Source organism: Scyliorhinus torazame, chromosome 14, assembly GCF_047496885.1.
Source record: "Scyliorhinus torazame isolate Kashiwa2021f chromosome 14, sScyTor2.1, whole genome shotgun sequence".
Classification (NCBI taxonomy): domain Eukaryota; kingdom Metazoa; phylum Chordata; class Chondrichthyes; order Carcharhiniformes; family Scyliorhinidae; genus Scyliorhinus; species Scyliorhinus torazame.
The window spans coordinates 197,188,730-197,332,908 of record NC_092720.1 but is presented as its reverse complement, the minus strand read 5'-3'; the positions used below and the strand labels follow the sequence as shown (position 1 = coordinate 197,332,908).

Below are 144,179 nucleotides of genomic sequence, written 5' to 3'. Positions count from 1 at the left end.
ACCGTTTCTTTCGTAAATTTTCTATGCTTGCTTGAAATGCTCCAATGAAGCTGTCTCTGTGGCGCAATCGGTTAGCGCGTTCGGCTGTTAACCGGAAGGTTGGTGGTTCGATCCCACCCAGAGACGCATGTTTTATTTCACCTTAATACTTCATGTCACATTGATTTGAGTTCTGTGCTTCTGTTCGATTACTAATGCTGTCATTCAGATATTAACCAGTCAGTTCACACCCGGACAGTGCATCAATATTCATTTATACATAATCTTCAGGCATCCACCCCATTAGCAACAGTGGGCCGAGATGAACGAATTGAATTTGAAGCAAAATTCTGCAGATGCTTGAAATCTGTAAAAAAAATACTTGAGTCCATTCTCTCTCTACAGATGCAGCATGATTTGCTGAGTCTTCCCAGCGTTTTCTATTTTTAATGCTAGTTGATACTTTCCAGATGGAGACGCTTCTAATAACCCGCCAGCAGCCGAAATTCTCAATACGTCCCTGAAAATATGATTTGGGAGCAGCAATAAACAATAATGTCTCAGGAGTTTTCCTGATTCTTTGTTGTACCTGCATGGTAGCCCTTTGTGGTTAATGCACTTTAATACGGATTCCCTCAGAGCTCCCCAATGTCTCATCATTGAGTTCATTCTCTTCTCTTTTATTCTTCCTCCCAGTCCTGACAATTTCACATTTTCTCTTTTTTTTCCAAATCACCGATGTTTTATTTTTATGTCATTAATGTAATAATGGCAAAACCTAGGACTGGGAATTTGAAAGATTATCAAGACAGAGACCACAGGAATACTTTGCACCCCGGGAACATTTTTACAGTGATTGTATTTCTGCTAACATTGAAACTTTTAAACGTCACTGAGAATATTGGCAACATAATTGTAAAGTAGGAAACGTGAACAGTGATGAGTTGGAGGTTTCCGCACATTTAAACTTGGTGAATGCGGCTGACAGTTCGGGGCGGGTTTTGAGGCTCACTGCGGGGGCTGGCCCGAAGTTTCACAGCCTCGGCAGCGATCGGCGTCAGGCTGTTTCACCATCAGAGTGCGTCGCATTGAAGCTTAAATCCGGTCCCTGCCGGACTCTCCAGCAGGGGTCATGGGCGAGCAAGCAGAGCGAGTCCTGGGCCGCTGACACCAGCCAACATTTTATTTTCCAAGTTGTCGCCCCACCCCAGTCCAGAGAGATTGTTTCAGAACAGCTCAAGAGCCGTCTGAGTTTAAAAAAATTAAAACTGAGCAAAATGAAGTGTAGAAAAATCACAGGTTAGTTTTGGCAGCTATAAATATCCAGACTTGGGGAGAAAAATATTAATTTATGGCCAATGTTAGGTTCAGGTCCGGTGGGGACACCACACATTTACAAGCACATTCTTTGTTTCCAATCCTAGAAACACAAAATCGAATCTAAATGAGCACTTTGCATACAAGGCACATATTGCATAAACAAGAGCTATAGCGTGGCAGAGTAATATCGGGCTATAATATAGAATTCTCAAATTCGTCTTAGTGCAGAAGATTATAGGTTTCCTGTTGCAAAGCTGAGCAGAACAAGGGAACATTTACCAGGACGCAAGAGTGAAAATCGGAGCAACGTCGAGGGTCACCACTCAGCTCGAGAGAGACGGAATCCTGTTAAAGTGGAGGAGGGGGAGGTGAGGGGGCAGGGCCTGCTGGAGGGACCTCCCTCAGCACAAGGGGTTCACTACCTCCATTGGCACCCAAACCCGCAGGTAACGCTCTGAGATCAGCTTCACAGTCGGAGGGAGACGGTGTTTCATGCAATAACTAGTTCAGGGAACGCAATCTTTTTTTAAAAAATTCAAATCGCGTCGGATTATAGAGAGAATAACACAGCAGCCTCCGGGGACAAAAGCGATACTCCCAAATTTCTCAACAGACTCTTTTATCTTACGTAATAATTCAGAGACAATATTTCTTCACTTCAGACCACACGGGACTTTTCAACATGACGATGCACTGGATCGATGGGCGAGATCTCTCGCAAGCAGAGGGAGCACCCATGAGGTAGTACTGAAAACCCTTGAGGCTACACCATGGAGCTGGGCTCCAGATAGGCTCCAGGACAAAAGGTGCGGAAATGGATAGGGAGATGTTCAAAGCTGGGTTTACAGCACCTCACTGACGAGCCATGGGCAAACAAAGGCGAAATCTAGAGCGAAATGGACCGAGACTCCAAATTCATTCGAGGGAGGGAAATCAGAGGATAATCTGGCTGCCACAGCTCCTCAAACCGTCGAACAGCATTTTTCATCTGAATGCCAAAATCGGGTGGGTAATAGCGAGGGGGAATCCCCACCGTAAAAGAGCATCGTAGTTTCAAAGTAAGTTCCAAGTCACGTTTTGTAAACTTACTCAAGAAGCTAGGATTTGCCCTTTCCGATTGAGGAAAGTGACCGAGAGAGGATTGCCCTCTTCACTGACAGGGGCGGAGCTGACAGGGTCAGAGAGCAGCCAGGGTCGGAGCTGACAGGGTCAGAGAGCAGCCAGGGTCGGAGCTGACAGGGCCAGGGAGCAGCCTGCTCAGGGGACGGGTACCCCACCCGTCCAGGCCACAGACTGGCGGCTGGAGAGGACAAACCCCAACCTGGTGTCACAACTGCTACTTTTCACGGACCTGGGGCGAAATTCTCCGCCAACGGCGCGATGTCCGCCGACTGGCGCCCAAAACGGTGCCAATCAGACGGGCATCGCGCCGCCCCAAAGGTGCGGAATGCTCCGCATCTTTGGGGGCCGAGCCCCGACATTGAGGGGCTAGGCCGGCGCCGGAAGGATTTCCACCCCGCCAGCTGGCGGAAACGGGGTTTGTTGCCCCGCCAGCTGGCGCGGAAATGACACATCGCGGCGGCGTATGCGCGGGAGTGTCAGCGGCCGCTGAAAGTTTCCCGCGCATGCGCAGTGGAGGGAGTCTCTTCCGCCTCCGCCATGGTGGAGGCCGTTGCGGAGGCGGAAGGGAAAGAGTGCCCCCACGGCACAGGCCCGCCTGCGGATCGGCGGGCCCCGATCGCGGGCCAGGCCACCGTGGGGGCACCCCCCAGGGTCAGATCGCTCCGCGCCCCCCCCCCCCCACCAGGACCCCGGAGCCCGCCCACGCCGCCTTGTCCCGCCGGTAAATACCTACTTTAATTTACGCCGGCGGGACAGGCAATTTCTTGGCGGGACTTCGGCCCATCCGGGCCGGAGAATTGAGCGGGGGGGCCCGCCAACCGGCGCGGCCCGATTCCCGCCCCCACCCAATCTCCGGTACCGGAGACTTCGGCAACCGGCGGGAGCGGGATTCACGGCGGTCAACGGCCATTCTCCGACCCGCTGGGGGGTCGGAGAATGACGCCCCTGATTTTCAACTCCAGCATAAGATTTATCAAGTGTATAAAGATCAGAGAAGGAATATTGTCCCTTTTCTCTCTCCATTCCTGAAGTCACCCAGAAGCTACTGATTTAGAATTAATTGCCAATAATTGACAGTAACAGGTGCTTGTAATCCCCACTTGTGTCACTCTCCACCATTGTCCGCAGCCCCTTTTGGTACTTCTCCCAAAACGCTTGCTTGATCTGAACGAGGTCAATCTCACTACGAGTGACGACAACTCGGATGAGAGTCGAGTCACTGGTGCCAAGTCCTTTCATGGATTTATAGAGCTTTTCAGCGAAGAATGCTGGACGGTTGGCCACACATTGCACAATGGCCTGCATTCCGTCGCGCACATCTCCCGAAAACTCACGGTCGACAGCTTTCAGAAGCTCCCGGGTCGCTAACCTGCCGTATTCATGAATCGTGGCCTTGAGCTGGGGGAAGCTGCGAGTTGCGAGAATCATGTTGAAGGTCGACTCGTCGGTGCCAAGCTTGCCTTCCCCGGCCCGGAACAATCTCTCCGCGTCCGCTGTTGCTTTCTGCATGTCCACGGTCTGATTCTCATCACGGTTGCCCTGGGACATGGAGATGAGTAATCTCTTGAAATGGCCACTTGTATCCTTCTTCAAATCCTTCTCCAAATCCCGGCCCATCTCGTCCTTGTAACAGCGTACAATGTCCCGGATTTCCTGGTTATTCCTGGTGCAAAGGATCTCAATGAGGACCCGATCTTGTGTTCCAGCTCCCTCCATTGCTCTCCTCAGGCTCCAGGCATCGGAGTAAGTGGTGGGCTTGAAGAGGGCAAGGATGATTTCCTCCATGTTCCCACTGAGTTCGGATTTCAGGTCTTTGATCAAATCCTTGCCGATGGGTCTTGAAAGCCAATTTGATCTTCTGTCGTTGATCATTTGAGCGGTTGGCGACAATGTCAATTATTGCTTGTTCATTGGTCCCAGCTCCCTTCATGGCTTGCCGTACAATCTCAGCATCACTCTGTGCGTTGAAGTTGGCAACAGGTCTTATGGTGCCTTGAGTTGCGCCTGCGATCGAAAGGCCTCCGATGTTCGGCATTGAACTGGTGCCTTGAGTTGCGCCTGCGATCGAAAGGCCTCCGATGTTCGGCATTGAAGGCTGTGGTTTAGTCGGCTGTGGGCCAGATCCATATCCACCTGGAGGAGCAGCACCACCTGAGTAGTTTTGTCCAGCGGGCTGAGGGGCTCCTCCATTGCCAGGGGCTCCGTAACCAGGGGCTCCGTAACCAGGGGCAGTGCCAGGGCCACCCGCACCTACCGGTTGAGATGGATATCCAGAGCCACCAGCTCCCCACCCTGACTGGTTACCTGGAGGTGCAGGGTAACTGCCTGAAGAGGCTGGATAAGTACCCCCACCAGCCTGATAAGGTCCTTGGGGATAGCCTCCAGCTTGTTGCTGGGGGTAGGTACTACCCGAGTAGGCCCCGCCTGCCCCTGGGGACTGGGGGTAGGAACCGCCCCCACCTGGGGGCTGGGGGTAGGAACCGCCCCCACCTGGGGGCTGGGGGTAGGACCCGCCCCCACCTGGGGGCTGGGGGTAGGACCCGCCCCCACCTGGGGGCTGGGGGTAGGACCCGCCCCCACCTGGGGGCTGGGGGTAGGAACCGCCCCCACCTGGGGGCTGGGGGTAGGAACCGCCCCCACCTGGGGGATAGGCCCCACCCGCACCTGGGGGATAGGCCCCACCCGCACCTGGGGGATAGGCCCCACCCGCACCTGGGGGATAGGCCCCTCCAGCACTTGGGGGATAGGCCCCTCCAGCACCTGGGGGATAGGCCCCTCCAGCACCAGGGGGAAAGGGGTACTGTCCACCAGCTTGTGGCTATCCAGACTGTCCACCTGATTGAGGGTAGGCTGGGTAGCCAGACGAGGGGTAACCAGGGTACGACATTCTGAAAGGCGAGACAGAAGGCCAAGATGCCTAGTGAGTACTCTGCAACCTCTTTCTCTCTCCCTCCTCTGCCGCCGAGGCCGCTCTCCACAACAGGGTCGACGGCAGCACCACGGCCCCTCCAATTTCACATTTTCAAGAGGTACCCAGCATTTGCTACATTTTACCCACTCACTTAACCTATCTAGAGGATGAGACAAGGCATAAAATTGGGTTCAGCTGCATTGGGAAGATAGTCAGTTGACAAAAATTGGAATTGAATTGCGAATGCCGCCAGGATCCTGGTGTCGCTGCAAATTTAGAATATACCCATGGGATATTAGAAGGCATGAAATTGTCAGTGAGTATATTATATTATCTTAGTATACATCTAATAGTATTGATGTTTCTACCTGCTTATACATCGTCTCCATCAGCTCCGGGTACCTCTGTATTAAAGGCTCAGCACCAGAGCGGGGCCCAGCTGGGTCCTGGAATCCAGAAGGCCCCCGCCTGCTGTCTCGCCTGGGGGTCCCTGCGTCCACCAGATGTGCATCAACAGCAGTGTGGTGCTCACCAGATTGTGCCCACGAAGCCTGACCACTAACATGTCCCACCGAGGTGTGTGTATCTGCGCTGGTGGAGGGTGGGGTTGACAACTGTGCCGCGACTATAACATTTGCATCCCTGGAGCTCTACTCCGAGATGGTCTCGTGGGAGGCAGTACAGGGGGGCGCCCGGGATGGGCTGGCACCGTCGGCTGAAGGACCCACAGGAGAATGGACATGTGGTCAGTGGGAGGGATGGGTCAGTCAGTAAGACAATGTTTCACAGGACCCCCGGATGGAGCTCGGTGGATCCTCACCTCTGCGCCATCCGTCAGCCTCCGCATGGTGACCGCCTTGTTCTCGGCCTGTCACCCCCAGGGCCCGCTCCTCAAAGGAGGTGAGGATTCTTAAATCCAGCAACCTCTGCCAGTCTGGGCCCTCTCCCGCCGATTATGGAGAGTTTTTCCTGAGGAGACACAGAGGGGGCGTCGTTAGCGACACGTGGTTCAGTGGAGGGTTCGGGGAGTTGATCAGAGAGGGGGTGGAGGAAGGGTTGGGGTCACATGGAGAGTTGGGGGGTGGATGCTCCCTTGGGGGGGGGGGGGGGGGGGTTGGTGTCTACTCAGTCATGCTGCCCGCTGTAGGTCGTTAATCTTTTTTCAGCACTGGAGGCCTGTCCTCCTGGCCACACTCCTCAAGCTTAAAGCTGCCGCTCCTCATCCCAGGCAGCACTGGTTGCCCTATGGCCCACCCTCTGCGACCCTCGGGGCAACAGGACATCTCTCCTGGCCTCCACCGCGTCTCGGAGCCTCCCCAGGTCGCCATCCCCGAATCTTGGGACCTGTCTCCTGGGCGCCATTATTGCGGGCTGGCTGGGGTTGGCTGAGCAAGTGCAGTCTAAGTGCTGCTCGCGTTGTTAGGGGCGGGCTGGCGAACGCCGTCCTGGCGAATCAGCTGAAGAGCCTACATTTGCCCGTGAGGCCTCGTTAAGTGGACCAATTAATGTTGAATTGCGTTGCCGGCCTCGCTGGTCTGAGCGCCGGGAAGCTCGCGGCAATTCGTGCTCGCTACCACACTCAGAGTTTTTTCCGGAGAATCGCGCCTACTGTTGTGGGGGGGCGGGGGGTGGTCTCTCAGGGGAAAGCAGAAAGAGCCAGGTCTAAGGCACCATGGGTGGCTCTGCTGCTCAGAGGGGTGGGAGGAAAACAAGTGGAATGGCTATAGTGATGGGGGATTCAATAGTGAGGGGCACAGACAGACCCTCCCTTGGCCGCCAACGTGAACCATCCAGGATTATTGCAATACCTTTTTTTATAAGTGGCTAATTGGTGTGGCATCTGGAGGAACAATGGTGAAGATGTTCAACAACACAGGGGCTGCCTTCCTTCCAGAAGAATCAGATGGAAAAGATGCAGCAACCTTTCGTTTTGTTTCATTCGCTCATGGGATGTGGGTGGACGCAGGCTGTGCCAGCATTTATTGCCCATTCCCTAATTGCCCTTGAGGGGCAGTCACTAAAGAATCGACAACATTGACTATTCTTCAATAAATAAATACAACATTAAAACATTTCAACAGAATGAGAAAAATCAAGAACAAGTCAACTGTGAGAAATATCTTACAGAAGAAGAAGAGTGAAAGAGAATTTTAAAGTTGTCATTTTGCCATGCTGCAGCCAATGCCAAGTATTTGAAGTGTTAACTGGGTCTTTGTCAGTGCCCCAGTTTGGTCTGTGTAACAATCAGTGAGATTTGAACAGCTGGCAATTTGATCCAGCTGCTCTACACAAACAGTAGCACAGTTTCAATCAACAGGTGGGAATCAGAAATCTTTCCAATTCAATCTGGACTCAGGCAGGGCCTTTCCTCCCCTTCTGTTCATGTGGCATATAGAACCCTTTGCTGAGCCCTCAGGAAAGATTCAGGCATGAGGAGTGATAGATAGAACAATACAGCGCAGTACAGGCCCTTCGGCCCACGATGTTGCACCGAAACAAAAGCCATCTAACCTACACTATGCCATTATCATCCATATGTTTATCCAATAAACTTTTAAATGCCCTCAATGTTGGCGAGTTCACTACTGTAACAGGTAGGGCATTCCACGGCCTCACTACTCTTTGCGTAAAGAACCTACCTCTGACCTCTGTCCTATATCTATTACCCCTCAGTTTAAAGCTATGTCCCCTCGTGCCAGCCATTTCCATCTGCGGGAGAAGGCTCTCACTGTCCACCCTGTCCAACCCCCTGATCATTTTGTATGCCTCTATTAAGTCTCCTCTTAACCTTCTTCTCTCCAACGAAAACAACCTCAAGTCCATCAGCCTTTCCTCATAAGATTTTCCCTCCATACCAGGCAACATCCTGGTAAATCTCCTCTGCACCCGCTCCAAAGCCTCCACGTCCTTCCTATAATGCGGTGACCAGAACTGTACGCAATACTCCAAACGCGGCCGTACCAGAGTTCTGTACAGCTGCAACATGACCTCCTGACTCCGGAACTCAATCCCTCTACCAATAAAGGCCAACACTCCATAGGCCTTCTTCACAACCCTATCAACCTGGGTGGCAACTTTCAGGGATCTATGTACATGGACACCTAGATCCCTCTGCTCATCCACACGTTCAAGAACTTTACCATTAGCCAAATATTCCGCATTCCTGTTATTCCTTCCAAAGTGAATCACCTCACACTTCTCTACATTAAACTCCATTTGCCACCTCTCAGCCCAGCTCTGCAGCTTATCTATATCCCTCTGTAACCTGCTACATCCTTCCACACTATCGACAACACCACCGACTTTAGTATTGTCTGCAAATTTACTCACCCACCCTTCTGCGCCTTCCTCTAGGACATTGATAAAAATAACAAACAGCAACGGCCCCAGAACAGATCCTTGTGGTACTGAACTCCATTCTGAACATTTCCCATCAACCACCACCCTCTGTCTTCTTTCAGCTAGCCAATTTCTGATCCACATCTCTAAATCACCCTCAATCCCCAGCCTCCGTATTTTCTGCAATAGCCTACCGTGGGGAACCTTATCAAACGCTTTGCTGAAATCCATATACACCACATCAACTGTTCTACCCTCGTCTACCTGTTCAGTCACCTTCTCAAAGAACTCGATGAGGTTTGTGAGGCATGACCTACCCTTCACAAAGCCATGCTGACTATCCCTGATCATATTATTCCTATCTAGATGATTATAAATCTTGTCTCTTATAATCCCCGCCAAGACTTTACCCACTACAGACGTGAGGCTCACCGGTCTATAGTTGCCGGGGTTGTCTCTGCTCCCCTTTTTGAACAAAGGGACCACATTTGCTATCCTCCAGTCCTCTGGCACTATTCCTGTAGCCAATGATGACATAAAAATCAAAGCCAAAGGTCCAGCAATCTCTTCCCTGGCCTCCCAGAGAATCCTAGGATAAATCCCATCAGGTCCCGGGGACTTATCTATTTTCAGCCTGTCCAGAATTGCCAACACCTCTTCCCTACGTACCTCAATGCCATCTAATCTATTAGCCTGGGGCTCAGCATTCTCCTCCACAACATTATCTTTTTCCTGAGTGAATACTGACGAAAAATATTCATTTAGTATCTCGCCTATCTCTTCAGACTCCACACACAACTTCCCATCCCTGTCCTTGACTGGTCCTACTCTTTCCCTAGTCATTCGCTTATTCCTGACATACCTATAAAAAGCTTTTGGGTTTTCCTTGATCCTTCCTGCCAAATACACAATGATGATCACAGGCAGTGAAGGCACTCCCTGTACCTGGACCTGGACAACATCACCGCCTTCTGCTCGGATCGCTGTCAATGCACAGACTGATCAACATCGGCGGCCAGTTCGAACTGGCCTTGGGCGCCAAGGTAAATTGTGGCAAGAGCGAAGCCATGTTCCTTGGGAACTGGGCTGACCAAGTCCCTGTCCCTTTCAGGGACATTTAAGGGGCATCTTGACAAATATATGAATAGGATGGGAATAGAAGGATACGGACCCAGGAAGTGTAGAAGATTGTAGCTTAGTCGGGCAGTATGGTCGGCACGGGCTTGGAGGGCCGAAGGGCCTGTTCCTGTGCTGTACATTTCTTTGTTCTTTGTTCTTTGTTCACTGTCAGGTCCGGCGGCCTGAGGGTGCAAGCGATCTGATTCGGAGAGACCAGGGCATGAGAAACTGGAAGGAGCAAGTCGGTATAATGAACCAAAAATTGGGTCTGTGAGAGCGACACCCCTCTCCATTTCAGGTAAGAACCTGGTCATCAGGTGTATGGTACTCTTGGTGTTGCTGTACGTGCACAGGTCTGGCCCATTCCTCACTCCTGCACTATGACAATCATCTGAGCCATTTTCTGCTTCATCTGAGGGTAACAAACAGACTGCATTCAAAGGGATGATATACAAGCCTCTTGATAAAAGGGGGAAAAAACATGTCCAATATTGCCCTAGTCTGATGGCCAACTTGGTGTGGCTGCATCAAGCTGTGCGAAGATTCTCCATACGCAAACATCAAGCGTCACTATGTGCTGAGGTTTTACCTGTCCCCGGTGTTGTGAAGGATGGGTCTAGTCACACTGTCCCTATAAGCTCCAAGTCGTTGGACCGCGCCATACCACCTGAACTTCATAGGAACATTTATGCAGGGAAACACCTTTGAGGGATGTGTTAACGCTTGGGGAACCTACCGCAGATATGCAATGAGGAAAGGTCGCTGTCGAAGACCTTTCAGCCAAAGTGGACTGAGAGGGGGGGGGGGATTGAATCGTATGGAACTCCCCAACTTTGACAAAGAGTCACCCAGACCCGAAAAGTTAGCTCCCCTTTCTCTCAATAAATGCTGTCAGACCTGCTGAGAGTGTCAGGTATTTTCTGTTTTTGTTTCAGATTCCAGTATCCCGAGTAATTTGCTTTTATTCCTTGGTTTGTATGACTCACATTGAATGTATACATTGAAAACTACATGTATCGTAATTGTGTGGGAGCACCTCAGAGTGCAACTTAATCGATGTAGACAACGTAAATACTTTTGCACAATTTGTAATGGACATTTTGAAATGTCTGTAATGTTTCTTTGAATTCATAGAATTTTTCATAGAATTTACAATGCAGGAGGAGTCCATTCGGCCCATCAAGTCTGCACCGGCTCTTGGAAAGAGCAACCTACTTAAGCCCATGCCGCCACCCTATCCCCATAACCCAGTAACCCCACCTCACCTTTTTGGACACTGAGGGCAATTTAACACGGCAAATCCACCTAACCTGCACATCTTTGGAGTGTGGGAGGAACCCAGAGCACCCGGAGGAAACCCACGCAGACACGGGGAGAACGTGCAGACTCCGCACAGACAGTGACCCAAGCCAGGAATCGAACCTGGGACCCCGGCGCTGTGAAGCAACTGTGCTAACCACTGTGCTACCGTGCTGCCCAATTGAATTGAGTATTGAGGCACCTCAGGATGCAACATAATTGTATGTGGCGAACCTGAATATTATTGTACTCTGTGTGATGACCATTTTGAAATGCTTGTAATGTTCTTTCAGATATTTTATGAATAAAGGTTTTTTGCAACAAAAGAAAATTTGAACAGCTGGCAGAAGTGTTTTAGAACAGCTTTAATTGGTCTCCTATTAAAACTGTTCTAAAACACTTCTGCCAGCTGTTCAAATTTTCTTTTGTTGCAAAAAACCTTTATTCATAAAATATCTGAAAGAACATTACACTTGAAGCTTCAGCACACCTGCGCAGACCTGTGTATTGTTGTTCAGGCTGTATACCATTCTGTTGAGTTCTTTTAACATTCTGTCAAATCTGACATTGACAGGAATGTAGGATATTGAGTAGTTAATGGGTTAATTCTAATGCTGTGTACATCATCACAGGCAGTGATACAACATCACATGATTTTGCCCCTTGGAGCCTCATGGAAGATGTAAGTTGGAGCAGTACGATGTGTTCCAATAAAGCTCCTGTTTATACACCTCTGCAGACTCCTGATGTGAAGGGAGTTTTCAATGACTCGCCGGTTCTACTGGAGGAGAATTCAGCTTGGGGGATGGGGGTGCATGTCATAAGCATGCTCTGAAACATCGCGGGGGCCAATGAAACCCCAAATGGAAAGCGGGCGTATTTAAGCAATCTCCAATGTGTGTCTATATTGGCAAATGATATAGTCTCTGGGTTGAGCTCTACCTGTAGGCATGCAAGGCTCCTGTCTAACTCTGTAAATGAACAGCCCCCAGCCAATCGATCACAGAGATCCTCGACCCGGGGTATTGTATTGTGGTCCAATCATGAAGCCCTGTTTACTGAAGGCGTGAAGTCCCTACACAGTCTGATGAATTCATCACTGACACAGCAAGCGCAGCCTATTCCATAAACCGTACAGATCGTACGACCCCAGATCTTGTTCTGCATCCACTTTTGAAAATAGAGCGTACAGAACATGACTTGCCCGGAATACCTGGGCTGAGCAGCAGGATCGACACAGATGTGGGCTTGGGCAACCTTTATTCTGCCCAGACGTTCCTAACAAACTCCGGACAATTATTCACCACATAGTAAAGATCTCCGGATCCCATTCAGAAGATCTGCTGCCAATCGAATCTTAAAATTCTTAGCCAGTCTATTCCTAGTAAATTTGGAGCTGGATCATCTGCCACCACCAGGGGCAGGTGAACCACCTGCTGACCAGACATCACTGGCGTCGCAGTGGCCCCCAAGATTTTTAATCATTAACCCCTATATGTGGCCAATCCTGCTTTGGTCTCCATCAAAGGTAGCGGCATGATTCACGTATGAAGGCACTGAAATGTGTGGAAGTCTACAACAGCGCCACTGAGACACTGCCTCAATGTCCATTTCCATCGCCAATGGATGTTATTTGACCCGTAGGGTGATGCGGATTGGTGCAACATTCAGAGCTGAAACATAGGTTAATAACATGATACTGGTATCCTCTTCTGGGTTGTCCACGTACCAGGCCCAGGTCCGAGGTGACCCTGGTCGCTACCACGGACAGCTTCTCCTGCACAGAAATGAGCAATCCTGATCCTCCCGAGTCCTTTCACCACACAGTTGGCAACGTGGCTGGCACCACACCATCGCACTCAGTTGAAGGATCCCATCAGGCAGTGGCAGTGCCTGAGGTATGGGTTCTGCACCGAACTTGCCCTGGGAACTGCTCTTTGGGGAGCAATCTGCCCATGCCAGCACCACCCTGTGGCCCTGGAGACACCCAAAAAGAAGGCAGCCCAAACTATGCACACCCCAATCAACAGATCCCGGCAGCTCCGGAAACCATTCTCCACTTTTTCGCAAAAGTAGGAAAGCTCAATGGCTTTCCACTTAAATCCAGCTTGGTTTCCACTAACAGGGATGTAACATCTCTGAGAGGGACGGCCTGAACTCGCAATGCTCAATAAGCACCCCAAATGAGTTAAAAAGTCTGTAACTGACTCACCAGGGGGGCATACCACCGTGTTAAATGAAATCACCGACGGCATGGGGGGCCTGGACGTTTGGGATTCTCAAACATTTGACCTATCCAGCTACACCAGATTCTAGGTCCTTTGACGAATTTATGGCAATGTTTTCAGACCACGATGAAATGAAATGAAAATCGCTTATTGTCACAAGTAGGCTTCAAATGAAGTCACTGTGAAAAGCCCCTAGTCGCCACATTCCCGTACCAGCCTCCCCGAATGTGGCGACTAGGGGCTTTTCACAGTGACTTCATTATGAAGCCTACTTGTGACAATAAGCGATTTTCATTTCATTTCATCGTGGTCTGAAAACATTGCCATAAATTCGTCAAAGGACCTAGAATCTGGTGTAGCTGGATAGGTCAAATGTTTGATAATCCCAAACGCCCAGGCCCCACAGGCTCTCAGAAGGAGAACTTTTTGTTGGTCTTCCCCCAATATTCCGGTCACTTCGAAGAAGTATCGCACGCGCTCTGCATACTAATTCCAATCCTCCTGCCCCAACTCTGTTATGGGCCAGGGTTTCGAGAACCCCAAAGTGTTTCATGGAGTTCACCTGACCCACAACTTTTATTAGATTGTGGTGATGGGGAGCACATGGGCCCACTGTACAGGTGTGATGCAACAGAAATCTACAGTACTTTTAAATTAAAACAATGTTTATTTATGAAACCAGTTAACACTTTATAAACCCACAGTTAACATCTTAACAACTATCAACACCAATAAATCCCCCAAAGAATACAGTACTCTATAAGTAACTCTTAATCTTTCCTTGCAACATTCAAAAGACAAAAAGAACCCTTTTTACAGAAAGACATCAGGTTTAACTTCACTACTGAGAACAGTAACCACTTTGAAACCACCAAATGAACATTCATAAGCTTGCAGAGATTCATAGACAGCTTGCTGTGACGGCAGCTTCTCCCAATCTAAAACAAAACTAAACACACCCTGTAGCTGCAAGCCCAAAGTGAAAGTAAAAGCAGACAGACAGCCCAGCTCCACCCACACTCTGACATCACTGCTAAACACCCATTTCTTAAAGGTATATCCACTACAGAAGCTATTTTATACACCCCCATTTCTTAAAGGTACTCTCACATGACATACCGAAGGCATCCAAATTACTGAACAACGGCATTTTGAATGATACAACATACCCTTCTCAATAGGAACATTCAACGTTAGGTGAATCGATGGCTAAATCCTGAGCTTCCTTAAATCCTCGTTGCCCACATAATAACTCATAAGGAAACTGCCATTAACGAAGATTAATTTATTTATGTGACTTTCAGTTATGGAGGGTTGGTGCGACTGAGACAAGAGTAGGGCTGGGAGGCAAAGAACTTACTGGAAGGAGGGTGGGATCCGACAAGACAGAAGTAAGGGAAGGGCTGATATGGAGCCCAGGAGAATGGGTGCACAGAAAAACATAATGGGGCAAGGGGGGATGACTGGGAAGAGAAGACAGATACATGACTGGAGCGGGAATGACTGAGGCTTCTCTCGCCTGGTAGAGATCAGATAGATCCAAACCTCTGAATGAAAGCCCCGTGGCATATCTATGCTGTTTAGGGGCAGAGGGTTCTTCAATGGGGAGTGATGCCGTTGCGGCAATCCGTAAGGCAACATTAGCATTCCAAGGGACTATGTAGGGATGTGAAAGCTAGGATTAAAGTGACACTTACCGTCCACAATGACTCTCCAGTTTGTGACTGGTAGCCATTGCAGGCTTTTGTTCATTCATGTTTCTGTTCAGTGTTCCTGCAGAGATAAGCATGGATGGAGCAGATAATGTTGCTTTCATCCTGGCAACCCACTGCCTCCAACAGCCTTCAAGAGGCAGGAGCAGTACTGTAATCCTCCCTGTACTCGTGGCAGTATGCCTGCAATCCAGCGAGGTACCTAAAGGAGGACAATCCTCGCTCACTGGGTCTCGTGTTCATGTCTGAGGTATAATCTGAATTTGCATTGCCAGTCACCCGTAACCATGGATGCGAGTGTGCATTTTAGCTCCCCTTTCCAGTGTAACTGCTTCAGCAGCATCATTGTCTGATCATTGCCAAGCACTCAAGACCCTGCCTCTGTTTCGAGTCTTCCAGTAGCCCGTAACAACCTGGCCTTGGCACCTGCATGCCTAACAACTCTATCTGACGTTAAATACTCTCATCGTTCATAATGAAAGTACACGTCAGATGTATTGGAAACTATTTGGTCCCATTAGGTTAGGTGGATTGGCCATGATAAATTGCCCTTAGTGTCCAAAATTGCCCTTAGTGTTGGGTGGGGTTACTGGGTTATGGGGATAGGGTGGAGGTGTTGACCTTGGGTGGAGTGCTCTTTCCAAGAGCCGGTGCAGACTCGATGGGCCTCCTTCTGCACTGTAAATTCTTTGTAAATTTGAGGCCTCGACATTTTCATTTCACCAGTCTGACACCTCATGGAAACATGCACATTAATGCCAGAGTAATGAGCACATAATATATCAAATGACCATTGAGAGCTGGTACAGGGTACATGTCATGAGATGTTGGCCCACTCCAATGTCAAAGTTCAATATCTGGGCCCTTCCATACCTCCTATTCTCACATAGGTTTGGTGTCAAATTGTGCATTATGATGTCCTGCAACGAGCGTTTGTAGGGGGAGAAAAAAATGTGAGTTGTTGCTTTTGTGTATTCATGGTTTGCAAAGGAAAAGTCCAGCAGAGGGCAGTAGAGCGGAGCTGCTGATTGGCTGTTGTGGGGGAAATTTGCATACGTCTGTTGTGGGCACCCTGACTTGAAGGTGTACCTGTGCAAGAGACCCTAGCTGTTCAAGTGAAGACAAGCATCCAGCAGAGGGCAGTAGAGTGGAGCTGCTGATTGGCTGTTGCAGGGGAAATGTGCATACGTCCGTTGTCGACACCCTAACTTGAAGGTGTACCTGTGCAAGAGACCCTAGCTATTCAAGTGAAGACAAGTGAGTGAATAACAGGTAAGTTCTTTCTTTTTTTAAATCTAGAGCAAACTATCAGCAAATAATGTGGAGATGCCGGCGTTGGACTGGGGTGAGCACAGTACAAAGTCTTACAACACCAGGTTAAAGTCCAACAGGTTTGTTTCGATGTCACTAGCTTTCGGAGCGCTGCTCCTTCCTCAGGTGAATGAAGAGGTCTAGAGGGGATGGCAGGGAAGGTAGTGAAATGTTCCTCCTGCAGAATGTTTGAGGTGAGGGCTGCCATCAGTCTTCCTGCTGATTTCATCTGTGGGAAGTGCACCCATATCCAGTTCCTCAGAAACCGCATTAGGGAACAGGAGCTGGAGCTGGTGATTTGGGAGGCAGAGGTGGTCATAGATAGAAGCTTCAGGGATGTAGTTACTCTGAAGAATAAAGATAGATGGGTGATGGTGAGAGGGGCTGGGAGGAAGCACAGGGATCCCCTGTGGCCGTTCCCCTTAGTGACAAGTATACTGCTTTGGAAAATGTTGTGGGGGGGGGGGACTTACCAGGGGTATGCCATGGGGTACAGGTCTCTGGCACAGAGTCTGTCCCTTTTGCTCAGAAGGGAAGGGGGGAGAGGAGTAGAGCATTAATCATTGGAGACTCCATAGTTAGGGGGATAGACAGGAGATTCTGTGGGAACGAGAGAGACTCGCGGTTGGTGTGTTGCCTCCCAGGTGCCAGGGTCCGTGATGTCTCAGATCGTGTTTCGGGATCCTTAAGGGGAGGGGGAGCAGCCCCAAGTCGTGGTCCACATAGGAACCAATGACATAGGTAGGAAAAGGGATAGGGATGTAAGGCAGGAATTCAGGGAGCTAGGGTGGAAACTTAGATCTAGGACAAACAGAGTTATTGTCTCTGGATTGTTACCCATGCCACGTGCTAGCGAGACGAGGAATAGGAAGAGAGAGGAGTTAAACACGTGGCTACAGGGATGGTGCAGGAGGGAGGGTTTCAGATTTCTGGATCATTGGGGCTCATTCTGGGGTTGGTAGGACCTCTACAAACAGGGTGGTCTACACCTGGACCAGAGGGGTACCAATATCCTGGGGGGAAAATTTGCTAATGCTCTTTGGGAGGGTTTAAACTAGTTCAGCAGAAGCTTGGGAACTTGAATTGTAGCTCCAGTATACAGGAGGTTGAGAGTAGTGAGGTCATGAGGAAGGTTTCAAAGTTGCAGGAATGTACCGGCAGGCAGGAAGATGGTTTAAAGTGTGTTTTATTCAATGCCAGGAGCATCCAAAATAAGGTGGGTGAACTTGCGGCATGGGTTGGTACCTGGGACTTTGATGCTTTGGCCATTTCGGAGACATGCATAGAGCAGGGACAGGAATGGATGTTGCAGGTTCCGGGGTTTAGATATTTCAGTGAGCTCAGGGAAGGTGGTAAAAGAGGGGGAGGGGTGGCAATGTTAGTCAAAGACAGTATTACGGTGGCAGGAAGGACGTTTGATGAGGAGTCGTCTACTGAGGTAGTATGGGCTGAGGTTAGAAACAGGAAAGGAGAGGTCACCCTGTTGGGAGTTTTCTATAGGCCTCTGAAAAGTTCCAGAGATGTAGAGGTGCTAAATGAATATCTTTCATCAGTATTCACACAGGAAAAAGACAATGTTGTCGAGGAGAATACTAAGATTCAGGCTACTAGACTAGAAGGGCTTGAGGTTCATAAGGAGGAGGTGTTAGCAATTCTGGAAAGTGTGAAAATAGTTAAGTCCTCCGGGCTGGATGGGATTTATCCTCGAATTCTCTGGGAAGCTAGGGAGGAGATTGCTGAGCCTTTGGCCTTGATCTTTAAGTCATCTTTGTCTACAGGAATAGTGCCAGAAGACTGGAGGATAGCAAATGTTGTCCCCTTGTTCAAGAAGGTGAGTAGAGACAACCCCGGTAACTATAGACCAGTGAGCCTTACTTCTGGTATGGGCAAAATCTTGGAAAGGGTTATAAGAGATAGGATGTATAATCATCTGGAAAGGAATAATTTGATTAGAGATAGTCAACACAGTTTTGTGAAGGGTAGGTCATGCCTCACAAACCTTATTGAGTTCTTTGAGAAGGTGACCAAACAGGTGGATGAGAGTAAAGCAGTTGATGTGGTGTATATGGATTTCAGTAAAGCGTTTGATAAGGTTCCCCACGGTAGGCTACTGCAGAAAATACGGAGGCATGGGATTCAAGGTGATTAGCAGTTTGGATCAGAAATTGGCTAGCTGGAAGAAGACAAAGGGTGGTGGTTGATGGGAAATGTTCAGACTGGAGTCCAGTTACTAGTGGTGTACCACAAGGATCTGTTTTGGGGCCACTGCTGTTTGTCATTTTTATAAATGAGGGTGAGTAAATTTGCAGATGACACGAAAGTCGGTGGAGTTGTGGACAGTGCGGAAGGATGTTACAAGTCACAGAGGGACATAGATAAGCTGCAGCGCTGGGCTGAGAGGTGGCAAATGGAGTTTAATGCAGAAAAGTGTGAGGTGATTCATTTTCGAAGGAATAACAGGAAGACAGAGTACTGGGCTAATGGTAAGATTCTTGGTAGTCTGGATGAGCAGAGAGATCTCGGTGTCCATGTACATAGATCCCTGAAAGTTACCACCCAGGTTGAGAGGGTTGTTAAGAAGGCGTAAGGTGTGTTAGCTTTTATTGGTGGAGGGATTGAGTTTCGGAGCCATGAGGTCATGTTGCAGCTGTACAAAACTCTGGTGCGGCCGCATTTGGAGTATTGCGTGTAATTCTGGTCGCCGCATTATAGGAACGATGTGGAAGCATTGGAAAGGGTGCAGAGGAGATTTACCAGAATATTGCCTGGTATGGAGGGAAGATCTTATGAGGGAAGGCTGAGGGACTTGAGGCTCTTTTCGTTAGAGAGAAGAAGGTTAAGAGGTGACTTAATTAAGGCATACAAGATGATCAGAGGATTAGATAGGGTGGACAGGGAGAGCCTTTTTCCTCAGATGGTGATGTCTAGCACGAGGGGACATAACTTTAAATTGAGGGGAGATAGATATAAGACAGATGTCAGAGGTAGGTTCCTTACGCAGAGAGTAGTAAGGGCGTGGAATGCCCTGCCTGCAACAGTAGTGGACTCACCAACACTAAGGGCATTCAAATGGTAATTGGAGAGACATATGGACGATAAGGGAATAGTGTAGATGGGCTTTGTAGTGGTTTCACAGGTCGGCGCAACATCGAGGGCCGAAGGGCCTGTACTGCGCTGCCCTGTACTATGTTCTATGTTCTAAATCTGATCTTATGAGTAAAAGATTACCCTCACACTGTTGTTAACACTAATCTGCTTTATGCATTCAATTTGCATTCTTCTATTTATATTTAATCAGCCAACAACTTGACATTGAACAAATGCTACCAATTAAAGTGTGGAATCTAAGATGAAATGACGCTGATGGTCCACTAGAGGGACCTCAATGACTAAGGCACTGAACACAGTAAGAAGTCTTACAACACCAGGTTAAAGTCCAACAGGTTTGTTTCAAATCACTCGCTTTCGGAGCACAGCTCCTTCCTCAGGTAAATGAAGAGGTAATTTCCAGAAACATTGATATAGAAAAGTCAAAGATGCAAGACAATACTTTGAATGCGAGCATTTGCAAGTGATTGGGTCTTCACAGCTCCAGAGAGAGGCGCAATCCCAGGTTAAAGAGGTGTGAATTGTCTCCAGGCAGGTAAGATTTCACAAACCCAGGCCAGATGGTGGGGGGTGAATATAATGCGACATGAATCCCAGGTCCCGGTTGAGGCCGCACTCATGTGTGCGGAACTTGGCTATAAGTTTCTGCTCGGCGATTCTGCGTTGTCGCGCGTCCTGAAGGCCGCCTTGGAGAACGCTTACCCGGAGATCAGAGGCTGAATGATCAGACTGTTGAAGTGTTCTCTGACTGTAAGGGAACATTCCTGCCTGGCGATTGTCGCACGATGTCCTTTCATCCGTTGTCGCAGCGTCTGCATGGTCTCACCAATGTATCACGCCTCAGGACATTCTTTCCTGCAGCGTATAAGGTAGACAACGCTGGCCGAGTCTCATGAGTATGTACTGCGTACCTGGTGGGTGGTGTTCTCATGTGTAATGATGGTACCCATGTCAATGATCTGTCAGGTCTTGCAGAGATTGCCATGGCAGCGTTGTGTGGTGTCGTGGTCGCTGTTCTGAAGGCTGGCAGTTTGCTGCAACCAAGGTTTGTTTGAGGTTATGGGGTTGTTTGAAGGCAAGTAGTGGGGCTGTGGGGATGATCTTGGCAAGAATTTCGTCTTCATTGATGACGTGTTGAAGGCTGCGAAGTAGATGTTGTAGTTTCTCCGCTCAACTCTTCATGCACCTGGGGAAGGAGCTACGAAAGCTAGTGATTTGAAACAAACCGTTGTACTTTAACCTGGTGTTGTAAGACTTCTTACTGTGCTCGCCCCAGTCCAACGCCGGCATCTCCACATTAAGGCACTGAAGTCAGCAGATCGTGAGCCAAAAATATAGCTTGGTGCTGACTCGGTCAGCAAATCTATGGCTTGAATATGTCTCAAATTTCACAGCGTTAAATGTCACTTCTCTTATTGAAGAGTGCCGATGAAAGCAATAAATCACATGATGTGTTTCTTTGGTGGACTTGTTTATTGGCTTTCAGTTTTACTTTAATTTCTAGACTGATTACAACTGGAGAAATTGAGCGTCTGCACAGTATTTTTCAACTTCTGCCTCCAAGACCAAGAGCGGGATTCTCCATCAGCCGACGCTGGAATCGCGAAACACGACTGGGCGGGGAATCGGTTTTGACGCTGAAATCGGGGCGTGTACCAGGTTCACGCCAAAGCGCATTCGCCAGCGCCTTGTCAGCGACGTCAATATGTTTCTTTCCACACGTATACAGTAAATACCGTTGGCATATCATTAGCGGGACTAACCTGTATTCTCCACATCCATCAGGGGGGAGGTCCCGACGGCGAGGGTCACTTATGCTTTGAAAAATCATGAAACAGGCGCCATGAATGATGAGGGAGAGAGGGGGGTACAGAAAGTGTCCAACATCGCCATAGTGTGCTGACTGATGTGCTGCTGATGAGGGGGCTTCTGCCAGGGCCGGGGGGAGTAGCGGGGGTGGGGGGGAGGCCTTTCAGAGAGGCCATGTGGCTACGCACACCGCTGACTGCCCACTGTGAACTTAGTGCCACGGGTCGTATGTGACCCCCCCCCTCCCCCGGCCACCCCGCCCCCAGGTATCCTCTGACCCCAGCCGACCCAGCAACGGGATGGGCGAGCTCCAGCACAATCAGAGCCATCTTGTTGGCTGGATGAGTCTGTGTGGGGAGCGGAGTGCTATTATGCGGCTGCAGCTGGTCAACCTCTCGAGTGTCAACCCCGACCCCGGCAAATCCGACACCCTTTCTCATCGAAATCGATCGTGTTCCACGTGGCGCCAGTGCTAGCCCCTCAACCGTTGCTGAATCAGTCCAGGTGCGGTGCTAGTTTGGCGATCGTGGAAGCCCACGAATCCTCCCCCGGCGTCAACACTTCAGAACGGAGAGCCCTATCGCAAGTCTCTTGTTCAAGACGAGACTGCCCCGAGTATTGTTTTGCACATTTTTTGTGAATGGAATGAGGGTACAGTCTCATTGCTGTATTGGGCTGGATTATCACTGCAGCCATCTGGGATGGTCACTTACAAAGGAAACATGGACACTTGCAAAGACTCAAGGGAAATATGGTCAATACAGGATTCAGGCAAACTCAGAGCCTAAATGTATATTTGCTGACAGAGAACCAGACAGTATCGAAACCCCTAGCCGATTTGCATTCTAATGGCCCATTTCCCCAGGACAAAGGACTGGTACTCAGGTATCAGATACAATTGCAAACATATCGGCGCCTTCACCCAGGAAGCCCAAACAGCCAAGGTCAATGACCGCTCAGGACACGCCCAGCCATCAAGGCACCGGCCCCTTTATTGGCTCAAATCGAAGGCAGTAATCGAAGCCTGCCGAATTATTGGGTCCAAAGCTAAGGACTGCCCAAAAGAGCGCAAAACCCCAAAGGATAAAGAGAGACACTGCCATGTGTTCGATCTGTTTTGGCCCTGGCGCACCGGCACTCTTCGGCCCGGCCTACACCTGAAGCCAACTGCAGCACCACGACCAGGAGCAAGTTCAAGATCAACGATCGCTACCAGACGGATGAGCCCAGCAGAACCGAAGTTACCTTTCCAGAACCAGCCACTCCAGATCCGAACAAAGGCCTTGTTCCTCTGCCAAAGCCGGGTGCCTGAAGTTAAGTACAGGTTGTTGTAGTGTTAGGTATAATTTAGCTTGTAGTGTTTTTATATTGCATGTGTGAGTTAATCCTGTGTGTAAATAAACTATTATTGAACTTGAACTAACTGACTTGGTTGTTGGGTCTTTGATCAATATCCGCTTGAACCTTGTGGTGGTATCATTCAATACCTGCCGACTCTGAAAGTAATATCCTCATTAATAACGGTCAGACTAATATCTGATTAAAGTAGACACCTCAGGAAGAGCAACATTATTGCCATCTCCGGTGCCGATTGGCAACATTATTGGTGACGCTGGTGGGATAGTATCCCACTCATTATTAAAAGGGCAACATTACATAATGGACGACTTGTATTTGTTTTATCACAGTATTGGTGCGTATTATTACAATAGGTTTGGATTACACTGGTTTTGGTGTGAATTGTGTTACTGCAATAGGGTATTTATTAATGAGTAAATTTTTACTTCATTGCTCTATCAGGATGTACTAATACTCTTTGAAGCTCTAGCATTACTCTATTATCATATTAAGGTGTATTATTAGTGCAAACTGGCCACGATCTGCAAGAAATGTGACAACTCCAACTGTGGAAATTGCAGAGACATCTCCCTACTTTACATTGTGGGAAAGATCATTACGAGAACCATTCTGACAGCCAATATTCAGAAGATATTGTTGTGGTTTAGAGATCCTGATTCCAAATGGGGACAAATGCAGGTGAGCGCCTGAATTGTTTCTAGCCTCCGTGCAGTAGTTATTATATCGTTGCCTTTCTCTCTGATGAGAATTTCCCTGAACCCTGTGGTGGTCTCCATCCTGAGAATTTGGAAGCAGCTCAGGCATCATTTCCAGCTCAGTTCCGTGTTTCCGTTAGCCCCCACCTGGAACAACCACCTTTTTCTACCAGCGGGTTTGGACTCAACGTTTAAATCATGAGCGGGTAAGGGTCTTGTCAGCTGAAAAGTCACCAGTGACACACCAGAACGTCAAGAGAGTCGGGGGCAGAGGTGAGTATAGTTGTCATCACTAAGGAGAAGGTTCTGGGGAAACTGGAAGGTCACCTTGACTGGATGGACCACACCCCAGGTTTCTAAAAGAAGATAGCTGAGGAGATTGTGGCGGCATTGGTGATGATCTTTCAGGAACCACTGGAGGCAGAGAGGGTCCCAGAGGACTGGAAAATGGCTACATAGGAACAGGAGGAGGCCATTCAGTCCCTCGACGTTGTCCCGCCATTTAATGAGATCATGGCTGATCTGTGACCTAACTCTATATACCTGCCTTTGGGGCCATATCCTTGAATATCTTTATTTAACAAAAATTTATCTGTCTCAGATTTAAATTTAACAACTGATCTCACTTCAGCTGTTGCTGTGGGAGACAGTTCCAAACCTCCATCACTCTTTGAGCGAAGTGCTTCTTAACATCTCTCCTGAACAGTCTAGTGCAATTTTTTATACTATACCCCCTAGATTTAGAATCTCCAACCAGTGGAAAGAGTTTATCTTCATCGACCCAGTCTTTGCCTGTTAGTATCTTAAATGCTTCGATCAGATCACCCTTAACTTTCTAAATTCGAGCAAAAACAGGCCTAATTTGTGGAATTGCTCCTTGTAATTTACCCACCTTAGTCCAGATATCTTAGCAGACCTACATTGCACTCCCTCCAAGGCCAAAATATCTTTCCTAAGGTGTGATGCCCGAAGCTGTGCTCTAAGGTGTGGTGTAACACCCCTATTTAAGTAGAGAGGGAGGCAAAGGATGGGAAATTATAGGCCGGTTAGCCTGACTTTGGTCATTGGTAAGATTTTAGAGTCCATTATTAAGGATGAAATTGCGGAGTACTTGGAAGTGCATGATAAAATAGGGTTGAGTCAGCACGGCTTCATCAAGGGGAGGTCATGTCTGACAAACCTGTTCGAATTTTTTGAGAAGGTAATGAGGACGTTAAACAAAGGAGAACCAGTGGACGTGATCTATTTAGATGTCCAGAAGCCCTTCGACAAGGTGCCGTACACGAGCCACTAAATAAGCTAATAGCCCATGGTGTTGGGGCAAGGTACTGGCATGGAAAGAAGAAGTGGGGTGGCAGCCAGTGACTAGTGGTGTTCCGCAGAGGTCAGTGTTGGGACCAGAACTACTCACAATATACATCAATGATATGGAAGAAGGAACTGAAGGTATTGTTGCTAAGTTTGCAGATGATGCAAAGATATGTAGTGGAAGAGATAATGTTCAGGAAGCAGGGAGGCTGCAGAATGACTTGTACAGGCTAGGAGAGTGGGCAAAGAAATGCCAGATGGAATACGATGTGGATAAGTGTGAACTTCTGCACTTTCGGAGGAAGAATAGAGGCAGAGACTATTTTTCAATGGGGAAAGGCTTCGGAAATCAGAAGCACAAAGGGACTTTGGAGTCCTAGTTCAAAATTATCTTCAGGTTAACATGCAGGTTTAGTTGGCAGTTAGGAAGACAAATGCAATGTTCGCATTCATGTCAAGAGGGCCAGAATACAAGAGCAGGGATGTACTTCTGAGGCTGTTTTAGGCTCTGGTCAGACCCCATTTGGAGTATTGTGAGCGGTTTTGGGCCCGGTATCTAAGGAAGGAAGCAGTGGCTTTGGTGGGATCAGAGGAGGTTCAGAAGAATGAACCCTGAAATGCAGAGCAGTCGTATGAGGAATGGTTGAGGATTCTGGGTCTGTGCTCATTGGAGTTTCGAAGGATGGGGGGGGGATCTTATTGAAACTTACAGGATACTGCGAAGCCTGGATAGAGTGGACGTGGAGAGGATGTTTCCAGTTGTAGGAAAAACTAAAACCAGAGGACACAATCTGAGACTAAAAATACGATCCTTTAAAACAGACATGAGGAGGAATTTCTTCAGCCAGAGGCTGGTGAATCTGTGGAACTCCACCCATTTTTTGAAGGTGTCTATGACCACCAACACATACCTGTAACCATTTCTGCATGGGGTAGGGGTTCTATATAATCTATCTGGAGATTTGTCCAGGGTCCATTAATGGGGAGGGTATGACTAAGTTGAGCCTTTTTTGCATATCTGTCCGGATTGTTCTGGGCACAGATTAAGCAATTCTCAATGTGTATTACATCGATTTTAATCAGGCCACCAGCAGAGTTGTCTGAGGTGGGCTAGGGTGGGTTCAATTCCTTGGTGTCCATGATTGTCATGGAACTGTCAAATGATCTGGTTCCTGTCCTGGCTGGGAACCACATAAATGCCATCCTTTAAAATCACACCGTCATGTGTGGTGATTGAGTTTTTAAACTTGTCGTAAGGGGCTGGGAAGGTTCCCTTTAAAACTTCCCTGAGTTTCTCGTCCTCTTTCTGAGCCTTTGCTAAATCCTGAATGTTGGTCTGTGAGACCTGAACTCCGTGTACTGGGGTGCTTTAGGGGGGATTCCAAAAATAACCATGCCTGGAGCCTGCCTTCGCGTCGGCTTTAACGTTACCAAGGGGGGAAGAACGGTGATGACTGCGAACCTTAATTATTCCGTATTTCCTATCCTTCGCTGTCTCTAAGATATGGCCGAGTAATGGGGCTGAGGGTAGGGGTTTACCGTCCACAGAAACAAATCCTCTTGTTTCCCAGAGTGGTAGGAACTCTGTCAAACTATTATAGACATACAAGCTGTCCGAATAGATGTCTACTGGGGTCAGGAACGAGTCTGGGTGGTCTACAATATATGCAATCGCTGCCAGCTCTGCTGCCTGCAAGCCTAAGTGTCCTGGCAACTTTAATGAAATTTCATCTAGGGCGCGTCCCTGCGCGTCCTCTACATATATACCGCAACCGGTAATTCTCTTTCCATTTAACACTGTGGAGGAGCCATCCACATAAATTTTCACGGGTGTGCACGTGTCTGTGGGCTGGGTGGGGTCTCTTGGGTGTACTACCTGCTTTCCTGGGATGTGTTTTGGGTATAAATGGGCCAGCATTGTGTTTTGTGGTGATGATCTCACACTTATGATGGGTGCCTGCATACTGCAAATTGTCGGCTAGGAAGGTGTGGGTCTTTTAACTGTAATATCCCGTCCCTGTAAAAGAAGGGTCCAACGGGCTGCGTGGATTTGGCTGACTGTGCCATCTTTAAGTCGGCCGTCTAACAATAGCTGTGTTGGGGTGTGTTCTGTGAGGATGGTGATGGGGTTGAGTCCTGTAATGTAGGCGAAGTGCTGTACTGCCCAAAAAACTGCGAGCAGGTACATTTCACAGGCAGAAAATCCTTGCTCTACGGGGTCTAACACGTGTGAGGCGTATGCTACGGGGCGTAATTGGTCATGGCGTTCCTGGTGGGGCACGGCCGAAAGGGTTTGGTCGGTGTTTGCAACTTTGATTGCGTACGGGGAAAGTGGATCTGGGACCTGTATTGCGGGGGCTGTGCTGAGGGCTCTTTTTAAAGCATTCACGGCACCCATATGCTGTGGAAGCCATTCCCAAGGTGCCTGCCTCTTGAGAAGGTTGGATAGGGACGCTGCTTTAGTGGCGAAACCGTCAATATGGTTTCGGCAGTAGCCAACCAATACTAAAAATGACCGGAGGGCTGGGACATTGTGGGGAAGGGGCAATTTGACGATCGAGTCAATTCTCTTTTGCTCAAACTCGCGTTTACCATGAGTGATCACTGTTCCTAAGTAAATCATTTTTTCTTTCAAAATCTGGGCCTTCTTGGGGTTGACTTTACAACCAATTTCTTTTAGGAGTGCTAGGAGTTTGGCGAGAAGCGACATGTGCTCTCCCTTTGTGTCTGTCTGTCGTAACAAGTCGTCTACGTCCTGGACCAGACAATCGGGGCAGGAAAATTTTGCTAATCCATTTGCCAGCTGTTGGTGGAAAATGGAGGGGGAGTTGTGGAAGCCTTGTGGAAGGCACGTCCACGTATACTCTTGTCCCTGGAATGTAAAGGCAAATTTGTACTGGCACAATTTATCCAATGGAATGGACCAAAAGCCATTGCTAATGTCCAAAACCGAAAAACAATTTGACTGGAGTCCTTATTTGAGCATGGTCTCGGGACTCGTGGCTATGGTGGGGGCTGCTGCTGGGTTACTTTGTTCAGTTCCCGGTAATCAATGGTCAGTCGCCATGATCCATCCGGTTTCCTGACATGCCAAATTGGTGCGTTGTTTGTGGAGGCTACTGATCTGAGTACGCCTTGATCCAACAAACTCTCTATTACTTTGGAGATTTCTCCCTCTGCTTCCTGGGGAAATACTTACTGCTTCTGGGGTTCAGGGTCGGGACCTGTAATGTTCACAAAGCCGGCCAATTTGCCACAGTCGTGCTTGTGCTGTGCAAATGCTGCTTTGTGTTCCTGCAGGAGTGCCCTAACCTGTTTGTCTGCACTAATGGCTCGAGGGTCGAACCAGGAGTCCCCTACTGAGCTAATCCTGTTTACATACTCTCCTACCGTGAGCGTGGCGGGGGCTCGTGCTGCCTTTGCCATTTTCCATACACACTTGTTCACTGGGTCAAAAGGAAGGTTATGGGAGCTCATGAAGTCGATCCCAAGGATATGTTCTGCTGTCTGGGGCAGATCAACCAAAATTATGGGGTGCTTAGTTGTGATGTTCCCTATCTGTATCGCTACAGGGGCTGTGATGTGTCCCTATTGTAAATGGCCTGTAAAACCGCTGAGTGTGATGGTATCTGTTGTGGGCCATGTGTCTCGCTGGAACATCGTGGAGGAATCGAGTGTGGTGCGGGACCCTCCTGTGTCCCAAAGAAATTCTACGGGTTGTCCCCGAACTTTGCCTGCTACAATCAGTCTACCGGACTTGTCCCAAAGGGTGTCGCAGACCCAGGTTGCGGAGCCCGAATACTGTCAGTCGGTGCCGTTCATGTCTGCATTCTCTGAACGGGCGCTAATGCTATGGATCAGCTTTGCCCTATTCCTGTTTAGGGTGCCTGTCTGTTGGCCTCTCTGCTGCTTCTGGGGCGCGTTGCACTCTTTTGCAAAGTGTCTTAGCTCTCCACAGTTGTAACATTCCTGAGCTTTGGGCTGGGGTGGGCTGTTCCTGCCCGCATTTACCCATGCGGGGTTCTGGTGCGCTTTAACTGGGTTCATATCTGCCTGCTCTTCACCGGGTGTTAAAAATGTGGTTATGCCTGTAATTGATTGCTCCCAAGCGTGGGACAATCGCTTCAAAACCCATTTTTCATTGTGGGCCTCATCTGAGGGGTCATAATTTGCGCAAGCTTTTCATCCTGCTTCTGTGCCGTGGGAGACTAGAATTCGGGTCTATTTGGCCATATTATCTGGGGACAAATGGGCGCGGGCTAACTCTCCAAAAACTGCGGTAAAGTGAATCCACAAGCGTCCAGCAAACGCTGTAGGGTGCTCTGTCTTCTTTTGCCTATACTTATTTAGGCCTTCTACGGGGTCTCCTCTGTTAAAGCTGATCGCATCAAGGATCGCTGTGTGCATCTCTTGGAGTGTGCCTCCTCCTACATTCTGTGGGTCGGGAAGGGCCATGTACGTATCTATGGGCAGTCTCGTTCAATTCCTGCCAGTCGGTGCCATTTTCCTGATCTAACTGTGGTCCAAATGTGCTTTGAAATCCATTTTGAATGGAAAGCAGAGATTGCAATTCTGCAATTTGCTTCTGGCACTTTGCGTGGTCTACTGAGCTCTGCCTTTGTTCCGTTGTGGAAGTGTGGAGTGCTCGTAGGGCTGCTTTCAGATCATTGCACTGTTTCTGCAATTTCTCCACTTGCTATTCTGTCTCTTGTCTTACCAAGATCGCACATTGCGTGTCCTGGCAGGCCTTATCACATTGCGTCTGAAAACTGTTCAAATGCGCGAGACAAGACTGATGTGCCCTCTTGGCATCATCCACCTCTCTGTCCCTTGCTGCTAACTACTCTTTTAAATCTCGATTCTCCTTTTCTACCTCGCTCACGTCTACCTCGCTGGTTCTGTCTCTCTCCTCTATCTCTCTACGGAGTGTCCTAATGACCTTCTCTGTGCCTCGCAATTGTGCCAAACAGGACATGATTGCCATCGGCTTGCGAGCTTTCCCTAAGCTCTTCTTGTGGATCTCTGCCAGGTTCTCCCACCAAGTATGTCCTATACTCCCGGGACCTGTTTCCTCATTAGCGCAGAATTCACTTCAAAGGGCTCATCCTTTCCCTTTGAGATATTTCCTGATCTCATCTTCCCAAACGGGACACTGTCCTACTCTACTGGTCGCTGTGACCTCGAATTCCTAGGGGTTCATAAGGCGTTCCATTGCCTTCATTGCCATTTTCTCTATCTAGGTTCTCTACTGAATTTGGAATAGGGGGTGATAAAGTGGTGATGTAAACACACAATTTCTGGCCTTCAAAACTCCCGACAGTTTTACGCAACAAAATCTCTCAGGTTTACCTTATATCCCTGTTAGTACGCATGCATTAACACACTTCCGAATCTCAGAGGCTTGATCAGTACTGTTCTTATGCTTGTGGTTTTTCTGTTTCCAATTGGATTCTCAATTCAAATTTGGGTTTTCTCGGAGTGGTTAGGCCACTTCTAAATCAAGTCCCGTCAGATGTCGCCAGTAAATGTTGCTAATTTGTGTGTTGTCTCTTAATTTGGCTCTGTTTAATTACGTTTGCTCAAGAGTCACCAGGTATCTTTTGACACCACCACAAGGTTCAGAAGCGAATACTGATCACAGACTCTATACACCAGTTAGTAAGTTCAAAACCAATGCTCATTTATTTACACACAGTCAAATCTACTCATGCATAAACTCGACAAACTAAACTATCACTATTACCAAAGCTTATACTTAGCTTCGGGTGCCCACTCAGTCAGAGGAACAATGGCCGTTGCTCGGTTCTGAGGCTGCTGGGTTGAGCTGTTTACAGGGTAGCAACTAGGAGCGTCTATCCCGTAGCGTGCGTTGGCTTGGAACTTACTTGGTCTGGCGAGCTGCTAGGCTGGTCTCTCTCTTCGCTGAGAGCCAAAGCCAAAGAAGAAAGATTCTCCCTTGGGGATACCTTTTATACTAAAAAGGGCTTTGCGCGCTTTTGGACGGGCCTTGACTTGGCCTCAATTAATTGGGCCTTTCCCAATCATTCGTATCGAACTTCCTCCAATAGAGGGGTGGTTCCCTGATCGCTGGGCGTGTCCTAGGTGACCGTTGGTCTGCTTTATTTTAGTCTCTTCTGGCGCCGGGGTGTCTGTCTTAACATTGTCTATCTAAATGTTTCCCTTTTGTCCCCGGTGATGGCTCATTAGTAAGTAGATTGCTTTGCAGTTTCTGTCCTGTCTGAGGGCTGAGGTTCTAATCAACAGACAGACCTTGCACCTGCTTGTTTCTCGGTATTGTCCAATTTTCCCTGCATTCTTTGCAAGTGTGTCCATTTTGTAATCAGGACGTGGCCATCCCAGATGGCTACATGGCCACATGTGGCAGAGGGTCATTGTTATACATTGTGGGCTCATTTTGTTCCCCAATGCCAATCTTCGCCTCGGCGACTTCCTACTCTCCGACCTCACCGACCAGGTCCATTTCCTCGGCTGTGCGATGGTGAGGGGCCGCAGGTCCGGCGGGCATCCTCCAGTCTTCTCTCATTCTCTCGCTCTCTCCGGTTCTTGGCTGCCTGCCCCTGGGTGGGTCAGATAATGCACAGTGTGAGACATTCGGACGCAGGCAGCACAGGGGGTCCGCGGCTGGATGCAGGGTGAGGTGTGTGCTGACTGCCAACGGGCAGGGCTCGGTCGCCCTCTTGTTGGGGAGGTTACAGATGTGTGGGATGGGTGTTGGTGCCAGGGGAATGGTGGTGGTGGCAACACTCCGGCTGGCCTAAGGGGTTGCCCATCCTCGCCCAATGCTGCCCTCCGTCCGCCTGGTGGGGGCTGCGGCGATGGGTGAGGGGGCTGGTGCCAGTGGCACGGTGGTGATGGTGACTCACCCTGGCTGCCCTGAGGAGGTCGTGCAGCTTCTTTCTGCATTGCTGGCCGGATATGGTGGTGGGGCCCACGGCGCTCACCGCCTCTGCCACCTGCGCCCGGTTGCCGTCCGCGGGTGGCAGCCGGGTTCCCACACTGCGTAACAGGGTGTCCCGCCACTCCTCCATTACACCCAGTAGTGTCTCCAGCTCAGTATCAGCGAACCTTGGTGCTGCTCTTCGGGATGGCATCTTCTTGGCTGGAATGAGAGTATGTGGGGGAGTGGAGTGATTGTACGTGGCTGCAGCTTGTCAGGCCAATCCTGACCTTGGCCAGCGTTCATTGTTCAAAGTGGCGCCGGTGCTAGCCCATTAGGATGTCCTGAATCGTTCCGGGACCAGCACCGCTTTCGGGGCCGAAGAACACTCGCGATTCTGCCCCGATGTTGGCACTTAGTCTCTGAAACAGAGAATCCTTGCCAGAGAGTGGCATCACAGTGGTTAGCACCATTGCTTCACAGCTCCTGGCTTGGGTTACTGTCTGTGCGGAGTCTGCACGTTCTCCCCGTGTCTGCATGGGTTTCCTCCGGGTGCTCCGGTTTCCTCCCACAGTCCAAAGATGTGCAGGTTAGGTTGATTGGCCGTGCTAAATTGCCCTTAGTGACCAAAAAGATTGTGTGGGGTTACTCAGTTTTGGGACTACGGGGATGGGGTGGAGGTGTGGGCTTAAATGAGATGCTCTTTACAAGGGCCGGTGCAGACTCGATGGGCCGAATGGCCTCCTTCTGCGCTGTAAATTCGATGTAAAAGTGAGTGAGTCTGTAAGAGAGGTGGGTGTGTGTGAGACAGAGAGCGATGAGTGAGTGTGTGCGACACAGATAAGTGTGCGTCTGTGTGTGTGTATATGAGAGGGATCAGTCTGTGCATTTGAGACAGTGAGTGTATGTGAGAGGGATGCAGTGGCGGACCTACATTTTTGGGGCCCTGAAGCTTGAACTGTTATGGGGGCCCCTTCGCAACCAGCAACGAGGTCTGGGTAACCACGGTTATCTTCTTCAATGGGGTTGTTCCACGACAGATCACCACAAATCTTAAAAAAATTTAACCACTACATCTCAGATTTTGATAAAAATTGCTGTACTGGATTATCGCACATGTCAACGTCACTGGTGTGAATAAAAATGTCCTATGCTTTATAGTTTTCGAGTTACGGGGGGATGAAAATTAGGGAAATGTTATATACATGCATGATGCATCATAGAATGATGAAATAAAACAGAAAAGACCACAGTCAATATAATCTTTTATTTTAGACACCTATGAGAATACATACTACATGAAGCACATTTTACTTTTTTCTGTTTTTACTAGCAACATATTCATGTACAGTTTTGTCATATGAGAGCTTCTTGCAATGTAATTTTCTAGAGACAATATGCATAAAGAATTTAAGCGCTCTTCAGTCATGGTAGACCGAAATTTGTTGTTTATAAAGGATAGCTTTGAAAAATTATTTTCTGCTTCACAGCTCGTGATAGGCATTGTCAAGTACAGCTTAAGCGCAGTAGTAATATTGGGGAACACTTCAATTAGGTGTTGCTCACAAATAAGCTGAAGAACCTCTGCGCATTGCATTTTAGATGGCGTGTTTTCTTCTGTGTTCTGGGATTTCCTAAGGTGCAAATATTCTTTGAACTGATAACACTCGTTTGCTAATTTGTGGTCAATATCATCTTTGTAATACGATATTATAAGTTTAATACTGTCCTCATCAATTTCAGAATTGTTCACCAATTGTTCCATTTGAAAATTTCCTTGTAACAATGCTTTTGGAAGCATCAGAATAACTTGAGGTGATATCCTCAGACAAACCTTTTGCTCCTGATTCATAGTGTGCAATCCTATGGGCTGAATTTTCTCTGAGTTCTTTAACAAATGAAAGTAAAGATGATAGCAGAAGATAACCTTCAAATACATCAAAACCAGGGGTTTAGAGTTTCTTACTTGTTTTGTTGAAACGCTCCAGCACATCTTCCCAAACGACTGTTAAAATAGCATATTCCAGCTTTACCAACTTGTGGTATAAATTCTTTGCATCTCGTTTACATTCAGGCTTCTCTTCTGAGTCTTCAAAAATATGTTTGAGAGTTTGTAAAATACCCATATATCCATTTTTAATTGCCCGGACTGCTTCATAGTGTGCAGACCATTTAGTTACACTTAGGCTCTTTACAGAAAAATGTAGATTGCCCTGTGTGTTTAAAATCCCCCTTCTTCGTGGAGAAACAGAAAAGAAAACACACAGCTCCTGCAAAATGCCAAAATAGTCAACAACTTCAGGTACAGTAGACACTGTCTTTTCTCCAACAAGGTTAAGTGAATGGGCTGCACATGGTACATAGTCTGCGTACTTGTGAATGTTTTTAAAGAGTGTTTGCAGCCCTTTCTCCGAGCCCTTCATGTTAGATGCATTATCGTGGGACTGACCACGGATATTTTCAAGTGAAAGCTTATGTTCACCCAGGACTTGTTGTATTTTGTTGAACAAGGTCGTGGATGAATGGTTTTCTATCGGTAAAAATGTTAAAAATCTCTCACAGGGGGCGAAATTCTCCCCCAACGGCGGGATGCCGGCCGACTGGCGCCAATCAGACGGGCATCGCGCCGGCAAAAAGGTGCGGAAGTCTCCGCATCTTTGGCGGCCTAGCCCCAACATTGAGGGGCTAGGCCGACGCCGGAGGGATTTCCGCCCCGCCAGCTGGCGGAAATGGCGTTTGTTGCCCCACCAGCTGGCGCGGAAATGCGTCAGCGGCCGCTGTCAGTTTCCCAGCGCATGCGCGGGAGCGTCAGCGGCCGCTGTCAGTTTCCCGCGCATGCGCAGTGGGGAGAGTCTCTTTCGCCTCCGCCATGGTGGAGGCCGTAGCGGAGGCGGAAGGGAAAGAGTGCCCCCACGGCACAGGCCCGCCCGCGGATCGGTGGGCCCCGATCGCGGGCCAGGCCACCGTGGGGGCACCCCCCGGGGTCAGATCGCCCCGCGCCCCCCCCCAGGACCCCGGAGCCCGCCCACACCGCCTGGTCCCGCCGGTAAATACCAGGTTTGATTTACGTCGGCGGGACAGGCAATTCCAGGGTGGGACTTCGGCCCATCCGGGCCGGAGAATCCAGTGGGGGGTCCCGCCAACCAATCTCCGGGAGTGGAGACTTCGGCGGGGGCGGGGGTGGGATTCACGGCGGCCAACGGCCATTCTCCGACCCGGCGGGGGGTCGGAGAATGACGCCCAGGGTTTTCCATTATAGCAGTATCGAACCACAATTACCAGCTGGTCAACATGTGTCAGGTAAGGCGTAGAGTCAACAATAATATTTGGTGTCTAGGTTGTTGATTTGATTCACAATTTCATCTTGCACATGTTTTCCCATGATCTCTATCAATTCTTCATACACGAGTTTGGATAGGTAAGTAGCATTTACTTTTTCATTTTTACATTTCTCGAGATGTTCATGTAAAAATGGGTCGAACTCTGCAATAAGTTCAATGGCCCCCATGAAGTTTACATTAGCCACAGCAGAAGAGCCAACTTAAAAAAAACCTTTCTCAGAAAGTAGACCTAAAAATGTTTCCTTTCAAAGCATGCGACAATAGTCGCACGACTCAAATTGATTAATTTTTTGTTGTATATATTTCAACAATCCCAAAGTTTGAGAGTTGGTAGCACAGATGTTGTAAAGGCGACTCTCCACCTTTGCAAGATCTGTGCTACTGACTCAAACTTTGGGATTGTTGAAATATATACAACAAAAAAGTAATCCATTTGAGTCGTGTGACTATTGTTGCATGCTTCGGAAGGAAAACATTTTAGGTCTACTTTCTGAGAAAGGTTTTTTTGAAAAACCCTTCTCAGAAAGTAAAGCACCATTTTTAAAGATTTATAATAAATAGGCTAAATAGGCTAAACTAGGCTATGTTCAAGCTAGCCGACGCTAGACTAGACTAAGTTAGGCAAGACTAGGCCACCAAAACTCATAGGTTAAGGTAATGTAACACAATTTTACCATTATTTGAACACTTTTCATAATAAACACCTGTAATTTAACACAAATTCACCCTTTTATTACTTTTTCATAAATACTTGTAACATAGTATTAGCCTAGGCTATGTGGTCGTAGCCTCCCTTCCGTTCACCTCTTCATAAAAACAATAGGCTTAGGCTAATCTAACACTATTTCACCTTTATTACTTACCTTACTTTTCTAAATATAACATTTATTTTTGAGTAGGAGTAATTAAAATATTTTATCCTTATGAACACTTTATTGAAAAAAATTCTTGTCTAGCTCGCTATCATGAGTGCTATCACGTTGAAAATTCACGTTAGCATTGTGAGTGCCTTTTCAACGGCTCCCCTTTTTTGATACAACACGTCATCTACTGTTTGTATTTCTGTCATAAATGTTAATAGTGTTTTAAATTATTTATCATTATTTTATATTAAATATATTTAGAATGAAACAGCCTTAATATGAAAGTTTTTTCATTTACGGCTAGCCTACATGATACATAAAAACCTTTTAATTTTTATTTTAACTATTATTTTGTATTGAATTATACTATATTATTAATATTATTATTTTTTAAAAACCCCTTCTCATACAGTAGACCCAAAATTTTTAAACAATGTGGACTAAAGTCGCTACTGGGGCCCCTCCGGGATTAGGGGCCCTGAAGCTTAAGCTTCATTAGTTTCATAGTCGATCCGCCCCTGGAGGGATGAGTGAGTGAGTGCACATGTGAGAGAGGTGAGTGTGTGTCTGTCTTTGTGTAAGAGAGGGATCAGACTGTGTATATGAGACAGTGAGTGTATGTGAGAACGACAAGTGAGTAAGTGAATGTATGTGAGTGAGTAAGCGAGTGTGTGTGAGAGACAGAGAGGGCACAATTCTGTGAATGCGTTGCGCCCGGTGCAGATCTGGGCCGCCATGTGATTAACAGGAGATGGCAAAATCGGAGATTTGTGCCAGACGCAAGCCACCCGGTTTGCGATTCACCCGGCCTGCTCCTGATGCCGAGTTCCGGATCTAGCCCAAAAATGGCGAGAAAATGTTTAACTCTAATTTGGTTCATTTCAATCTCATTAGCGAGATTGAAGTCAAATGCAGCAGCCTCCTGGGAATTACCTGACTCCCCAGCGGGAAGTCACGTGGGTGTCGTTTAATATTGGCTACTGAGGAGGTGCGTCGCCTTTTCCATTTTCCAGCATGCAAGTCGAGAGTACCGGAGCTGATCTCCCAATGCTCAAGAAGTGTGGTGGGCTAGAATATTCAAGGTCAAGATGTCAACCCTGTGATGTTCTTTGCTTTCTGGGTAAGGATGGCTTTGATGTGCAGTGTTCAACAAATAACATCAAGCTATGTTGATTAACAAAGCAAATTTATTAACACCACTTATAACTAAATTCAAACATCTTACTAAGATATAAAGGTTGCAAAATAAACAAAACTATAATTCTATCTGCAGATCTCCTGAACACATGACTGCTCTCCATCCCGCCTAATCACCTACTCTCAGAATCCAGGGTGTCACGTGATCTACGTGACTGCTCTTGGTTACCATCTGGTGGTTAGATGCAGTAACATAAAATTGTTAATCCTTCATTTACCATACAATATCCATATTGTCACAAACCCTGGGCACAGCGGTGTCGGGGAAGGGGGGTTGGTGAGGGGCTTTGCATGTGTGAGGCCTTCAGGTCATTTTAATTACTGAGGAGACCCATAACAGGAGCAACCACAGCTGGAGCCTGTCTGTCCTACCGAGCTCTCCCAGGACTGAGCCCTGCTGTAACCTCTCTCCTGAAAGTCAATTTCACCCCCTTTGACTGTGAGCAACCTCTAGCTTCACAGCCAAACTCTCAAGGCACAGGTGTCATGTCCCAGAGGATGATTAGTGCACTGCATGTCCAGTAAACGTTGATACCTAAACAGTGTACCTGAACTCTAGAAGCATCATGCATAGATAGTGGGCGCTGTCAACAATCAAACACTAAGAGCAGGGCTTCACCGCTGAGGTCCTCTCGCGGCCAAAGAGTAAGTGCCTGGATGACCAGAGGGCAGCTGAGCATGACCCCTCCCTAATGTTGCTGGCAGAAGTCTGAGGCTTCGGGGCTCCTGTTGTGGCCGGGGTTTTGCCAGCACAACTGGCTCGCTGGATGGCATTTGAGTTAAGGCAGGACAGTCATAGTAAGGGTTAGGGAGGCTTGGGGGATTTGAAGGTACCGGGATGGAAGCCTCAACTGATTGTCGGTCTCTCTCTTTCTCCAATTCCTTCCAGATAAAAATATATTTGCTGGTTGGATCCCGCGGAGGCCGCGCTCGCCGTGCTTGTGGCAGGGGAGGTCGTTGAAGGTCGCAACGCCAAACCCGGCTGGAGGCAGCAACGCCAAACCCGGCTGGAGGCAGCAATGCCAAACCCATGACAAGGGTGTTACCTAACTGCTTCCTTTCTCAGCTTTACTCTGCGCCGGTGTTGTGTCCTTTCCTCACCCTCCACCAATTCCCATTTCCCCAATGGTTTGGGGGCTTTTTAGTGAACTTTGCTGCATTTATCTTTTAATGAGACTGTGCTGCCTGCTGGACCCATTCCTGGCTCCATTGCTGAGAATGTTTTTTATGGGCTGACCTGACTGTGATCTCTTCCTCTTGGTTACCTTTGAAGTGACCTCTGCGCTGACCCTGCTCTGCTTCACTCAGTTTTGGTCTCCTTACCTGAGAAAGGACATATTGGCACTGGAGGGAGTGCAGAGGAGATTCACTAGGTTGATCCCAGAGTTGAGGGGATTAGATTATGACGAGAGGTTGAGTAGACTGGGACTGTACTCATTGGAGTTTAGAAGGATGCGGGGGGATCTTATTGAAACATAAAATTACGAAGGGAATAGATAGGATAGATGCGGGCAGGTTGTTTCCACTGGCGGGTGAAAGCAGAACTAGGGGGCATAGCCTCAAAATAAGGGGACGTAGATTTAGGACCGAGTTTAGGAGGAACTTCTTCACCCAAAGGGTTGTGAATCTCTGGAATTCCTTGCCCAGTGAAGCAGTTGAGGCTCCTTCTTTAAACGTTTTTAAGAAAAAGATAGATACCTTTCTAAAGAATAAAGGGATTCAGGGAGATGGTGTACAGGCCGGAGAGTGGAGCTGAGTCCACAAAGATCAGCCATGATCTCATTGAATGGCGGAGCAAGCTCGAGGGGCCAGATGGCCTACTCCTGCTCCTAGTTTCATAGTCATAGAATTTACAGTGCAGAAGGAGGCCATTCGGCCCATCAAGTCTGCACCGGCTCTTGGAAAGAGCACCCGACCCAAGGTCAACACCTCCACCCTATCCCCATAACCCAGTAACCCCACCCAACACTAAGGGCAATTTTGGACACGAGGGCAATTTATCATGGCCAATCCACCTAACCTGCACATCTTTGGACTGTGGGAGGAAACCGGAGCACCCGGAGGAAACCCACGCACACACGGGGAGGATGTGCAGACTCCGCACAGACAGTGACCCAAGCCGGAATCGAACCTGGGACCCTGGAGCTGTGAAGCAATTGTGCTGTCCACAATGCTACCGTGCTGCCCTAGTTCTTATGTTCTTATGTTCACTCACCTTCCAGAGGCTCACCATCACTAATCAGTGAATCAAGGCTTGAATCGGTAATCAGTATCCCCCTCCCATCCCTAGTCTTATATACTCCTCAGCTCTCAATGTTTGAGCTCTCATAAGAACATAAGAACATAAGAACTAGGAGCAGGAGTAGGCCATCTGGCCCCTCGAGCCTGCTCCGCCATTCAATGAGATCATGGCTGATCTTTTGTGGACTCAGTTCCACTTTCCGGCCCGAACACCATAACCCTTAATCCCTTTATTCTTCCAAAAACTATCTATCTTTATCTTAAAAACATTTAATGAAGGAGCCTCTACTTCTTCACTGGGCAAGGAATTCCATAGATTCACAACCCTTTGGGTGAAGAAGTTCCTCCTAAACTCAGTCCTAAATCTACTTCCCCTTATTTTGAGGCTATGCCCCCTAGTTCTGCTTTCACCCGCCAGTGGAAACAACCTGCCCGCATCTATCCTATCTATTCCCTTCATAATCTTATATATTTCTATAAGATCCCCCCCTCATCCTTCTAAATTCCAACGAGTACAGTCCCAGTCTACTCAACCTATCCTCGTAATCCAACCCCTTCAGCTCTGGGATTAACCTAGTGAATCTCCTCTGCACACCCTCCAGTTCCAGTACGTCCTTTCTCAAGTAAGGAGACCAAAACTGAACACAATACTCCAGGTGTGGCCTCACTAACACCTTATACAATTGCAGCATAACCTCCCTAGTCTTAAACTCTATCCCTCTAGCAATGAAGGACAAAATTCCATTTGCCTTCTTAATCACCTGTTGCACCTGAAAACCAACTTTCTGCGACTCATGCACTAGCACACCCAGATCTCTCTGCACAGCAGCATGTTTTAATTTTTTATCATTTAAATAATAATCCCTTTTGCCGTTATTCTTACCAAAATGGATAACCTCACATTTGTCAACATTGTATTCCATCTGCCAGACCCTAGCCCATTCACTTAGCCTGTCCAAATCCCTCTGCAGACTTCCAGTATCCTCTGCACTTTTTGCTTTACACTTATCTTAGTGTCGTCTGCAAACTTGGACACATTGCCCTTGGTCCCCAACTCCAAATCATCTATGTAAATTGTGAACAGTTGTGGGCCCAACACTGATCCCTGAGGGACACCACTAGCTACTGCTTGCCAACCAGAGAAACACCCATTAATCCCCACTCTTTGCTTTCTATTAATTAACCAATCCTCTATCCATGCTCCTACTTTCCCCTTAATGCCATGCATCTTTATCTTATGCAACAACCTTTTGTGTGACACCTTGTCAAAGGCTTTCTGGAAATCCAGATATACCACATCCATTGGCTCCCCGTTATCTACCGCACTGTTAATGTCCTCAAAAAATTCCACTAAATTAGTTAGGCACGACCTGCCCTTTATGAACCCATGCTGCGTCTGTCCAATGGGACAATTTCCATCCAGATGCCTCGCTATTTCTTCCTTGATGATAGATTCCAGCATCTTCCCTACTACCGAAGTTAAGCTCACTGGCCTATAATTACCCACTTTCTGCCTACCTCCTTTTTTAAACAGTGGTGTCACGTTTGCTAATTTCCAATCCGCCGGGACCACCCCAGAGTCTAGTGAATTTTGGTAAATTATCACTAGTGCATTTGCAATTTCCCTAGCCATCTCTTTTAGCACTCTGGGATGCATTCCATCAGGGCCAGGAGACTTGTCTACCTTTAGCCCCATTAGCTTGCCCATCACTACCTCCTTGGTGATATCAATCCTCTCAAGGTCCTCACCTGTCATAGCCTCATTTCCATCAGTCACTGGCATGTTATTTGTGTCTTCCACTGTGAAGACCGACCCAAGAAACTTGTTCAGTTCCTCAACCATTTCCTCATCTCCCATTATTAAATCTCCCTTCTCATCCTCTAAAGGACCAATATTTACCTTAGCCACTCTTTTTTGTTTTATGTATTTGTAGAAACTTTTACTATCTGTTTTTATATTCTGAGCAAGTTTACTCTCATAATCTATCTTACTCTTCTTTATAGCTTTTTTAGTAGCTTTCTGTTGCCCCCTAAAGGTTTCCCAGTCCTCTAGTCTCCCACTGATCTTTGCTACTTTGTATGTTTTTTCCTTCAATTTGATACTCTCCCTTATTTCCTTAGATATCCACGGTTGATTTTCCCTCTTTTTACCGTCCTTCCTTTTTGTTGGTATAAACCTTTGCTGGGCACTGTGAAAAATCACTTGGAAGGTTCTCCACTGTTCCTCAACTGTTTCACCATAAAGTCTTTGCTCCCAGTCTACCTTAGCTAGTTCTTCTCTCATCCCATTGTAATCTCCTTTGTTTAAGCACAAAACACTAGTGCTTGATTTTACCTTCTCACCCTCCATCTGTATTTTAAATTCCACCATATTGTGATCGCTCCTTCCGAGAGGATCCCTAACTATGAGATCCTGAATCAATCCTGTCTCATTACACAGGACCAGATCTAGGACCGCTTGTTCCCTCGTAGGTTCCATTACATACTGTTCGAGGAAACTATCGCGGATACATTCTATAAACTCCTCCTCAAGGCTGCCTTGACCGACCTGGTTAAACCAATCAGCATGTAGATTAAAATCCCCCATGATAACTGCTGTACCATTTCTACATGCATCTGTTATTTCTTTGTTTATTGCCTGCCCCACCATAATGTTACTATTTGGTAGCCTATAGATTACTCCTATGAGTGACTTTTTCGCCTTACTATTCCTGATTTCCACCCAAATGGATTCAACCTTATCCTCCATAGCATCGATGTCATCCCTTACTGTTGCCCGGATGTTATCCTTAAATAACAGAGCTACACCACCTCCCTTACCATCCACTCTGTCCTTCCGAAAAGTTTGATACCCTCGGATATTTAACTCCCAGTCGTGACCATCCTTTAACCATGTTTCAGTAATGGCCACTAAATCATAGTCATTCACGATGATTTGCGCCATCAACTCATTTACCTTATTCCCAATACTACGAGCATTCAGGTAAAGTACACTCATGTTGGCTTTTTTACCTCTGTTCTGAATCTTAACACCTCGATCAGTAACCTCTCCTAAGTTATATTTCCTCTTAACCTTTCTCCTAATTTTCCTTGTCGTCGAACCCACATCTTCCTGTAACAACCTGCCGCATTGCTTACCATTAATGTTTTCACTTCCCGTTTTATTTCTTTTAATATTCCTGGTCCTATTCACTGAGCTCCCCTCAGTCACTGTACCTTGTACTGTCGCCCTTTTTGATTTTTGACTATGGCTTCTCTGCCTTACACTTTCCCCCTTACTGCCTTTTATTTCTGTCCCTGTTTTACTACCTTTCAACTTCCTGCATCGGTTCCCATCCCCCTGCCACATTAGTTTAAACTCTCCCCAACAGCTCCAGCAAACATCCCCCCTAGGACATCGGTTCCAGTCCTGCCCAGGTGCAGACCGTCCGGTTTGTACTGGTCCCACCTCCCCCAGAATCGGTTCCAATGTCCCAGGAATTTGAATCCCTCCCTCTTGCACCATCTCTCGAGCCACGTATTCATCCTCTCTATCCTGACATAATGAGTCAGAAGATTGTTCCACAGCAGGGACTGCACACATAATCCAGGCTAATACTTCAATCCGCTTTCAGTAAATGCACATGACTAATACCTGAAGCCACAAACACACATCTCCTCAACCCTTCGATCAACCTCCGCAGGCTCATTGATGGAATAGTTTCTGCATTGCACTTTTAACGGGTTTAAAAAGTTAGAGACAGGAGTTCCGGTGGCGACTATGAAGGAGTAAGTCGCACATTTGGTGGCTCCCGCTCGGGTCGGACTTCTGGACTTTCCCCCCTGATTTTCTACCGGACTTGAATTGTAACCCACGTGTGTGCGTGGGTTTCCTCCGGGTGCTCCAGTTTCCTCCCACAGTCCAAAGATGTGCAGGTTAGGTGGATTGGCCATGAAAAATTGCCCTTAGTGTCCAAAATTGCCCTTAGTGTTGGGTGGGGTTACTGGGTTACTGGGGATAGGGTGGAGGTGTTGACCTTGTGTAAGGTGCTCTTTCCAAGAGCCGGTGCAGACTCGATGGGCCGAATGGCCTCCTTCTGCACTGTAAATTCTATGTAAAACTGATGACAGAGGCAGTTGTGTACTGAATTCCCACATCGGTGCATGGAGAGAAGGACTAGAAGTGCTCGTAAAGGCAGAAACAGAAAGACAGAGAAGGCTTGGGCTGAAGCTGCAGCAGGAGATGGCATGGCAGAGGACTGGACCTCTGGTTTGTTGACCCAGCGGTCTACAGAGCAGCTGATGCAAGTTATTCAGGAAGGCTTTGCTAAGCAGAGACGGGACTGCTTGGACCCGATAAAAGAGTCAGTTGAGCGGCTGGAGCTTAGATTGGACGCCCAAGATTGGGCGATCCAGAAGGTAGAGAAGGCGCTGGCTGAGCAGGAGGAACATCAAACTGCGGGGGAGTTGGAGGTGGGGATGCTGAGAGACCAGCAGAAGAAGCTCCTGGAGAAGGTGGAGAAAATAGGTCCCGCCGGCAGAACTTGAGGATCGTTGGGCCCCCTGAGGGGTCCGAAGGAGCGGACGCTGGGGCATACATCGCAGACATGTTTGAGAAGCTGCTTGGGGATGGGGCATTCTCCCGGCCCTTGGAGGTGGCCAGGGCTCACAGAGCACTCGCGAGGAAGCCGTGAATGGGAGACCCCCCCCGAGGGCAATAGTGGTGAGATTCCACAGGTACATGGATAAGGAATGCATTCTACAGTGGGCCAAGCAGACACGGAGCTGTAAGTGGGACGACAGTATCCTGTGGGTTTACCAAGACCTGAGTGTGGAGGTGGCCAGGAGAAGAGCAGGCTTCAACCAGATTAGGTCGATCCTTTTTAAGAAAAAGATGAAGTTCGGACTGTTGTATCCAACCCGTCTCTGGTTCTGTCTTTGTGTAAGTCTGTGTCAGTGATGTAGTGTACTTTTGACTTTGAGTTTGAGTTTAGCTGAAGATTAGCTCTCTCTCTCTCTTCATGTTTCATTGCCAGACTTTGACCTTTTAAAAGTTACTTTCGAGCTGTCTGCCTAAGCAAAAAAGATAATGTCTGTAATTCTCTGAAAGCTTCGAATTGTCTACGAATTGCCTTTTAAATGACTTTCAAATTGTAATCAAACAACTACAAATAAAACAATTCCTTTTGGCACCTGAGAAGTTTTAACTGAAGTTTCTGCTGAGTCCCAGTATTCGCAAAGTGCTACTGGTAACCGAATAGCAGAAATAATATAAATTCCTTCAACTTTGCACAGTCGAATAATACTAGGAATCCAACAACTTGGCATAGTCCAGAAATATTACAAATCTTACAACTTGTCGTATTGCGCCAGGACTTTGATTCATCAACTAAGCTTCCCCCAAACTTGGCGTAGTTCGGCAGGTTAAGATCCCATCAATTAAAGATTCTAACATTGGCGAGCCAGCCAGGAGTTAAGATTCTTTCAATTACAGATTTCAACAATTGGCGTAGTCGGCAGCTGGGGGGAGTACTGAGGACGACCTTCGGAGGCCCAGGTGACGACGGAAAACTTTGAAGATAATCGGAGGAGGTCCGGAACCTTCGGGAAGCTTCGGAGATAGTCGGAGGAGGCCCAGAAGATGATCTTGCTATTTAGGATACATTGTACTGGCCATTCGTCATGTGATTAATCTTCCTCATGCTTCAGAAGCAGTTGCTCGAAGAAATAAACGTTCCATTTTCTTAAAAGATGCAATTTTTGATAGAATGATTCCTTTCTATCGGGAAATGAGGATGGAGAATAAATTGAATAAAATAACAACCATCATACAAAACACCGCCACTGCCCTAGATAAAATTTCTGACGAAATGTGAGCAATTCGAACCGTGGTATTACAAAATTGAATGGCACTTGACTATGTGCTAGCTGAAAAAGGTGGCACCTGCGCCCTGATTGGTGCAGAGTGTGGCACTTTCATTCCCGATAACTTTAAAGAAGTTAAAGATTTGGCATTACATATCCAAAAAGAAATCAAAAAACTTGATCCACCCCAATTTATCTCTCTCTGGGATAAAATTTGTGGGTGGCTTGGACACACTGGAATGTCCACAATAAGAATAATCCTATTCTCCTGTGTAGCTGTATTCATCATTTACATAACATACCAATGTGCTAAGTGCATAAAAAAACTATTCGCTAAACGCAGGGGACCAACTATCAGAATGATTCAAACTAACCCAACTGTACCCGCAATTGATGAACTTGAGCTGAAATACTGTTATTGAAATGTTACTGATCAATCAACTATTTGACTATTATTAACATATTGTATAATTTATTAATACTGAATCAGTAGGGTCAAATTTGATTAATTTATTAATTATAATAATTATTTTGAAATGCTTGTTGCAATGTTAAGTGTCCATTTTATTGTTTAAAACTGCAATGACAATATGAATGAGTTATTCTTTGCGCTTTTACCTATCCTATCGCATTAATGATGTATTTTATCTTTTCTGATATATCTCACTTAATATTTCGATTTATCAAAGGGCCGACTGTAGAAGCCAGGTATTTCGAATACAAATAGTATAGGTAAAAGATAGCTGTTTAAGCATAAATATTAAGCCCTAGTTTTAAATACTCATTTAAAAATTAGAATTTTAGCACACATAAATTCAGGTCTTCAATAGATACATGAAACAGCATAAAATTCCATCATCAATTATAACAGCACAGTTGCAAGACAATTTGACACTGCTTGTGCTAATTGTCAAGGACAAGGACTGAGTTCCATGGCAACGAGGTGGCAGGAGTCCAATGCAGTTTGTAAGAGCATTGATATTTTACTCAATCTTTGTCAATATGAAGTCTCCAGTGTTACATTAGCTAAGCTCGCTTAAAACCAGTCTATTGCTGGTAAAGATTAGCAGAATATCACATTCCATAACATGTAGACATGAAACAATTAAAAGCTGATGTTGCACATTGAAGATGGACGGCTTGTCATCAAATCAAATGTGTTTGAGTCTAACCCAAACCAATTAGGATTATATTGGGGTGTGATTAGATGACTTAAGACAGATATGAAAGTGTATAACTGAAAAGTTTCTGCCCGCCATTTTGGGGTTTTTGTCTTTTGGGGGTTCTGTCTTTGGTTCTGTCTTTGTGTTAGTCTGTGTCAGTGATGTAGTGTACTGTTGACTTTGAGTTTGAGTTTAGCTGAAGATTAGCTCTCTCTCTCTCTTCATGTTTCATTGCCAGACTTTGACCTTTTAAAAGTTACTTTCGAGCTGTCTGCCTAAGCAAAAAAGATAATGTCTGTAATCCTCTGAAAGCTTCGAATTGTCTACGAATTGCCTTTTAAATGACTTTCAAATTGTAATCAAGCGACTACAAATAAAACAATTATTTTTGGCACCTGAGAAGTTTTAACTGAAGTTTCTGCTGAGTCCCAGTATTCGCAAAGTGCTACTGGTAACCGAATAGCAGAAATAATATAAATTCCTTCAACTTTACACAGTCGAATAATACTAGGAATCCAACAACTTGGCATAGTCCAGAAATATTACAAATCTTACAACTTGTCGTATTGCGCCAGGCCTTTGATTCATCAACTAAGCTTCCCCCAAACTTGGCGTAGTTCGGCAGGTTAAGATCCCATCAATTAAAGATTCTAACATTGGCGAGCCAGCCAGGAGTTAAGATTCTTTCAAAAACAGGATTTCTACAGGGTGAGGGGGGTAAATGTTCTGCTGACGAGGGAATGACTTGGGCTAAGGGACAGAGAGGAGGTTGGGGGCAGAGGCTGTCTGGGGGCGGGCCAGTGGAGGCGCGGAGCGTGGGCTGGAGGCGGGCCCAAAAAAGGGGATGGTTGATCGGCGAGGGGGGGGGCAATGAGACCCCCCAACTGGCTGATCACCTGGAATATTCAAAGGTCAAATGAGCTGGTCAAGAGGGCACGTGTGTTCGTGCATCTCAGGGGACTGAAGGCGGACGTGGTAATGTTGCAGGAGACGCACCTTAGAGTAACTGGCCAGATTAGATTGAGGAAAGGCTGGGTCAGTCAGGTCTTTCACTTGGGACTGGATTCAAAGACCAGAGGGGTCGTGATTCTGATCAATAATCAGGTGGCGTTTGAGGCAGGTAGAATTGTCTCGGATGTGGGAGGTTTGTTCATTATGGTCAGTGGGAAACTGGAGGAGGTGCAGATGGTATTAGTAAATGTGTATGCGCCAAATTGGGATGATGTGGAGTTTATAAAGAGGAAGCTGGGAAAGATACCGTACCTGGACTCGCACGGGTTGGTCATGGGAGGGGACTTCAACACAGTTATTGACCCTGGCTTGGACCGGTCAAGCTCGAAAATGGGCAGGGTGCCAGGAAAGGCAAAGGAACTAAAAGGGTTCATGGAGCTGATGGGGGGGGGGGGGGGGGGGGGGTGGATCCATGGACACTTGGGCAGCCGAGGGTGAAGGAGTTCTCCTTCTACTCACACGTGCAGAAAGTGTACTCCCGGATTTATTTCTTTATTTTGAGCAGGGCCTTATTGGCAGGGGTGGTGGACACGGGGTACTCGGCGATCACAATCTCAGACCATGCTCCGCACTGGGTTGACCTGCAGGTTAGTAAAGACAGTAACCAGCGCCCGCACTGGAGGTTAGATGTGGGGCTTTTGGCTGACGAAGGGGTGTGCGAGCGGCTGAGGAAATGTATTCAGAACTACCTGCAGGTCAACGACACGGGGGAAATTTCAGCAGCGGTGGTGTGGGAAGCACTGAAGGCGGTGGTCAGAGGGGAGCTGATCTCGATACGGGCCCATAGGGTGAAGGTGGACAGGGCAGAGACAGACCGACTGGTAAAGGAGATACTACAGGTCGATAGGAGGAATGCGGAGACCCCAGAGGCAGGGCATTTAAGGGAACGGCGGAGGCTACAGATGGAGTTCGGCTTGTTAACCACAGGGAGCAGCTGAGAAAGGCAAGGGGGACATCTATGAGTATGGAGAGAAGGCCAGCAGAATGCTTGCACAGCAGCTTAGAAAGAGGGAGGCAGCCAGGGAGATAGGGAAAGTAAATGACGGAGCTAGGAACCTGGTCGGCGATTCAGCAGGGGTGAATAAGGCGATTAAGGATTTCTACAGTAGGCTGTATAGGTTGGAACCCCCTATGGCAGGCATTGTCAAACTCGGGGGCGCGACCAGCGGTGGGTCGCGGGCGGGTGTCAGAAGGGTCACAGATCCGTCTGTCGCGGCGCTCTCGATCGCACAAATCCATGCGCAACAGCCGCAGCAGGCGGCTTTTAACTATGCCGGCTGCAAGGGGCCTTCAAAATGGCCACGAACATATAAAAAATATTCGGCCGCACTGCGCATGCGTGCTCGATCATCGGTGCGCATGTGCAAAACCATGCGCATGCGCACTGATGATCGGTCACGCATGCGCAGTGCATCGCATTTTATTTTATACGGTCGCAGCCTTTGTTTTTACAAGTTTGGGGTCCAAAGTGACAAAGGGACCATTGGGGCCAAAGGGAGCCAAAACCATTTCCTCCATTTTTGTCAGCAACAAACAAGGTAAGAGAAAATGGTGGGTCGCGCAGGTCAGCCAGCGTAGGCCACGAAGGTCGGCCGGCGTGGGTCGCGAAGGTCGGCGGGGTTGGGTCCCAAAGGTTGGTCGGTTGGTAAAAATGGGTACCCGGAAAAAATGTTTGAAAAACACTGCCCTACGGGGCCGGAGACGATGAGGCACTTCCTGGAGGGGCTGAATTTCCCAAAGGTGGACGGGGAGCTGGTAGAAGGGCTGGGGGTTCCGATCGGGTTGGAAGAGATAGTGGAGGGTCTGAAGGCCATGCAGTCAGGTAAAGCCCCGGGGCCGGATGGGTACCCAGTGGGGTTTTATAAAAAGTTCTCTGGGATATTGGGTCCAGTGTTGATGAGGATGTTCAATGAGGCATGGGAGAGAGGGGTGCTGCCCCCGACGATGTCACAGGTCACGATTTCGCTGATTCTGAAGCGGGACAAGAATTCGGAGCTGTGTGGGTGCTACAGGCCGATATCTCTGTTGAATGTGGATGCCAAATTGCTGGCCAAAATCTTGTCCTCTAGGATTGAGGATTGTGTTCCGGACGTTATTGGGAAGAACCAGTCGGGGTTTGTTAAGGGCAGGCAGTTGGTGGCCAATGTAAGAAAGTGGTTAAATGTGATCATGATGCCCCCGGAAGGTAGGGAGGTGGAGGTAGTGATCGCAATGGATGCAGAAAAGACTTTTGATCGGGTAGATACGGGATTATCCGTACTGGGACAGTTCGGATTTGGGCGGGGCTTTATTGACTGGGTCAGGTTTCTGTATCAGGCGCTGTGGCAAGCGTACGGATGAATAGGACAACATCGGACTATTTTAGACTGCAACATGGGACAAGACAGGGATGCCCCCTCTCCCCACTGTTGTTCGCGCTAGCTATAGAGCCGTTGGCAATTGCTCTGAGAGCCTCAAGGGGCTGGTCGGGGCGGGGGGGGGGGGGGGGGGGTGGGGGGTGGGGGTGGAGGAGGACCACAGAGTCTCGCTCTATGCAGACAACCTGCTTCTACATGTATCAGACCCAATAGAGGGGATGGAAGAAATCATGAGGATTTTGGGGAATTTGACGGTTTTCAGGGCATAAGCTAAATATCAGGAAAAGTGAGATGTTTGTGGTCCAGGCGAGGGGACAGGAGAGGCGATTGGGGGAGCTGCCGTTTAGATTAGTAGGGGGAAGCTTTAGGTATCTAGGCATCCAAGTGGCGCGGGAATGGGACCGGCTGCATAAATTAAATGTGGCCCGCCTAGTAGACCAAATGAAGGACGATTTTCGGAGGTGGGATTCGCTCCCGTTGTCACTAGCTGGGAGGGTGCAGATGGTGAAGATGACGGTCCTCCCGAGATTCCTGTTTGTGTTCCAGTGTCTCCCCATCTTTATACCATGGTCCTTTTTTAAACGGGTCAACAAAGTGGTCACTGGCTTCGTTTGGACGGGCAAGACCCCGCGAGTAAGGAAGGTAATGCTTGAGCGGAGTCGGTGAGAGGGCGGGCTGGCGCTGCCAAATTTTAGTAACTATTACTGGGCAGCGAATATATCCATGATCAGGAAGTGGGTGGTGTGGGAGGGGTCGGCATGGGTGTGTATGGAGGTAGCTTCATCCAAGGGCACCAGTCTGGGGCATTGGTAACTGCGCCCCTGCTGTTCCCGCCGGCACGGTACTCCACCAGCCCCGTGGTGGTGGCGGCCCTGAGAGTCTGGGGGCAATGGAGGAGACATGTGGGAGCAGAGGGAGCATCGGTCTGGTCCCCAATCTGTAATAATCACCGGTTTGCCCCGGGAAGTATGGATGGGGGGTTACGGATATGGCGGAGAGCAGGGATTGAGTGGATGGGGGATATGTTTATGGAGGGAAGCTTTCCGAGTTTGAGGGCACTGGAGGAGGTTTGGGTTGGCGAGGGGAAACAAATTCAGATAACTGCAGGTGCGGGACTTCCTACGGAAACAGGTGTCAACCTTCCCGCTCCTACCGCTAAGGGGGATTCAGGACAGGGCAGTTTCCAGAGGGTGGGTAGGAGAAGGGAGCGTCTCGGACATTTACAAGGAACTTATGGGGTCAGAGGAGACACAGACCAAGGAGCTGAAGCATAAGTGGGAGGAGGAGCTGGGAGGAGAGATAGAGGATGGTCTATGGGCAGACACGTTGAGCAGAGTCAATGCGTCCGCAACATGTGCCAGGCTCAGCCTGATACAATTCAAGGTCATTCACCGGGCTCACATGACAGTGGCCCGGATGAGCAGATTCTTTGGGGTGGAAGACAGGTGTGCAAAATGTGCGGGCGGACCAGCGAACCATGTCCACATGTCCTGGAACTTCCAAATCTTAGGGGATTTTGGCTGGGGTTTGCAGATGTCATGTCCACGGTGTTAAAAACAAGGGTGGCGCTCAGTCCAGAGGTGGCGCTTTTCGGGGTGTCGGAGACCCGGGAATCCAGGAGGAGAAAGAGGCAGACATTCTGGCCTTTGCTTCCCTGGTAGCCCGGAGACGGATACTATTAGCTTGGAGGGACACTAAGCCACCAAAGTCAGAGACCTGGCTATTGGGCATGGCTAGCTTTCTCTGTTTGGAGAAAATCAAGTTCGCCCTGAGAGGGTCACTGTTCAGGTTCGCCCGGAGGTGGCAACCGTTCGTAGACTTCTTCACGGAAAATTAATCGTCAGCAGAGGGGGGTGGGTGGGGGGGGGGGGGTTAGTTTAGCTTAGAGTAGGGAGTTAATAAAGGTGGGAACAGTAAGGGAGGGAGACGGCTTTTGCACTATGTTTATAATTTCATGTACATTGTTTATTTTGTTGTTGTTATAATACCAAAAATACTTCAATAAAATGTTTATTAAAAAAAAAAGTTAGAGACAGTAAAATACCTTCAATTATTATGTTTCAAATGATTAACTAAGAAATTCCTACAGAATAGCACCCATACAGCCCATCATCTCTGGACAGGGAACGAGGTAGAGGACCATGAGAATGGTTTATCCTAACCTGTCCATATTATCCAACTGTGAAGGGTGGTGTCATGACTTAGGGCAGGCCTTTGAGATTGCCAATTGGATTTTGAGTTCCCTGATTAGTGGCCCAATCAGGGAACCCCTTTCTGTGTCTATAACAGGGAGTGTCAGATCCTCTGCACTCCCGGTGTAGACAGCAGACTGAAAGGTCATGGTTGTTCAGCTGTTGGGCTGTACAACAACAGTAGCCACTGCCTTTTCTCTTACAAACCCCACTCCTGTGATGAAAAGCCTATGTTTTAAAAACCGAAAGGGGTGATTTTTGCATTCAGGGGTTTACAACCCTCGGAGGTGGCAAAAATGGGCTGTTGTGCTGAAACATTGGCTCAGCCTGTGCTGAACACCAGATCCATTTTGGTTACAAAGTTAAAGTTTGTGCTACTCTGGGGCATTTAGTCAAAACTTCCCCAACACTCTTAGCAATATTGACACCAGAAATTGTCTGAGGATTTCACCTAAAAATTGTGCTGCACTACGCCACCTTATAGGAGCCAAGAGAAGAAAGGGTGTTCTGAATATAGGTCACTTTCCTAAAATATTAACTGTTTTCGTCACCACATAAGCTGCCAGACCGGCTGAATATCTCCTTGTCTTGTTTCTCATCCATCCTCTATCCCAAGGGTCATCCACACTATGAACAATCTTCCTCCACTGATTTTGTTTCTAAAATATTTTTATTCTTCTCATTTTTCAATTTTTCAATCAAATGTACACCCAACAATAGATAACCACCAATAACAAGTACAATAGCAATCTCCCAACCAGCATCCCATTCAACATACAAACCCAAACCTCCCCCCTTCATCCCAAATACAAAACAAGAAAGACCAAAAGAGAATCTACAGTCATCCCATACATAGTAACCAATACACTCAACCCCCCCCCCCCCCCCAGCCCCCCTCTAACTCCCGTCCCCCCCCCCTAATGTTCGATGGTATCCAATTCTTGAAAGTGCATGATAAATAATGCCCATGAATTGTAGAACCCTTCTATCCTCCCACTCAACTCAAACTTCACCTTCTCGAGCGTCAAAAATTCAGGCAGGTCCCCGCTCCACGCCGAGGCACAGGGCTGTGAAGCTGGACACCACCATCACAGGACCCTCCTTCGGGCGATCAACGAGGCGAAGGCTAAGATATCTGCCTGCGCTTCCAACCCTGGCCGATCCGGCACCGTGAATATGGCTTCTACACATTCTCCCCATGTTTGCGTGGGTTTCGCCCCCACAAACCAAAGATGTGCAGGCTAGGTGGATTGGCCACATTAAATTGCCCCTTCATTGGGAAAAATGAATTGGGTACTCTAAATTTATTTTTTTAAAGAATATGGCTACTAGGGGGCTGGTTCGAGTCTCACATGCACCATCTTCGAGATTACCCTGAAGACCTCCCTCCAATACCCCTCCAGTTTTGGACAGGACCAAAACATATGAACTTGATTTGGCCCCCCCTCCCCCCCCACAGCCTTAACAAACATCCTCTACCCCCTCAAAGAGTCAGCTCATCCTCGTCTTTGTGATACACCTACAGTTGTATCAGCCCCAACCTCGCGCACAAAGCTGAAGCATTGCGGGGCTCCCCCTCCCCCTACAGTCCTCCACCCCCTCAAAGAGTTGACTCATTCTCGTTCTTGTGAGGTGCACCCTATATACCACCTTCAACTGTATCAGTCCCAACCTCGCACACGAGGTTGAGGCATTCACCCTCCAGAGCACTTCACATCACAACCCCTCCTCCATACCCTCCCCCAACGCTTCCTCCCACTTTGCCTTAATCCCTCTAGTGAGTTCCTCAACATTTCTGGTATATGATTGTCCTTATTTGTGAAGGCCAGCATGGTTCAATTCCCATACCAGCCTCCCCGAACAGGCGCCGGAATGTGGCGACTAGGGGCTTTTCACAGTAACTTCATTTGAAGCCTACTTGTGACAATAAGCAATTTTCATTTCATTTCATTTCATTTCAGTATGTCTTTAGTTGCTCAGCCATTTCTTTGTCCCCTATTGTAAATTCCCCTGTTTCTGACTGTAAGGGACCTACATTTGTGTTCACCAATCTTTTTCTCTTCACGTACACTTAGAAAACGTCATAGTCAGTTTTCATGTTCCCTGCAAGCTTACTCACGCACTCTATTTTCCCCTTCTTAATCAATTCCTTGGTCCTTCTTTGCTGAATTCAAAACTGTTCCCAATCCTCAGACACGTTGGGCTGGATTCTCTGATCCCCGACGCCGAAATCGCGTTCGGCGAGGGGGCGGAGAATCCCCGATGGTGCCAAAATCAGGGGAGCGCCGCTTTTGCGATGCTCTGCCCCCTGAAAAGATACAGTGTGCCACACGCTGTATCCACGGCCTCAGGCCATTGCCTGAGGCCCGCCATGCGATGCTCCGTCCCTGACTGGCCGAGTTCCCGGTGGCATGGGGTGTGGTCCCACCCGTCGTGAACTCAGCGTGGCTGCTGGGGACTTAGTCCAGTGCCGCCACAGTCGGGGGAGGGCCGATCCACAGGCAGGGAGGCTTAATTCGGGGCTGTGGCGCAGTGGGTGGGTTGGGGGGGGGGGGGGGGAGGGAGTCCAGGGAGCACGAGCGGCCGAAGTAGGGGAGGTGAGTGTTTTTGCGGTCCGGGTCCGCGGGCTACGTCTGCCATGAAGCATGGCGCGGCCGCTGCAGGCCTCTGCCGTGTGCATGCGTGGCCACGGACCCGGCAATGCTCTGGGCTGTATCGGCAGATAGAGCTGGGAGCTCCATGCTGCCTGGCTGCTAGTCCCCCCGGAGCAGGGAATCGGTGGCCATTTTGCGTCAGTTTTTCTGGTGTAAAGCACCACCTTTTTCACGCTGGCATGGGGACTTAGTCTCCCAAACAGAGAATCCAGCCCCTTGTTTTCCTTGACCAAATTGTAGGCTTCTTCCTTGGATCGAATACTATCTCTAATTTTCCTTGAATGCCATGGAATAGCCACCTTTTCCATTTTACTCTTGTGCCAGACAGGAAAAAAGTTCCCCTTTGAATGTTTGCCATTGTCTATCAGCTGTTATCCCTTTAAGTAACGTTCCCCAATCTGTCAAAGCCAACTCATGTCTCATATCATCATAGTTTCCTTTTTTTAAGATTCAGGACCCCAGTCTCAGAATCAACTACTTCACTCTCCAACTTGATGAACAATTCTATTATATTATGGCCGTTCAACCCCAAGGGCTCTCTCATAACTAGATTGCCAATTAGCCTGTTCTCATTATGCAGTAACCAGTCTGGGATGGCCTGTTCTCTAGTTGGTTACTCAATGTATCCATCCCATATACGCTCTTGGAATTCCTCGTCTATGATATTGTGGCTAATTTGATTTGCCCAATCTATATGCAGATTAAAATCACCCATAATTACAGGTGTTCCTTTATCGCATGTGTCTCTAATTTCCAGTTCAATGGCATTCCCAACCACTGCAGCTTGGAGGTCACTAATAGCTCCAACTAGAACTTCCTTTGCCTTGTCTACCTGCAGGTTTCTCATTTGCCCCCCCCCCCCCCAGCTTCCAGCCTTCACAGATTGCAATTGATGTTGAAAGCCAAACCATAATTTCTGAACTAATTCAAAATCATCTGCCGTTTCTGCTGCCAACCTAGCAGTTTTAATCCTTTGTTCTTCCACAAGTTCTCACTATTGCCGGAAGTGAATCTTTAAATCCCTCCAAAATAATTCCCTTAGAGCATCATGTCTATTTTTAATGCTGCTATCCACCTATCAAAATTATTCTGGTTAATTCTTTCGGAAGGTCGGTGCAGACTCGATTGGCCGAATGGCCTCCTCCTGTACTATAGAGAATCCCTGATAAAGCAGAATATTGTGAGTGCTTGAAATCTGAAACAAAGCAGGTCTGGCAAAAACTGTAGAGACAGATTTCCATGATATAACCCAGAAATGACCAACACCTCTAAGTTAAATTCTCATCGGATCTTTTACATTTCTGCCACACTCTGCCCGATATAGAGAACTGCCTCCGGTGTAGCAGCCCCCATCCCCCAATCTCTCTCTCTCTCTCTCCCTCCCTCTGCTCAGTCCAGGCTCTGGACACGGTTTCGATTCCGGGTTTTCCATTTCCCAGCTCCCGTTAGTCGTTATGAGATTCCGTGTCTTCGCCCAGATGACGATCTTTATTCTCTTCTTTCTTCACCTTTCGCAGCTTCAACCCGGCTCGTTTTCAGGTAAAAAAAAAAAAATCTCTCTAAAAGTCTCCTTTAAACCGACAGCGCCAGAGGCTGAGGAAAAAAAGAAAAACAACATTCGCGGAATTGTCCCCCTTAAAAGGGACCAAAACATCGGCATTGTTGTCATTTCGTGAATTGTTTCCATAGTTTGAACGGCCTATCGCTCAGTAACAGGGGTGTGGATACAAATGTATATATATCTGTGTGTGTAGGGGGGGGGGGGGGGCGGGGGCGGTCGGCGGTCCGTTAAGTAGTTCTGGGGGGGGGGGGTCCGTGTCCGTTTCCGTTAAGTAGTTCTGTTAAGCAGTTGGTTAATGAGTTAAAATTCGCCCGGTACACTTTTTTAATATTGGTTCATAAGACGGGGGCGCGGCAGGCTGTGCCAGATTGCCCTTGAGGGGACAGTTTTCAGACTCAGCATTGCTGGCTGCAATGTAGGCCACACAAGTACGACAGAATTCGACAATGGTTTCATGGTCACCTTTAGGAGCGGGATTCTCTCAGCCCGGGGCCGGGCCGGAGAATCCCTGCGACGGAGAATCGGCGCCAGTGGCGGTGGCGTGTTTGGCGCGGCGCCGGTCGCGGGCTGTTCTACGTGGCCGGCCCGCTGATCCTCGGCCCGGGATGGGCCGAACGGCCGCAATTAAAACGCTGAGTCCTGCCGGCGCCGTCCACACCTGCCTCGCAGCCGGCGGGAATTCTGTGTGCAAGGGTCGGGTGGCGGCCTGTGGGGAGGAAGGGAGGGGGGCTCCAACCCCGGAGGGGTGGGGGGGCCTCTGATGCAGCCTGGCCCGCGACCGGGGTCCACCGATCAGCGGGCCGGCCTCTCGCTCCCCCGTCCTCTTTCCTACGTGCCGTCCCCTGTACTCCTGTGCCATGTTGCGTCGGGGTCGGTGCGTTGAAGGAGGCCGCAGCGGATGCCTGCGTTGGCACCGGTGCCACTGCGCATGCGCGGATCCCGTGGCGCCCAGTTCACGCCGGGGTCGGCAGCTGGCCCCCATCCTGCCAGCGGCTCGTTCATGCCATCGTAAAACGCGACGGCTTTTACGATGGCATGGACACTCTGCTGCGGGATGAGAGAATCCCGCCCTAGGCTTTTAATTCCAGATTTTAAATGAATTGAAATTTCACCATCTGCCATGGTGGGATTTCAATCCAGGACCCCAGCCCATGATTCTGGGTCTCTGAATTACTAGTCTGGCGAAAGTACCACCATGCCACCGCCTACCCATGTGGGATAAGGCTGCCAGTCATTCGCCTACAAGCCTAACCAGACCAGATCCATTGCAAAGGTAAACATTCCTAGCACCCAGCAATTATTCTGGTGTGGGGTCAGCTTCTTCATGGTTTTTGGATCTCGGAGGAGTTGTGAACCATATAATGGATTTGGCAACATGTTGAACGGTAAACCATGCCAACTCATGGCACTTTGATGCCCACTGACCCAGCAAATACTTGCCAATGGGCATGGAGAGCTGTTGGGGTGGATGAGGGAATGGGTTGGCATGGGTGGGACATCAGACTCCTGACATCAGCAGACTGCAGGGCACCACGGTAGCACAAGTGGATAGCACTGTGGCTTCACAGCGCCAGGATCCCAGGTTCGATTCCCCGCTGGGTCACTGTCTGTGCGGAGTCTGCACGTTCTCCCCGTGTCTGCGTGGGTTTCCTCCCGGGTGCTCCGGTTTCCTCCCACAGTCCAAAGATGTGCAGGTTAGGTGGATTGGCCATGATAAATTGCCCTTAGTGACCAAAAAGGTTAGGAGGGGTTATTGGGTTACAGAGATAGGGTGGAAGTGAGGGTTTAAATGGGTCGGTGCAGACACGATGGGCCGAATGGCCTCCTTCTGCACTGTGTGTTCTATGGTCTATGTACTGAGACTAAATCTCGAAGAACCGAGGTGGGCACTTTCAACAAGTCGCCTTGGCACTTGCTAGCCTCTGAGGCCACCTTTGATGTGCATCCAGGGGTGAGATGCCCAACATAATTTCTCTCAAAACAGGTGGAAATTTCGCAACACGTGCTACCCACCTCAGAAAAAGTTTCATGTCAGAATGATGTGTACCTTGGAGTGGAACATTAGCAAGTGGTGGTGCTTCCATTCAGCTGCTACTCGTGACCTTCTTGGTGGTCAGAGTTTGTCAGTTTGGAAGGTGCTATTGAATGAACTTTGGTAAGTTGCGGCAGTGCACCCTGTATATGGTGCACACTGTGCAACTGTGTGGTGAGTGGTAGAAGGAATGAATGTTTGAAATGGTAGATGGGGTGCCAATCAAGTGGGCTGCTTTGTCCTGGATGGTGTTGAGTTTCTTGATTGTTGTTGGAACTGCACTCATCCAGGCAAGTGGAGAGTGTTCCCTCATGCTCCTGACGTCTGTCTTTTACTTGTGGACAGGCCTTGAGGGGTCAGGAGGTGAATTCTCAGCTTCTGATCTGCTATATATAGCATTTCTATATTATACAGTATTTATATAGCTAGTTCCGTTCAGTTTCTGGTGAATTGGAACTGCCAGGAAGTTGCTAATAGAGGATTCATCAATGGTATGAATGTCGAGAAGCGATGGTTAGATTCTCTCTCATTGGAGATTGTCATTCCTTAACAGTTGTGTGGTGCAAATGTTACTTGCCATTTATCAACCCAATCCTGAATGTTCTCCAGGTCTTGCTACATATGGACTATTAAGATCATTGACCAGACCCCAACAGTTGCAAGGTTAGCGTAAAGAATCCCCAATATGTAATTTAATTTGTAAGACTGTGAGGAAAGGATTCCACGCACAAAACGGGATATGGTATATTAAAGCAAACTTTATTACGAACACAGCATTAAACTCACTTTAAAGTCATACAAGAAAATAGCATAGATTTACCAGTTAAACAATGCCTAACGATGACAATGAAGCATTAAATCCTAACTGACATCTTTCATCTCCACTCAAGCAAAACTCATCTCAGGTCAAAATCCACTTTTGAATGCAGTTAGGAGACCCAGGAATACTTGCTTTATCATAATGTCTTGGATAACCTGCTTTGAGAGAGAGATCCTTCAGGAACCAGCTTGCAGATTCTTCCTGTGTCAAGCTACTTTTTATTTCCCCAGACTTTGGCAAAAACCTCCTGTTCTGTTCACAGGCACATCTTTATCTCCCTAGTCTTCAGAAGCTGCGAGTGTGTCCACATCCAAATCTAAACCAAACTCAGCACCTGACTGCTTCAGCTCCTGGCTCCCCCCATCAATCACATCATCTCCATCCCACTAACTGGGTTATCCCACTAACTGGGTTAATACTATCTTACTAAGGCTAATCACAATGTCTCTCATTATCTACTCCCGGGGGACCTTCCGTCCAGAAACAAAATTTCATTAGCCCTATTCCGTTCAACAATTTTCATGGTTGGAATGAATTATGATCTTATTTTTAGCCTCAAAAACGCTAGCTGCCTTTCAAACCTGGATTTGTTAAACAAATATTACTGCAGCAGTCAGGTACACACCCTAACCCAGGCTTTTAAACATTACAGCATCAGCAACATATAATACAATATGTTTCTGAAATTCCTATACTCATCACAAGATGCAAGCTGCTTCAGCATCTGAAGGGTTGAGGATAGTACTGAACATTGTGCAGTCATCAGCGAACACCCCCACTACTGACCTTATAATAAGAGGAAGGTCATTGAAGCAGCAGAAGACAGGACACTAGATTGAGAAATGCTGCAGACCCAAGGGTCTAGTGAGAGGGCAGAGTGGTAGATGCATTGGTGATCTTCTAGAACTCTGCAGATTTTGGAACAGTTCTGGCAGGTTGGCGGGTGGCAACCTAAGAAAGGAGAGAGGGAGAAAAGAAGGAATTACCGACCGGTTAACCTATCATCAGTAGTAGGGGAAGGGGCAGTGGATCCTTACCTCTGTGGCGCAGGTCAACCTCGCTGTTAGTCACTGCTCTCTCCTCAAACAAGCACTCGATTTTCCATGGCCCATTCCTCATACGGGGTGAGGGCTCGGATCTCTGCCCCCCCCCCCCCATCTTGGCCCTTTTCCATTTATTATGGGCTATCTTCTCCGGCAGGGTCAAAGAAAGGGCATTGTGAGCTGCAGGCTTGATGGGTGGGGGTGAGGGGTCTATAGCATGTGGTATGCGTAGGCACCACACCTGGACATGAAGGGGTTTTGCTGGTGCTACCAGGGGGTGCTGAGGAACAAGCACAAAGATTGGATGTAGGGAAGGTGCGAATTGTCAGCCAGTGATTTCGGGGGTGTAGCCATCTAAGATGGCCACCTGCAAAGAACCATGGGAATTATGGCCAACCCAGGACTCGGACAGATACACAGCTTATGTGTATCTAAAACACAGGTAACCAGACTTGACCGAAACCCCCCCAGCTTATTTACATTTTAATGGCACATTTTCCCAGGACAATAGGACTCCAATCAAGCAACCGGTACAGCCACAGACTGATCGGCGCCACTCCCCTTACTCAGAAAGCACAACTGCCAAGGTCAATGACCGCTAAGGACCCGCCCAGCCACCAGGGGACCCGCCCCTTTATTGGCCAAAATCGAAGAGAGTGATCCCCTGTCGAACTATTGGGTTCAAGGTTAAGGACCCCCACAAAGAGCGGGAAATCCCAGGGGGATAAAAGAGGACACAGCCGTGTGTTCTGTCCATCTTGGATCCGGCCTGTGCCAGCCCAATTGCAGCAGGAACAGCCAGCTAAGTTCAAGATCAACGATCGCTACCTGACGGATGAGCCCAGCAGAGACAGAGCCACTTTCTTCGAACCAACCAAGTGAAATCCAGATAAAGGCCTTTATCCATTGGCACAGAGCTGGTCGCCCTGAAGTTACGTATAGGTTATTGTAGCTAACAGGTGTAGTTCAACCCGTAGTAGATATTGTGTTTGCATGTTGCGATAACTCCTGTGTATGTAAATACATCTTTTGAACGAACTAACTGGTTGTGTGGTCATTTGATCGATATAAGAGAAAGGCTTGTGGTTCATCGAGATAAATAAATAGAGGAACAGGTGGGGGTTGGGAATTTGAAGTGGGTAGGCCGAACTGATGCCAGGAGGTGGTGACCTACCCTTGCAGTTTGGTGGAGATCGTTGGTCTTCTTCCGACGTTGGCACCAATGCTCCTGTTCATGCTATCCGCACTGACAGCCGCTGCCAGTGTCTCCGAGGCTGCATTGCTGACCCTGCTGCTGGTCCTCCGATCTCCAGGGTGCCCCATCTCTCGTCGACGGGGGTGAGAAGTCTGGACTTGTTGGCATCGCCAAAGCAGACCAGAAGCCTGGCCTGGTCGGCATTGCCAAAGCGAGGAAGTCTGTGCACTGCCATGCTTGTGTGTTGACTGGGAGTGAGTGGTGAGGGAGTGTTTAAAAGCAGCTCCCTCCTGTTACTGGCAAGAAGCTGAGGCACGAGCCTGGCAAATCAAACGGCGAGGGAGCCAGTAATGGCGAGAATTTTGTGAGGGCTCAGGGACCAGGGTGGGGCAGGGGAAAGGGGAGTGATGGCGAGGGGGTGGGTAGGTGGAGAGGGGGTGGGTTGCCAAAGTGTGGCACAAATTGGAGCCCTATGTTTAGAGCATAAAGTGGGGATTGTACTACCATGGGGATGTTGTCAGAGTCGCTAGTCTTTGCAGCATCCAGTGTTCATCAAAATGCTCAACTGTGACTAGAAGATCTGGGATGAGTTATGGAAGCCTAAGCTATTTAGAGCACATATGAATGATTTAGATGAAGAGTCGGAGAATAAGGTGTCTATATTTATTAATAATATATTCCTACCTTGCTTTGTAAGCTACTGGAAGGATAGAAAATGGTTGCAGTGAAATGTGCAGTTGACATGGAGTATATTGTGGGGAAGTGTGAAGTTCATCGTAAGAAGAGAGAAGGTGCAAAAATCTGATTATTGATGTTCAGAGGGACCCGAAGGGTCTTGTACAAAGAACAAATGCTGCCGGTCCAGCAAAAAATTAAGAAGTCAAATGTCATGTTACCCTTCATTGTAAGAATGATTGGAGTACAAAAATAAAGATGATGCAGGGGTTTGGTCAGACCACACCTGGAGCACTGTGCAGTTTTGGTCTCCATATTTAAGAAAGAGTATATCTGCAATGTGTGCAGGTGGTTCTGCGAGGGTTTCATGGATTGATCCAGGGATAAGAGAGATGTCCTGTGATGAGACACTAACTAAATTGGGTCAATATTCTCCTGGAGTTCAGAAGCATTGTGACACACAAGGTTCTGAAGGGGTTTAACAGTGTAGATTCGGAGTGGTTGTTTTTGCTGGCTGGGTTAACTGGAACAAGGAAGCATGGGGTAAGATGCCAATCATTCTGGACTGGGATGAAGAGCAATTTCTTCACTCAAGGGTTGGGTTGTGAATCTTTGGAATTCTCTAGCCCAGAGGGGTGTGGATGCTCCATCATTCAATACATTTTGTCCACTGAGTGTCAAGGGATATGGGGTGTGGGAAATTGGAGTTGATGCTGTAGGTCAGCCGTGATCGTATTGAATGGCAGAATAGGGCTCGATGGACGATTTCCGGTGGTGGCCATGAGCCTAGCGGATGCACGAAATGTGGCTCTCGTCTAGGAACTATGCCTCTGGCCTTTTAACCCCAACAAAAGGGCACCAAATGTACTTTGAATGCTCCCCACCACCCATTGACCACATAAAGCCGAGGGGGAGAAGCAGAGGGGGGAGAGGGTACAACAGGTCGCACGTAGTGATGAAGGAAATGAGGAAATAGCGGCCATCCTGATTGGCCTGTGAACAAGGGCAGGCGCAGATGAACAAGACCAGGCCCACAGGGTGAATATATTTGACCGCACAGGAAGGGGAGGGCAGGGGGGGGCGGATGGGTGGGGAATGTGTGATGGTCGGCGGGACCTGGTAGTCTTGGTAAATATACCCCAAACTGGGATGACGCAGAATTGGTCATGAAGACGATGGCTGAAATCCCAGGCCTAGACACCCACTGACGTATCATGGCGGAGGCGGGAGATTAAAGTTGCGTGCACAACCCGACAATGGGCAGATCCAATCCCAGGACAGGAACCATGTCAGGTATGGCCGAGAATTAAACACCTTTATGGAGTGGGGCGGGGGGGGTGGGGCGCAGGGCGGGGGGGATGGAGACTTGGAGGTTCAACAACCCGAGAGAGAAAGAATTCTCCTGTATCTCCCACGTGCACAAGGCTTACACAGGCATGGACTGCTTTGTTGTAGAGAAAAGGTGCTTTGAAGGGTAACAATGGCAGAATACTGCGCAATCGTAATCTCCGACCACACGCCCATTACATGGACATGAAATTGGAGAAGAGCCAGGCTCAACACCCACCATGGAGGCTGGATGCAGCTTCCTCACCGATCAGGAATTCTGCACAAAGTGATGCCATCCATCGATGGCTAAGTAACCTGCATCCAGAATGGGGAGGTCTTAGGGGTGAAATCGTAGCCTCTAGGGGCCCTGAGGGACAAGAAAGAAAAGGCAGCCAGGCAGCGGCTGATCGAGCCCATACCGGAGGTGGATCGGTGATACTCCACGGCCCAACCGTGGAACTGCTGGTGAAGAGGAAAAAGCTGCAGATGGAATATTACCTGTTCTCCACGAGGAAGGCTGTCTACCAGTTCCACCAGGCGAGGGGGGCTTTCTATGACTGTTAGTTTCTAACCCAGCGTCGCGGCCTGCGGGTGGTCATGGGCGGGTGTTGGGGAGGTCGCGGGGCCATGCGTGGCGGAGTTCCCGATTGGGGGCTGTACGCCGGCGTTCTTGATCGCGGTAAGAAGTGCCCAACAGTGCGGCCATCTATTAAAAATGCCGGCCGTGACTGGGGGCGAAATTCTCCGGAAACGGCGCGATGTCCGCCGACTGGTGCCCAAAACGGCGCAAATCAGTCGGGCATCGCGCCGCCCCAAAGGTGCGGAATCCTCCGCATCTTGGGGGGCCGAGCCCCAACCTTAAGGGGCTAGGTCGGCGCCGGACGAATTTCCGCCCTGCCAGCTGGCGGAAAAGGCCTTTGGTGCCCCGCCAGCTGGCGCGGAAATGACATCTCCGGGCGGCGCATGCGCTGGAGCGTCAGCGGCCGCTGACGGCATTCCCGCGCATGCGCAGTGGAGGGAGTCTCTTCTGCCTCTGCCATGGTGGAGACCGTGGCGGAGGCGGAAGGGAAAGAGTGCCCCCACGGCACAGGCCCGCCCGCAGATCGGTGGGCCCCGATCGCGGGCCAGGCCACTGTGGGGGCACCCCCCCGGGGCCAGATCGCCCCGCGCCCCCCCCCCCCAGGACCCCGGAGCCCGCCCGCGCCGCCGGTAAGGTAGGTGGTTTAATTTACGCTGGCGGGACAGGCATTTTAGCGTCGGGACTTCGGCCCATCCGGGCCGGAGAATCGCGGGGGGTGGCCCGCCAACCGGAGCGGCGCGATTCCCGCCCCCGCCGAATATCCGGTGGTGGAGAATTCGGCAACCGGCGGGGGCAGGATTCACGCCAGGCCCCGGCGATTCTCCGACCCGGTGGGGGGTCGGAGAATCTCGCCCCGGGTTTCAGAATGCTGACCATTCTGCGTGTCCCCTCAGCGGTGCATAGCCCAGAATCCAGCGAGACAGACAGCCTCCTCCTGGCATCAGTGTGCTGACACAGGAGCAGAGTTTTTTTTTAATTGCTGGAGTCTTCCTACCTGGAGCGGCGGCAGAGAGCAGGTCACACACTCCGTATGCTGACATCCCGTGTTCTGGGCACGAGCGATTCCTCCGTTTTGCAGCTGCCAGCAGTGTCGGTGTGAACTTGAGGACACTGGTGAACAACCCATGCAGAAGAAGCTGCAAACAGGAACAAAGCAGCATAAAGATGATTATTTGAGGGTGTCGATTTACTAATTGTGCAACTGCAAATCACGATTCAAAGTTCATGTGCATTATATGCAGGCAAGTACTGGCAAATTGAAGTTTAAAACCCGTGAAACTTCAAAGATATTTGCAGAATAAGCATGGCGAGCTTGAGGAGAAACCTCTTTATTTTGTTCAACGGATGCAGCGAGATCTTAAATTATCAGCTGAAGTTATTAGTAGAAATGGGACATTAAATAATAAAGCAAGTGAGATCGTGAGGACCAAGCAGGCTCATCTGTCACATTAAAGGGAAGTGAAAATGCTGGATCGAGAAGGTTGGCCAGCTTCCGTGACGGAGTGGGCCACAGAGGATCGCGAAGGATGGCCGGTTGGTAAAAATGGGTCCCGGGCAAAACGTTTGAAAAACACTGTTCTGCGAGCCTGGAGACGAGGCCAGCTGCATGCTGGCACGCCAGTTGAATAAGCAGGCAGCCCCGAAAGAGCACAGGTTAGAGACAGAAATGGTAGGATGGTAGCAGACCCAAAACTAGGCCTTTGTAAACTTTTACCGAGTGGTTAATACCTCCTAGCCCCCAGAGTGGAGGATGCTCGGGGTTGGAAGTGTTCCTAGACGGACTGGAGATACTGGTGGTGGGGGCGGACAGGCTGGAAGCTCTTTGTCATTTGCGAGTACCTTTAAGAAATGGGTGTTTGTCAGATAGCTGCAGTGATGTCAGAGAGTGTGGAGCTGGGCTGTCGGTCTTTCACTTTTGTTTTTGAGCAGGTAGCTACAGTGTGTTTTAGTTTTGTTTTGAGAGCTGGATAGCTGCAGGCAAAGCAAACAGCTGTATAAGGATCTCTGCAATCTAAAGACTGTCTCCAGACCAATTTGAGGATTTCAAAGTGATAACTGCTCTCAGTAGTGAATTTAAATCTGATCTCAGTGTTAAAAAGGATCTTTTGTCTTATGGATGTTGTAAGGAAACATTAAGGGTTACTTATATAGAGTACTGATTCTTTGGGAGGGGTATTTTAGTTGATGGTGGCTAAGATGTTTACTGTGTGTTTAAAAATGTTAATGGGATTCATTTTTTTTCAATAAAGACTTTTATTCAAATTGTTTATTGGTGCAACAAAATGAATGATCACAAATAAATATCTTGCCATTAAAAAAGAGCTGTGACAAGTCATGTAGATTGATAGGTTAAAGGATACATAATTAAGATTCACAGTTGAAAATTTTGGAAAGAATCTAGCTGCAGTTTTACAAAAGTGAAGGAGTATTTCTGTCACCACAAAAGTATAAATGGATTGTGGTGAAAATGACTGTTAGGGAACCAAAAGCAAATTTGATGTAGCTGAAGGACATTTTTTTTAGTCATACGTGCAATACGAGCATAGGGGCAGCACGGTAGCATTGTGGTTAGCACAATTGCTTCACAGCTCCAGGGTCCCAGGTTCGATTCCCGGCTTGGGTCACTGTCTGTGTGGAGTCTGCACATTCTCCCTGTGTGTGCGTGGGTTTCCTCCGGGTGCTCCGGTTTCCTCCCACAGTCCAAAGATGTGCAGGTTAGGTGGATTGACCATGCTAAATTGCCCTTAGTGTCCAAAATTGCCCTTAGTGTTGGATGGGGTTACTGGGTTATGGGGGTAGGGTGAAGGTGTGGGTTTGGGTAGGGTGATCTTTCCAAGAGCCGGTGCAGACTCGATGGGCCGAATGGCCTCCTTCTGCACTGTGAATTCTATGATAATTGGTTCTCAACAAACTGCACGAAGAAGACATTTCTGCATGTTTATTAAATTCTTTACTCTTTCACTGCGCAGAGCCTTGAAATATTGCAAACAACAATTTCCTGTGAACATGCAGAGTGTAGAATATTCCCCATGCATACTTCCAGGAAATTATCCAACAGAATAAGGAATGTATTATCCTTGACACATGCTACGTCACTCTCAACCGATGAATTTGTCTATTCGCCATTATACAACAAATGAATTATTGTTATCTTCCTGGACTTCAAGCTAAAGATACCTACCCCGAGCAACATCTGAGGTTTCATCTTATTTTGTGTGTTTGTAAATTTGGTTCTACATTTATGAAGCTGGAAGTTCACCACATCTAATTGTTCTTTGATGTAGCATTTTTTGAGTGGGTATCATTATTTTGCTGGATTCCTTTCATTTTAGTAGGCAACTGGAAAATTAGTTAAATTTCGGTGCTGTGTTGCAAGGTAGATTCTGAAGCAGTAATGAAGGTCGATTAACCATTGCTCTTGGGGATCTTCAGTCTTGAAGTTCGTGATATCCTGTATGACCTGGTGCACAAGCGCTGCATTTGCTACCATGTGTTGCCTAAGCTGTGCTTGCTGAAGCAGGAGGCAAAGGTTCTGTGCAATAACACAAAGTTCCTCTTGGCAGGTGCCATTTACTTGCAGGCTCTACAGCATCAGTCGCAGTAAGCGGGCGATGCGGACCGATGCGGCAAGGCATGATCCCCACAGCAAAATGGGATTCATAGAATAAACATTGTTTTTGTTTAAAAATACTCATAGTTCTCTGTTGCATCACACCTGTAAAGTAGGCCCGTGTGCTCCCCATAACCACAATCTATTAAAAGTTGACTGTCAGGTGAACTCCGTGATACACTTCGGGGTTCTCTAAACCCTGGTCCATATCATCCTGGACAGTGCCCCTACGGCGAGCATACGGATGAATGCTACCAGCACCGAATACGTCTGGCTGCTGCACAGGGGAACAAGGTAGAGTGTCCACTATCCCTGCTCCTGGTCGCACTGGCAATTGAGCCGCTGGCTATCGCCCTTAGATCAGGGAATGGTGAACAGACATTCAAAGAGGGACAGACCATAGAGTCTCATGGGATGACCTCCTTTTCGTGTTGAACTCCTGAGCCAATTAAAGTGACCGAAACCAAGTTCAGGTACCAGGGGATTCAAGTGGCCCACACCTTGGCCAGTCCGCAAAGATGGGACTTGCCCTCCCTTTCACGGGACGGGTCCAGATGGACAAATTGAATGTGCTGCCTAGCTTCTTCTTTATGTTCTGATCACTCCTGATCTTCATCCCCAAATCCTTCTTCACCAGGGTCGATAAGTTGATCATGGTCTTCATCTGGACGGGGGGGGAAAAGAGTCCCTAGGATACACAAGACCATTTTACAGCGAGGGCAATACATGGGCGGACTGGTCCTACCGAACCTCCGATAGAACATACAGTGCAGAAGGAGGCCATTCTGCCCATCGAGTCTGCACCGACCCACTTAAGCCCTCACTTCCACCCTATCCCCATAACCCAATAACCCCGCCAGACATTTTTGGACAAGAGGGGCAATTTATCATGGCCAATCCACCTAACAGCATGTCTTTGGACTGTGGGAGGAAACCGGAACACCCGGAGGAAACCCACACGGACACAGGAAGAACGTGCAGACAGTGACCCAGCGGGGAATCAAACCTGGGACCTTGGTGCCGTGAAGCCACAGTGCTAGCCACGCATGCTACCGTGCTGCCCTATACTAGCACTGGGTGACAAACTCAGAGAGAGTGAGGGAGTGGCCAAGGGAACCGGCGGTGAACTGGGACCAAATATAGGAGACCTCCGACAAGGGCATGTCTCTTAAAAGCGCTGACCACCACTCTGCTCTCCCCCCCCACACACACACCCCAGGAGCCTGGTGGTAGGAGCCACACTATGGCCATGGAATCAGTTCAGGTGCCATTTCCAACTTCGTGAGATGTCCTTGGAGGCCCGCATCTGCAACAACCAGTTGCGAGAATAGATGCCAATTTGGGATGTGGACGGAGGACAGTGGGTCACCTGGGAGTGAGGGACCTATACGTTGATGGTAGACTAGTGACACTGGGGAACTCTCGGAGAGGCTCCAACTCCCAAAAAGGAATGTGCTCGGGTACCTGCAACTGTGTGACTTTCTCCGCAAGGAGACAGAAACGTTCCCCAATTTCTGGACACAATGGTAGTAGGCTGGACTGGTTTGGGGACGACAAATGTGGCAACATCTACACTCAACTCATCTAAAAGTTTCGGACCCCACTGAACGAGACCAGACGGAACTGGGAGGAACTGGGCGTGGAGATAGGAGGAGGACTCTGGATCAAGGTTCTGCACAGGACCGACTTCTCCTCCTCCTGCGCCGGGCAAAGCCTGATGCAGCTCAAGGTGGTGCACAAAGCACACCTTACGAAGACACACATGAGCAGGTTCTTCTTGGAAGTGGAGCATAAGTGCGAGCAGTGCCAGTGGGGCCTGGCAAACCACACCCACATGTTCTGGTCCTGCCCCACAGTCGGGGGAGTTCTAGACGGCCTTTCTTTAGGCCATGTCCAGGGTGGTGGGGGTTGAGAATGCACCGCGCCCGCCTGTGGTGGTCTTCGGGGTGTGAGAGCATCCAGTGCTCTGAAGGAGGTGGACGCCCTGGCCTTCACCTCACCGGAGACCTCACCTTGGATGTGTTATAACCTGCCTACTTACCATTGGCCGGGGACTAATGACAATCCCACAATCCTGTGGGAGTATGAACTTCCCCAATGAGGGGGGCAGAGAAACCATTAGTAAAACCATTAGTATAAATAAAGCTGGCCAGTTTGGAAACAGCAGGAAGGAGTGTGCAGCAAGGGAAGTTGCTGCTGCTGTTATATAAATATATGTTATTGTAAATAAATGTTATTACTTTGTATCCTTAAAACTCGTGCTGGATTCTTCATGGCCCTCACAAACAAAGAACAAAGAACGAAGAAATGTACAGCACAGGAACAGGCCCTTCGGCCCTCCAAGCCCGTGCCGACCATACTGCCCGACTAAACTACAATCTTCTACACTTCCTGGGTCCGTATCCTTCTATTCCCATCCTATTCATATATTTGTCAAGATGCCCCTTAAATGTCCCTATCGTCCCTGCCTCCACTACCTCCTCCGGTAGTGAGTTCCAGGCACCCACTACCCTCTGCGTAAAAAAACTTGCCTCGTACATCTACTCTAAACTTTGCCCCTCTCACCTTAAACCTATGCCCCCTAGTAATTGACCCCTCTACCCTGGGGAAAAGCCTCTGACTATCCACTCTGTCTATGCCCCTCATAATTTTGTATACCTAATCACAAAAGGATGGAAGTTGGCAGTGGCACCCAGGGCCTCGGAATGGCTCTCGGAACCAGCCGATTTCCTGCTGCTAGGAAAAATAACATTCTCGATAAGGGGGTGCGAGGAGAGATTTCATGACTCGCGGAACAAGTTCACAAACCTCTTTACAGCCCTGTTCGCAACCAGCAACTAACTGGGGGGAGGGGGGAGGGAGTGGAGGGGGGCAGGGAGCATCTCCCGGATGAAAGGATGTCTGCTGAAGGAGGAGAAGGAGCGTGGAGGGTGGCCATTCGCAAGAGGGACATGGATCGCTCCTACACGGGCCGGATCGGGAGAATGGACCTGTCTAACCCCCCCACCCCTCCCTGAGAACTCAAGGGGGGAACTGAATCTCCCTCCCCAGCAAAACTAATGTAAGAATATTTATAAATTCTGAACGATGTAAAGAGCCCTGGAAAGTGATGTAAATACATCTGTAAAGATGCATGTAACCCATGTCACTAAATGTTAGTCTGGATAAGAAAAAAACACGAGGTACACACCTTTGTGAATAAAGAAAGGAAAGAATGGGACCATCGTCTTGGACGTGGGGACAGTCTGGGATGTCGGTGCTATACTGTTACGATATTGATTATTATGGTTGTCTCGATATTATTTTGCAGAGTTTGGATAATAAGCGCAAAATGCCAATAAAAATATTTTCCAAAAAAAAGGCTCAATGGGCAATACGTCAACTCCTGTTTCTTATGTTCTGAAGTGAAGAGATTTATCAGCCCAATGAGATAGTGACAGAAGGTTACAGCTGACAAAAAAACAATTTTTAGCACTCCCACCAAGAGGCCCTTTGGGCGGTACGGTGGTGCAGTGGTTAGCACTTCTGCCTCACGGCGCTGTTGAGGTCCCAGGTTCAATCCCAGCCCCAGGTCACTGTCTGTGTGGAGTTTGCACATTTTCCCTGTGTCTGCCTGGGTCTCACCCCCCCCCCCCCCCCCCCCCCCCACAACCCAAAGATGTGCAGGTTTAGTAGATTGGCCATACTAGATTGATTGCCCCTTAATTGGAAAAAAAATAATTGGGTACTCTAAATTTATTAAAATAAAGAAGCCCTTCTTTGTACAGTGACAGATACTTGCAATGGTTTCTGGGGGTGAATGGTGGCGCAATTATGAGCTCTTTGTTGGGAGACATTTACCGGATAACGTAAAGTGGTCCATCCATGCAGGAGATTCACAGGATCAGGTCAGAGGAACAATTTGATTCCTAATTCATTCTTTATTTACTTCAATGTTTGAATTGGACCCTCAGTCCACTTCCTCAAATTCCTAGAGGAGAATTTTAAGGATGGTGAGCCATCCTGCAAGTCAAAGAACAAAGAAAAGTACAGCACAGAAACAGGCCCCTCCTCTGCCTCAGAACCTCCCTTGCCAGTGGCTGCTTTAGCACACTGGGCTAAATCGCTGGCTTTTAAAGCAGACCAAGGCAGGCCAGTAGCACGGTTCAATTCCGGTACCAGCCTCCCCGAACAGGCGCCGGAATGTGGCGACTAGGGGCTTTTCACAGGAACTTCATTTGAAGCTTACTTGTGACGATAAGCAATTTTCATTTTCATTTCATTTTCAGGAGTTTAACATTTTGTCCGTACTCGTGGGTTAGATTTAAGTTCCTCTTAAGTTTTAGGGTGAGATTCTCTCGTGCCCCAGTCGCACATTTCTCACCGGCGCGCCATTCGCTGGCAAAGATATTCTCTACTCCTGCCGCTTATCAATGAGAATTCCCATCGAGGCCACTGCGCTCCGCTGGGAATCCTGCAATGTGGGAGGGGGAAGGGGGTGCACGCCCGGCAGGGCCAGGGAATTCCAACGGCCCGAGAATTTGGCCTTAGTTTATTTTTGGATGCATGAAGCAAGATAGACTAATTGGACTCGTGCTCCTCAGCTGAGCAAATTTCACTTTTGAGAGGAATGCAGAACTTCCCAGTGCATAGCTTCCTGACAATCATTGTGACTGCTACCATATCCTCTTTCCCTGCTCTCTCACTTCTCTTCTCCTGCCACTCCTCTCTCTGTTCTCTCATCAAAGTTCTAAACCCGTTAAACTCCCTTGTAACTATTCCTCTTTCTAAACGGATTTCTGTAGCTCATGAACTTGCCCTAGGGTATTAAAGGATTTGGGGCGAGATTCTCCGACCCCCCGCCGGGTCGGAGAATCGGCGGGGGCTGGCGTGAATCCCGCCCCCGCCGGTTGCCGAAGTCTCCGGCACCAGAGATTCGGCGGGGGCGGGAATCGCGGCGCGCCGGTTGGGGGGCCCCCCGCTTGATTCTCCGTCCCGGATGGGCCGAAGTCCCGCCGCTAAAATGCCTGTCCCACCGGTGTAAATTAAACCACCTATCTTACCGGCGGGACAAGGCGGCGCGGGCGGGCTCCGGGATCCTGGGGGGGGCGCGGGGCGATCTGGCCCCGGGGGGTGCCCCCACGGTGGCCTGGCCCGCGATCGGGGCCCACCGATCCGCGGACGGGCCTGTGCCGTGGGGGCACTCTTTTCCTTCCGCCTCCGCCACAGTCTCCACCATGGCGGAGGCAGAAGAGACTCCCTCCACTGCGCATGCGTGGGAAGCTGTCAGCGGCCGCTGACGCTCCCGCGCATGCGCCGCCCGGAGATGTCATTTCCGCGCCAGCTGGCGGGGCACCAAAGGCCTTTTCCACCAGCTGGCGGGGCGGAAATTCGTCCGGTGCGGGCCTAGCCCCTCAATGTTGGGGCTCGGCCCCCAAAGATGCGGAGCATTCTGCACCTTTGGGGCGGCGCGATGCCCGTCTGATTTGCGCCGTTTTGGGCGCCAGTCGGCGGACATTGCGCCGTTTCCGGAGAATTTTGCCCCTGCTTCTCGCGGGGCGTTTTGCGAGGCTGGAGGAGTTAGGGGAGAATTATGAACTGGGATGGGGGGGAGGTATTTAGATATCTGCAGGTCCGAGATTTTGCCAGGAAGGAGGTTCAGAGCTTACCATTAGCACCGGCATCCACATTGCTGGAGGAGGTATTGACGACAGGGGGAATGGAGAAGGGGGTGGTGTTGGCGATTTATGGGAAGATTCTCGGGATGGACAAGGTACCATTGGAGGGGATTGAAGCAAAGTAGGAGGAAGGGTTGGGGGAGGGTATGGAGGACGGGCTTTGGTGTGAGGCGCTCCTGAGGGTGAATGCCTCAACTGAGGGTGAATGCCTCAACCTCGTGTGTGAGGTTGGGGCTGATACAGTTGAAGGTGGTGTATAGGGCGCACTTCACAAGAACGTGGATGAGCCGACTCTTTGAGGGGGTGGAGGATGTGTGTGAGCGCTGTGTGAGCGCTGTGTGAACATGTTCACGTGTTTTGGTCTTGTCTGAAATTGGAGAGAGGTCCTGAGGTCGTCTCGGGTAGGGCATGTGAGTTTTGAACCAGGGCCTCTAGAAGCCATATTCGGGGTGTCGGACCAGCCTGGGCTGCAGGTGGGTGCGGGGGCAGATGTCTGAGCCTTCGCCTCGCTGATTGCCCGAAGGCAGGTCCTATTGGGGTGGAGGTCAGCTTCTCCGCCCTGTGCCACGGATGGTGAGGGGACCAGTTGGAGTTCTTAACGCTTGAGAAGGTGAAGTTTGAGTTGAGGGGGAGGATGGAAGGGTTCTACAATTCATGGGCATAGTTTTTCATGCACTTTCAAAAATTGGATGTAATTGAACATTAGTGGGGTATTGGGCGAATGAATGGGGGGTTGAGTGTATGGTTTATTGGTTACCATGTATGGGATGACTGTGGACTCTCTCTTTCTTGTTTTGTATTTGGGATGCAGGAGGAATGTTTGGGTTTGTATATTGAAGGGGTTGTTGGTCGGTGAATTGCTATTGTATTGTTATTGTTGGTTATCTTTGTTGGGTGTATGTTTGATGAAAATGTCCAAAATGACAATAAAAATATTTTAAAAATAAATAAATATTGAGTTCGCTCCCTAAACGGCTACACGGAGGGACCAGCTCATGGAGGGCGAGCAAAAAAAAGATTTTATTCATATTTACCACAACAGCCATAATTCACATTTACAGAATGGCTTTATCCCAGAAAAATATCCAAATGGGTTCAGAGAGGAGAAAGAAATGCCTGCTGACGAAAGAACCTGCATTTCAATAAAGCAAGTGCAAACTGCTCCAACTGCAAGAAATTCCCAACTGCTCTAGCAGCACCTGTGGAGTGACCAATGGAATTAATGGCCTGAACTTTACACTCTGGGAAAAGAGGAATGTGTGGGGCAGCCCCTTTAATTGACCGTTTGGAGCTTGATTGGTTGATCTTGGATGGTGGGAGTGAGTTGACCACGTACATTACATTCCTGCTCCTCGCCATACTAAAAATATGCGCAATCCAGCCCGTGAATTCATTCTGATGCCACTCGGCTCCGGCTCCCTACTTAATTCAAAGTGGCACTACTTTCCATGAAAGGTTGCTGTCAGGATGTTTACAATCTAATTTATGTAATATGTGTTTGAATATTGAGCGGAACTTTATGGAAAAATTTCTAAGTTCATTTGTGACGGGATTTTGAGTTCCCCGCCGCTATCAAACAACGCGTCGTCACTTTTTTGGGGGGTTTCGCACCGGTTTAGTCCACACTTAAATTTTTTTTCAGCACTGGGAAACTGAACTCTGAGATCTGACCGCCATTTTGAAAGGTTGCCCTGATCGCTAAGTGATCTTGCGGAACCCCCATCCATGGGCAATGTCACCCCCTCACATGGGCACTACCCCGCACCCTTCCAAATGAGCACACCCCGCTATGGGTTCCCTGGAAGGTCCCATCCCCCCTCCAGGACCCCAACCTATCAGCTCCCACCCTTCAAACCCCCCCCCCCCCCCTCCAGCCTCCTTTCATGGGCATGGCCCTGACCCTTGGTAATGCCACCATGCATTTTTGTTTGATAAATTTAGAGTACCCAATTTTTTTTTTCCTCCCAATTAAGGGGCAATTTAGTGTGACCAATCCACCTAACCTGCACATCTTTGGGTTGTGGGGGTGAAACCCATGCAGACGGGGAGAATGTCGGTAAATTGAGTTGAAATCAGCCATGATTGAATGGTGGAGTGGACTCGATGGGCCGAATAGCCTTACTTCCGCTCCTATGTCTTATGGTCTAATGTGCAAACTCCACACAGTGACCCAGGGCCAGGATTCGAACCCGGCTCCTCAGCGCTGCAGTCCCACTGCTAACCACTGCGCCACATGCTGCCCTGGCATATTCCACCATTTGCAGTAATTTGCTTTTATCATAAGAGCTGGTGTTTATGAATCGGATGGGATATTTTCTGGTGGACTTTGCCTCCTAATTTCCATTTCTCAACTGTTCTGACTTTGTTCCTCGCAATCATTCATTTGTGTCAGTAAATTGGCACCTGAACCTATTGCTGGTGATACCCTACAAGCTCCTAAATTTCCTGTAAATGCTCCCAAAAGTCGACCTTGGGAGAGAATTAGGAGGATCAGATTTACTAGAACGGTACCAGGACGGAACAGTTCATGCAAATTAATCTGCTTGGAGTAGGAAAGGTGAAGGCGAGATTTTGTTTTTGGAAGTATTTTAATTAAAAGCTTTTCCAATGGAACAAAACGACACAACAATATAATAAAGAATACAACAGCAATCAACACATCCAATTCCTCCCCTTAACAATTGACTGTGACTAACTCCTTGAAAAAAGAAATGAATGGCTGCCATCTTGGGTAGAACCTTTCTATCGACCCCCTAACTTAAGGAGAGATTTCATAAGAGGAACTCCCTTTGAATACTAAAGAAGAAAGTTGTTTTACCAGCAGCAAAAACATTAACCAGTTCTAACCAGATAATACAGATTTAAATTGTCAAAATAATTGGAGGGGAAGTTGAGGAAAATCCAACGGGTGGTTAAAGCCGATCCAGTAGTAATTTTCGAAAAGAGATTGAATGTAGACGTGAAAAGAAAAAATGTACAGGGCTGTGGGAAAGACATTGGAATTGGCACTAATTTGGATAGCTCGTTCAAAGATAGCACAGGCACATTGGCCTGAATGGCCTCCCTTTGCATTGTACACTTGTATGCAATTAGGCTCCGTACCATAAAACTCTTTAACACTATAATCGTCTCTACAGCTCGACCGCCTCCTCCAAGAGCTGATCTCCATCCTATCAATTTGTTTCCTTTTGTATTTTGGATACTTGGTCGTTCAAGACTGGTTCCCGACGGTGTGCTTCCCTTTTGAATGTCACTGCCTGAGAGTGAAATCACTGTTTTGTGATGAATGTAGGAATTCTTATATAGATGTGTTAATAATAAAGTTTGTTTAGATATAAAAGATTCCTATTTGACAGTGGAATCACTCCTGCAGCGAAGTGAAGTAACATTTCCTCACGGTTTCCTCGACCCGTTTCCTAATTTAAATCGGGGTCTGGTCCGGTACCGTAACACTGTATCCCATTGATATTGCGAAAGGAATATAATTTTAATATTAATTAAATATTAATTAAACTGAGTCTACATTGACAGGACAAACAAACAGTTCGACGAAACCTGAAATATCCCAAGGAGACTCTGGCACATTTTAAAAAGTGAAAGTGATATGGGGAGAAGAGTGTTAGCAGCATCGGAAGTGTTGAGCTCGTTGGCTATAGAATCGGACGGGAATACACGGTAGGATAGAAAAGAACAAACAGTTTATTACAGTCTAGACAAATAACACAACTACAACTTCTCTCTCTGAAGTGCCACCTGCAGATCAGTGGTTTTATCCTGAGTGATTTCCCCCTTGTTAAAGGAAAACCCCACCCCAAATTTTTAAAAAAATATGTTTTACTGAAATTTTTTTGATCAAAAATTTTTTCCCCTTACAGAACAAACATAACAGTAAAGAAAGTTTAACAATAAACAAATGGCTAATCAACATGGTAATCTAATCATTTAACATAAACTAAAACTCCCCCCCCCCCCGGGTTGCTGCTGCTGGTCATCTGTCTTCCCTCTAACGTTCCTCTAGGTAGTCGGGGAATGGCTGCCACCGCCTGGTGAACCCTTGAGCCGATCCTCTCAGGGCAAACTTTATCCGCTCCAATTTTATGAACCCCGCCATACCTCCCACACTTGTCCTCCACTCCAAAGAACCTGCTCAGTCTTGCTCCCGTTATGTGTGCTCTATGTAGCACCTTAAATTGAATCAGGCTAAGCCTGGCGCATGAGGAAGAGGAATTTACCCTGCTTAGGGCATCAGCCCACATATCCTCCTCTATCTCCTCCCCTAGCTCTTCTTCCCACTTTCCTTTTAGTTCGCCCACCAACTCCTCCCCCTTCCCTCATCTCTCGGTATATCTCTGACATCTTGCCCTCTCCGACCCACACCCCCGAAAGCACTCTGTCCTGAATCCCCTGTACCGGGAGCAGCGGAAATTCCCTCATCTGTTGTCTAGTGAACGCCCTCATCTGCATATATCTAAGGAAGTTTCCCCGGGGCAACTTATACTTTTCCTCCAATGCTCCCAAGCTCGCAAACGTCCCATCTATAAATAAATCTCCCATCCTCCTAATTCCCAACTGGTGCCAGCTCTGAAATCCTCCATCCATTCTTCCTGGGGCAAAACTATGGTTGTTCCTGATTATGGACCCCACCAGGGCTCCCCGCACACCTCTCTGTCGCCTCCATTGTCCCCAGATATTCAATGTTGCTGCCACCACCGGGTTCGTGGTAAACTTTTTTGGTGAGAACGGTAGCGGCGCCGTCACCAGCGCCTCTAAGCTCGTCCCTTTACAGGACTTTCTCTCCAGTCTTTTCCACGCCGCTCCCTCTCCCTCCATCATCCATTTACGAATCATCGCCACATTGGCGGCCCAATAGTAGTCGCCCAAATTCGGTAGCGCCAATCCTCCTCTGTCCCTGCTACGTTGTAGGAACCACCTCCTTACCCTCGGGACTTTCCCTGCCCACACGAAGCTCGTGATGCTCCTGTCTATTTTTAAAAAAAAAGTTCTTAGTGATTAGTATAGGGAGACATTGAAATACAAATAAGAACCTCGGGAGGACCATCATCTTAATTGCCTGCACTCTGCCCGCCAACGACAGAGGCTGCATGTCCCACCTCTTGAAGTCCTCCTCCATTTGTTCTACCAATCGTGTCAGATTAAGTCTGTGCAAGGTTCCCCAGCTCCTAGCGATCTGAATCCCCAGGTATCGGAAGTTTCTTTCCACTTTCCTTAGAGGCAGGCCTTCTATCTCTCTACTCTGGTCCCCTGGGTGTATCACAAATAGTTCACTCTTCCCCATGTTGAGCCTATATCCCGAGAAATCTCCGAACTCCCTCAACATCCGCATACTGTTGCAGCTGTACAGAACTCTGGTACGGCCGCATTTGGAGTATTGCGTACAGTTCTGGTCACCGCATTATAGGAAGGATGTGGAGGCTTTGGAGCGGGTGCAGAGGAGATTTACCAGGATGTTGCCTGGTATGGAGGGAAAATCTTATGAGGAAAGGCTGATGGACTTGAGGTTGTTTTCGTTGGAGAGAAGAAGGTTAAGAGGAGACTTAATAGAGGCATACAAAATGATCAGGGGGTTGGATAGGGTGGACAGTGAGAGCCTTCTCCCGCGGATGGAAATGGCTAGCACGAGAGGACGTAGCTTTAAACTGAGGGGTAATAGATATAGGACAGAGGTCAGAGGTAGGTTCTTTACGCAAAGAGTAGTGAGGCCGTGGAATGCCCTACCTGCTACAGTAGTGAACTCGCCAACATTGAGGGCATTTAAAAGTTTATTGGATAAACATATGGATGATAATGGTATAGTGTAGGTTAGATGGCTTTTGTTTCGGTGCAATATCGTGGGCCGAAGGGCCTGTACTGCGCTGTATCGTTCTATGTTCTATAACCTCTATCATCCCCCCGCTGGGTCCGACACGTATAACAGTAGGTCATCCGCGTATAGCGAGACTCGGTGTTCTTCTCCCCCTCTAATCACCCCTCTCCATTTCCTGGAGTCTCTCAATGCCATGGCCAGAGGTTCAATTGCCAACGCGAACAACAGTGGAGACAGCGGGCATCCCTGTCTTGTTCCCCTATATAATCGGAAATACTCCGATCTATAGGCAAGGCATCGCCGCAACCGGAAATCAACCCCACCCCAAATTACCAGGTAAGTCCATGCTTGGCTGTGTAAGGGGGGAATCGGATACAGCACGCCCCCAAAGGGGTCGTAACATGACCACATTTCTTTCTCTTGTTTGTTTAATGACTAAACCCCTCCGATAACATGGTCTAAACTGTTCTGATTTACTCATTTATATTTTAGCACAGGTGACAAGAAACAGCTGGGTGGCTGCCACAGGTTCCTCCATTCTATTACCGGGAACTGATAAAGAATTCGCTAATCTTCACTGGGAATTCTCGAATCCCAGCAGGACTCTTCCCATTTTAGATTGTGGTAAAGACTATCAAGAAATATACGATCAGTACAAGACTCGAGTTGAATTGAACAAATCAGATGGATCATTATTGCTAAAAGATTTACACGAGGCGGACAGTGGTAAATACAAAATCACGGTGGACTTGGACCCGAGCAGGACCAGGATACTAACTCTTACTGTGCTCGGTAAGTACCTGCAGATGTTCTGCTGTACGCTGTGTTTGACAAGGTACATATTTAATGTTGCTTGGACACATTAATTGCCTTGATGGACTGAATCATTACCTCCTCATCATGTGACCTTGATTGATCTGCAGCAATTGTGTGTGAATGAATGATTCCTTCTTCCCCATCCCTTTAAAAAATCAATCACCGGCAGGTCGCCCTTTACATTGTAAAATTGAGGGCACTGCCATTTCTGCCAGCCATTGGTGAGGTAGTACCAGACACGCTGCAAAAGGGGATCTTTGGCTGTCTCCTCACGGATACGAACCACCTTCTCATCAGACGCTGGGAGGGTGCTAGCACACAGCTGCACCTGTGATTCAATCTGCCGGATGATTTCCAGGGGTTCACTAGACAATGTGATGGAGCGGGACAATGCATCAGCGATGATGAGCTCCTTGCCAGGCATGTACACCAAGTCAAAGTCGTACCTTCTGAGTTTGAGGAGGATGCGCTGCAACCGAGGCGGCATGTCGTTCAGGTCCTTGTGGATAATGTGGACCAGAGGCCAATGATCCGTCTCGACAGTGAGTGTCGGCAGGCCGTCGACATAGTCGTGAAACTTGAGAATGCCAGTGAGAAGACCCAGGCATTCCTTCTCGATTTGGGCATACCTTGTTTCGGTGGGCGTCATGGCCCTCAATGCGTAGTCTACCGGTGCCCAGGATGAAGTGTCATCGCGTTGAAGCAACACCGCACCGATGCCATCCTGGCTCACATCTGTTGAGACCTTCGTCTCCCTGTCTGGGTCGTATAATGCCAAGACGGGTGCAGTAGTGAGCTTGGTTTCAGCTCCAACCACTCTGCCTGATGTGCTGCCTTCCACTCAAAGGCAGTGGACATTTTCACCAGGTTTCGTAGGGTCGTGATGTGTGAGGCTGTTTGGGATGAACTTGCCCAGAAAATTGACCATGCCCAGGAAGCGCAACAGTGCCTTCTTGTCTTCAGGGACCTTCATGGCTTTGATGGCCTTGACCTTGTCTGTGTCCGGGCGCACGCCCTGCTGAGAGATCTGGTCACCTAGGAACTTGAGTGTCGACATGCTAAAGCAACTTTTGGACCTGTTCAGCTTCAGGCCATTGGCATGGACAAGGCAGAATACCTGCTGGAGATGGGAAGCATGCTCTTCAGGGGTCGTGGACCATATGATGATGTCTTCCACGTACACACAAACCCCTTCAATGTCCTCCGTCATCTGCTCCATGATGCGATGGAAGATTTCCGATGCCAAGACAATGCCAAACGGCATTCGATTCTCGCAATATCTGAAAAACGGTGTGTTGAAGGTGCAGAGCCTTCTGCTGGACTCATCCAGCTGGATTTGCCAAAATCCATGTCACACATCTACCTTGGTGAAAAAACATGCGTGTGCCATCTAACTGGTGAGATCCTCCCGCTTCGGGATGGGGTAGTGTTCATGCATTATATTCTTATTGAGATCCTTGGGATCACGGCAGATGCGCAGGTCTCCTGAAGGCTTTCTAACCTTTCATACCATCGAGCTGACCCAGTCAGTCGATTCGGTTACCTTAGAATTGATGCCCTGTTGCTGACGATCCTTGAGCTGTGCCTTCAGGCGCTCCCTCAGCGGAGCCGGGACCCGGCGTGGTGCGTGGACCACTGGCTTGGCATCAGGTCAGAGCAGAATCTTGTATCGATATGGCAGTGTGCCCATCCCGTCGAACACATCCGGATACTGAGCGAGGATGTCGTCAATGCCGGCCTGAAGATCCACATTGGAGGATGTTGTTGTGTAAACCCGCTGCACGAGGTTCAGCTGCTTGCAGGCATGCGCGCCAAGTAGGGATGCCCTGTCTGGCTTGACGATTTCAAAACGTAACCGTGCATGGGTGCGCCAGTTGGAAACGAGTAGATGACAGGATCTCAGTGCCGTGATGGCATTTCCATTGTAGTCTCGGAGCCTGCGGGCTGCTAGAAGGAACTTGGGGAGCTTCTTGATGCGTTTGAAGTCTGCCTGTGAGAGGAGGTTGGCAGAAGCACCTGTGTTCAGCTTAAACTGGATGGAGCAGTGGTTGACCTGCATCACCGCACGCCATTCGTCTGCAGAATTCACAGCGAGGATGGGTTGAATTTGTGATGAGTTGGATGTGGCATATTCACATTTGGTAATGGTGCCCACACAGTAGGCGGACTCCAGCCATTCTTCCTCTGGACCCGTTGTGCTCCCAGGATGAGAATCCTGGAATCGTTGTTGCACACACTGAACGCGCCGTCGTCGGAATTGGGAGCGCTGGCCCCTGACTGGTGGTGCAGACCTGCACACGGCTGCATAGTGTCCAGGCTTTCCGCAGTTTAAACATCGCCTGCCTCTTGCAGGGCAGTGTTTCTCCAAGTGGGTGTTGCCGCAGTGATGTCGGCGTCCTGACGCTCTGCGTGGCGTCGCACATGCGCAGTGCGCATTTCGGCCGCTTCGTTATCCCGTTCGCATCCGCATGCGTGGGGCCCTGGGAAAAGTGCGCAAAATGGCCCCTTTCATCAATGCTGAGGCGCTGCATCCGGGAGATGGCCTGCATACTCTCTGCCTCGTGGGAGGCAAGTTTCTCATTTTCAGCCGATTTGTACTGGGCATAGCAATTTTTGGCGTACTAATGCACTGTGCATGTTTCAATCGTGACTGGCAGGGTCATATGCTTAATTTTCAGTAGCTGCTCTCTCAGCGGATCAAAGTGAACTCCAAAAACGATTTGGTCTCTCATCATGGAGTCAGTAATATCACCAACGTTGCAGGACAGCGCTAGCAGGCGGAGGTTAGTTAAGAAGGAATTGAAAGGTTCATCTTTACCTTGTAGACGCTGTTTGAATATGTAGCGCACGAAGATTCCATTGGTGTCCACCTCACAGTCACTGTCAAACTTGTCCAGGATGGTCTGGGGCAGCACGGTGGCGCAGTGGGTTAGCCCTGCTGTCTTACGGTGCCGAGATCCCAGGTTGGAATCCCGGCCCTGGGTCACTGTCCGTGTGGAGTTTGCACATTCTCCCCGTGTTTGCGTGGGTTTCACCCCCACAACCCAAAGATGTGCAGGGCAGGCGGATTGGCCACGCTAAATTGCCCCTTAATTGGAAAAAAAGGAATTGGGTACTCTAAATTCTTTTTTTTTAAAAGGATGGTCTGAAACTTTGTCTTGTCCTGGCCCTCGGTGAAGTAAAAAGAGTTGAAGAGTTGGATGGCTTGATCGCCCGCTGTGGAGAGGAGAAGCGCGACCTTCCTTGCATCAGACGCACCCACGAAGTCTGAAGCTTCGATGTACAGCAGAAACTTTTGCTTGAATGTCCGCCAGTTGGCACTGAGATTGCTGGAGGTCCTGAGCTGGTGAGGATCTGAATCTTCTCCATGGAGCCGGGATACATTTGCTGGTCGTCACGGAACGGACTGAGGTAAACCACCTAGATTAAGCAGTCTCCTGGTAGCATGTTGTGTTATGCACTCTGGGATAACACAGGCTGTAACTGGATGCAGCTTTAACCAAGAGATACTCCAGACCTTGAAGTTAGTTCAATCTGATTTATTGAACCAGTAGCACCGTTAGCACAGTTCTCCATGAGTTTGACTCTCTGCTAACCCAAGTGTGGTTACTCTGTCTGACTGAACCAGACTAGCTCTTAGCCACGTGCTGGAGGTGTGATACTGTACATACACCCTGACTCACTCTGTAGATGTTCATCAGTGGAAAGAGGTGGAGTGTGAGTGCCTTGTACCTTTTATAGTGAGATACCACCCCTGAGTGTCCTGCCTGCTCATTGGTCATGTCCTGTTCTCTGTGTTCATTCTGCGCCTGTCTGTATATCATTATCTGTATGTCTGCATATCGTGACAGAGGTCAGTTTCTCCACCCTGTGCCCTGGCATGGTGGGGGGATCTGTTGGAGTTTTTAACACTCGAGAAGGTGGTTTGAGTTGAGGGGAAGGATGGAAGCGTCCTACAATTCATGGGCTTTTTTTATTATGCACTTTCAAGAATTGGATGACATTGAACATTAGGGGGATGGGGGGGGGGGGGGGGGGGGGGGCGGGGTTGGGGGGTGGGGGTGGGTTGGGGTGATGGGGGCAGGGGGGGGGGGGGGGGTTGTTGGACTGTGTATCTTGTTGGTGACTATGTATGGGTGGATGGTGGACTCCTGAATCATTTTCCTTGATGCCTGTATGTGTTGAGGGGCTCAGACTGGCACTGGTGATACAGATGGTGTTAAAGAAGACAGGCTGGAAACCCAGCACCAAATCAGCAGCTGTATCCCCAGTGGGACAGCAGAAGATTTCTAAGCCGGCAGGGTGGGGGGTGGGGGGTGGCAGCTATGGCTACAAATTAGTTGCAAGCAGCCAGCAAGAGAGAGAGGGGGTTGGTGAACCACTTCGCTCCTGAGATCACGGGATGAGGGTTATGTGCATTCACTCAAATCCCATCACCGCTTCCAATCGCGGACGGTCGCTGGGAGAAACGGTTGGGGCTTGTCGGGTGACTTGATTCAATGACGCATGTGCAGGAGTGCGACACACTTGTGACCTTCTCACGGCGAACAGAGGTTGGGAACCACTGGCCTAGGGGCTCATGCATCCCAATTGTATGGAAAACCTGGCCTGTTAAAACTTTGAGATCTTGCAGTTGATTTTTGTCATCACTTCACAGTCTGTTTTGTTTATATTTCCATATTAGTGTTTGCTTATATATAAATATGTTAGGATGGGTAGATTTCAAAAATTTGCAACTCTAAAGGACGAGCTAATTTTGGTTTGTATCCAAATAAACCTGTATTCTCTAGAGCTCAGAAGAATGAGAGTCGATCTCGTTGACGTATATACAAAACTCTTACAGGACTGTAATGAGGTCAGGAACTGTGTGCCCCTGGTGAAATCCAAATGAAGCGTCAGTGAGCAGGTTGTTACTGAGCGATTGCCACTTGATATCACTGTTGATAACCCCTTCCATCATTTTACTGACAGTAGACTGATAGGGAACAAATTGGCTGGATTGGATTTCTCCTTGCTTTTTTGTGTACACTACATACTCGGCCAATTTTCCACATTGCCAGGAAGATGTCGTTATTGTAGCTGTACTGGAATAGCTTGGCTAGGGGCGTGGCAAGTTCTGGAGCACAAGCCTTCAGTACTATTGCCGGAATATTGTCAAGGCCCATAGCCTTTGCAGTATCCAGTGCCTTCAGCCATTTCTTCAATTGGTGAAGTGAATCAAATTGGCTGAAGGCTGGCATCTGGAATGCTGGGGAGCTCCAGAGGAGGACAGGATAGATTCTCCACTCAGCACTTCTGGTTGAAGATTGTTTCAGCCTTATCTTTTGCACAGATGTGCCGATCTACTCCATCATTGAGGATAGGGTTATTATGTGAAGCCTCCTCCTCCAATGAGTTGTTTAATTGTCCACCCCCTTTCAGAGCTGGATGTGACAGGACTGCAGATCTGATCCGTTGGTTGTGTAATTGCTTAGCTCTGTCTATTCCTCGCTGCGCATGCTGTTTGGCATGATAATCTTTATTCGTGTCACAAGAAGGCTTACGTTAAAACTGCAGTAAGGTTTATGTGAAAATCCCCTAGTCCCCAAACTCTTGACTCCTTTTGGGTACACGGAGGGAGAATTCAGAATGTACAATCGATCTAACAAGCACGTCTTTCGGGAGTCCCCGGGGCGGGATTCCCCGAGCCTCCGCCCCAAAATCGTGATCGGTGCGGGGGCGGAGACTGGGTGTTGACACTGAGAACTGGCGTGACGCTGCTCAGAATCGCTGCGAATCACGGGTGCGCAGTCTACGCGGCGCGGATAAGGGACCATTGACAGAGGCCCCCGCGCCGATTCTCCGACGGCAACTGGCCGAGTTCCCGACGGCATGGTTCTAACCAAGTTTTGCCTGTCGGGAATGGTCGGCGGCGGCTGTGGACTCAGTCGGCGGCCGCCCTGGTGGGGGCGGGCGGGGCAGGGGGATCCTTCACCAAGGGGGCCTCGGGGATGGCCAGGCTAGTGATCGGAGGCCACCGATCCGGTGCGCGATCCTGGGTGGTGGGGGGGGCCTATATTTTCTGGGCCGCTCCGTGTTGTGAGCCTGCCATGTCGCGGGGGGGTGACCGCCGCCGCGCGCATGCGCGGACTCCCGACCGGAAGTGCAGGACCCAGTATCGTCTGGCAGAGCTGCGTGGAGTACTCCGGGGCCCTGCTAGCTCACTTCAGGTAGGAGAATCACTCTGGACTTTCTTCAAGAGAGTCCAGAGTGAAACGCCTTTTGACGCTGAGTGAGGACATAGCCCCATTATTGGAGAATCCCGCCCCCTATGTTTTAGCTTCACCAGGCTGACACCTCGATTATAGGCATTCCTGGCATCTTTCCTGGCATGCCTTCCTGCACTCTTCAACGAACCAGGTTTGATCCCCTGGCTTGGCGGAAATGGTATTGTGGGGGATATGCCGGGCCATGAGGCGGTTACAGATTATGATTGAGCATAATTCTGCTGCTGTTGATGGTTCACAACGCCTCAAGAATGTTCGGTCTTGAGTTGCTCGTGTGACGAATGCGGGATTTTTAGATATATTGGATCATAGGCATTTGGAAATTCAAGAGTTAAATGCCTGGGTTGGTGTGTGTTTGAATGCAGCAGTCATGTTTTAAAAAATAATCTTGTTTTGCAAGACCAGAAAACATTTAGGAGTCAGAGGGGAAATTGACGATTCTAAAATCCCGGGCTATTGCCTGGAGAGTTAATGTGTTACCAGCTGGGGGAGATTATGTCATTGCTGGGTGGAGCTCAGGCATTCAGACATGGAGAGAGAGTTTGAATGAGTTCTGATCTGTTTACCCTTTAGACCACAGTGAAGTATTTTGCTCTCTCAGTAGGATAGTTAAAAAAGATGGTATTTAAAGCAGAGCAGACTTGTCAGAGGACAAGGGGACGCTGAAACAAACCACTTGAAATAGCTTTTTGAAAACATCCAGCCAGAGGTGTTTCACAATACCAAATCCCTATTTCATTGTGCAATCACTCCTGGAACAAGGTGTTCCTTCCACACAGTCATGTATTGGGGTTTTGGTCCAGTATGCTAGTTACCGTTGGGCTCTGGTCTGGGATCGTAGTACTAGGTCTGTACCTTCAACGAGCTGCAAGGGCAAATTACAGCCTCCTGGCATCAGTTCCACCTACTAACTTTCAATTTCCCAAACCCTCTTCTCTACACCGCCCCCCCCCCCCCCCCCCCCCCGCCAGCACCCTGCAACGTCCAATCTTTAACCTCATTCCTCTCAACCCCCTAGTGCCCACCAGCACAACCCCTTCATGTATAGGTGTTGTAACCACACATGCCACCTGCTATAGATGCCCCTTAAGTCTGCGGCTAATAATGCCCTCTCTTTATGTGAGGAAAGGGCCCTGAAGATCAAGGGATTGTCAGAGGAGAGTGCAGTGCTGAAAGCGAGTTGGCCTGCATGAGAGAAGTGAGGATCCACTGTCCCTTCATCCAGATGACCTGTCTCAAGTGAGTTGCTGATGTTTCACAAAATTATCTTCCCTCAACAGATTTGGGTGTGAGTTTTACAGGGAATTTAATGACCTGTTTACAGGGAACTTAATGACTGGGCAGCATGGTAGCATTGTGGTTAGCACAATCACTTCTCAGCTCCAGGGTCCCAGGTTCGATTCCCGGCTTGGGTCACTGTCTGTGCGGAGTCTGCACATTCTCCCCATGTCTGTGTGGGTTTCCTCCGGGTGCTCCGGTTTCCTCCCACACTCCAAAGATGTGCAGGTTAGGTGGATTGGCCCTGCTAAACTGTCCTTAGTGTCCAAAATTGCCCTTAGTGTTGGGTGGCGTTATTGGGTAATGGCGATAGGGTGGAGGTGTGGATTTGAGTAGGGTGCTCTTTCTAAGAGCCGGTGCAGACTCGATGGGCCGAATGGCCTCCTTCTGCACTGTAAATTCTATGATTCTATGAATGTGTTAATTGAGCCATGAGGTAGTATGTACAGTCATTCTTTTGAGACAGGTCTGCTCCCATCGATGTTTCCGGAGGCAAATATCTCCCTGATTTTAAAGACAAGAACCCAGAGGAATGTGCCTTCTACAAGCAAATCTCACTTTTGAATGTTGATTGGAAATTCTTGTCTAAGGCTTTGGCCAAACGGCTGGAGGGAATTTGCCGATGATCATCCAGGAAGATCAGACCGTGCTCATAAAGGGTAGCTTTTCTAGCAATTGTGTCGGAAGGTTGTTGAATGTGATCCACATTTTTCAGAAGCGGGCATCGGACGGGTTGGTGATCTCTTTGGAAGCAGAGAAAGCTTTGATAGAGTGGAATGGAATTATCTAATTTATACACTGCAGAGATTTGGTCTGGGTGAGGAGTAAGTGGATTCAGGTGGTGTGCCATAGGCCCTTGGCAGCAGTGCTCCTGAATGCTTATTGATCTGAGAACTTTGGTCTTCAGAGAGGGCTGCCCTCTGTCCTTGTTGTTTATGCTGGCCACAGACTCTCTGACAGAAAGCTATTAGACAAGATCCTTTGACTGGGCTGTGGGTGTAAGCAGCATGAAATCATGTTTTATGTGGACAATGTGCCGTTCTTCATGTCAAATTCCTGCTGTTATTGTCGTGGACAGATTTGGGGCTTTCTCCGGTAAAAGATTAACTGCAGAAAGTCGGAAGCTCGACGAGAATTTAGGGGTAAATATCGCCACCCCCCTCACCGTGCCAATTTTCCCTTTTTGTGGTCCGCATCAGGGTTTACTTTGGGCTTGGATTTGACTTATTGTCACGTGTACCGAGGTACAGTGGAAAGTATTGTTCTGCATACAGTCCAGACAGATCGTTCCACACATTAAAAAACATAGGGCATACATAAATACACAATGTAAATACATAGACGCTGGCATCGGGTGAAGCATACAGAGTGCAGTACTGCTCAGTATAGAAGATGTGTGAAGAGATCAATTCAGTCCATAAGACCAGATGCTCCTCCCACAAGTGCAGATAGACGTGCTGTTAGGCGAATTGGAAATTCTTAATTCTCCCTCAGTGTAACCGAACAGGCGCTATTGTGAGATGATGAGGGAATTTCACAGCAACGTCATTGCGGTGCAATGTAAGCCTACTTGTGACACTAATAAAGATTATTATTATAAGAGGGTCATTCAGGAGTCTGGTAACATCGGGGAAGAAGCTGTTTTTGAATCTGTTAGTGCATGTTCTCAGACTTTTGTCTCTCCTGCCCAATGGAAGAGGTTGGAAAAGAGAATAAGGCGGGTGGGAGGGTTTTTTGATTATGCTGCCCACTTTCCCAAGGCAGCGGGTGTTGAAGCCAGAATCAGTGGATTGGAGGCGGTTTCGTGTGATGGACTGGGCGGTGTCCACGACTCTCTATAGTTTCTAACGGCCTTGGGCCGAGCAGTTGCCATACCAGGCTGCGATGCAACCAGAGAGAATGCTTTCTATGGTGCATCTGTAAAAGTTGATAAGAGTCAATGTGGAAATGCCGAATTTCCTCAGTTTCCTGAGGAAGTATAGGCGCCGGTGAGCTTTCTTGGTCATACTTCTTCAAAGTAAAGATGAAGATGTAGCCAAGAAAATTTAAAAAAGGCTTTCTGAGCCTCATTCCAAAGTTAAAGATGGAAAATGTGAACGGTGTAGAAATGTTGTACAGGACAGATTGTTGCCGATGAGCACACCTAGCAATTTGAAACTGTCAACCATCTCCACCTCGGCACCATTGATGCAGAAAGGGGTGTGTCGGACACTTTGTTTCCTGAAGTCAATGACCAGCTCTTTAGTTTTGCTGACGTTGAGGGAAAGATTGTTGTCATGCCACTAGGTTCTCTATCTCTCTCCTGCATCTGACTCATCATTGTTTCAGATCTGACCCACTATGGTCATGTCATCAGCAAACTTATCTATGCGAGTGGAGCCAAATTTTGCCACACAGTCATATGTGTGTAGGGAATATAGTAGGGGCCTTGCGGGGTCTCAGTATTGAGGACTATCGTTTTATCTGGGTGTTGCAATTACCCCCTCTTTCAATCAATTATGTTGGGCTAATTTTCCACGGCTGATTGCAAATATTAGATTGGATCTGACTCATTGGACTGATTCATTCCGTAAAGTGAGGGATCCCGATTTTAACTTTATAGTCTCCACCTTGTCAGCCTACTCTTGCAAGGTTCCCCATGAGCCATATTGTAGTCATTAAGGTCTGTTGTTTTGAATTCAACCTGTTTTTTCTGTTCTAATATTAGCAATATTATTTGTTATGGAATAAAAATGTCGTCAGTCAGTGTGGCAGTGACAGATCGAGCCTCACGACATCCTGTGGTGGGTTCCTACTTATACTAATTTTGCATACTGGAAATGTTCAGTATCTTGTTGCAGCTGTATAGAACCTTAGTTAGGCCACACTTGGAGTATAGTGTTCAATTCTGGTCGCCACACTACCAGAAGGATGTGGAGGCTTTAGAGAGGGTGCAGAAGAGATTTACCAGAATGTTGCCTGGTATGGAGGGCATAAGCTATGAGGAGCGATTGAATAAACTCGGTTTGTTCTCTCTGGAACGAAGGAGGTTGAGGGGCGACCTGATAGAGGTCTACAAAATTATGAGGGGCATAGACAGAGTGGATAGTCAGAGGCTTTTCCCCAGGGTAGAGGGGTCAATTACTAGGGGGCATAGGTTTAAGGTGAGAGGGGCAAGGTTTAGAGTAGATGTACGAGGCAAGTTTTTTACGCAGAGGGTAGTGGGTGCCTGGAACTCGCTACCGGAGGAGGTAGTGGAAGCAGGGACGATAGGGACATTTAAGGGGCATCTTGACAAATATATGAATAGGATGGGAATAGAAGGATACGGACCCAGGAAGTGTAGAAGATTGTAGTTTAGTCGGGCAGTATGGTCGGCGCGGGCTTGGAGGGCCGAAGGGCCTGTTCCTGTGCTGTACATTTCTTTGTTCTTTGTTCTTTGTTGTTCTTAACCTTGAAGGCAAGAGCTGTGAGGCAGCAGTGCTAATCACTGTGCCACCGTACTGCCCGAGATCGGAGAAAACACAATTATGTTAAGTATGTTAAAAAGGAAAAAAACAGTAAAACAGGGAACTAAAAATATTGTTCTGAGCTGCTTTTGTCCTTCTGGGAGGCCTCACAGGGCATCTATCCAATGAAATTAACTGAAAACCACTTATTGTCACAAGTAGGCTTCAAATGAAGTTACTGTGAAAAGCCCCTAGTCGACACATTCCGGCGCCTGTTCGGGGAGGCTGGTACGGGAATTGAACCGTGCTGCTGGCCTGCCTTGGTCAGCTTTCAAAGCCAGCGATTTAGCCCAGTGTGCTAATCCAGCCGTAGGACAGGTAGCGTTTATCCCTGAACAAATGAGCTAAACCAGATTTTCTCGTCATTGTCCACGAGGAGTGTGCAAATTGACTCTTGACAGCAGTGACCTTGGGCGACACGGTACACAGCGGCACTGCTGCCCCGCGCCTCGGTCCCGGCCCCGGGTCACCGTACGTGTAGAGTTTGCACATTCACCTCATGCCTGCGTGGGTCTCACCCGCACAACCAAAAGATGTGCAGGGTAGGTGGATTGGCCATGCTAAATTGTCCCTCAATTGGAGAAAAAAAATAATTGGGTACTCTAAATTTATTTTTAAAAAGCAGAGATCTTTATCTATTCTTTCATGCAAGCGATGTATTGGCCACCCTAATTGCCCTGGAAAATGGGGTGAGTTGCCTTCTTGAACCGCTGCAGTCCATGAAGTGTAGGTATACCCACTGTGCTGTGAGGGAGGGAATTCCAGGATGTTGACCGAACAGCACTGAAGGAACAGCAATATATTTTCCAAGTCAGGATGGTAGTGGCTTGGAGGGAAACTTGCAGGTGGTGGTGTTCCCATCTGTCTTTTCTTTCTCGATAGTAGAGGTCATGGGTATGGAAGACCCTGTCAAATGAGGCTTGGCCATTTCCTGAAGTCCATTTCGTATGAATTTCTGCCACTGGACACAGTGTTCGAGGGAGTGAATGTTTTAAGATTGTGAATATAGGTCCTGTCTTGTATCGAGCTTGTTGAGTGTTGTTGGAGCTGCACTCACCCGGGCCATGGGAAGAGTATTCTATCACACTCCTGACTTGTGCCTTGTAGATGGTGGACAAGCTTTGAGAATCGAGGGGAGTTACTGTCTGCAGGATTCTTAACCTCTAACCTGTTCTTGTAGCCACTGTATTTATATGACTAGTCCAGTTGAGTACCTGGTCAATGGTAACCCCCAGGATGTTGATGGTGGGGATTTGGTGATAATTCTTTATTTTTAAAAATAAATTTAAAGTACCCAATTCATTTTTTCCAATTAAGGGGCAATTCAGCGTGTTCAATCCACCTACTTGGCACATCTTTGGGTTTTGGGGGCGAAACCCACGCAAACACGGGGAGAATGTGCAAACCCCACACGGACAGTGACCCTGGGCCGGGATCGAACCTGGGACCTCGGCGCCGTGAGACTGCAGTACTACCACTGCGCCACCGTGCTGCCCAGGATTTGGTGATAATGATGCTGCTGGGCATCAAGGAACAATGGTTTAGGGTCCCTCTTGCTTATTACCAGGCACTTCTCTGGCACCGACTTGTCCACCAACCGAATGTGGTAAGATTGCAGGCTTTGATTTTACCCATTTGTTGTGTCACTGCCAGGTAGACGGTGCAGAGGGCACTCCCAGGTTGACCCTGCCCAGGGGCAGGGCCTGAAAGGAGCAGCCATTGATCAACTGTGGGGGGGGGGGGGGGGGGGGGGGAAGGGGAGGGGGAAGTGGTGTTGGCGATTGCAGTGGGGGAGGCCTGATGCCAAAGGGAAGGGGGGGGGGGTTATGAGGGGAGCCCCATTGGGCGGGCATGAATGCTAATGATCCTTGGCCGGGTGGTGGTGGGGGAACGGGGCTGTTGGAAGAGAGTGTTGATGCCAGGGGAAGGCACTGAAATCCCAATGCCGGATGCTGGCGATGTCGGGGGAGGGGGGCGAGTCTTTACTGTCACTTTGAGATCGGGCCACCCTTTAAAACCAGCGCCCTGATCTCTGTGAAGCTGGCCTTGCTGACGTGTTGAGGGCCCCCTCGGTGCCGTTAGAAATCATACCCCCTTCCAAAAAAAATGACTACACGCTGGCAGATTGCGATGTGAAACATGCCAAGAAAGCTGACTCGATTCACACCGATTTTCTCGCCTGAAATGACACTGCTCCATTATACCTGCAGAGACTCGAAACATCTTTTAAAGTGTAGGATCTCTTATTTATCTTCAAAATAAGAGTCAACAGTCCGGTTGATTGGAGGTGTCCAAATTTTATTACTAAATATTCACATTAATACACTTGCATAAGAACTGAATCAGAACTTAGATCAATTAATACATAAACTGGTCAGAACATAGCGAAAAGTGTTAAACATAAACGCATAAGAAAAGTATAAGAAATCGATGATTCAAGAATTCAGGATGGCAGGAATTCAAGAACGAAACTTTGTCCACGGGGTCTTACTTTTAAGGGAATTCATATCTGTGGTCTAACCCCTTATTTACACTCATTGGTTCTAATTCTCAGCTGACGCTTTCTAATTTATTCATACAACTGCCACTTGGAACATGATTTGTTATCCAAGCATTGATCAATACTTAAATTCACTAATGTCCACCAAATTAATGAAATGTCTATGTGCACCCACCACTTATTCCATTCCTACAAAGATAAGGTGCTTGGATTAACCTTGCTGTTGATACATTTTAAGCATTACAGCGGGCTTTTATGCAACTTTTCATGAAAAATCTTTTGAATTGCTACAGACATGGCACAAAATTTTGATAGTTTATTCATTATTTAAAACAATGACCGTATTCTCACAGTCAAGACATTTTTAATAACTTCACTCTTAGCTATGCATTCAATTAGATTCAATGGATTTTGGCCAGATATAGAGAAACTTATTTTTAAGCTGAAATTGCCTCTTCTGTGGTCAGTACTACATAGGATCCATATAATCCTTACAGTGCAGAAGTAGGTCATTTGGTCCATCAAGTCTATATCGACTCCCGAAAGAGCACTCTACCTAGACCCACTCTCCTGTCCTTTCCCTGTAGCCCCATGCATTGATCATGGCCAATCCACCTAACCTGGATATCTTTTGGACTGTGGGAGGAAACCGGAGCACCCAGAGGAAACCCACACAGACACAGGGAGAACATGCAAACTCACACAAGGCCAGGATCAAACCCAGATCCCTGGTGCTGTGAGACAGCAGTGCTAATCAGCCGACATGACCTAAGCTCCTCTGGCCTTTGGAAAGATTTCATGTTACATAATTGGGCTTCCAGAGCATTTGCTGTTAACATCCAACTTACCAATGCTAAAGCAGGACTCCAGGCTGGTGACAAAATCTGTCTTAAGTCTACCTCCTCGAAGCCTGGTTCTCTGGAAGATTCCTGCAAGCGTCTGTGGAGCAGACCCAGTCTCTGGTTACTAACCTCATCCTGCTGCGTCATCACCAATGTTAAGGAATTCTGCAATGCCTGCTTTCAGAGAGCTGAAACCACCTGAACCTTAAACCTTATGTGAATAATAATAATCTTTATTGTCACAAGTAGGCTTACATTAACACTGCAATGAAGTTACTGTGAAAAGCCCCTAGTCTCCACGTTCCGGTGCCTGTTCAGGAATGTATGTAACATTAAATATTTCCAAAGGCCAGGGGAGCTTAGGTCATGTAGTGAAGGAACCCTCACTGGACACTGACATTCCCGTGAATTAATATAGGTATCCTTAGGCCTTTTGAAAAATTATCTCTAGTTGTAAAACTCTTCTTTCCTATTTTCTCCCTCTGTGTATGTAGTTGCAATGACCATCCCCTGGATTCACGTGTATGAGTAAACAATATTCCTGATTCAGTCTGACGGGAAGGTTTTCTGGGTGTCACTTTAAAACTGACGTCGTAAGTAAAGGGTTTGGGGAAACCATCACAACCTATATTTAAAAATTAGAACACTTAGACGTACAGACAGATGGTAAGAAAAACAAAGGGAGTTCAGTTTGCCTCTCTCCTCTATCCGTAACAGACATTGGAACCCTCCTGTTCACAATAATAATCTTTATTTTCTCAAGTAGGCTTACATTAACACTGCAATGAAGTTACAGTGAAAAGCCCCTAGACGCCACATTCCAGCTCCTGTTCGGGCACACTGAGGGAGAATTCAGAATGTCCAAATTACCTAACAGCACATCTTTCGGGACTTGTGGGAGGAAACCGGAGCAGCCGGCGGAAACCCACGCAGACACGGGGAGAACATACAGACTCCACACAGACAGTGGCCCAAGCCTGGAATTGAACCTGTATTATTCCTTGTGTCTGAATAAAGCTCGTAGTCTTACAGTTGAAGTAGATACTTTATTTGTATGAGTTTGTTCTCTCTCCAGCACTTATACTATGTTACATCTGAGCTGCCTGTCTGTGTCCTGCTCACCAGCTGCTGTTCCTGTGAAGAGTGCCTCTGACTTCCTGTCTGTCTCTATTTATACATCTCCCGTGCTCCCTCAAGTATTTGCTTAGTTGTATTGCATTTACATTGACCCCTTGTATATATACACAGATATGCAGATCACCACACTACCATGCCACCCACGACCCTGCCTTGGAGCTAATAGGGATACACTAGATACCAGAAGACTTTCTGCGATCGATTCATGATTCTTTGGTACCTCGTGATCTCAAAGCGTGAATCGTAATCTTAGTGATCCGTATCTCTTAGTCCCTGTATTTTCAGAGGGAGAGAGAACTAGTGCGGTGTCAGCCAATTCTAAAACAAAACAATTTCATTAATGGCCTTATTTCTTGCAGCATACATGTAGCCCTGTCTTGTACCTTCATCAGTTTGGTATCTCATTTTTGGACATGTCTGGTTCTACTCCTGGCATGGTCTCCTGCACACTCTTCTCTGAATCTATCTCATTTAGCACCGTGATCGTACTCCATAGTCTGATGTCGGGTGTCCTCAGTGCGAAGATGGACTCTTTCTCCTCAAGTACCGTACAGTGGTCACTTCTACCAAAATTCTCATGGACAGACGCATTTATAACCGGTAACTATATCAGGGTAGTCAAGTAGATTTTTCCCTCTTGTTGGTTCTCATCCCGGCTATCATAGGCCAAGCCTGGCAGATATATCCTTCAGGGCCTGGCCAACCTAATCTTTGGTGTTGCTACCAAACCCTTTTGTTGATGTGATGTGGAGATGTGGCGTTGGACTGGTGTGGGCACAGTAAGAAGCCTTACAACACCAGGTTAAAGTCCAACAGGTTTATTTGGAATCACTAGCTTTCGGAGCGCAACTCCTTCATCAGGTGAGTGACTTTTGCTGATGGACATTGATATTCTCCACCGGAGTACATTCTGTGCCTTTGCTGTCCTCCGTGCTTCTTCCAAGTGGTGTTCAACATGGAGGAGCATTGATTCATCAGCAAGGGGAGGGATGCATGATAATTCTTGGGCATATTTGACTTGATGCCATGAGACCCCTGGAGTCAATGTTGAGGATTCTATCCCCCAACTGTGTTTCACTGTTTTGTCCCCTTTGGAGTGTCTGTCCTGTTGCTGGGACAGAACAAACCCTGGGCTTGTGATGGATGAGATTGGGACATTAGTTGCAAGGTATGACTATGTCAGGTTGTTGCATGACTAGTATGTGGCACTGCTCGCCCAATTTTGGCATACTGTTGTTAGTACGTTGAAGGGTTGACCGGGTGAAGCATGGAACTTTTCATTTCTGAAGCCTAGGAGTGCCAGGTAATCACTGAGTTTATTCTTGCTTGACTTTTCTGTGGAGGCTGGTATAACTGGCTTTGCCAGCCAATCTCAGAGGGTGGTTAAGAGTCAACCATATTGCTGTGGGTCTGAGTCACATGTAAACCAGACCAGATAAGAAAGGCAGATTTCCTTCTCTGGGGGACATTGCTAGACATTTTTCCAACAATCCAGTAGTTATGGTCACCATTGTTGAGACCAATGCTGGTCATGATCCCAAAGCGTTAGTCCCGGCCTTTGGATTACTAGTGCAGTTATATTCTCACCATCCCATCGTTCTGTTGAGTGTGCTTCTTCATTGGTGTAAAACATGTTGACACTCCCTGGGTTTGTAAATGGTGCTCTATAACTGCAAATTGATGTATTTGTTCATTAAGTGATACCATCTGTGACTTTTTTCAGATCCTCTCTCCATACCCCACATCTCCGGAAATGGCAGCCTCGAGAGCCACACAATTACGCTGATCTGTGTGGTGCAGAGTGGGATAGCCAATTCCGTCCGGTGGACCAGAGGAGGGCTCGCACTCCCAGATGATGAGCGTTATTGGCTGTCGGAGGGCAACAGTACTTTAACCATCAGCAATGCACAGGAATCAGACACTGGCTATTATACCTGCACTTTTTCAAACCTAGTCAGTCAAAGCAACAACAGCTATCAGTTGACCGTCAAGGGTAAGTCTGTCAGGGCAACATCAAAAAACTGAGTCTTGGAAAACATAGAAACTGACTATTTGGTCCAACATGCCCATGCTGGTGCTTTATGTTCCATATCAACCTCCACTTTAATTTACCACATCATTGTATGTTCTATTCCTTTTCCCCCTCAACTGTTTATTTCTCTCAATGCTTCTGTACTATTCACCTCAACCATACTAAGTTTCACAATAAAACCTTTCTCCTGAATGTTCTACTTTGAATATATTGATGACCTTATATTTATGGCCTCTGGTTCTGGTCTCACTTGCAATTGGAAACATCATCTTTACATCTACCCTATTCAACCCTTTCGTAATCTTAAAGACATCCATCGGGTCACCACTCAGTCTTCTCATTTGAGGGTTGTCAGCTTTTTTCTCCCTTACTGAACTGATTGATGCTCGTGTAAATTTTCAGAGGCAAACACACAACATCGACCCCCAACTTGCATTTCAGTGTTGCCCGAAAAACCTGAGGATGCCCTGAATCAATCCTAGAAGTGTAGTCACTGTTGTAATGTAGGAAATGTACGAACAAATTTATGAATCGCATGATCCCACAAAGAGTTTGTTATTGATTTTCACTGAGACGTAAATATTAACCAGGAGAACTGCCTGCTCTTCATCAAATCAATGTATCATAATTGCCCTTGAGAGGGCAGGCTGAGGGGCAGACCTAGGTTTTGTGTTTGCGACTTGAGAGTGGGACATGAACCGACAACATGTTGACTTGGGTCAATGATGCAGAAGGATGTTCTTGTTCAGATACACGTCACTAGTTATTTTACATCCACCAAATCCAATGATTAAAATATGCTTTCTTCTGAAAGAGTTAGTTAAAGACAAATCATTTCATTTCTTTTTTAGGCCATGAAATCAGAACGCACCTTGGGCTAATTCTACCTTTTGGTCTGTGTGCATCAGTGTTCCTACTTGTTCTCCGATATGGTGAGTATTCATGTGACTTGCCAACTATGCCATCTCCTAAACCATGTGAAAAATCCTTTACAACCAAGAATTTTAATAGAACAAATTTTTTTTTCAAACATAAACCAATCGAGGTTGAAGTTGTAAACTTCATTATTTTATTTTTTATTTGTTTTAAATAAATTAAGTGCCCTGTTTATTTTTTCCAATTAAGGGGCAAATTAGCATGGTTAATCCACCTAGCCTTCACATCTTTGGGTTGTGGGGGTGAAACCCATGCAAACACGGGGAGAATGTGCAAACTCCACACAGCCAGTGACCCAGAGCTGGGATTGAACCTGGGGCCTCAGCGCCATGAGGCAGCAGTGCTATCCACTGCTGCCTGTAAACTTCATTATTGATTTATTTAATCCCGATGGGTCAGATCACAACTGGTATTTCTGTATCTGTAAGTGCTTTCCAAAAATGTTTTTTTTCTCAATTCTACCAGTTATCTCAGCATGTGTGAAGGGTCCACTCTTCCATATAGTGGAATGATATGGCACAGTGCAGAAGGAGACCATTCAGTCCATCGTGCCTATTCTGGTTCTTTGGTGTGGTGATGCATTACAATTCACGCAGTCAATCCAAGTTGCTGTGTAAACAAGCATTTTTACATGCATTCAATAGTCTGGAGCTTTGATTAGTGATGGCAGAGGCTTCAACTTTTTTTCTGTCAGACCTTGCCAGGAATCTCTCCCATTCTTGTCAAATGAGAGTGTGTTGGAAAGATCTGCAAGTTGCAACTCAACCTGTTTGGCTGTGTTATAAATGCACTTTCCCTGGCCGTTCACACTCAGGGATGGGACTCACTCAAAGCCAGAGCTTCTGGCTCAGAGGCAGGGACATTACCCAATGTGCCACAAATCCTCCCTGGTTATTTAGTACCACCGTGTAACCCTATAGTCAAAATTCATGATGGAGACATTGTGTTAATGGGTTCAGATGAAATAGGTGGGAGGAGATTCAGGGTGTAGGTAAACTTATAACTCGAGACTGGAATGCACTATATGCTTCCAATTGTAGTTTCTGAAGATCACCAGAGGGCTTATTTTCCTTTTAACTCATCCTTTGAACACTAGATAAGAGGACCAATTTAAGAATCTGTAATAAAGGCCAGTCAAATTACATGTTTCTGTACCATGACATTATGATTCTGCAAATAAAAGTATCTCTGGCAGTTCCAAACACCTTTCTGTTCTCAGTTATTATCTTCAGTTCACAGTTATAAAAATAGAAGGAAAATATCACAAAATATTCTAAAACCTCTGGAACACAGTAATAATTGCAACACAAGACTTGCCCCAGTAAATGTACAAAGTGATTTTTTTCTGATTGGTTTCTTAGTACATTTTGATCTGCAAGTCCAAATCAGTTCCTCAGGGTAGTGTCCTAGGCCCAACCTCTTCAGTTGTTTCATGAGGTCAGAAGTGGGGATGTTTTCAGATGACTGCACAATGTTCAGCACCATTCGCCACATACATTCCACTTGCCTGGATGAGTGCAGCTCTGACAACGCTCAAGAAGCTCGACACCATTCAGGACAAAGCAGCCCGCATGATTGCTTCCCCTGCCACAAACATTCAAACCCTCCACCACCGACGAACTGTGGCAGCCGTGTATACATGCACAGCAGTAACTCACCAAGATTCCTGAGAAAGCACCTTCCAAACCCACGACCACTCCCATCTAGAAGGACAAGAACAGCAGATACCTGGGAACTGCACCACCTGGAGATTCCCCTCCAAGTCACTCACCACCCTGACTTGGAAATATATCGCCGTTCGTTCACTATCGCTGGGGCAGCATCCTGGAACTCCCTCCCTAACTGCACAGTGGGTGCAACTCAAGGACTACCAGCAACTCAAGGACTGCAGTGGTTCAAGAAGGCAACTCATTGCCACCTTCTGAAGGGCAACTGGGGATGGGCAATAAATGTTGGCCGAACCAGTGACGCCCTTACCCTGTGAATTAATTTAAAAAAATATAAGATACACAGCACATTCCCCCGTGTCTGCGTGGGTTTCACCCCCACAACCCAAAAAATGTGCAGGTTAGGTGGATTGGCCATTCTAAATTGCCTCTTAATTGGGAAAAAAAGTAATAATTGGGTACGCTGAATTTATTTAAAAAATAAGATGCATGGTGGCACAGTGGTTAGCACAGTAGCTTCACATGCCAGGGACCTGGATTCAATTCCAGCCTTGGGTCACTGTCTGTGTGGAGTTCGTACGTTCTCCCTGTGTCTGCGTGGGTTTCCTCCGGGTGCTCCGGTTTCCTCCCACAGTCCAAAGATGGATGGCCATACTGAATTGCCCCTTCGTGTCCAGGTTTGTGAAGGTTAGGTTATGTGGTGACGGGGATTGATGCAGAATCGATAGACAGAATGGCCTCCTTCTGTACTGTAGGGTTTCTATGATTCTATGATCATCAGACACAAAATGATCATAACTGTCAGAGATAGAAGATTAATAACTCTCATCAAGGGCAGCACGGTTGCGCAGTGGTTAGCACAGCTGCCACATGGCGCCGAGGTCCCGGGTTCGATCCCGGCTCTGGGTCACTGTCTGTGTGGAGTTTGCACATTCTCCCCGTGTTTGCATGGGTTTCGCCCCCACAACCCAAAAGATGTGCAGGGCAGGTGGATTGGCCATGCTAAATTGCCCTTAATTGGAAAAAATGAATTGGGTCCTCTAAATTTAATTTAAAAAAAATAACTCCCATCGTATGGATCAGTGAGATAATAAAACAGGGTAAATTTGTTTTATTCATCCTATCTATTGGTTGGATAGTATTATTAAGTAACCTAATATTCAGTACTGGTTTAGTTCCTGGCCACTATTATTCCCACAAAGTGTATAAAAGGCTGCCTGCATTCTTTTCTGAATCAACATTTATCTTTTTGTTGGAATACGGTGGATCAGAGTACAAACTCTACTCTGTGTCGTAGCAACCAGCCACCCGTCCCCCGTACCAGCTGTCCATTCCAACTGTCCCTATTAACAGGGCCTGAATTACTTCCTCAATCTGACTTGCCATCCCATTACCAGTAAGTAAACCGTGGGCAGCACGGTAGCATAGTGGTTAGCACAATTGCTTCACAGCTCCAGGGTCCCAGGTTCGATTCGTCACTGTGCGGAGTCTGCACGTTCTCCCCGTGTGTGCGTGGGTTTCCTCTGGGTGCACCGGTTTCCTCCCACAGTCCAAAGATGTGCAGGTTAGGTGGATTAGCTAAATTGCCCTTAGTGTCCAAAATTGTCCTTAGCGTTCGGTGGGGTTACTGGGTTATGGGGATAGTGTGGGCAGGGTAGGGTGCTCTTTCCAAGAGCCAGTGCAGACTCGATGGGCCGAGTGGCCTCCTTCTGCACTGTAAATTCTATGATATAATTCTATGATAAGTGCTCCCTACCTATCTCTACAAGCTCCTTAACTGTTTCGTTAACATTCATATTCCAAATCTTGTTAATGAGGAACCAGATTTTGTATGTTACACAGGCGAATTGGACAGTAATTGCCAAGGAAGACCATTACTAGACAGTGCTTGGGCTATGGCTGTACAAATCTTATTGCCAGCTACCTTAAAAGCTCCAGTTGTCAGTAACCATGGCAGCGATATTAAAAGCCCTCAGCCAGGACTTCCGGTGGCGGCCATGCGCGGGTAGGTCTATAATCGGCAGCTCCCGCCGCTAACAGACTACCGTGCCCTTTTAAGGAGCTTTGGCGGCTCGTTTTTGATGAAAATCGGCAGGCAAACGGCACTAGAAGGCTCAGTTTATGGAGGGGACCAGGAGCAGGACGGTGAAACAAACGAGCACCGAGAAGTGGCTGGAACGGGCGCGGGAACAGAAAATGGCGGCCGGCTCGGATCAGGCAGCGTGGGCCCAGTGGTCGCGGGAGCAGCAGGAGTTCCTCAGAAGTTGCTTTGCTGACCTGAAAACGGAGATGCAGGCCCCGATGAAGGCCTCAATGGAGAAAATGGTTGAGACTCAGAAAATGCAGGAGAAGGCGATCAAGGAGATTGAGAAAAAGGTCTCGGATAATGAAGCTGAGATACTGGGCCTGGCCGTCAGGGGTGGAGGCACATGACGCTCTGCATAAAAGGTGGCAGGAGAGGCTGGAAGACCTTGAAAACCGGTCCAGGAGGCAAACTTGCGCATTCTGGGCCTACCTGAGGGTGCAGAGGGGTTGGACGCGAGCGCATTCGTGACCACGTTGATGGGGACAGGAGCATTTCCTCGGCCTCTGGAACTGGATGGGGCGCACAGAGTCCTTGCAAGGAAGTCCAAAACTAATGAACCGCCCGAAGGCCACGATGGTGTGGTTCCACCACTTCTCAGATAAGGAACGAGTCCTGTGATGGGCTAAAAAGGAGCGGAGCAGCAGGTGGGAAAACAGCGTAATCGCATCTACCAGGACCTAAGAGCAGAACTGGTCAAGAGGCGCGCTGGATTCAACCGGGCTAAGGCGGCGCTCCACAGCAAAGGGGTGAGGTTCAGGCTGTTGCACCCGGCGAGGCTTTGGGTCGCATATCAAGATCGCCACCATTACTTTGATACACCGGACGAGGCGTGGACTTTATCAAGCAAGAAAAGTTGGACTTGACCTAAAGGGCAACCACACTGGGACGATATGCTCTGGTGGAGTTGTTGATTGCTGGATAGCCGGAGGGAGCAACATTATGTTCTTCCCTCTTATTTTTGTTTGTTTCCTGTTTCTCTGGCCATGTTTTCGGCTTTTGTGGAGTTCGGCCGCCGAGGGAGGAGAGGGGTCCTACATGTAGGGCTGCTCCTCTGGCAGCTGGAGCCGTTTCTTTTGAGGGGCTGGGTTTGCGCCCGGGGTTTGTTGCTGGTTTCGTGGGGGGGCGGGGGTGGAAAATGTTCTTTGGGCGCTGTTAAAGCAGCTAAGTTGGGCTTTTCACAGGGAGGGAGGGGCCCGAAAAACGAGGCATCTGGATAATCGGAGACAAGAGGCGGGAGCGGCCAGGGTCAGCATGGGTCAGCTGACTCACGGAAGCGTAATGGGGGGAGAGTCAGTGTTAAACGGGTGCTTGACTTGGGGGTTCGGGATTGTGAGGCTGCTGAGGGGGGGGGGAACCTCCAATGGGAGGGCTCGAGTAAGCGGGGGATGCGGGCTCGTGGCTGGCCGAAAAAGGGAGATGGCTAGTCGGGAGGGTGGGGGGGGGTTAACCTCCCATCCAGGCTGATCACGTGGAATGTGCGGGGCCTGAATGGGCCAGTCAAGAGGGCTCGCGTGTTCTCGCACCTAAAGGGGTTAAAGGCAGACGTAGCCATGCTACAGGAGACGCACCTAAAACCTGCGGACCAAACAAGATTGAGAAGCTGGGTGGGCCAGGTGTTTCATTCGGGGCTGGATTCAAAGACCAGAGGAGTAGCAATCCTGGTCGGCAAACGGGTGGCTTTTGAGGCAGGGAGTATTGTGGCTGACAAAGGGGGCAGATACATAATGGTTAGCGGGAAGCTGCAGGGGACTCGGGGGGGGGGGGGGGGGGTGCTCGTGAATGTCTACGCCCCTAACTGGGATGACGTGGAATACATGAGCTGCACGCTGGGTAAAATTCCGGACTTAGGCTCACACAATATGATCATGGGGGTGACTTTAACACAGTCATTGATCCTGTATTGGACCGGTCAAACCCCAGGTCGGGAAAGCGACCAGTGGCGGCTAAAGAACTGAGGGGATTCATGGAACGGAGGGGGGGTAGACCCATGGAGATTCATCCAGCTGAGGGCGAATGAGTTCTCTTTTTTTCCCACGTCCACAAAGTTTATTCCCATATAGATTTCTTTGTGATGAGCAGGGCGTTAATACCTAGGGTGGAGGGGACAGAATATTCGGCCATTGCAGTCTCCGACCATGCTCCGCACTGCGTGGATTTGTGTCTTGGGGAAGAGAGAGGTCAGCACCCGCTGTGGAGGCTAGATGTGGGCTGCTGGCAGACGATGAGGTTTGTGGGCGGATAAGGAGAAACATTAAAAATTACCTGGAAACTAACGATATGGGGGAGGTAACGGCGTCCACGGTGTGGGAGGCCCTGAAGGCAGTTATCAGAGGGGCTCCCTTTCAGGTCCCATAGGGAAAAGAAAGAAAGAGCAGAGAGAGAGAGGCTAGTCGGGGAGATACTCAGAGTAGACAGGAGTTACGTGGAGACCCCCGAGACAGGCTACTGAAAGAGCGCCGGAGACTGTAGGCGTAATTCGACCTGCTGACCTGCGAAGGCGATAGCACAGCTGAGGAAGGCTAAAGGGGCTGTCTACGAATACGGGGAGAAAGCGAGTAGAATGCTGGCGCACCAACTTTGCAAGAGGGAGGCGGCCAGGGAAATTGGGGAGGTGCGGGATAAAGAGGGCAACACGGTCGTGGACCCAGAGGGAGTGAACAAACTCTTTAGGGCGTTTTTACGGTAAATTGTATGAGTCAGAGCCCCCAGCGGGAGGGGAAGGGATGAAGCAATTCATGGACCAATTGAGGTTTCCAAAGTGGAAGAGGATCTGGTGGAGGGACTGGGGGCCCCAATAGAGCTGGAGGAGATTGTAAAGGGTCTAGGGAACATGCAGTCGGGCAAGGCCCCGGGGCCGGACGGCTATCCTGTAGAATTCGACAAAAGATTTTCGGAGCTGCTGGGCCCACTCCTGCTAAAGACCTTTAATGAGGCCAAAGAGAGAGGGACCCTCCCCCCAACAATGTCACAGGCTTCGATTTCACTCATCCTCAAACGAGAGAAAGATCTGCTACAGTGTGGGTCTTATAGACCGATATCACTTCTGAACGTAGACGCCAAACTGCTGGCCAAGATCTTGGCTGCTAGAATTGAGGATTGTGTCCCTGGGGTGATAGGAGAGGATCAGACAGGCTTCGTTAAGGGCAGGCAATTGAACTCCAATGTACGGAGGCTCCTAAACATCATCATGATGCCCTCAGAGGGAGGGAGGCAGAAGTAGTGGCGGCGATGGACGCAGAGAAAGCCTTTGACCGGGTGGAATGGGAGTATTTGTGGGAAGCGCTAAGAAGGTTTGGATTCGGTGAGGGGTTCATAGGTTGGGTCCAGCTACTCTACCAGGCGCCCGTGGGAAGTGTGTGCACGAACAGGGTGAGGTCGGAATACTTGAGGCTCCACCTGGGGACGAGGCAGGGGTGCCCCCTCTCCTGGTATTATTCGCCCTCGCGATAGAGCTGTTGGCCATAGTGCTGCGGGCTTCAAAGAACTGGCAGGGGCTGATCCGGGAGGTGGGGGGGGGGGGGGGGGGGAAGCATCGAGTCTCGCCCTATGCGGATGATCTGCTCCTGTACATCTCAGACCCACTTGAGGGGATGGGGGAGGTCATGCAGATTTTGAGGGACTTTGGCAATTTTTCGGGGTACAAATTAAACAAGAATTAAAGCGAGATGTTAATTAATTATCCAAGCTAACGGGCAGGAAAAGAGACTGGGAGAGCTTCCGCTTAAGATGGTCAAGAAGGGCTTTCGGTACCTCGGTATACAGGTGGCTCAAAAGTGGGATGCCCTCCGCAAGCTTAATTTATCCCGGCTGGTAGAGCAGATGGAGGGGGACTTCAAGAGGTGGGACATGCTCCCGCTATCTCTAGCGGGGAGGGTGCAGACCGTTAAAGATGACAGTCCTCCCCAGATTTCTGTTCGTCTTCCAGTGCCTTCCCATCTTCATCCCTAAGTCCTTCTTTAAGCGGGTAAACAAGATCATCTCGGGATTCGTGTGGGCAAATAAGACCCCGCGAGTAGAAAGACTGTACCTAGAGCGCAGTCGGGGGGGGGGGGGGGTGGGGTGGGTTGGCGCTGCCGAACTTTTGCAGTTACTATTGGGCGGCTAACATAGCCATGATTAGGTCGACGTGGGAGCGGTTAGAGGCGGCCTCATGCAAAGGTACCAGCCTAGGGGCACTTGTAACGGCACCTCTGCCGTTCTCGCCGGCCCGCTACTCCTCTAATCCGGTGGTGGTGGCGGCATTAAAGATCTGGGGTCAGTGGAGAAGACACAGTTGGGTGGAGGGAGCCTCAGTTTGGACCCCGATACGCAACAATCACAGATTTGTCCTGGTCAAGATAGACGGAGGGTTTCAAAGCTGGCATAGGGCAGGCATTAACAGGATGGGGGACCTGTTCATAGACAGGACCTTTCCCAGCCTGAAAGCGCTTGAGGAGAAATTCAGTTTGCCCCCTGGAAATGCCTTCAGATACCTTCAGGTACGTGCCTTCCTCAAAAAACAGGTGGTGACATTTCCGTTGCTACCCCCTCGCAGGATACAGGATAGGGTGATCTCCGGCACCTGGGTAGGTGAGGGGAACCTCAGGAGGTGGAGGAAGCCCCAGTGGAGGAACTTAAGGGCAAATGGGAGGAGGAGCTAGGCAGGGAGCTGGATGCGGCCCTGTGGGCGGAGCCCTAAACGGGGTCAATTCCTCTTCATCATGTGTAGGCTTAGCTTAATCCAGTTTAAGGTGGTCCACCGGGCACACATGACGGCAACCAGGATGAGCAAGCGCTTTGGGGTTGAGGATAAATGTGCGAGTTGTGCGGGAAGCCCTGCAGATCATGCCCATATGTTCTGGGCATGCCCTGCTCTTAAGGGATTCTGGCAGGGATTTGCTAAGGCCATGTCCAAGATCTTAGACACGCGGGTGGTGCCGAGTCCAGAGATAGCGATCTTTGGTGTGTCAGAAGAACTGGGAGTTCAGAAAGCGAAAGAGGCCGACGTATTGGCCTTTGCCTCCCTGGTAACCCGGAGACGGAATGGTGATATATTTCCAAGTCAGGGTGGTGAGTGACTTGGAGGTGAACCTCCAGGTGGCGGTGTTCCCAGGTATCTGCTGCTCTTGTCCTTCTAGATGGTAGTGGCCATGGGTTTGGAAGGTGCTGCCGAAGGAACCTTGCTGAGTTTCTGCAGTGAATCTTGCAGATGGTATGCACTACTGCCAATGTGCATCACTGGCGGAGGCAGTGAATGCTTGTGGAACGGGTATCAATCAAGGGGGCTGCTTTGTCCTGGATGGCGTCAAGCTTCTTGAGTGTTGTTGGAGCTGCACTCATCCAGGCAAGTGGACAATATTACACTACACTCTTGACTTGTACCTTGTAGGTGGTCGACAGACTTTGGGGAGTCAGGAGGTGAGTTACTCGGCACAGGATCCTAGCCTCTGACCTACTCTTGTAGCCAGAGTATTAATGTGGCTCGTCCACTTCTGTTTGTGTGGTCTAGTATCCGCCATGATGTTCATAGTGGGGGATTCAGTGATGGTAATGCCATTGAATGTCAAGGGGGGATTGTTTGATTCTCTCTTATCGGAGATGGTCATTGCCTGGTACTTGTATGGCACGAATGTTACTTGCCACTTGTCAACCCAAGCCTGGGTATTGTCCAGATCTTGCTGCATTTGCATGTGAACTGTTTCTGTGTCTGAGGAGTCGCGAATGGTGCTAAGATTGTGCAACCATCAGCGAACATCCCCACATTTAACCTTATGTTGCAAGGAAATTCAAGCAGCTGAAGATGGTTAGGCGTAGGACACTACCCTGAGGAACTCCTGCAATGATGTCCCAGGACTGAGATGAGTGACCTCCAATAACCACAACTATCTTCCTTTTGCCAGGTATAACTCCAACCAGTGGAGAGCTTTTACCCTGATTCCCATTGACTCCAGTTAAGCTTGATGCCATACTCGATCAAATGCTGCCTTGACGTCAAGGAACGTCACTCTCGCCAAACCTCTGGATTTCAGCTCTTTTGTCCATGTTTGAACGAAGGCTGTAATGAGATCAGGAGCTGAGTGACCCTGGCAGAACCCAAACTTAGTGCCAGTGAGCAGATTATTGCTAAGTAAGTGCCGCTTGATAGCACTGTTGATGATGGAGAGTAGACTGATAGGGCGGTAATTGGCTGGGTTGGATTTGTCCGGCTATTTGTGGACAGGACACACCTGGGCAATTTTCCACATTGCCAGGTAGATGCCAGGGTTGTAGCTGTGCTGGAACTGCTTGGCTAGGGGCGCGGATAGTTCTGGAGCACAAGTCTTCAGTACTGTTGCCGGAATATTGTCAGGGCCCAGAGCCTTTGCATTATCCAGTGCCTTCAGCCATTTCTTGACATCACGTGGGGTGAATCGAATTGGCTGAAAACTGGCATCTGTGATGCTGGGGACCTCTGGAAGAGACCGAGATGGACCATCCACTCAGCACTTCTGGCTGAAGATTATTGCGAATGCTTCATTAGTTGTGTGAACAGTGCATGTTGGGTGAATGGACATTTAAGAACCATGGAAGGGACACAGAGGCGTCATCTGGACCCAACTCCACACAAATTGCAGGGCACTGAGATGCGTGCTACGCCTGCAATGGAGCTGACTGGCACAGAACTGCTGGGTGCAGTCTCACTTCCTGCATCCTTGTGGCAAGCTGGCGAAAATTGCTGGCACTGATAATGAGACATGAATCCATTTTTCAAATTCCCCCTCCCTGCACTCCCCTCCATTCTGACACGGTTGGAGGCAGGAAAGGTGCAGAGGCTGGTCCCAGCACGTCCTGTCTATTCTTGCAATGTGATTACAGTTGCAAATTAAACTTGGCCTGGATTTGCTTGGCTTCTGCTATAAAACCTGAAGTAAAAACTGAAATGAATCACAGATAAATTACTCCTGTTCAATGTATCAGCTCTCAGACAATGGTTTTCAGGTCATATTCAAGCAGCTTTATTCTAAAATAGCTTGACTTTTTGTTCCTGTTCCAAAAGAGAATCCTCCTGCAATTGACGGGATACTTCCTCAGAACTGTGATAAGTTGCTGTGAGGACACAATGCTATATTTACCATGATGTATCTGGGGAGGAGCAGTCTCGCAGCCTACAAAAGGCTGTGATTTTGAACAACTGTCATGAGCCTAAATATTTTAGAGCTCTCTTGCGAGACTATATGAGATGCAATTTTATCCAGAAATTGGGTTCTTTGCAGTATTGGGCACAATTCTCAGGTCTTGTTGCACTCTTGCACAAGCGAAACAAGGCCGGTGAATAGCAGGAGAGGCCGAAAACAAGAACTGCGCCAGTCCCCAAACAGTTTTGCGATACAACTGTGCTCCCTCAGGCGAAATCGGGATCTCGCCGTAACGTGGCGAGAAGCCAAGTATCACCACTTGAGCCCTATTTCCATACAATTAACGGGAGCGAATCCATATACAACGGCCTCCCATCATTTATTGCCCTCCCCAGCAAATGCTAACACTGGCACTGATTGGTACTCCTGTTTAAAAATATGAACCTGGCGGAAGGGTTTCTGTGGGGGGGGGGCCAAGGAGGTGAGTAGCCATCTTTGCTCACAGACGGAAAGCCTGGGGGCGCTGGGCTTGCCGCCCCAGTGCTTGGCAGGAGGTGGGGGACATCCAGCAGCCAACATGTTGTAGCCATCTAAAATGGCCACCACAAAGGATGATGGGAATTGTGGTCAGGTTGAGACACAGACGATACACTGTGTATTGTGCAGAGGAAACCAGACCTACACAGAAACTCACACCTGTTAAAGGTCAATCACCGATTTCCCCAGGACAATGGGACACAGATTGAAACATAGCAACAGTAGCAGACTCGGGGGCGCCTTTTTAACCTTATTTGGGAGTGCCTACGTGCCTTGGACAATAACAACTAGGCCCCGCCCAGCTATCAAAGTACCCGCCCCTAATTGGACAGTATCGATTAGGGTGATCAAAATCATATCAATCCATTGGATCCTGGGTTGGGACCACCCAAAAGAGCGCGAAAGACCGGAGGATAAGAAGAACTGAGCGACCAATATTCTGTCTCTTTTGGGACCGGCCTCTGCTCCGACCAACTGCAGCACATCGACCAGCCAAGTTCAAGGACCCGCGATCGCTACCCGAAGGATGAGCCGCAGCCGAGACGAACCTGACGACTTCCAGCCGCCAGACGTGAGGATTCAGACAAAGGCCTTGTTTAACCTGCACAGAGCCGGTCACTTGAAAGTTAAGTAAAGATCATTTAAGCTGTTGGGTATAGTTTAATGTCTAGCCGTGTGTAGGTTATTACGCATAGAACCGAGTCTATGTTTAATAATAAACAATAATTGAACTAATATACTGGTTGCGTGGTCATTTGTCCAATACACGGAACGTACTCACGTCTTGTGGGTATTACTAATAAAGATAAAAGAGCAACAACGTGAACACCCAGGGGATGGGACACAACTCCTGGGACACGTCCTCGGCTGGAGGGTGGGTGTGTCCTCGGCTGGAGGGTGGGTGAGTGCCTCGGGGAGGTGGAGATGCCTGCAGAGATTGGCCAAAAGTTCTGTGGTCGGGCCGCATTACAGAAGAAAGTGACAGAGGCATCTTACTAGTTGTGTTCAAGGGTTTTTAAATGTGTCACGCGCCCGATGGTGCCGCCCCACCAACCCCTCACACCAACCTAGCTTCTCCGGTGCCCTCGGTGATCCTCTACGATGCACATCTGAGGTGGAGGGTGCCAGCTGCTTACTTCGTCCCGTGGCCTTCGATGCCCCTGACGAACGTCCTCTGGGGCCGGAGGGACCCGGCTCACTTGGCGATGGCACAGGAACTGCGGTGCTGCCTTGACTCCATGGGATGGGTCAGTGTTGGCACTCAGCGCCCCTTCCTCCCGCTCGGTGCTCGTCGGACCCATGGGTTCACTTTGGGACAGAGGGGCTGCTCGTTTGAGCCCTGGCATCATCCAGCTCTGTCAGCCCTGGCGGCTCCCCGATGTCCCAATGCGGCGATGCGCCTCAGTGACTCGGACATGCTGTACCGTGCCTCGGCAATGTCCATCTGCCACTGGGACAAGATCCACAGCACCTCGGCCATTCCTATCTGAGGGCGGGACACGTCCCGCAGAACCTCATCAAGGTCAGCCTGGTACTGGGTCACGTCGCCCAGCGAGTCGGACATTCTGCCGATGCCCTCAGCCATGGTCGTCACTGACTGCGCGATGCCTTGGACACCTTCACTAAAGGTGCCGGCGTCGTGCACCAGGCTCTCCACTGCGGTCACCACCAGTGTTGGCCTCGGTGCCACACATTGTCGGCGACATCTCCTGCGCTCATAGCCTCTGGGACTCCTCCAACCTGCTGGTGTGTCACTGACATCCCCCTCTGAATGTCTCAGCAGCACCCTATCATCTTCATCAGCTCCGGGTAACCCGGTATCAGAGGCTCAGCATCAGGCTGGGGCCCACTGGGTCCTGGGGTCCAGCAGACCTCTGACTGCTGTCGCGCCTGGGGATTCCTGCTTCCAGCTGATATGCATCAGTAGCTGTGTGGTGCTCACCAGATTGTGCCCCAGAAGCCTGACATATGTTTCCCACTGCGGTGTGTGTATCTGTGCTGGTACACACAGGGTGGAGGGTGGGGATGACAGCTGTGGCGCACCGATCGAGTCTTCCTCGGAGCTGTCCCCCGAGGTGTTCTCCTGGAAGGATGGAGATGAGCCCAGCCCGGATGTGCTGCCATCTGGAGGACCTGCGGGAGAATGGACATGTGGTCAGTGGGAGCGATGGGTCAGTTTGTGCGGCAATAACGCCTCACTTGTGACAGGTCCTCTGGGTGGGGCCTGGTGGTTCCTCACCTCTGCAGCTTCCACCAACCCCCGCGTTGGTGACTGCTTTGCCCTCGTCCACCCCTGTCATCTCCAGGGCCCGTTCCTCGAATGTGGTGAGGATTCCTAAGCCCGGCACCCCTGGCCCACTCCCGGTGATTGTGGAAGAGCTTCTCCTGCAGGATCACAGACGAGGGCATTGTTAGCCACACGTGTGGTTCACAGTGGCTAGTTTAGCACAGGGCTAAATCGCTGGCTTTGAAAGCCGACCAAGGCAGGCCAGCAGCACGGTTCAATTCCCGTACCAGCCTCCCCGAAGAGGCGCTGGAATGTGGCGACTAGGGGCTTTTCACAGTCACTTCATTTGAAGCCTACGTATGGCAATAAGCGATTTTAATTTCATTTCATTTTCAGTGGAGGGAGGGGTGTGTGTGAAGAAATATCAAGGACACTGGAGTAGAATGGTCCCCGTTTTAAAAAATATACTCTTGATTATTTTTGTATTGAGATTTTGTGCCTTGCGACTGTTTTTGCTATGTAACTGTCGATTGTTAATAAACCAAAATATTTCGAGAGCAGACTGGACCTGTGTTTAACATCGCGTCCAAAAGAGCAGTTCTGCAGGCCAGAGATTCAGCATCAACAATCTGACTCGCCCTTTGCCTTTCTCCCTCCTCCACTTTGCTCCCCTCCACTGCTTAAGAGCCCAGTATTGGGCACGTTGTGACTCGAGCTGTAATTTAAGCTACAGGTGTAAAGGCAGCTGTACATTGCGTGCTGCCCCTCCCCCAACTCTGCTCGCCCCATGTTTGCCTACCTTTTCAACAACTGGGGGTATTCCACATTGACAGGATGCACTGCAGAATTCCCCCGTGGTTTATTGGCAGATCCATGGTCTTCACCACCTGGAGCATCCAAGAGCAGCAACTGCAACAGAACACCACCACTTCCTCATTCCCCTCCAAGTCTTAAAATGTCCTGGTTTGGAAACATATTACCATTCCTTCATTGCTGGGTCAAAATTTCTTTATTTCCTTTTCTTCTCATGTACTTAATGATCTGTTGAGCTGCTCGCACAAAAAAAATGCTTTTCACTGTACCTCGGTACACGTGACAATAAATAAATCCAATCCAAAAATTAGAACTGCTTATCTAATGGCACCTTACAAGCAACTTCACCATATGGATTGCAATGGTTCAATAAACAAACCCACCACCCAAAACGGCACTGTAGTGAACTGCAGTGGTTCAATAAACATGCCCACCATGCAGCTTCTCAAGGGTATTTAGTGATTGGTGACAAATGATGCTGCCTTTTTTTCTCACTTCCCACATCCTCACTGCTACACACTGAGCCAACGGCGATAACACAAATGCAGATAGGGAGCTGGGGTCCGATACTGGTGCATTTTCTTAATCATGTTCAGAATACTGTGTGGGGTCATGTCTGCTTATTAACCAAATGTACAATATTAATTAAAATTTAAAATAATAATAGAGATGCCCATCTAACGGGGATTAATCCAAGATTTTTAGCCATTCGCTGCAACCCCAGAGGTTTAACGGTAGGTCTGACTGTGTAGCAGTCCCTCAGGGCTGACCTGGGAATGCCAGCCTGGATTACATGTTCAAATCTCTGGAATGGGATTGAAGCCGCAACCTTCTAACTCCAGCGAGAGGACAATACTGCAACAATGGAACTAAGTAATTGAAATGTCTAGATGCTTTACTTCAGCAGATGTTGAATTGTAATAATGAGTTCAACTGGTTTAAAACGCAGAAGGGAGGGGCTTTCATGAGCTGTCAATTTTATTCTGAAGGGACGCAGTCTAGCCACGGATGGGGAAGTTTCTGACTGCCCAGTTCTGATCTAAAAATTCAGAACGGATGGTAAATGATCAGTCTCGAATTCCCCATACAGCTAGAGTTGGATATGGGTAACTTGTCAGTGTGATTTTCATTACCTCAACCTATTCAAGGAAAGCATTTGGCTTAACATTGGTGCCTTCAATCGACTGAGTATTGCTGCGGCATTTCTCTATCTGTTACAATGATTACATTGTCTGGTCCCCTTTGGGAAAGATGGGGGGCTGGATTCCCTGCTGTCGGGATTCTCCGTTGCACCGACAGTGCACCCATGCCGGGAGATTTCCCGACGGCGTGGGGCTGCTCACAATGGGAAAACCCATTGGCCGGCTGCCGGGGCGGAGAATCACTCTGCCGGCGGGGGTGCGCTGCACCAGTTAACGGAGAATCCCGCCCGGGGAATCCCTCCGCACAGCTCACTGCATTGAGGATTGTGTGTGTTTAATGCTACCATCTATGTCAAATGATACAAACAAGTCCTTTTAAATCTATCCTTCGATATTTCTGCTCAATTTGGCATATGTATTTATATGAAAACAAACCTACTGAGAGCAGTCTGTTTACAGTGAATAGTCTATTTACACTAAACAGCTCCTCGCTGGTGTAAAGATTACGTGAAAAGAGCAGGCATAGACCAGATGGGTCTGCTCCAGTCTGACAAAAATTGAATAATTTTCGCAGGAACCTGAACTCTTCAGGGGCCAGATTTGGCTGAATGGAGGCCCATTGTCACAAAATCAGCACAAGCTGCTCGCCATTTCCCAGCACCTTCATTGAACATTGTAATAACCCTCACGAGATCCACGGGATAACCAATTGATCTCCCTGAGGGGCTCATGGAATGGAGACTCAGAGACTCAATCCCTGAAAGCCGCCCGGATTGGGACCGGCATGATTGGTAGTCCCCCGGTTGTGACCAATGTGCTGTGTGCCACATTGCCACCTTTTCCTTTGGTTAGAGTTAAGAGCATGCTCCGTTCTCCATTCAAACACCACTACAGGGCTATAGCACGTATTCCAGGTTGAAATTTGACTTCAGTCCCAAACCAACACTGCAAAGAAGAAAAATCAAAGGGGCCTTGGCTTCAACCTGGGCAGCAACGGCAGAAAGAGTGAGGGGATGGGCACAAGAACCCGGCACAGATTGGTACAAATGGAGGAGGCGTCCTGTAAAGGAACGACCCTCCGGGCCCTGGTCACAGCAGCACTCCCATCCTCCTCAGCAAGATACACAACGAGCCCAGTGGTAGCGGCCACGCTGAGAACGTGGACCCAGTTGAGACAGCTCTTCGGGATAACCAAAATGTCCCCCGTGGCCCCCATTTGCGGCAATAACAGACTTCCCCCTCCTGCCCCAGCCATGTTAGATACCACCTTCAAAAGATGGAGGCGGGACAGTGGCACACTGATGGTCGGGGACTGCTATGTCGGGCGCAGACTGGTGACACTGGACGAACTGACGAGGAAGTGGAAACTAGCAAAAGGACAAGAATTGAGACGCCGCCAAATAAAACACTTCCTCCGCAAAGACAGTGGGGTACCCCGGGGCCCCAGAAAACACACTACTAGAGGACCTGATAGGCACAAGCAGCAAGGAGGGGGGGCTATGTGGAAAAATATGTAGGTAGTTACTGGACAGAGCTCGAACACCACTGGACAAGACCAGACAAAAATGGGAGGACGAACTGGGGATAGAGGTAGGGTGGGGACTCTGGAGCGAAGCGCTGAGCAGGGCGAACTCCCACCTCCTCCTGCGCAAAGATAAGCTTAATGCAGCTCAAAGTGGTGCACAGAGCACACCTGACTAGAACCCGAATGAGCAGGTTCTTCCCGGAGGTGGAGGACAAATGTGAGCGGTGCCAGAGGGGCCCGGCCAACCCCACCCACATGTTCTGGGCTTGTCCCAAACTTGCTGGGTTCTGGACAGCCTTCTCCGAGGCAATGTCCAAGGTTGTGGGGGTGAGGGTGAAGCCATGCCCAATAGTGGCAATCTTCGATGTATCGGAGCAGCCAGAACTACACATAGGGAAGGGGGCCAACGCCCTTTTGCTTCCCGAATTGCACGTCGGAGAATTATAAACCGATCCTGAGGGCAATGAATTGTACATAAGTTAGTTAAATGAAGGACAAAATAAACCTCTCTGTACAATAAAGTAAATTAGCATGGGCAAGAAAAATGTAATATATACACACAACTGTTTATAAATAAGAGAAAAGCCAATAAAAAGATTTTTAAAAAAGAAAGAAATTTGACCAGCACTGAGTGCAGCATTGTCAGAGGTGTTTCTCTGTGAGCAACATGTTAAAGTGAGGCCCCATATACCCATCTAGGTGGATGTAAAAGATCCCATTAATCAAGAAAAAGGCAAGGAGGTTCTTCTCATGCTCTGGCCAATCAATGCCATGAGAACAATCAGTCATCCCATTTGTTGTGTGTAAATTGATGCACTTCAGAGGTACTTCAGTGGCTTGTGCTGGGCCTTGTGACATCTTGGGAAATGTAAGTTCTTCTATCACTATTTTCAGCACCAATTGTTTGCAGGGAATTGGAGTGTAGTGCTTTCGCTTTTCGTTTTTCCCAGTAGTCTGGAAACTGGGGTCTTTCTCTGCTGATTGGCAGAAGAAGACAGCATCCTTTGCAAAGATATTACAATCACCAGCTTGGGATCTGTACTGTGGCTTTTAGCGAGGCACAGTAGCACAGTGGCTCGCACTGTTGCTTCACAGCACCCAGGACCCGGGTTCGATTTCGACCCCTGGACACTGCCCGTGTGGAGTTTGCATATTCTCCTCGTGTCTGCGTGGGTCTCACCCCCACAACCAAGAAGATGTGCAGGTTAGGTGGATTGGCTATGCTAAATTGCCCCCTAATTGGGAAAAAAAATTGGGTACTCTAAATTTTTAAAAATGAAGTGTTTGTTAGGTGAATTGGACATTCTGAATTCTCCCTCTGTGTACCCGAACAGGCGCTGGAGTGTGGTGACTAGGGAATTTTCACAGCAACTTCATTGCAGTGTTAATGTAAGCCTACTTGCGACACTAATAAAAAAAGATTATTATTCATCAGGAAAACCATGTCGACCCAAAGATTTGGATCCATATTTGTTGACAGCAGTCGATGCAATGGCACTGTATATGGCATAGATGCATGGCAAATTGATGGATTAAATGAGGAGACAGATCTGTGGCAGATGGGGTCCAATGTGGACTAACTTGTGATTCTCTATATTGGAACATAAGAAAGATGGATCATGTGATTATAAATGTAAAGATTCTAGATTTGTGTGGAGGAGAAGAGATTTTGGGTTCGGAGTACAAAAGCCAAACTGAAAGCTCGCGGGTTTTTTTCTAAAAAAAAAAATTAAAAGAGAAATAGATTTTTTTTTTAGTATATTAATTCCTTTTTTAAAATACATTTAGAGTACCCAATTCATTTATTTTCCAATTAAGGGGCAACTTAGCCTGGCCAATCCACTTACCCTGCACATCTTTGGGTTGTGGGGTCGAAATCCACGGGGAGAATGTGCAAATTCCACACGGACAGTGACCCAGAGCCGGGATCGATCCTGGGACTGTGGCGCTGTAAGGCAGCAGTGCTAACCACTGCGGCACCGTGTTGCCCCCGGAGTATATTCATTCCTGGACTCTGGGTGTTACTGGTTCGGCCAACACTTATTACCCAAACAGTGTCCTTTATCTTAAGAGGTAGGAATACATAGAGGTAGAAGTTAGATTGTAGATGTACAGAGCTCTGGTTAGACCCCATCCGGAGAACTGCATTCTGTTCTGGGCACCATGTCTCAAGAAGAGGCGCTCATCTTGGAAGGGAGGTGGCACATAATCACCAGGATGAAACCAGGGCTGAAATATTAAGGTTATATCGCTTCTTGGCCTTTTGGCTAAGATGAGCGTGAGGTCAGGTGCGATGCCTGGATCTGGTATGTCTCTCTTGTGGGGTCCATGAATTGGATTCAATCTGAATTGGTTTTTGGAGCAGGCAAGGAGCTGGATTAGGGATTTGTCCCTGTCCACACTCTTGAGCTCTGTCTTTGTAACTCTGATAAAGTAATTTAAAAAAATGATGTTGTAAAAAATGGGAAATGATTTTGTCTTATGGCGCTGTCCAAACAAGGGGCCGTAATTTAAAAATTAGAGCTCAGTCGCTTCGAGATATTGTCAGAAAACAATTCTTCACTCAAACACTGTGACTGCAAAAGCAGTTCACACCACATCACACCTCCGAAGTGGATTCCTGTAGGTAGGTGAGCCATGTACATGTGGGAGTCATTGCCGAGCATCCCAATTCCATGATGCCTGAACCCAGCGGGAGGCAACACCAAGGACGCAGCGTCCATCGTCTGAACGACCAGGGTCCCAGCATTGGGGAATCTCTGCAATCAGCGGGTGGGTGAGTACACCGGAGAGCGGAACCTGCGCCCGGTCCAGGTAATGCTACGTGCAGGTGTCTGGGGTTCAGTGAGCAGGGGCCCCCGCTGGACAGGGTGTGTTTGGGGGGGTGGGGGGAAGAGGAGAAAATGTGGTGAACAATAGGGGAATGGAGGGTATAAGGGTTGGGGACTCTGCTGGTTGTCAGTCTCACACCATCTCCCAATCCCTTACAGAAATTACACGGGATAGGTGATAGCTTGGGCCCCGCCGAAACAGCCCTTGTGGTGCTGCTGGCAGGCCAGACGCAGCAGCAGCGACAGAGGCTCGAGGAGGCGGCTCATGTGCAGGGCCTCATCCCACACCCTGCCCATCCGGCCAGGGGAGCCCCTGAAGGGGAGGCCCTTGATGGCCCAAGGTGTTAGAGGTGTCCCTGGTCTTTCGACTATAGAACGGATGGCGTGTGCCGCTTGAGACTCCACCTCAACAAGGAGGCGATGTGGCACCTGTAGCATGCCCTCGCAGACTTGGCATCACATGGAGGAGGGGGACACCTGCTCCCAGTGGCTGTCAAGGTCACTGCAGCCCAAGACCTCGACGCCTCAGGATTATTCCAGGGCTCGAACGGAGACTTGTGCGGCATCTTACAAGCTACAGCCCACAAATATACCCGTAAAGTCATGGATGCCCTGTTTGCCCAGGCAGAGAACTATATCGACTTTGACGCGGATCAAGACCAACAAGATGCCCAGGCGGTGGGATTCTCCACCCTGGCCAGGGGAGTAGTGGATGGCATGCATGTTGCCTTGCACTCACTGGGCTGTCTGGGAGTGCTCTACATTAACAGGATGGGGTTCCACTCCCTGAACGTTCAGCTCGCGTGCATGCTTCTCAGGAAGTGTGCATGACAGACAGCTACGTCCTGGGGCAGTCGGAGACTCCTGGCTTCTTCGAGGACCACCCCAGGATTGCCAATTGGCTCTTAGGGGATAAGTGGTATCCGCTGAGGACCTGGCTAATGACACCAGTACGGAGGCCGGAGATCGATGCGGAGACCCGATACAACAGGCTGCACGGTAGCACAGTGGTTAGCACAGTTGCTTCATAGCTCCAGGGTCCCAGGTTCGATTTCCAGCTTGGGTCACTGTCTGTGTGGAGTCTGCATATTCTCCCTGCGTCTGCGTGGGTTTCCTCCAGATGTCCCAGTTTCCTCCCACAATCCAAAGATGTGCAGGTTAGGTGGATTGGCCATGCTAAATTGCCGTTAGTGTCCAAAAGGGTTAGATGGGGATACGGGGATAGGGTGGAGGTATGGGCTTAAATAGTGTGCTCTTTCCAGCAGCCGGCACACTCTAAGGGCCGAATGGCCTCCTTCTGCACTGTAAATTCTATGGTTCTACGAACGAGGCCCATGCGGCTACCCGGACTGTCATTGAGTGGTGCATCGGTCTCCTCAAAATGCAGTTCCGATGCCTCAACCACTTTGTGGTGGGCTGCTTTGTCCTCCATAATCTGGCACAGCAGTGGGGCGAGGTGGCCACACATTCCTCCCCATGAAAGGGGTGGAATATGTGGCCACCTCTGAGGAGGAGGAGGCACCGGACCAGGAGGAGCTGAAGGATGGGACCGGGAGCACCCACTGGACCAGCTCGAGGATGAAGGACAGGCGGCAGTTGCGAGGGTCTGGCATCCTCACCCACTTCACGTGAGATGTGGCCTCTTCCGTGAGATGTTGAGATGTAATGGGCAGGATCACTTTTTTAGGCAAATCTGCATATGAAAGCGAGTTAGATAATCTCACTGTTAGATAGTCCCAAGGCGTGGGATCCAACTTCTTTATCTCGGAGACCTCAGGTGAGCACCGTTCAGTACTGATCTCCACAAATGGGGATCAGGCCGAACACTCATGGGGATCTCCTTTGGGATTGGAGGTCCCCAGGTGCTTGCCCTCTGGGAAGAGTGGTACCTCTGGTGCCAGCTAGGCACCCTGGCACTGACACCCTGGCAATACCACTTGGGTGCTAGTGTGTTGCTGTCAGGGTGCCAGGCTGGCACTGTCAAGTTGCCCAGCTGGCATTTTCCACATGGTGACAATCGTGCTGGGATGCCTTGGGAAGGGGGAGGGGCGGCTTACAGGGAGGGGCGTGTCGGGGATCACACCTGATGCTCTGGAGATCGTCCTGGTCTCTCGCTACACTGAGGAGATCTGGTGAGCTGAGCTACTCAGTAGACAAAATGGGGATGTGCGCGGCCTCGGCCGCATGCTCCCTGTTGAGACCTGCTATCTAACCGGAGGCGCGTTAAATAGTGGGGTGTATCTCGGCAGTGCGAGCGCTGGGAAACACGTGGCTAAACATGCTCGCTATGGGACTTTGTTACCATTTAGTGAAATTGAAGCCACTGTCGCAATGATCTGTTGAAATTTGGAGCATTTTAAAACTTGAGACTGGTAGGCTTTTGTTAAAGCATTAAAGGTGTCAGGAATCAAGTCTGGACTTAAAATCCACATTAGCCATGATCGGATGAATTGGCAGTGTAACAATCTGGATTGGATTAAAAGGCCTCCTGCCATATGTTCCTTTGTTCGAAAATGCTGAAGTGTTCTGAAGACTTTAATCCACCAAACAGCTCGAATACTGGCCAGAATTGTACGTTGTTCAGGCCAAATGTTTGTCAGACCTGGAAGTGCATGAGATCGGGTGAGAAGAAATCGGGTCCACATCCCGACGTCATCACGGACTCGCGCAATATTATAATTGCCGGATGCACACGAGAGCCAAAAGCGAGCCCACTGAAAATCAAGGTGGCAATTTAGCCCATTAACAATCCAACTGAATCCAATTTTAAGTGGCTTGTCTGTCTTTACAGTTAGCAGGTTGGCCAGGCGGCCTTTAGAATTTTAGCTGTATTTCTCGACCCTGGGCAGGATAAACTGTAGGAGTGGAAATTAAATTTAAAAACATGTCTAGGGACTGAGATTTGTGTTTGAATGTGTTGTCTAGAAACTCATGTTCTTCCATTGCATTGATTTTTTTACACATTGCAGGTCCCTGCAGTGTCTCCCCCTGAAGGAACACATTGGAAGTGCCAGCCCACACAGGCGGCCACCATCTTCCTGCCCTCGCCGGTGTCATGATATTCAGATAAATATCATGGTGCAAACATGCATACATACTGATGGACAGATCAACGGACCAATCAACACACACAACATCACAGGCAAGAACATACACACTATAAAACGGGGAACACGACACTTCCCGCTCATTCCAGCAGGAGACAGCTCAGGGCACAGAGCTCACAGCAAGCCACTCAGACATTCACCATGTGCTGAGTGCTTCTCCAAGATAGTGTGAGGGCTAAGTCCACATGTTAGAGGGTAATGAAAGAACCACAGTAACCAGTTTACAGATGTTAATATTGTTAATAATAAAACTGAGTTGTACCATCCGCAACCGTGTTGGTTCATCTATGTAGCAGAGCACCCAACACGACATGGTACCAGGGGTGGACCCAGTAACTGGGAGACCTACCTACGCATCTTAAGGAATCTGCCATCCTGCGCCATGGACACCATCAGCCCGCCGCAGCCGCTCCAAATCACTGGTAACCTCGACGTCAACTGGAAGCTGTTTAAACAGCGCTTCCAGTTCTTCCTCGGAGCCATAGAAAGGGAGAATGCTTCGGACACCAGGAAAATCGCCCTCCTCCTCTCCACGCAGGGCAACACGCCATCCACATCTACAACTCCCTGGTGTTCGCAGAAGTTGAGGACAAGCCGAAGTACAAGACGGTGTAGCGCAAAAAGACTCCATGAGACGAATATAGTGAAGTCGATGAGGCTTTATTAAGCGTGTCTGTTCCCCAGCAGCTCGATAGTAAACTGGCCTGCGAGGGAAGACACCGGCTTCTTATACTTCGCCTTCAGGGCGGAGCTTGAGGTCAACGGCCAACCAGGACCAGGGAACTGTCAGCCAATGACATTAGGGCTTCCAGTCCCACATGACCCCCAATACATACTACCACATTCACCCCTTCTCAAAATGAACCCGGCGGGGTGATGCTTCATATGGTGGTAAGGGTTTACAGGGCTGATCCTGGGAGGATAGAACATTCACATGGTAGTACAGTATTGGACAGTTCCGTCCTGTTGCAACTATTTACAGAGGGTATAGGAAAAAAACAAAATGTTCTTTGAACAGTCCATCTTTGTTTTACATCGACGCCACGAGTCGGTCGGGCGGTCTGGTTGTCCGTGTCGATCGCCTCTGCCCCGGCGGTGGTGGTGGTGCTTGTACCAGTGTTGTCGCCTCCAGGAGCCATACGGTTTCAGCTGTCGGTGCAAAGGGGAGGGGGACTGATCCTCCTGGGAAGGGGGCGGTCGCGGGGTGCGGCGGTGGCAGGAAGGGGGGCGGTTGGGTTGATGGTATCGGGGGTGTGTGCGCGGTGCCGGCGGGCGCCAGATCCCGCAGGGAGACCGTGTCCTGTCGGGGTACTCCACGTAGGCGTACTGGGGGTTTGCGTGGAGGAGGTGAACCCTTTCGACCAACGGGTCCGCCTTATGTGCCCGCACATGCTTTCGGAGCAGTATGGGTCCTGGGGCCGCCAGCCAGGTCGGCAGCGACGTTCCAGAGGAGGACCTCCTAGGGAAGACAAGGAGACGCTCGTGCGGCATTTGATTAGTGCTTGTACATAATAACGACCGGATGGAATGGAGAGCGTCCGGGAGGACCTCCTGCCACCGTGAAACTGGGAGATCCCTGGACCGTAGGGCCAGTAGGACGGCCTTCCAGACCGTGCCGTTCTCCATTTCTACTTGCCCATTCCCCCGGGGGTTGTAGCTGGTCGTCCTGCTTGAGGCTATGCCCTTGCTGAGCAGGAACTGGCGCAGCTCGTCACTCATGAAAGAGGACACCCTGTCGCTGTGGACGTATGCGGGGTAACCGAACAGTGTGAAGATGCTGTTCAGGGCTTTAATGACTGTGGCCGCGGTCATGTCGGAGCAGGGAATGGCAAAAGGGAAGTGGGAGTATTCGTCCACTACATTAAGAAAATATGCGTTGCGGTCGGTGGAGGGGAGGGGCCCTTTGAAATCGAGACTGAGGCGTTCAAAGGGGCGGGAAGCCTTAATCAGGTGCGCTCCATCTGGCCTGAAAAAATGCGGCTTGCATTCCGCGCAGATGTGGCAGTCCCTTGTGACTGTACGGACCTCTTCTAAAGAGTATGGGAGATTGCGGGACTTGATGAAGTGGTAAAACCGAGTGACCCCCGGGTGGCAGAGGTCCTCGTGGAGGGTTTGGAGGCGGTCAATTTGTGCGTTGGCACATGTGCCGCGGGATAGGGCATCGGACGGCTCGTTCAGCTTTCCGGGCCGGTACAAGATCTCACAGTTGAAGGTGGAGAGCTCGATCCTCCACCTTAAGATCTTGTCATTTTAAATTTTGCCCCGCTGTGCATTATCGAACATGAAAGCTACCGACCGTTGGTCAGTGAGGAGAGTGAATCTCCTGCCGGCCAGGTAATGCCTCCAATGTCGCACAGCTTCCACTATGGCTTGGGCTTCCTTTTCCACTGAGGAGTGGCGGATTTCTGAGGCGTGGAGGGTTCGGGAGAAAAAGGCCACGGGTCTGCCCGCTTGGTTAAGGGTGGCCGCTAGAGCTACGTCGGAGGCGTCGCTCTCGACCTGGAAGGGGAGGGACTCGTCGATGGCGCGCATCGTGGCCTTTGCGATGTCCGCTTTGATGCGGCTGAAGGCCTGGCAAGCCTCTGTCGACAGAGGGAAGGTCTTGGTCTGTATTAGGGGGCGGGCCTTGTCTGCGTACTGGGGGACCCACTGGGCGTAGTACGAAAAGAACCCCAGGCAGCGTTTCAGGGCTTTTGGGCAGTGCGGGAGGGGAAATTCCATGAGTGCGCGCATACGTTCGGGGTCGGGGCCTATTATCCCATTGCGTACTATGTAGCCCAGAATGGCTAGCCGGTCGGTGCTAAAAACGCACTTGTCCTCGTTGTACGTGAGGTTCAAGGCTTTGGCGGTGTGGAGGAATTTTTGGAGGTTGGCGTCGTGGTCCTGCTGATCGTGGCCGCAGATGGTTACATTGTCAAGATACGGGAACGTGGCCCGTAACCCATGTTGATCAACCATCCGGTCCATCTCCCGTTGGAAGACCGAGACCCCGTTGTGACGCCAAAAGGGACCCGTAGGAAATGGTATAATCGCCCGTCTGCCTCGAAGGCTGTGTACTTGCGGTCACTTGGGCGGATGGGGAGCTGATGGTAGGCGGACTTGAGGTCCACGGTGGAGAAGACTTTATACTGGGCAATCCGATTGACCATGTCGGATATGCGGGGGAGAGGGTACGCGTCTAGTTGTGTGTACCTGTTGATGGTCTGGCTATAGTCAATGACCATCCTTTGTTTCTCCCCTGTCTTCACTACTACCACCTGCGCTCTCCAGGGACTATTGCTGGCCTGGATTATGCCCTCCTTTAGTAGCCGCTGGACTTCGGACCGAATGAAGGTCCGGTCCTGGGCGCTGTACCGTCTGGTCCTAGTGGCGACGGGTTTGCAATCCGGGGTGAGGTTCGCAAACAAGGACGGGGGTTGCACCTTGAGGGTAGCGAGGCCGCAGATAGTGAGTGGGGGTATGGGGCCGCCGAATTTAAACGTAAGGCTCTGTAGATTACATTGGAAATCTAATCCCAGCAAGGTGGGGGCACAGAGTTGGGGAAGGACGTTAAGTTTGTAGTTTTTGAACTCCCTCCCCTGCACCGTTAGGGTAACTATGCAGAATCCCTGGATCTGTACGGAGTGGGATCCTGCAGCTAGGCAAATCTTTTGTGCGCTGGAATAGGTGGTCAAGGAACAGCGTCTTACCGTGTCGGGGTGTATAAAGCTTTCCATGCTCCCGGAGTCGACTAGGCATGGCGTCTCGTGGCCGTTAATTAGGACCGTTATCGTCGTCGTCTGGAGTGTCCGGGGCCGAGCCTGATCGAGCGTAACCGAAGCGAGCCGTGGTTGTAGTAGTGGGGTGGGGTCCGTTGTTGCCGTCCAAGATGGCGTCGGGGATGGACAAAATGGCCGCCCCATGCGTCGTACAGGTCTGGGGTGGTCCAAGATGGCGGCGCCCTTCCTCCCCTCGTGGTGGCCGGGACCCAAAATGGCGGCGTCTGCGGGTCACACATGGTGTGCTGGGGGGTCTGGGGAGCGCTAGGACCGCGCGGAGCTCCCTCACTGCGAGAGCTAGGACCGCGAGCGCTAGGACCGCGCGGAGCTCCCTCACCGCGAGCTCTTGGACCGCGAGCGCTAGGACCGCGCGGAGCTCCCTCACCGGGGACAGCGGTGGTCGGGGCCCAAGTCGGCGGCGCCGGAGGGTCAGGCGTGGGGCCGCGAGCGCTGGGACCGTGCAGAGCTCCCTTGCCGGGGACAGCGGTGGTCGGGGTCCAAGTAGGTGGCGCCGGCGGGTCAGGCGTGGGGCCGCGAGCGCTGGGACCGTGCAGAGCTCCCTTGCCGGGGACAGCGGTGGTCAGGGCCCAAGTCGGCGGCGCCGGCGGGTCAGGCGTGGGGCCGCGAGCGCTGGGACCGTGCAGAGCTCCCTCACCGGGGACAGCGGTGGTCAGGGTCTAAGTAGGTGTCGCCGGCGGGTCAGGCGTGGGGCGCGGGACGGGGGTTAGGGTGACGTTAGGGACGCGAAAAAACCCCTCCTCTCCGTGGGGAGTGTTGGCCGGGATCCAAAGCGGTAGCGCCGGCGGCGGGTCATACGTGGGCTGCGGGAAGGGGGGTTGGGGAGCATAGGCGGCGTGCAGGGCTCCCAGTTTTCCCGGGACCGCGGTGGTCGGGACCCAGAGCGGCTGCGCCTGCGGGTCGCACATGGCGTGCTGGGGGGGTTGGGGCGCATAGACTGCTTGTAGGGCTCCCTGTGGCCCCGGGACGGCGGCGACCTCGCGGGATCAGCACACCACCGCATAATGGCCCTTTTTCCCGCAGCTTTTGCAGATGGCTGCGCGGGCCGGACAGCGCTGTCGGGGGTGTTTCGCCTGGCCGCAGAAATAACAGCGGGCGCCCCCGGTGCGACTCGGCGTTTGGACTGCGCAAGCCTGTGGGGCGTCCGGGAGGGGGGGTAGGGGGTTTGCCGCGACGGGTACGTACGGGGCCCAATGGCCTGCCGCGCGGTCGGGGCCGTAGGCGCGGGTATTACGCGCGGCCACGTCTAGGGAGGCTGCTAGGGCCAGTGCCTCTGAGAGTCCTAGCGACTCTTTTTCTAGAAGTCTTTGGCGGATTTGGGAGGATTGCATACCTGCCACAAAAGCGTCGCGCATTAACATGTCCGTGTGTTCGTTTGCGTTCACTGACGGGCAGCTACAGGCTCGTCCCAGAATCAGCAGCGCGGCGTAGAACTCGTCCATCGATTCTCCGGGAGCTTGCCGTCTCGTCGCGAGCTGGTAGCGAGCGTAGATTTGGTTAACTGGGCGGACATAGAGACTTTTCAGTGATGCGAACGCCGTCTGGAAATCGTCGGTGTCTTCAATGAGGGTGAAAATCTCCGTGCTCACCCTCGAGTGCAGGACCTGCAGTTTTTGTTCGTCTGAGACCCGGCCGGTGGTCGGTCTGAGGTAGGCCTCGAAGCAAGTCTGCCAGTGTTTGAAGGCTGCTGCCGCGTTCACTGCGTGGGGGCTGAGCCTCAGGCATTCTGGAATGATCCTGAGCTCCAAAGTCCTTTTTAGGCACGCTTAATAAATTGTAGCGCACAAAGACTCCATGAGACGAATATAGTGAAGTCGATGAGGCTTTATTAAGCGTGTCTGTTCCCCAGCAGCTCGATAGTAAACTGGCCTGCGGGGGAAGACACCGGCTTCTTATACTTCGCCTTCAGGGCGGAGCTTGAGGTCAATGGCCAACCAGGACCCGGGATCTGTCAGCCAATGACATTAGGGCTTCCAGTCCCACATGACCCCCAATACATACTACCACAGACGGTCCTTCTCAAACTCGAGCAGCACTTCAGCATCGAGGTAAATGAGAGCCTGCAGGGTAAGGATGAGCCCTTTCAATCTTTCCTAACACACTTCTGTATCCTCGCGCAGTCCTGCGGTTACGAGGCCACCTCTGATTCCATGATTAGGGACCAGATTGTTTTTGGGGTCACCTCGGGCATCCTACGCCAGCAGCTCCTCAAAATTAAAAGCCTCACCCTAGCCACCGCCATCGAAGACTGTGTCCTCCATGAAAACGCGACCAGCCGCTACTCCCAATTCCAGGCGGCCGAATCGGCACGGCAGGGGTCCTACGCGGCCGAATCGGCAAGGCAGGGGTCCTACGAGGCCGAGCGGGCCCAGGTGATCGAGTTCCTCCCGGCCTGCGGCCCGGACGAGGGTGGCCATTTTGCGCGCTTTCCGCGGCCTCCCGCGCTTGTATGCGCCAAAAGAGACATCGACGCAGAGGGACGTGACGTGCAGGCGCGCTCTACGCAGGACCGAACTGCGCATGCGCGATGGCGCAACGAACGCCATGATGTCATGACGTTCGGCAACTGCGGAGCAGCACATTTAAAGCGGCAATGTTCGGCAAAGAACCGACAATGCCTCTGCTGTGGCAAGATGGGCCATTACGCTGCCTGCTGTCAAGCAGCTCAACCTGCCAACTCTCCGTAATTCCGCCAGCCTCGCAGGGACGTGCGGACCATTTAGCCTCCGTACGCCGAGTCATACCCGGACGATATACAGACCGGTGATACAGACGACCGGGAAGCCTTCCCCGTTGTGGTCATTGACAGGAACCGGATGTCTCCCAGCAGGACCCACCAGCCGATGCCAGTGAACAGTGTCAATCCGGGTGATGAATGGTGTGCCACCCTAACGGTCAACCAATCACCAATCACATTCCGTTTGGACACTGGTGCCTCCACCAACCTAATAGCATGGTCAGCCTTCTACGCCTTGAAGTTCAGACCACCAATTCGGCCATCCTGTTGTAAGATGGTCGACTACAACGGAAACGTTATCCCGGCCATGGGATTCTGCCAGCTCCAGATGACACACAACACATACACGGCCACACTGTCCTTCGAGATAGTTGGATCATCGAAGGACTCCCTGCTAGGCGCACAGGCGTGCAAGGTTCTCCACCTCGTTCAGCCGGTACACGCTCTGTCTCCAGAAGGCACTTCCCGGATGCAGAATTTAGGGCACAGCTCCACTCGCTCCTCGCCCACAACCAGGAGGCATTCGAGGGCATGGGCACATTGCCTTATACCTATAGAATATGGCTCAAACCGGATGCCACCCCGGTCATTCACGCACCTCGCAGAGTCCCAGCACCACTCAAAGACCGCCTCAGGAAGCAGCTGCAGGATCTCCAGGACCAAGGGGTGCTATCCCGGGTCACGGAGCCCAGGCCATGGGTCAGCTCCATGGTGTGCGGTAAGAAGCCCTCTGGCGAACTCCGGATCTGCATCGACCCAAAAGACCTGAACAACAACATAATGAGGGAACACTACCCCACACACAAACGGGAAGAGATCACGAGTGAAATGGCCCGGGCTAAAATTTTCACAAAGCTTGATGCCTCGAAGGGTTTTTGGCAGATCCAACTGGATCAGTCCAGCAGGAAGCTGTGCACCTTCAACACTCCTTTCGGCAGGTTCTGCTATAACAGAATGCCGTTTGGCATCCTTTCGGCATCCGAGGTATTCCACAGAATCATGGAACAGATGATGGAGGGCATCGAAGGGGTGCGCGTCTATGTTGACGACGTCATCATCTGGTCCACTACACCACAGGAGCACATCAGTCGTCGCCAGCGTGTCTTTACCCGGATATGGGAACACGGCCTGCACCTCAACCGATCCAAGTGCTCTTTCGGCCAAACTGAGCTTAAGTTTCTGGGGGACCACATATCCCGGTCAGGGGTCCGTCCGGATGCAGACAAGGTGAGCGCCATTACAGCCATGCCGCAGCCGGCAGACAAGAAAGCAATGCTACGCTTTCTAGGCATGGTCAACTTCCTGGGGAAGTTCATTCCCAATCTTGCCTCCCACACAACGGCTCTTCGCCACCTAGTAAAGAAGCCCACGGAGCTCCAGTGGCTGCCCGCACACCAGAAGGAATGGGAGGAGCACAAAATTAAGCTCACCACAGCCCCGGTATTGGCGTTCTTCGACACCTCTCATGATACGAAGATCTCGACTGATGCCAGCCAGTCCGACATTGGGGCGGTACTCCTGCAATGGGATGACACTGCATCATGGGCCCCGGTCGCCTACATCTCGCGGGCCATGACCCCCACAGAACAGCGCTATGCGCAGATCGAGAAGGATAGCCTGGGTTTGTTAACCGGCATAGACAAGTTCCACGACTACGTGTATGGTCTCCCCCAATTCACAGTGGAAACCGACCATCGCCCCCTGGTCAGCATTATACATAAGGATCTGAACGAGATGACCCCTCGCCTCCAGCGCATCCTGCTCAAGCTCCGGAGGTACGACTTCCAACTGGTCTACACCCCGGGTAAGGACCTCATCATTGCGGATGCCCTATCCAGAGCAGTGAGCAAACCGCCCGATTCAGAGGTGTTCGCCTGTCAGGTCGAAGCGCAGGTGGCCTTCACATCGGCAAATCTGCCGGCTGATGATTGAAGTCTGGCCCGTATTTGCCGGGAGACTGCGGCTGACCCCCTTCCGCAACGTGTGATGTGCCACATGACGGGATGGTGGCTCAAAGTACAGTGCCCACAATTCTACAATGTCCGGGACGACTTGGCCGTCATTGACGGTGTCCTCCTAAAGCTGGACCAGATTGTGATTCAACACAGCATGCACAAGCTGGTCCTCAACCAACTACACGAAGGCCATCTGGGGGTTGAGAAGGGCAGACGGAGGGCCCAAGAAGCTGTATACTGGCCGGGCATCAGTGACGACATCGCCAACATGGTGCTCAACTGCCCCACCTGCCAAAGGTTTCAGCCGGCGCAACCCCCTGAGACACTTCAGCCCCATGAGTTGGTCACGTCCCCCTGGGCAAAGGTGGGTGTGGACCTTTTTCATGCGCTTGGCAGGGACTACGTCATCATCATAGATTCCTTTTTGAATCTTCCAGAAGTCATTCGCCTACGCGATTTGACATCGTCAGCTGTCATCAGGGCCTGCAAAGACACCTTCGCTCGCCACGGCATTCTGATTACTGTCATGTTGGACAATGGACCCTGTTTTGCAAGCCAAGAATGGTCTTCTTTTGCTGCTTCGTATGGCTTCACACACGTGACGTCCAGCCCTCTGCATCCCCAGACAAATGGCAAGACGGAAAAGGGCGTTCACATCGTCAAGCGGCTCCTCTGCAAGGCTGCTGATGCCGGTTCGGATTTCTGCTTAGCCCTGCTGGCCTATCGCTCGGCCCCACTAGCCACTGGCCTCTCACCAGCCCAGCTGTTGATGGGTCGCGCCCTCAGGCCCACTGTGCCATCCATTCTGGTCCCTACACCCAACTATGCTCCAGTACTGCAACGGATACGACAGCAGCATGCTCAGCAGAAGGTGGAACATGACACTCGGGCGACTGATCTCCCTGCCCTGGCGCCTGGAGACAACATCCGCATCCACCTACCAGAGGGTGGCTGGTCGGCAGCTGCCGAAGTTCTCCGGCGCGTGGCTCCCCACTCGTTCCTGGTTCGCCTGCCTGGTGGCTCCATTCGCCGGCGCAATCGCCGGGCTCTTCGCCTGCTTCCGTGCTCGCTACGTGATCATGCACCGGTGCCACGCCCTCCTGTTGTTCCTGATATCGACTTTGTGGAGCTTCCTGCCACCATGCCCATTCCTCTGTCGCCTGTGGCCAGGCCCATTCCTCAGCCGGTGGATCCTGACCCACCCTTGAGGCGGTCAACCCAAATTCGTCGCCCACCTACTAGGCTGGACTTATGAGCCTGTTTGAACATTGGACTCACTAACGTATTATGCCACAATGTTAATATGTTTCTCTTTTTGTCATTACAGGAGTTTGTTTTGATGCTTGATGTTTACACTTGTTTTGTTTCTGGTATAATCTCGTTGCTATGTTGCACCTGACACCTTCCTATGTATATAGTTTAGATATTGCACACACACACACATTCAGCTGCACTCAGTACACATCTAAATTTATTACCACATAGGTTCATATTCTTGTAAAAAAAGGGGGAATGTCATGATATTCAGATAAACATCATGGTGCAAACATACATACACACTGATGGACAGATCAACGGACCAATCAACACACACAACATCACAGCCAATCACAGGCAAGAACATACACACTATAAAACGGGGAACACGACACTTCCCGCTCATTCCAGCAGGAGACAGCTCAGGGCACAGAGCTCACAGCAAGCCACTCAGACATTCACCATGTGCTGAGTGCTTCTCCAAGATAGTGTTAGGGCTGGGTCCACAGGTTAGAGGGTAATGAATGAACCACAGTAACCAGTTTACAGATGTTAATATTGTTAGTAATAAAACTGAGTTGTACCATCCGCAACCGTGTTGGTTCGTCTGTGTAGCAGAGCACCCAACACGACAGCCGGCAACCTTGAGCCTTTCCCAGTGTGTGTTTCATGATGGCTGCCTATTAATTAGCCAGCCAGTGTGAACTCACGGTTCAGGGAACGATGGAGATTGGAAGCGTGTTTCATGCCAGCTCTGGATCCGCTCAGTGCGCCTGCCTGATAGGTGAAATTTAGGCCTGTGTCTTGTCCCAATACAACATAGCCACGTGTTACCTGCCTGCTCATGGGCACTGGTCCGTGCATGCCAGTGGCGTCGCTCTGCCGCACGAGGCCTGCTAGTGGCTCTCTGCCCATGACTCAATGATGTTGCCATGGACATGCACAGTGAGGTCAGTACACTCTGATGCAGACTCCCTCAGAGGCATAATGAAGCTCTGTGGCATTGATGGCTCCATTGAGAGGCTGCTTGCTGGGGTTAATTGAAAGCTGCTGTACTGCTCCATATGAGCTAATGATACCTGCCAAGCACACAGACATCAAGAAAAGCTTAATGGGAAAGAACAATAATGGTAATTCATCGGATAACATAAGGCACGCTTGTGAATGGTTCCTGCGTGCAAATCTGGTGGTGAGGTGCCCAGAGGCCACTTCCCTTTGAAGGCAAGCACAAAGCACTCTGGGCAACCATCTGCCTCACACAACTTGCACACACACGGCACTTTCACTCCAAATTCACATTGGTTGAATAGATAATCGGAGATAAATTTAGGTATTTCCACCGTCTAGTGGATTCGGAACTGTTGTGTTAACATTTGCTGTTGGGACAATTTTAGCACATGTTGATTATTAAATGTTACCAAGGCTGAAAGGATACTGTCAAAAGAAACATGAAAACCCTCAATGTCAATCATGACAAGTGCGAACAGCTGACTGTGAATCGATGGTGACACCGGCCGTGGGCAGAAGCTCACAATCATGATGACATCACAAAGTGTCAGCAGAGACCCGGTCAGACCACCCGCCAGGCTCAACTTCACGCGTGGCAGACTTTCCCTTTCCAGGCGTTCCAGCATTGTTCAGAATTCGGCACCACCCGAATCCTGAGGCAGTGTTTCCATCATGCCTTTGTGCTCAGTTCTTTTTGAAAATGATCCACTGAAGAGCCTTGGCTGTCGTTCAACATTGCAAATGCTCCTTAAATACAAGTCGTAATTGTTATTTGTGTCATGTAACTTTCTGTGATGTGAGATTAAATGAGTGTATGAACCTTATACCTGTAACCGCCCTCTGTATCCAATTTTCCACTAACAGCCAACTCAATGTTTTCTCACTTTTCTTTGACATCTGGGATGCAGACAATGTTGGGTTGTCATAGAAACATAGAAAATAAAAGCAGGAGGAGGCTATTCGGCCCTTTGAGCCTGTTCCGCCATTCATTATGATCATGGCTGACCATCAAGTTCAATACTCTGATCCTGCCTCCCCCCCATTTCCCTTGATCCCTTGAGCCCCAAGAGCTGTATCTAATTCCTTCTTAAATTTGCACAATTTTCAACTACTTTCTGTGGCAGTGAATTCCACAGATTCTGTGGTATTTAGAACATAGAACATAGAACAATACAGCGCAGTACAGGCCCTTCGGCCCACGATGTTGCACCGAAACAAAAGCCATCTAACCTACACTATGCCATTATCATCCATATGTTTATCCAATAAACTTTTAAATGCCCTCAATGTTGGCGAGTTCACTACTGTAGCAGGTAGGGCATTCCACGGCCTCACTACTCTTTGCGTAAAGAACCTACCTCTGACCTCTGTCCTATATCTATTACCCCTATTTGTTGCGGGTCTCATACCGATTACCTGTGAAACAACAGAATCAGCAATGACTTTGGCTTTGGGATCATGTGGAGGAAGCTTTACTCTGTTCCCAACCTCTGCTGGTGGGATTTAATGGGGGTAAATCGAACGGCTGGAAACAGCAGGTCCAGCAGATCTAAAGAGAGAGAGACAAAGAGATCAAATTAGTGTTTCAGGTCTGTGACATTTCACCGGAGCTCAGAATGGGAGGAGACAGTGGAGGGTGGACACTGGCTGAGGAGGGGACAGTGGAGGGTGGGCACTGACTGTGGAGGAGACAGTGGAGGGTGGGCACTGACTGTGGAGGGTGGGCACTGACTGAGGAGGAGACAGTGGAGGGTGGGCACTGACTGAGGAGGAGACAGTGGAGGGTGGGCACTGACTGAGGAGGAGACAGTGGAGGGTGGGCACTGACTGAGGAGGAGACAGTGGAGGGTGGGCACTGACTGTGGAGGGTGGGCACTGACTGAGGAGGAGACAGTGGAGGGTGGGCACTGACTGAGGAGGAGACAGTGGAGGGTGGGCACTGACTGAGGAGGAGACAGTGGAGGGGGGCACTGACTGAGGAGGAGACAGTGGAGGGTGAGCACTGACTGAGGAGGGTATAGTGGAGGGTGGACACTGACTGAGGAGGGTACAGTGGAGGGTGGGCACTGACTGAGGAGACAGTGGAGGGGGGGCACTGACTGAGGAGGAGACAGTGGAGGGGGGGCACTGACTGAGGAGGAGACAGTGGAGGGTGGACACTGACTGAGGAGGAGACAGTGGAGGGGGGGGCACTGACTGTGGAGGATGGACACTGACTGAGGAGGAGACAGTGGAGGGTGGACACTGACTGAGGAGGGTACAGTGGAGGGTGGGCACTGACTGAGGAGGAGACAGTGGAGGGGGTCACTGACTGAGGAGGAGACAGTGGAGGGGGGGGCACTGACTGAGGAGGAGACAGTGGAGGGTGGACACTGACTGAGGAGGAGACAGTGGAGGGTGGGCACTGACTGAGGAGGAGACAGTGGAGGGTGGGCACTGACTGAGGAGGAGACAGTGGAGGGTGGGCACTGACTGAGGAGGGTACAGTGGAGGGTGGGCACTGACTGAGGAGGAGACAGTGGAGGGTGGACACTGAGGAGGAGACAGTGGAGGTTGGACACTGACTGAGGAGGGTACAGTGGAGGGTGGGCACTGACTGAGGAGGGTACAGTGGAGGGTGGGCACTGACTGAGGAGGAGACAGTGGAGGGTGGACACTGAGGAGGAGACAGTGGAGGTTGGACACTGACTGAGGAGGGTACAGTGGAGGGTGGACACTGACTGAGGAAATTAAAATCGCTTATTGTCACAAGTAGGCTTCAAATGAAGTTACTGTGAAAAGCCCCTAGTCGCCACATTCTGGCGCCTGTTCAGGGAGGCTGGTACGGGAATTGAACCGTGCTGCTGGCCTGCCTTGGTCTGCTTTCAAAGCCAGCTCTTTATCCCTGTGCTAAACCAGCCCCTAGTGGACACTGACTGAGGAGGAGACAGTGGAGGGTGGACACTGACTGAGGAGGAGACAGTGGAGGGTGGACACTGACTGAGGAGGAGACAGTGGAGGGTGGGCACTGACTGAGGAGGGGACAGTGGAGGGTGGACACTGACTGAGGAGGGGACAGTGGAGGGTGGACACTGACTGAGGAGGGGACAGTGGAGGGTGGACACTGACTGAGGAGGGGACAGTGGAGGGTGGACACTGACTGAGGAGGGGACAGTGGAGGGTGGACACTGACTGAGGAGACGGCAGTGGTGGGTGTCTGATGGTCCAGGTAAGGTGTTCATTTCTTCCCGGGAGTTGGAACATAGAACATAGAAAAATACAGCACAGAACAGGCCCTTTGGCCCACGATGTTGTGTCGAAACTTTGTTCTAGATTAATCATAGATTATCATAGAATTTACAGTGCAGAAGGAGGCCATTCGGCCCATTGAGTCTGCACCGGCTCCTGGAACGAGCACCCCACTCAAAGTCAACACCTCCACCCAACACTAAGGGCAATTTTGGACACTAAGGGCAATTTATCATGGCCAATCCACCTAACCTGCACATCTTTGGACTGTGGGAGGAAACCGGAGCACCCGGAGGAAACCCACGCAGACACGGGGAGGATGTGCAGACTCCGCACAGACAGTGACCCAAGCCGGAATCGAACCTGGGACCCTGGAGCTGTGAAGCAATTGTGCTATCCATAATGCTACCGTGCTGCCCTTAAGAACAAATAAATCTACACTATATCATTTTACCGTAATCCATGTACCTATCCAATAGCTGCTTGAAGGACCCTAATGTTTCCGACTCAACTACTTCCACAGGCAGTGCATTCCATGCCCCACTACTCTCTGGGTAAAGCACCTACCTCTGATATCCCTCCTATATCTTCCACCATTCACCTTAAATTTATGTCCCCTTGTAATGGTTTGTTCCACCCGGGGGAAAAGTCTCTGACTGTCTATCTATTCCCCTGATCATCTTATAAACCTCTATCAAGTCGCCCTCATCCTTCTCCGTTCTAATGAGAAAAGGCCTAGCACCCTCAACCTTTGCTCGTAAGACCTACTCTCCATTCCAGGCAACATCCTGGTAAATCTCCTTTGCACCTTCTTGCCCTTCCAGCAGTGACCACGACTGTGTTCTCAAGCTGTGGGTACTGCCCATCAGGTTAGCTGCCGGCTGTCGAGGTGGTGACTTCCTGTCCGAGATGGCCGGAGGTCCCAATGGCAGCTGTATAGGCTGAATTAGCATGTTATCGGGGGAGGTGGGTTGTGAGGAATACAGCCAAGACAACTTCCCCCACCCCATCCCGTGCAAAATCCACCCACACGTCCGTCTGCCCAATCATTTGGCTTTTCTTTACTTTGAAGAATAGCTGTGAGGACTCCCTGCTATTCTCCAGAAAACATTGATCACTTCATTGCTGTTGGTGGGACTTTGCTTTGTGTTAATTGACTGCAGCATTCCTGCATTTCAAAGGCTCTGGACTGGATTCTCTGTAGCCGACACCAAAATCACCGATCGTGTGGAGAATGGATTCCGACACCGGACTTGTGGTAGGCGCCTGTTTGAGGCCAGTCTGCGATGCCCTGCCCCCTCCAAACTGACGGCATGGGACTGAGCGCAGTTGCAGGACTGTTGGCGCATCATCGGCCGGCCGACCCGTGATGCTCCGCCGCCCAATGGGCCGAGTTCCCGACAGCGGCGGGCCACGTGTGGTCCCATTGGTCGAGAACCTGGCTTGCCGGCTGCAGACCGTGTCCAGCGTCGCCACACTCGTCCGTGATCCGTGCCGCCGGCCAGGCGGCTTCTGCGAGCGCTGGGGCGGGGGGGGTTTGTCGGGATGGTCAGGTTAGGGTTCCAGCACCGCCGGTGCCATGTTTTCCGCCGTGACAGGTGCAGGCTGTCAGCCCTGCGCATGCACGGCCTGGGACCTGGCCATTCTCTGCCCGTTTTCCGTGTGGCGCTGGTGATAGCCCGGTGCCGGAATCGGTGAGGGGTTCGTGCCGATTTTCCTATCGTGAAACACCCACGGATTCTCTGTTGACGCCGGCACTTAGCTGCAGGAACAGAGAATTCCGCCCTCTAGATTGGTTGTGAAGTGTTTTGGGATATCTTCAGGTGGTGTAAGGTGCTACATAAATGAAAGCTCTTCTACCTCTCTTTGACTTATGTAAAATAGTGGGAAATGGGGGAAAGCGATGGACTTCATGAATCAGATTGACATGAGTAAAAGTCATTTCAGAAAAACAGAAGTCTATGATTAACTTTTTGTTTCAGCAGGAAGACCACACTGAAATCTTGAGGGATGGAGAAGTTAGCAAGAGTCATGAAGGACGGTAAGCAACTGTTAACTCTTTCAATGCTGGCTCAAGTTAACGAGGCCTCATACAGCATGATTCGACCTGTGAAAGAATGGACTAGATTCTAAGCTCCAAGACGCTGAAATCGCGTTCGGCGACGGGGCAGAGAGTCCGTTTTGACGCCAATAACGGGAGCGGCGCGGGTTTTCGTATTCTCCGCCCCCTGCAAAGCTGCGTACTCTAGGATTACACTGCACCAAGTATTTACGGCCCAGCGATGCTCCGTCCCGACCGGCCGATTTCCCGATGGCGTGGGTTACGTGTGTTCACACCGTTCAGGACTCTCGCCTGGCAGTTGCGGACCCAGTCCGACGTGGCCACAGTGGGGGGAGCTGCGAACACTTTGCTGCCTCCCTGCTGGCCCCAGCAAAACGGGGAATCGGTGGCTGTTTTGCGCCAGTTTTACTGGCGTAAAAGACCACTGTTTTCACTCCGACGTGCCAACATAGTCTCCAAAACTTTTAGATGTTTTATGAAGAATAGGGAGGGAGGTAAAAGAGGAGGGGAAGTGGCACTGTTAATTAGGGAGTGCACCACAGCTGCAGAAAAGGAGGTAGTTGAGGAGGGGTTGTCTACTGAGTCAGTATGGGTGGAAGTCAGAAACAAGAAAGGAGCAGTCACTTTATTGGGAGTTTCGATAGACCCCGCAATAGCAGCAGGGAGATAGAGGAACAGATTAGGCGGTAGATCTGGGAAAAGTGCAGAAGTAACAGAGTTGTTGTTATGGGTGACGTCAACTTCCCGAATATTGACTGGAACCTCCTTAGTGCAAATGGTCTGGATGGAGCAGATTTTGTCAGATGTGCCCAGGAACAATTCCTGACACAACATGTTGATAGGCCGACTAGGGGAAGGCCATATTGGATTTGGTGCTTGCAACGAACCAGGCCATTTTTCAGATGTCTCGGTGGGAGAGCATTTTGGTGACAGTGACCACAACTCCTTGACCTTTACCATAGTTATGGAGAGAGTTAGGAACAGACAGGATGGGAAGGTATTTAATTGAGGGGGGGGAAATTATACTGCTACTGGACAGGAGCTGTGGAGCATAAATTGGGAACAGTTGTTCTCAGGGAAATGCACAGCAGTAATGTGGGGGTTGTTTAAGGAGCACTTGCTGCGAGTGCTGAATAGTTTTGTCCCACTGAGATGAGGAAGAAATGGTAAGGTGAAAGAGCCTTGGATGACAAGAGAAGTGGAGCTTCTAGTCAAGAGGAAGAAGGAAGCTCACGTAAGTTTGAGGAAGCAAGGATCTGACACGGCTCGAGAGGGTTACAAGATAGCCAAGAAGGAACTCAAAAATGGAGTTAGGAGAGCTAGAAGGGGGCATGAAAAAGCCCTGGCGGGAAGGATTAGGGAAAACCCCAATGCATTCTACACTTATGTGAGAAATAAGAGGATGATCAGAGTGAGAGTAGGGCCGATCAGGGATAGTGGAGGGAACTTGTGCCTAGAGTCTGGGGAGGTAGCGGAGGCCTTAAATAAATATTTTGCTTCAGTATTCACGAGAGAGAGGGACCTTGTTGCTCATGAGAACAGTGTGAACGAGGTTAATAGACTTAAACAGGTTGATATTAAGAAGGAGGATGTGCTGGAAATTTTGAAAAGCATCAGGATAGATAAGTCCCCTGGGCCTGACGGGATATACCCAAGGTTACTACGGGAAGCGAGGGAGGAGATTGCTGTGCCGTTGGCGATGACCAGATTCCCCCGTCTTCCTGTTCTTCCCTCACCCCAACTCAAAATAATTGTTATACTCTACTCGGGACCAGGTGCTGGAGCTTTGTGGACTGGATCCGCTATATAACGTAGGTTAACTGGGGAATTAATAGCAACTCACAGAATGCTGCTTTTTCACCAACAGATTGCCAAAGGCTCCTGTGGCTATAGTCTGTTTGAGGAAGACAGGCCTGACATCCATTTGCAGCATAAGGAAGAACCTGCTTCCCAAGGACCACAGAAACCTGCTAAAGTACTTTATAGCTTCGAACTGTTTACTTAAGACCATAAGACATAGGAGCGGAAGTAAGGCCATTCGGCCCATCGAGTCCACTCCACCATTCAATCATGGCTGATTTCAACTCCATTTACCCGCTCTCTCTCCATAGCCCTTAATTCCTCGAGAAATCAAGAATTTATCAACTTCTGTCTTAAAGACACTCAACGTCCCGGCCTCCACCGCCCTCTGTGGCAATGAATTCCACAGACCCACCACTCTCTGGCTGAAGAAATTTCTCCTCATCTCTGTTCTAAAGTGACTCCCTTTTATTCTAAGGCTGTGCCCCCGGGTCCTAGTCTCCCCTGCTAATGGAAACAACTTCCCTACATCCACCCTATCTAAGCCATTCATTATCTTGTAAGTTTCTATTAGATCTCCCCTCAACCTCCTAAACTCCAATGAATATAATCCCAGGATCCTCAGACGTTCGTCGTATGTTAGGCCTACCATTCCTGGGATCATCCGTGTGAATCTCCGCTGGACCCGCTCCAGTGCCAGTATGTCCTTCCTGAGGTGTGGGGCCCAAAATTGCTCACAGTATTCTAAATGGGGCCTAACTAATGCTTTATAAAGCTTCAGAAGTACATCATGGCTGATTTCAAATCAGGAAAGGGATAAGTATACACCGCAGGGCAAGAGTTATAGCTGGGGGAAGGGCAATTATGATGCCATTAGATGTGACTTGGGGGGGATAAGGTGGAGAAGTAGGCTGCAAGTGTTGGGCACACTGGATAAGTGGGGCTTGTTCAAGGATCAGCTACTGCGTGTTCTTGATAAGTTTGTACCGGTCAGGCAGGGAGGAAGGTGTCGAGCGAGGGAACCGTGGTTTACCAAGGAAGTGGAATCTCTTGTTAAGAGGAAGAAGGAGGCCTATGTGAAGATGAGGTGTGAAGTTTCAGTTGGGGCGATGGATAGTTACAAGGTAGCGAGGAAGGATCTAAAGAGAGAGCTAAGATGAGCAAGGAGGGGACATGAGAAGTATTTGGCAGGAAGGATCAAGGAAAACCCAAAAGCTTTCTATAGGTATGTCAGGAATAAGCGAATGACTAGGGAAAGAGTAGGACCAGTCAAGGACAGGGATGGGAAATTGTGTGTGGAGTCTGAAGAGATAGGTGAGATACTAAATGAATATTTTTCGTCAGTATTCACTCAGGAAAAAGATAATGTTGTGGAGGAGAATGCTGAGCCCCAGGCTAATAGAATAGATGGCATTGAGGTACGTAGGGAAGAGGTGTTGGCAATTCTGGACAGGCTGAAAATAGATAAGTCCCCGGGACCTGATGGGATTTATCCTAGGATTCTCTGGGAGGCCAGGGAAGAGATTGCTGGACTTTTGGCTTTGATTTTTATGTCATCATTGGCTACAGGAATAGTGCCAGAGGACTGGAGGACAGCAAATGTGGTCCCTTTGTTCAAAAAGGGGAGCAGAGACAACCCCGGCAACTATAGACCGGTGAGCCTCACGTCTGTAGTGGGTAAAGTCTTGGAGGGGATTATAAGAGACAAGATTTATAATCATCTAGATAGGAATAATATGATCAGGGATAGTCAGCATGGCTTTGTGAAGGGTAGGTCATGCTTCACAAACCTTATTGAGTTCTTTGAGAAGGTGACTGAACAGGTAGATGAGGGTAGAGCAGTTGATGTGGTGTATATGGATTTCAGCAAAGCGTTTGATAAGGTTCCCCACGGTAGGCTATTGCAGAAAATACGGAGGCTGGGGATTGAGGGTGATTTAGAGATGTGGATCAGAAATTGGCTAGCTGAAAGAAGACAGAGGGTGGTGGTTGATGGGAAATGTTCAGAATGGAGTACAGTCACAAGTGGATTACCACAAGGATCTGTTCTGGGGCCGTTGCTGTTTGTCATTTTTATCAATGACCTAGAGGTAGGCGCAGAAGGGTGGGTGAGTAAATTTGCAGACGATACTAAAGTCGGTGGTGTTGTCGATAGTGTGGAAGGATGTAGCAGGTTACAGAGGGATATAGATAAGCTGCAGAGCTGGGCTGAGAGGTGGCAAATGGAGTTTAATGTAGAGAAGTGTGAGGTGATTCACTTTGGAAGGAATAACAGGAATGCGGAATATTTGGCTAATGGTAAAGTTCTTGAAAGTGTGGATGAGCCGAGGGATCTAGATGTCCATGTACATAGATCCCTGAAAGTTGCCACCCAGGTTGATAGGGTTGTGAAGAAGGCCTATGGAGTGTTGGCCTTTATTGGTCGAGGGATTGAGTTCCGGAGTCGGGAGGTCATGTTGCAGCTGTACAGAACTCTGGTACGGCCGCATTTGGAGTATTGCGTACAGTTCTGGTCACCGCATTATAGGAAGGACGTGGAGGCTTTGGAGTGGGTGCAGAGGAGATTTACCAGGATGTTGCCTGGTATGGAGGGAAAATCTTATGAGGAAAGGCTGATGGACTTGAGGTTGTTTTCGTTGGAGAGAAGAAGGTTAAGAGGAGACTTAATAGAGGCATACAAAATGATCAGGGGGTTGGATAGGGTGGACAGTGAGAGCCTTCTCCCGCGGATGGAAATGGCTGGCACGAGGGGACATAACTTTAAACTGAGGGGTAATAGATATAGGACAGAGGTCAGAGGTAGGTTCTTTACGCAAAGAGTAGTGAGGCCGTGGAATGCCCTACCTGCTACAGTAGTGAACTCGCCAACATTGAGGGCATTTAAAAGTTTATTGGATAAACATAGATTATCATAGATTATCATAGAATTTACAGTGCAGAAGGAGGCCATTCGGCCCATCGAGTCTGCACCGGCTCTTGGAAAGAGCACCCTACCCAAGGTCAACACCGCCACCCTATCACCATAACCCAGTAACCCTACCCAACACTAAGGGCAATTTATCATGGCCAATCCACCTAACCTGCACATCTTTGGACTGTGGGAGGAAACCGGAGCACCCGGAGGAAACCCACGCACACACGGGGAGGATGTGCAGACTCCGCACAGACAGTGACCCAAGCTGGAATCGAACCTGGGACCCTGGAGCTGTGAAGCAATTGTGCTATCCACAAGGCTACCGTGCTGCCCAATGTGGATGATAATGGCATAGTGTAGGTTAGATGGCTTTTGTTTCGGTGCAACATCGTGGGCTGAAGGGCCTGTACTGCGCTGTATTGTTCTATGTTCTATGTTCTATCCCTGCTTTTATATTCCAAGCCTCTGGAGATGAATGACAACATTGCATTTGCTTTCTTAATTACGGACTCAACCTGCAAGTTTACCTTGAGAGAATCCTGGACTAGGACTCCCAAGTCCCTTTGCACTTCAGCATTATGAATTTTGTCACCATTTAGAAAATAGTCCATGCCTCTATTTTTTTTTCCAAAGTGCAAGACCTCGCACTTGCCCACGTTGAATTTCATCAGCCATTTCTTGGACCACTCTCCTAAACTGTCTAAATCTTTCTGCAGCCTCCCCACCTCCTCCATACTACCTGCCCCTCCACCTATCTTTGTATCATCGGCAAACTTAGCCAGAATTCCCCTAGTCCCGTCTTCTAGATCGTTAATATATAAAGAGAACAGCTGTGGCCCCAACACTGAACCCTGCGGGACACCACTCGTCACCGGTTGCCATTCCGAAAAATAACCTTTTATCTCAACTCTCTGCCTTCTGCCTGACAGCCAATCGTCAATCCATGTTAGTACCTTGCCTCGAATACCATGGGCCCTTATTTTACTCAGCAGTCTCCCATGAGGCACCTTATCAAAGGCCTTTTGGAAGTCAAGATAGATAACATCCATTGGCTCTCCTTGGTCTAACCTATTTGTTATCTCTTCAAAGAACTCTAACAGGTTTGTCAGGCATGACCTCCCCTTACTAAATCCGTGCTGACTTGTCCTAATCTGACCCTGCACTTGCAAGAATTTAGAAATCTCATCCTTAACAATGGATTCTAGAATCTTGCCAACAACCGAGGTTAGGCTAATTGGCCTATAATTTTCCATCTTTTTCCTTGTTCCCTTCTTGAACAGGGGGGTTACAACAGCGATTTTCCAATCCTCTGGGACTTTCCCTGACTCCAGTGACTTTTGAAAGATCATAACTAACGCCTCCACTATTTCTTCAGCTATCTCCTTTAGAACTCTAGGATGTAGTCCATCTGGGTCCGGAGATTTATCAATTTTTAGACCTCTTAGTTTCTCTAGCACTTTCTCCTTTGTGATGGCTACCATATTCAACTCTGCCCCCTGACTCTCCGGAATTGTTGGGATATTACTCATGTCTTCTACTGTGAAGACTGACGCAAAGTACTTATTTAGTTCCTCAGCTATTTCCTTGTCTCCCATCACAAAATTACCAGCGTCATTTTGGAGCGGCCCAATGTCAACTTTTGCCTCCCGTTTGTTTTTAATGTATTTAAAGAAACTTTTACTATCATTCCTAATGTTACTGGCTAGCCTACCTTCATATTTGATCCTCTCTTTCCTTATTTCTCTCTTTGTTATCCTCTGTTTGTTTTTGTAGCCTTCCCAATCTTCTGACTTCCCACTACTCTTTGCCACATTATAGGCTTTCTCTTTTGCTTTGATGCATTCCCTAACTTCCTTTGTCAGCCATGGCTGCCTAATCCCCCCTCTGATAACCTTTCTTTTCTTTGGGATGAACCTCTGTACTGTGTCCTCAATTACTCCCAGAAACTCCTGCCATTGCTGATCTACTGTCTTTCCCACTAGGCTCTGCTCCCAGTCGATTTTCGTCAGTTCCTCCCTCATGCCCCTGTAGTTACCTTTATTTAACTGTAACACCTTTACATCTGATTCTACCTTCTTTCTTTCAAATTGGAGATTGAATTCTACCATATTATGATCACTGCTTCCTAAGTGCTCCCTTACTTTAAGATCTTTAATCAAGTCTGGCTCATTACATAACACTAAGTCCAGAATGGCCTGTTCCCTCGTGGGCTCCATCACAAGCTGTTCCAAAAAGTCCTCCTGTAAACATTCAATGAATTCCCTTTCCTTGGGTCCACTGGCAGCATTATTTACCCAGTCCACCTGCATATTGAAGTCCCCCATGATCACTGTGACCTTGCCTTTCTGACATGCACTTTCTATTTCGTGGTGCATTTTGTGCCCCTGGTCCTGACCACTGTTAGGAGGCCTG

At 49.3% G+C, this 144,179-nt stretch overlaps 2 protein-coding genes and 1 non-coding gene across 8 annotated transcripts; 2 read left to right on the top strand and 1 right to left on the bottom strand.

Annotated features, from left to right (window-relative positions):
- Window positions 1–52: 52 nt before the first annotated feature.
- On the top strand, window positions 53–126 carry trnan-guu (transfer RNA asparagine (anticodon GUU)). Its single transcript has one exon. It is a non-coding gene; the product is annotated as a tRNA-Asn (tRNA).
- Window positions 127–3,366: 3,240 nt separating this feature from the next.
- Window positions 3,367–4,510, bottom strand: LOC140389105 (annexin A7-like). The gene is given in 2 exon segments (XM_072473264.1): window positions 3,367–4,258; window positions 4,260–4,510. Coding segments are annotated over 2 exon segments (1,032 nt in total). The 3' UTR covers window positions 3,367–3,477.
- A 51,243-nt stretch (window positions 4,511–55,753) lies between these two features.
- On the top strand, window positions 55,754–139,147 carry LOC140390327 (hepatic and glial cell adhesion molecule-like). Of its 6 annotated transcripts, none has more exons than XM_072475391.1 (6): window positions 55,756–55,919; window positions 79,199–79,498; window positions 96,757–97,026; window positions 97,917–97,997; window positions 136,974–137,032; window positions 138,921–139,147. In XM_072475391.1, exons 1-5 carry the CDS (start codon window positions 55,835–55,837, stop codon window positions 136,988–136,990), a joined length of 753 nt encoding a protein of 250 aa, XP_072331492.1. In that variant the 5' UTR covers window positions 55,756–55,834; the 3' UTR covers window positions 136,991–137,032; window positions 138,921–139,147. The 6 variants fall into 6 exon arrangements, with proteins under 6 accessions (XP_072331488.1, XP_072331491.1, XP_072331489.1 ...); XM_072475392.1 differs by having other exon boundaries at window positions 136,977–137,032; window positions 138,921–139,146; XM_072475390.1 differs by lacking the exons at window positions 136,974–137,032; window positions 138,921–139,147 and adding an exon at window positions 120,893–121,286 and having other exon boundaries at window positions 55,755–55,919.
- The last annotated feature ends 5,032 nt before the right edge of the window (window positions 139,148–144,179 follow it).

Excerpts from the sequence above, each read along its gene's own strand:
- LOC140390327 (XM_072475387.1), top strand. The coding sequence starts at position 55,835 with ATGAGATTCCGTGTCTTCGCCCAGATGACGATCTTTATTCTCTTCTTT. Across the intron at positions 55,920-79,198 it reads TCAACCCGGCTCGTTTTCAG|CACAGGTGACAAGAAACAGC; the intron begins GTAAAAAAAAAA and ends TTTATATTTTAG. Across the intron at positions 79,499-96,756 it reads ACTAACTCTTACTGTGCTCG|ATCCTCTCTCCATACCCCAC; the intron begins GTAAGTACCTGC and ends GACTTTTTTCAG.